At 44.0% G+C, this 144,179-nt stretch overlaps 1 protein-coding gene across 1 annotated transcript; it reads right to left on the bottom strand.

Annotated features, from left to right (window-relative positions):
• Window positions 1-54,280: 54,280 nt before the first annotated feature.
• LRRC3B (leucine rich repeat containing 3B) lies at window positions 54,281-129,308 on the bottom strand. Its single transcript, XM_029070035.1, has 2 exons — window positions 129,078-129,308; window positions 54,281-55,541 (listed from the first exon to the last, which is right to left on the bottom strand). Exon 2 carries the CDS (start codon window positions 55,382-55,384, stop codon window positions 54,605-54,607), a length of 780 nt encoding a protein of 259 aa, XP_028925868.1. The 5' UTR covers window positions 55,385-55,541; window positions 129,078-129,308; the 3' UTR covers window positions 54,281-54,604.
• Window positions 129,309-144,179: the final 14,871 nt, after the last annotated feature.

The raw sequence follows: 144,179 nt of genomic DNA, 5'->3' as shown, positions 1-144,179 counted from the left end.
TTGATGCAGAGGTGAATGGGCAGCCTCTAGAGGTTGTTGAGTTGTCCAGTCCATATCCATTTAGAACCAGTCAGAAGGAAGTAGTCTTAAATTAAGTGGGACATGAAGAACTTTTTGATATCAGGGTGGTAACCTTGGGAGCGGCTCCCAAAGCCACCCAAACAGTTTCCACCCTCATCTGGCTTTTGCCATCTCAGTATTAGACCACTATAACAGCCTCCTCACTGGTCTCCGGAGCAGTTCCAGACCCATTTTCCTGCCTCTAGTCATAATAATAATAATGGCATCTGTTAAAGGTTTACTCTGTGTCAAGCACTGTACTAAGCACTGGAGTAGATAAAAGACGATTAGGTCCTTTATGGGGTTCTAAGTATGAGGGAGAACAAGTATTGAGTCCCATTTTGTAGATGAGGGAACTGAGAAATTAAGTACCTTGCCCAAGGTCACACAGCAGTATGAAAGCGGGGGAGCTGCGATTAGAACCCAGATCCTCTGACGCCCAGACCCATTTTCTTTCCACCAGGCCATATTGCTTTATGCGTTTATTTTATCTTTTCATATTTAGATTTTCTTTCAGCTCTCACTATTAGCACATCACTTTTATCAACCCGTCTCCCTCATTAGATTGTAAGGTTTTTTTTAGGGCAAAGATCAGATCTTTTTATTCAGTTGTACTCCCCAAATGTCTAGTATAGTCCTCTGCCTACATTAGGTGTTCATTAAACACCACTGGTGGTTTGTTTGGAGAATTTGCATCCCTGGCAATCTCTAAGAAAATAACAGCCATCCATCTTCTCTGGAAAATTCTTCACCTGTCTAGAAGCTGGACTCTCTTTCAGCTCTATTATTTTATAATAGAGCTGGCAACATCTGTGAACATTGGGAATTCCAATCATATGAGATTTTCCAGAAACACAGAAGACCCAACGGTTCTCTTAAATCCTCTCCAAAGAGTCACTGAAATTCTAGGAAGCTTTGTTTCCCACATCACTGACCCATTGTTGGCAAAGACATCTCATCAGAAGAGCCAGGTTTTATCTAATTGTCATGGATCGAGGCCAAGTACATTTGCCTGGATCATGGAGGAGGCCACATACTTCTCCAGTAGCTTAAGATACTTGTATCTCTTCTGCCCTCCTTGAGCATTTGATGACTGATTTCTATGTGGGGTCACTCTGGCTCGGCTCTTGGGCAGGAACGTGACCCAGATCTTCTGCTGTTTTACACTCCTCCTTTTCGATCTTTTTAAGCCAGTGGTCAACTATTCCCTACTGTCTACCACCTTGACTCACCTAAACCAAAAGACTTTCAATTAAGACTACAGCTTTAAACCCAGGGAAAGATCCATGGTGGCCAGATCGCCCCAAGAACAGTGACCTGTGGAATGCAGAACCGTGCTGCCCCAGGAACCATTTGTATTAGAGGGCAGATCTGGCTTTGCTTGGAGCCAGCTAATGTATTGATTTGTGATGACACGCGCGCGCACCGATTAAAGCTGTTTCCTTGGGATATGATGTGCAGCACAGGCTTTCGCTAAGAAACTGAAGCTGTCAAGTGGGGTTAAAATGGTTTCAGACTGACTATCTCCCTGGGATGTCAGGAGGATTAACGAGAAATGTCTTCAGCTCTAGGAGAGGCACTGGGGAAAACTCTTCTCCAAGTACAAAGCTGGGCACTCAAAATCGTCTGAGCCTATTGAGGAGGAGGAAATTAGAATTAAGGCATAAAAAGGCAAGGAAACCTCTGGATAGTTTTAAATCGGTGGTTATGTAATGTAAGCTCATTGTGGGTAGGGAATGTGTCTGTTATATTGTACTCTCTCAAGCATTCAGTAAAGTGCTCTGCACACAGTAAGCGCTCAATAAATATGGTTAATTGATTGATCACTATGGGTGATGGAATGTAGGTGGTTCATTTTAGATCATGATCCATATTCTGCACCTGTTCTGTATGGGGCCTAGTATACTGTTAGTGCTCATGGAGTTGACTTCTTCTAGGCTAACTTCTCCTTGGACATATGGCATTTCTGGTGGGAGATAATATTGGCACTGTGGTATTTGTTAGGTGCTTACTATGTGTTAAGCATTGTTTTAAGCGCTTGGTTAGATACAAGATAATCAGGTCCCCACGTAGGGATCACCATCTAAATAAGAAGGAGAAAAGATGCCTAATCCTCATTCTGCAGATGAGGGAACTGAGGCACAGAGAAGTTAAGTGACTTGCCCAAGGTCACACAGAAGGTTCATGGTAGAGCTGGGATTAGAAGCCAGATCATCTGACCCCCAGGTTTGTGCTTTTTCCACTAGGTCACACTGCTTCTCAAGGTGAGGCAAGATAATAGGGCAACCAGCAAGGATGCTAAACTGACCTTTAGTGGTTAAACAGCAGTACTTATTGAGTGCTTCCTGTGTGCAGAGCACTGAACTATGGACTTGGGAGAGTGTGAGACAACAGTGTACAACATTCCCTGGATATAAGGAACTATGTTCCCTTTAGGGAACATACATTGCCTTTTGTTTATCTAATCCTTGTTGATAGAGATTTGTGAAGCATGATATGTAGTTACAACCAAGCACTGTGTGTGGTTCTGATAGCAGAACAGATATACCAAGGCAATTTTATGTCCATTTTGGTTTGTAGCAATTACACTTTAGATTGCTGTAGAGAGAATTGACTTCATCCCAATCCACAGGTTTACCATTTGTCTAAATCTCTGGGACACCCTAAGAGAGAGGATTATTTCCCCTTGTCACTGTGATCTGAAGAACTGTTTTCCTCCTGGAAAATATGGCAAGAGACAGCCTTACAAAGAAATTTTTGGTGTCGTATTTCATTAATACCTTTCAGTTGCATTGAAAAGAAATGGTACGAGAACATAAATTTCACCTACAAACTCAAGCAGAAAATGAATTTCTCATTGCTTGAGTCCCTATCAGTGAGTCTGGCATTTCACAGGCAAATCTCGGAAAAATGGGGAGATGGCTCAAGGAAGCATTAAATTACCCAGGAAAAAAAAGCATAGTGAATTGCTTAATTGTAAATGTCCCCCTTCTTGAAAATTTGCATTTTCAGCCAGTTCAAAGGGCTTGTACCAATATCCCAAATTGCCATGATGTCACGCTGGGAAACATGTTTTTGTTCTTGTTGATGCTAAGAGAGGACAGGGGCTGTGCTTTGGTGGTGTAAGTGATGCTGGGCTGTGGAAGGCACAGTCTTTCAATCAATCCATCAGTGGCATTTATTGAGTGCTTACTGTGTGCAGAGCACTGTACTAAGCACTTGGGAGAGTAGAATACAACAGAATTGGTAGGTGCGTTTCCTGCCCACAAAGAGTTTGCATTCCAGAGGGGGAGGCAGACATTACTATAAATAAATAAATTACAGCTATGTATGTACATGAGTTCTGTGGGACTGAGGGTGGGCTGAATACTAAGTGCCCACAGGATTCATATCCAAGTGTGGAGATAATGCAGGAAGGGCGAGGGGTTTGGTGAAAGAAGACTTAATCCATGTAGGCTTGTCCACAATTTACCATGTTCTGATTATCTTGTACTCATGGGCTGTTCTAGAGGTATTTACCGACAGTGCCTGGCACACAGTAAGCATCTAACAAATCCCATTAAAAAAAATCTGCCCATCCCATGTGATATAAGGAACAGCTCTGGTTCCTCTAAGAATACTTCAACAGTTTCATTGATAAGCACTTAGTATGTGTTTTGCACTCAGTAAGTGCTCAATAATAAATAGGATTCAATGAATTTGGGAAAAGTAGAATATAAATATGGTGGTACTCTCTTCTGCAAGGAAACAAGGAAGAGAAAAAGCAAAGAAAGAGTGTGGAAAAAAGAGTATACAAAATATGAATGGTTCACCGAGTCTTCAGGTTTTACACCATGGATTAATCTATGCAGCAAAATTAACGCCATGGGTTTAATGACTGTGAGCAAGCTGAAAGATCATTCTTTAACTCTTCAGAGCACTGTTTGATGATTTTTAGTCAGTATTTTCTAAGGTATTTGTCATTTGCAAGATTTATGGGGATTCAGTAGCCAGCTATTTTTCCTATCACTTGCATTTTCCCCAGTGGATTAAAAAGAGTAAGGAAATCATTATAGTCCCTTTGTTGAGTTTGTATGTTCTGGCCCAAGCTGAAGCCAAGACCTAACAAAGCCAGTATGTTTTTATTCACTGAGAAGTTATGCAAGTTGCCCAAGGTCATACAGCACTTGTTTAGAACCCACATCCTCTGACTCCCAAGCCCCTGCCAGCCACTTTCAGCATTAAAGTATACATAGATTTAACTGCTCATTTGGTCACTTTGCTCCAATTATACTGATGTTACTAACCCTGACATCCTCGATCGTGTTCCTGCTCTACTTACATGACTGACTTCTGCTGCCCTGCTATGCACCCAGCCAGGATCGTGGTTTTGTCATGTGGTTGTGCTTATCAGAACAGTAAGCACTAAAATACCATTGATCTCGGTGTCATCCTTGACTCGTCCCTCTCGTTCACCCCACACATACTATCTGTTACCAAGACCTGCCGGTTTCACCTCTACAATATCGCCAAGATCCGCCCTTTCCTCTCCACCCAAACGGCTACCTTACTGTTACGGGCTCTCGTTATATCCCGGCTAGACTACTGTGTCAGCCTTCTCTCTGACCTCCCTTCCTCCTCTCTCGCCCCGCTCCGGTCTATTCTTCACTCCGCTGCCCGGCTCATCTTCCTGCAGAAACGATCCGGGCATGTCACTCCCCTTCTTAAACAACTCCAGTGGTTGCCTATCGACCTCCGCTCCAAACAAAAACTCCTCACTCTAGGCTTCGAGGCTCTCCATCACCTTGCCCCTTCCTACCTCTCCTCCCTTCTCTCTTTCTACCGCCCACCCCGCACGCTCCGCTCCTCTGCCGCCCACCTCCTCGCCGTCCCTCGGTCTCGCCTATCCCGCCGTCGACCCCCGGGTCACGTCCTCCCGCGGTCCCAGAACGCCCTCTCTCCTCACCTCCGCCAAACTGATTCTCTTTCCCTCTTCAAAACCTTACTTAAAAATCACCTCCTCCAAGAGGCCTTCCCAGACTGAGCTCCTCTTCCCCCTCTACTCCCTCTGCCATCCCCCCTTTACCTCTCCGCAGCTAAAGCCTCATTTTCCCCTTTTCCCTCTGCTCCTCCACCTCTCCCTTCCCATCCCCACAGCACTGTACTCGTCCGCTCAACTGTATATTTTTTCGTTACCCTATTTATTTTGTTAATGAATTGTACATCGCCTTGATTCTATTTAGTTGCCATCGGTTTTTACGAGATGTTCTTCCCCTTGACGCTGTTTAGTGCCATTGTTCTCGTCTGTCCATCTCCCCCGATTAGACTGTAAGCCCGTCAAACGGCAGGGACTGTCTCTATCTGTTGCCGACTTGTTCATCCCAAGCGCTTAGTACAGTGCTCTGCACATAGTAAGCGCTCAATAAATACTATTGAATGAATGAATGAATTAGCAATTAAACTCAATACAGACCTGTGCAGCCGGAAGGTCCTGCCTGCTTAGAACTTTGCTTATGAATCTAAGGAGTGTGACCTAGAATAGCTCTGTAGCTTCACTTATAGCCGCAGTCATTTTTCACTTGCTCAAAGAGATCATTGAAAAGCAGCATGGCGTAGTGCATAGAGCACAAGCCCGGTAGTCAGAAGGCCATGGGTTCTAAGCCCGGCTCTGCCACTTGTCTGCTGTGTGACCTTGGGCAAGTCACTTCACTTCTCTGTGCCTCAGTTACCTCATCTTTAAAATGGGGATTGAGACTGTGAGCCCTTAATGAGACAGGGACTGTGTCCAACCCGATTTGCTGTATCCACCCCAGTGTTTCGTACACTGCCTGTCACACAGGAAGCGCTCAACCAATATCACAATTACTATTATCTCTTGGCTCTGCAAGTTTTCTCTTTATCTAATGGTGCAGTTCAATAAAAGTTTTGAATGAGCCCAAGTTTGATAGTCCTTGTATTCAAAATAATATCCCAGTTATCCACCTAATGAAAATTGGAATCACATGAGAAGACCTAGTCCTCCCATCTATGAAGTCTACAAAATACAAAATTTGAGAGTCAATTCCATACAAAGGGGTCTCAAGCTACATGGAGCAAGAGCATCAGCTATTGTTCCAGCTCCCTAGAGAATTTTAACTGCACAATTAACTTCTTCATTTATCTGCCACTTTTTAACATATTTAGGCCACAATCCCCAGCAGCCTCAACAGGCCGGGATGAGTGCAATAACTTAGACAAAGAATTGCAACTGATCCCAACCTGCGTAGAACGGGGTTTGACTTTTTCTGCCTTTTTGATTAGACCATTGACTGCCGCAGTCAGTTTTGCATGATTTGCTTGGCAGAGTACCATACAGCTGGATGCCAACCTGCAAAACTAGCCGTAGAACAGTGCTCAATTAAAAGACAGCTTGATTGAAAGACATGCTGAAGTTGCTCTACATCTGGCAGGACTTTAGTACGCATAATGCAGTAGGTAACTAAGTACTACCTGCACAGTAAGCGCTTCATTGCTGCAGTAGTTGTCATCAAAAAGAAGCTGAACAACTTGCTACTGGCTGCCATAATAATATATAAAGGGCTCAAACCTCTTGATGTAGGAAATATCAGTTTTGTATAGATTTACGCAACTACATTCTTCTGTGCAACTATGCTAAACTAATAGAGAGCCACAAACAAAAAACTCAATACGCTCACTTACGTTTTGAGTTATTGGATGAAAATATAACTTCTTATGCCAGAAGGAGCACTTAATACAGTAGATGCTAATCTACTTCACTACACATCTAAGGCACTAGATGTACCTTAGAACCAAAAGTACTTGCAACCAGCGTACAGTAGAAGGTTAAGGTCCAAGGAGACTTTCTGAGGCAGGTGTCAAAATAATGCTATATGTGCCTTCACTGCAGTAGATTCTATATATCACTACCTGCACTCTAAGCACCTGGACATTATTCTGAGGGGGGCTACCATCTTCAGTTGTTTCAAGGCATGTAGTTTTTGTTGTACCTGCCAGTCTCACCTAAATTCATTCACACAAAATATCACTGTTGAGTTGGAGAAGCCACAAGGTTGAGTTTGAGGTTGAAATACTTGCAGAAGTAGTTGAATTCTTAATGAAAATGATGCTATCCATTAAATGCTCACTATGTGTTAAGCACATTGTCTGAGGAATGTTTCTCCAGAGGGCCCCCGAGCCATCCTTTGCTTCAAAGCCATTGTATTTCCATCCGAGATCATGCTTAAAACAGGAACAGCTTCCAACTCCAACCCAGGAAGGCTGAGCTCCCTGACTCTTTAACTGTTCCCGCCTCCGCCCTCTCTGACCATGCACCCTGATGCAACTTCCTATCTGAAGCCAGCTCTGTTCATGCCAGGTCAGGGTCGGGGGGGAGCAGAGTTTATGGTATTTAGGTAAGCACTTACTGTGTACCAGGCACTTTATTAAGCCTTGGGGTAGATAAAAGACAGGTTGGACAAAATCCATGTCCCACATGGGTCTCACCATCTCAATCCCTATTTTACAGATGAGGTAAATGTCACAGAGAAATGAAGTGACTTGCTCAAGGTCACACAACAGGAGAGAGGAAGAGGGACATTAATATAAATTACAGATATGTACATAAGTACTGTGGGACAGAGGTTGGGGTGAATAACCAGTGCCCAAAGGGTACAGATCCAAGTGCATAGATGGTGCAGAAGCAAGAGGGAATCAGGGAATGAGAACTAAATCAGGGAAGGCCTCTAGGAGGAGATGTGACCTTAATAAGACTTCAGCTTGCAGATGAGAGTTGTGAGTTCCTTCACTGAAAAGTATTACTCTCTGTCCCTTTCTTTTCACATAAGGCTCTCCAGAGGCCCAATAACAAACTTCTTTTTACTAAAGTTATTGAACAATTGATCCACACTAATGGATTTCTGTCAATGCTCCAAAGTGGATTTGAGTCAGTAATACTGAAATGGGAAGCCTTAGATTTCCCATCACCTTACCCTAATCCACCCCTCCTCTCACATTTATCTCCCCCACGAAGTTATTTATTCATCACAACGATCTGCACCTCTCTTTAATTCCTAAAGGAGCAAAACAATTGGAATTTCTGTGGCATTTCCAGTACGTTTTGCAGATTGGATGCCCAGCGATAACCCAGTCCTAAGTCCCATGAGTGTCCACCAACTCCATTGTATTATGATCTTCCAACTGCTTCCTACAGTGTTCTGCGTGCCATAAGCTCTCAATAACTATCACTGATTGATTGGAGCTGCACAGTATACTCTCTGGGACTCCTCAGACTGACCATGAAAGTAAATGCGGCATATATTACCAAGCCAGATTCTGGGCTTGTGAAACTCAGGAATAAAAAGTCATTTGGGTCCGTCCCCCTCCCCACCCCAACTAATTCTTTTTGTACTTTAAGCATTTAGCAACGTGTTCAGCAATTCAGCCAAGTCTAAAACCAAATTATCTCCTGAGCTACAATGCATCTTCCGTCATGAGCATAAACCCGTGAACTTTCAATTATCCATAGAAATGGGATTCAGGGAGAGCATAAATGGGAGAAATCCATGGCTAATCCTCCATCAACCATGAGTTTCAACTCCCCTCTTTCACCAAACTTTTTAGCCAGCGCTGCTGAGAGTCAATTTAGCAGATTTGTATTTCTTCTTTTATTCTCTCCACCTGATGGGGAGAGTGCTAATGAGCCACTGCCCAAGAAGAGATAGAGGGACTGGTTGACCCACCACTCGGATCATTAGGCCCTGAATAATCCAGGTTTAGTTATACTCTCTTGCTGCTCAACCGAGGACCCTTTTCACCAACTTTCCTCCCCAAAACGTTAAGCCTGAGATATGATGCCCTCCAATCAGTGAAATCTGGGCAGTAGAGGTGTGCGAGGAAGAATTAACGGCAACATGTCAGCTAGACCATCAGAGAGAGAGAACTGTGGGTGTATAATAGGCCCTAGTCCAAATCCAAGAGGTCTGTTGGGCCAGACCCTCCTTGAAAGGGTGACTCCTACAATTTCAAATCTGTTTGAATACATTCTCATGCTCTCATACAACATTCTTACAAGCAACAAAAAGCCTATTTGGCTCCAGTTGGTGTAATTCTGAAGGTGAAAATGAATGTATCAGCAATGCAATGACTGGGCATGAATTAGAAAAGTAGTTTTAACCATAATAATGTAATAAGAACTCCGGGAATAGAGGGGCCGTAACTGAAGTGTGCACCTATAATAATAACTGTGGTATTTGTTAAGCACTTCCTATGTGCCAAGTACTGCATTCAGCTCTAGAATAGATGCAATTCAACAGAATGGACACAGTCCCTGTCCCACGTGGGGCACACAGTTAATGGTGGAGAGAAAGCAGACATTTCACCCGCATTTTACATTTGAGGAAACTGGGGCACAGTTAAGTGCCCATAGTCACACAGCAGGTGATTGGTGGATCTGGGATTTGGACCCAGAACTACTGACTCCCACTCCTCTCCTCTTTCCACTTGGCTTTCTAGGTATGTGTCAACCTAAATCTCTTCCTTGCCGATGACCCTTCTGTTAGGCAATCTCTTAAGGGGTACAAAGTAGACATACCCCAAAAGAAGGGAGTCACTGCTCTCTTCATGGTGATAGCTATAAGGGGTGGTTCTCATAACGCTACCACATTTATACCAAAATCACAATCACTTCACCTGTCTTGTGTTCTCTCCTGCTTTAAAGCATGAGATTTGTCCCAGTTGTCTTAGCAAATGATGCAATCAGGCATATTTGAATGCTGAAAAGTAATATCTTGACTAGAAGGGTGGCATATATAGACACAGTGCTCACGTGGATCTCTTTTGAGAAGCAATAAATTGGGATTTACATTACCAAAAACTAACCCTTGTGAATTTCATGTTAGAGCAGTTTTTGGTATCCTTTCACTTAAATATTGTCCAGGAGAAACAGCTCTTATTCCAAAACTCAAAGCAATTATACCACCTAGCCTAGCTTCATAATTTTCTCTCAAAGATAAATTTTCTTTCAGTGCTGGGCGGCCTTAAGTAGGCAACTTTAAATTAGACCCGGTGTACCTTATTCAGAATTAAGATTACATCACTTACATTGGCAATTTAGTCATAGCTACTTAGTGGGTATTATTAATAATCCAGACAGTGACTCGGCAACAGAGACGGAGCTACAGGTGCGCGTTCTGCTGACTCTGACATTCCATTTATGCTTAATTAAATCATTGTCATTCTATTTGATCTTTTCAGGTCATGATTTAGTTTAACAATTTTTAAAACCAAACTCCAAAGGTAAATCCTTTTAATTATCCTTCATACCGATCTCAGAATAGATGCCTCCTGTGCAGGGATCCCATTGTCTGATATTGTGGAATGTTTTGAAGTTTAACAGATGGCTCATTTTACAGATGATTGATGAATAATACATTCTGAGACTCAAGAAGAAAGATACAGAATTATAACTTCAGGCTCGTGAGTGAAGGGGTGTTGCATATCCTTCACCCAGGGAATCAAGTAAACTAAGGAGTTTGGAGGCGAGTTCTGTATTTTCCAGGGGACTCGGCAGTGGGACTGGTAATGCTTACTCCGGACAGCCTAAGCAGATCACTGCTCCATCAGCTGTGGAAGGGCACTCTTGAACAATCAACCCCCCCACCCTACCCGTCAGTGCTTTGCCCATTTGGAGAAGCAGTGTGGCCTAGGTGAAAGAGCACGGACCTGGGAGTCAGAGGACCTGGCTTCTAATGCCGGCTCCACCACCTTTTTGTCCGTGTGTGTGTCTGTAGTCAAGCCACTTAACTTCTCAGTGCTTCAGTCCACTCATTTGCAATATGAGAATTCAATATCTGAGGCCCCTCCTAATTATATTATGAGCTCCATGTGGGACCTGATTATCTAGTATCTACCCCATTGGTTAGTACAGTGATTGACTCATAGTAAGCACTTACCAAATACAGTCATCATTATTACTTCCACAACTCTGGGAAATTTTGATTCAAAAGAACCTTGGTAAAGAATGCAATTTCCTCTTCGTTGTGAGCTCTACTAGACTGTCAGCTTCTGGAGGGAAAGATCATGTTTGCCAACTGTTTCGTACACTCCCAAGAGTTTAGTGCAGTGCTTAATAAATACCAGTGATTGAAATAAACTGTCTACACTGGTACAGTAACGATGTTCAGTGTTGATGGCTGATCTTCAAATCAACCAATCAGTGGTATTTATTGAGTACTTACTGTGTGCACGGCACTTTGCTAAGAGCTTGGGGGAATACAACAAAGTAGACTGGATCCTATCTACTGACTTATTCTGAGAAGCACTGTGGATTAGTGGAAAGAACACAGGCCTGGGAATCAGAGGACCTGAGTTCTAATTATGCCTCCACTACTTATCTGCTGTGTGACCTTGGGCAGGACACTTAACTTTTTTGTGCCTCAGTTACCTCATCTGTAAAATGGTAATTAAGACCGTAAGCCCTAAGTGGGACAGGGACTGTGTCCAACCTGATTATTTTGTGTCTACCCCAGAGCTTAGTTCAGTGTCTGGCACATATTAAGTGCTTAACAGATACCATTAAAAAAAAATCCCTGCCCCCACAGAGCTCGTAATCTAATATGTGTAAAATTAATATTTGCATTTTTGTGGTTATTTTCTCAAAGAAAGGAATAATTGGGTTTTTGCTAAGGTTCTGAAATTATCACATCTTGAAATATAATTTTTCAATGGCTTTTTCTTTCGAATAGTTACATCATGCTGCTGTTGTGTTTGTACATGGCTGCTCTCATCTACATCATCTGGCAGTGGAAGCTGAAGCAAATTCCATGTTTGAGGTGGGAGGAGGGGACTGCAGTGGTGGTGGTAATAGCAATAACAGCATTTACTTGGTATTTATTCATTTAGTGTTTATGGGTAAAATGCACCATACTAAGTGCTTAGGAAGTACAATACAAGCAAGTGACCATGAGGGTCTTAGACTCTCACAGGGAAGACATACAAGTGTTTTACAAGCAGAGTGATCAAAATAAGCAAGAAAGGGTGTGTTGAGTGCTTCCATGAGTGCCGGAGCAGGCCGGTCATGCAGAGAAATTGCCACTTGTGTGTTTGATTATTTTCCAGGTAAACTAGGGCTCCCAAATGATCTTCTGCTTCCTATTTTGGGAAATTATTTTTGTGTCTATTTCCCTCCTAGATTGTAAGGTCCTTGTGCTTGGGGTTCTTCCACTGCACTCTCTCAAGGGCTTAATTTAGCTGCTCTGCACACAAGTGCTCAGTAAATCCTCTTCAGTAAAGAACTGGTTACAGAGCTTTCTCCTGGCTAGAGTTAAGGAAAGGGCCACACACAAACCACCCTTTAAATTTCTGTCTTGGGATGTTGCATTTTATTTGCCAGGTGTAATACTGTAAAACAGAGCCTTTTCCCTTCTATTTGAGATCTATTTTAGGAAAGCAAAGTAGTAACTTGTGTCTTTCAATCCTTTCATTTATTTTTTTTAAAAATTTGAGGTATCCTTTCGTTAAAAGTATCCAATTCAATTACTCTTTAGGTCATTTCTTAAAATGGTGCAAATGATATTGTTCTTTCTACCCGCAGTATCGTAATTCGGTTAGAATGAGTTTTGATTTTATTGTTCAAACAGGGAACTGAACATATCTCCCTTGTTTTGCAAAATAAATTTTCGGGCTCTATCCAGATATCGCACATTATTTGCTCCATCTACTGCACAAACCAGGCTGGACTTTGTTAGGGGAAAAAAAAGGACTTGGCATTTCAGTGCATTTCACAGATGGAAGATCAGATTGGTCAAAATATTCAAAAGGGAAAAACTTTTTTCCTAAACATTTGTTTGTGCCCAAATATTAACTATAAGTGTGATTTTTTTTAAGGTTTGGGCATTCATCTATAGAGAAATAGCATGGCCTAGTAGAGCATGGGCCTGGGAGTCAGAAAAACCTGGGTTCTAATCCCAACTCTGCCACTGGTCTGCTATGTGACCTTGGGCAAATCACTTAACTTCTCTGTGCCTCAGTTATCTTAATCTGTAATATGTGGATTAAAATTATGAGCCCCATGTGATACATGAACTGTGTTCAACCTGATTATCTTGTGTCTATCCCAGCCTGGCACATAGTAAGTGCTTAACAAAAGCCATTTAAAAAAACCAAAGTGTCTTCCTATTTCCCTTTCCTTCCAGGGTTCTTGCTGTGCTAAGCTATGGGTTAGCTATAGGATGTTCAAATGGGAACTCCACATGGGGCTCATAGTCTAAGAGAAAAGAAAAGAGATTTTATCCCCATTTTACCTCAGAAAGCTGAGACCCAGAGAGGTTGAATAACTTGCCTAAGATCACACAGCAGACAAGTGGCAGAGCTGGGACTAGACTCTTGTCCCATGCTCTTTCTTTTAGTCCATAAACTCGCCAATGAACTAGTTTTTCCCATCTGTGTATTGACTCTTCCTCATCTGAAAAAATTCTCTTGGGTTCTTGGCAATTTCAGGAGTGGCCTTATTGATGAGCTCCAACTGACTTGATAACCACCTACCAAGTTTTCCAGTGCTCTGTGCTCAGTAAATGTTCAATAAATACCACTGACTGATTTGAAAACAGGGACACAAACACATGGGAACTTCCTTTTTCGATTGGCTTCACAGAGTTAGGGGAGAAGCGGGTGGGGAGGAATTCATCTCATTTCACCCATCATCCACTGTCAAGCTTGAGCTAGTCCCACCCTAGTATTGGTTATCCACTGCTTTGAGCCATTTGGAATTCAGAATGCTAGGAACAGAATCAAAGGAGAAAGAGATGGTTCCTAAATTCTTAGAGGAAATCAGAGAACCATTTCCTTCTAAGATGCTATTCTCTACCAAACAGCTGGCTACAATGGGTGAAGCTGAAGAGAAGACTCTATGTTGCTATCACCTCAACATAACCTGAAAAGGAAGGACTGTCAGAATGCAAATTAGCTAAGACTGTACAGAGACCATTTTCCTATGGTGTCTGTGGTTACGGCACAAATGAGTTACAAATGTATGTTTCATTTTATTGATCTGCAAACTTTAATGGTCAATTATGCTCTATAGTGCTTGAAATTGATTAACAAATTGCCGCATAAATATTGACACTGGAGGGACAGAAAGCAAAACGCCACCTGTGGATGTTTGGGGGCAAAAGAAAGGTGGCAAAGCAGAATTTTATCTCTCTGATAGACTCTCCCACCTATGCCAGCTGGGCATTATTCCCTGGTCACCCCTCTCTAGCTCCCTGATTGAGCTCCTCGCCCGAGGACTCTGCTAAGCCAAGAGGAAAATGCCTCCTCATCCAATCACCTGGACTCTGCCATTAAGTACAAATACCAAGTAAACTTGGTATTTAGACAAAATCAGCAGCAGTGGACACCTGCCAATAAGATCCTATTTCCCTGCCCCCGGATGCCCCATTTTTCTCTACCTTGTATAGAATGTGGAATCACTGTCACACAAAGCAGTGTGCCCCAGTGGAAATAGCCTTAGTCTGGAGAGTCAGAGGACCTGGGTTCTAATCCTGGCTCCACCACTTGTCTGCTGTGTGACCTTGGGCAAGTCACTTAACTGCCCTGTGCCTCAGTTTCCTCATCTGTAAAATGGAGATTCAGTAACCTGTTCTCCCTCCTACTGTGAGCCCCACATGGGACCTAATTATTTTGTATATACCCCATTTCTTAGTAATAATAATAATAATAATGTTGGTATTTGTTAAGTGCTTACTATGTGCCGAGCACTGTTCTAAGCGCTGGGGTAGACATAGGGGAATCAGGTTGTCCCACGTGGGGCTCACAATCTTAATCCCCATTTTACAGATGAGGGAACTGAGGCACAGAGAAGTTAAGTGACTTGCCCACAGTCACACAGCCGACAAGTGGCAGAGCTGGGATTCGAACTCATGAGCCCTGACTCCAAAGCCCGTGCTCTTTCCACTGAGCCACGCTGCTTCTCCAGCCACGCTGCTTCTCCAGTACAGTGGAGACGCATAGTAAGTGCTTAACAAATGCTACTATTACTATTATTATTATGTGCTAATGAGCACTTCACCTCCTCCAACATGGCTGCGTAGGGCAAGGAGGCAAGTGGACTATTGGCAGTGAGAAGTCCTTTGGATTTCTTTGAGCAGTGTTTGTGGGAATGACAAAAGAGACAGAAGCCTTAATCAAAAATACAAGCTTTTTATTACTTCCAACCACAAGCTCATTATACATGAATTATCACTATATCCGAATCACCAACACGTAATCATAGCAAGGAGGGTGAGAGCAAGCAATCTCTAGCCCCATAGTGGATATCTCCCCTCTCCTGGAGCAGGTTCCCATGTTTGCCAAGTCTGACCATTGAAGCCCACTCTCTTGGCTCAGTGGTCATGACACAGGGATCCATCCCCAAAGCCGGGAGGACAGCCGGGGTCCCAGACTAGCTGGAGAATCTCTGCCACTTCAGCTGTAAAGAGTCTTCAGGTTTGGTCTGACCTTTATAGCTCATCCCTCGGTCCCTGGCTGAAGCTATTGCCAGACCGGTCCGTTCCACCTTTCTGTAGATCCAGCCTTCGGCACTTTCCTCCTTAGAAGATTCTTCCTTGTTGCCAAGCAATGGGATGAAGTCCACCTAGGTTTTGCAAGGTGGACCTTTTCTAGGCATTGCAATGGTCAACAGAGGCTTAATAGAGTTTCGGGTACCTGAACCAAACTTTGAGTCTGGAGATCAGTGGTTTCGGGCAATCACCTAGGCAAGTAGAAATGAGGCACCAGTGTTCCCCATTTTGCAGAGGTTAAAGAGTGATGTAAACCCCATGCAAAACATGAGCTATTCAAGGCCAGCTGAAAGATCCACAGAAATATTTAATAAAAATAATTCAGAATAAGTGTGGTATTTAAGTGCTTACCAAGTACTATGCTAACACTATGGTAAGAAAACTACAAGATAATCATCTTTCCCCTTGGGCTCATAGTCTAAGTAAGAGGGAGAACAGGTTTTGTCAACAATTTTCAGGAGGAAACTGAGGGACAGAGAAGTGAAGTGACTTGTCCAAGGACACACAGCAGACAAGTGCCAAAGCTGGGATTAGAACTCAGGTCTTCTGACTCCCAAGCCCGTGCTCTTTCCACTAGGCCATGCTGCTTCTCTAGGGGCAAAGACATCCTTCCCAAAATAAGAAAGGTCAGCCAGCCAGATAGTTTGTTGAAGCAGCCCCCAACAGCAATAAAAGCAGTCAGATGGGGTGTTTGGTCATTTTGAAAAACAAGCTTAGAACAGTTCTTATTAGACTCTCCCATGATTGGTTTGAACCTTCCTTGTGTCCCTCTCCTCACTGATCCAGGCCAGTGAGTAAATTCAGCACTTCAGACAGGCATCATGTTTAGAAAGGACATATATCTTCGTAAACTAATGCTGTCAGTCCTTGGTTTGGTTTTGGAGTGAGGAAAGTTCTCAACCGTTGGCTGCACTTCTTGATTTTCAGTGCATTTTAATTACCCATGCCATCCTTATCCCCTGCTACCATGGACAGTTGCCAGTTGATTTTGTTCCAGATAGTTCCAAATAATTATGCTGGTGAGCTATTGAAGCAAAACTATATTTAAAACCAAAACGTGCTTATTTTGGCTGGATTCTCATATTCCTTTGTTCTCTTCTGTTCACAGAAACTTCCCCCCACCCCCCAACCATGTCTTCATGAGCACTGGGTATGAGAGTGGGGGAAATGAGAGGGGGACAGATTAGAAGAAGTTGTTTAGGGAGCTGTAAGCAGTGTTGCTGGAGAGAGTGATGGTGGGATATGTCAGTGGGTAATTGCCCAAATTCATATTTCCTCCATAGAGCCATAGTCATCAACCAGTCAATCATATTTACTGAGTGCTTATTTTTTACCGAGCACTATGCTAAGTGCTTGGGAGAGTACAGTGCAGAGGGGGAGACAGTCATTAATATAAGTAAATAAATTACTGATATATACATGTCATGTGGTGCTGGGAGGAGGCCTGAGTAAAGGGCAAGTAAGGATGATACAGAAGGGAGTGGAAGAAAGGGAAAAGAGGTCATAGTCAGGGAAGGCTTTTTGGGGGAGACATGCCTTCAATAAGGCACATCATCATCAAAATTATTGAATAGGTGCTTGCGGAAATACATAACTTGGGCTCCACCCTCAACGAGCTCATAGGAAACATAAGAAAAGTAGATGGTTCCTTATTGTTCATTTAAATTTCAACAACTCATCATCCTTGCCTGCCAGGATCCTCAGAACAGAATTTCCCTACTGCCCGAATCCAGAGAAAAGGGCAGACACAGTTGGGAAGGCCATAAAAAATGACCCAGCCCCAGTGCTGTTGGAGGACGTTGGCCAGGGTAACCTGGCAGCATCCCCAGTTCTGTTGGTGACAGTAGACCATATGGCAGGATGAGGTGCTCTGAGGGCTCAGCTCCCACATTCCCACTCTCTGGAGTGACTGGGAAAAACAAATGGACAAGATTCGCTCTGGGGAAAAATCCATGTTTCCTATCTGACCAGGCATTTTTTTTCCACACAGTTGCTGCTGGGTTGGCTTTTCCCAAGCCACCTCACTGCTGTAACTGCCAAGTAGGTGAGTGATGCTTAGAGGCCAAGGACCCTGGCTGCCCTCCAGGCTACCCGGGAAGAGAGCAAACCGAGCGGAGGGAATGGGGTGCAGGCAGCCCCGACCCAGTGCAGTGGGGTGGCTGGCCGTGGTTATCGCTGTTTCAGATGACTGGTCTGTGGGCCAACACCCCTGACTCCCCTCCCAGAGTTTAGGACAGTGCTCTGCACATAGTAAGCGATTAGTAAATACCATTTCTTGGCCCATTGGGGAACTGAGCAGGTGGGTATCCTCCTATCTCCTTTCCTTTCTCTTTTCCCTGAGAGAACAGCATCTCCAAGGATTCTCTCCCCACATGAATCACAACTAAATACAATTCATTCTGCTCCCACCTCTGCTTTTAAGGTGGCTCTCACCGATAGCCCCATCATGTTAGATTTTGCTGTGGTCCCGATAGGAGAGGGATTTTTTCATCTTGCCTGTGGATTGGCAGGGGCCTGGTTGTCTGGAGATAACAGGGCCTCTCCCAACAGGTCTATGTCTCTGGGTCCGGGCAGCTGGAACCAGAGTTGTGAGAGACATCTGCTAGAGGCAACCGCTTAGTTCTGAAAGCCGCCTTCACGGCATCTTAGGGATTTGTAAACAGCCTTGGGGATTCCCATGATGAATAAGTAAATAGTGCTGGGTGTCGGGGACATTTAGAAGTTTTTTTTTTCTTTTTGGGTTTGTGTGTCTCTCGGCGGCTTCTTATGAGTTAGAGCTAGATGAATTATTTTAAGCGTCTGAGATTTGCCAGAACAACTGAGTGATGTTGCGAGCTGGTCCAGTCATGGGAAAACAGAGGTTCTGGCTGGAGTCCTGAAGACCTGTTTTCTAGGACTAGACATCCCCATGGGGTGGCTCGCCGGACAGAGAAACCAGAGCTCAGTCCCTCTGTTCCAAATGGGGTCATCTGGTCCGTCCAGACGAGCAAAGAAGCCGGTCCAGTCAGACACACTGTACCGGTAGGTCGTTTAATGACCATATGTCCACCAGAAAGAAACACTTGCTGGAATGAATGAAAAAATGCTGTTTTTATAATAAACATTATCATGCACTGTTTTTGTCTAAGAGCCATATGTCATGACCATCTCAGTGGAGGCAGGTTTGGAGCAGCCACATAGGCTAGATTTTTCAGGTCAGGGAGCGATCCTGCGGAAGAGGGGCTGGAGCGGTGGAGACACGGAATTGGTTGGAGATAAGGATCTGCTCAGGAGGAGGTGCCTACAAACATTGGCAGTGAGGTTATACAAGCTACAAGCGGTTTCAGCTAGCCTAGGGTGGGCAGCTAGGGCTAGTCGTGGCCCTGACCCAGCACGAGACGGTCAATCAATCATTGGTATTTATTGAGCACTCTCTGTATGCAAAGCACTGGACACAACAGTTGGAAGACTACATTAGTGTGGGTAGACATGATCCTTGCCCACAAGGAGTTTATGGTTTGGGGCAGTGTATATAAATAAAGTGAAAATCCCCATGTTGTTCTTGGCACAATGGAGAGGCCTCCATCCAGGACTCCAAAATTTTATGTCAGGGCTTCTGACCTAATCCTGAAAAGTGTCTTTGTCTTGATCAACCTCTATCTTGTGCCCACAGTCAGAAGAAGTCAGTTAAATTCAACTTTGCCCATCAAATGTAAATGCAACAAAAGTGCCTAAATAACCACAAGACTGGTTTGACATCATCAGCCTAACCCCTTGGGTCACCCCATGCCTTGTTTCTTCTCAGTTTGTTCCTTATTCAATTAGAGTGTGTTGATATTTAAGGCATTGGCATGCATGGATCAGTAGACTGTCACCCCTGGGTGCTTGAAAAAAATAATTGAGATTAAACCATTAAAGATGATTACTTGTGCTTTTGAGGTTGGACGTTCTGATAATGGTTTTACTATCAAAGGCAATTAAATGTGAAGAAGTTCATCTTTATCCATTCCAGTGTGACATCCAAGTGGTTGAAGACCCTAGTTAAAATCGGGTAGAGGCAGGAAGCCATGCCTTGGGACGGTCAGTGAGCACAGAAGACCACCCCCACCAGCACGACATCGGACTGGGGATGAAGCCACCAGGGCTCGAGGCTCTTCCCACCATACCTCCACTTGGGGCAGGGAATGTGTCTGTTTATTGTTGTATTGTACTCTCCCAAATGCTTAGTACAGTTCTCTGCACACAGTAAGCAATCAAAAAATACGATTGAATGCATGATTCAACCATCTTTATTGAGTGCCTCCTGTGTGCAGAGCACTGTACTAAGCATTTGGAAGAGTACATTGCAACAGTATAACAGACACATTCCCTGCTCATTGTGTTCAGGAGAAGCAGTGTGGCATAGTAGAAAGAGCACGGGCCTGGGAATCAGAGGACCTGAGTTCTAATCCCAGGTCTGCTGCTTGTCTGCTATATGACCTTGAGCAAGTCACTTAACTTCTCTGTCCTCAGTCTCCTCATTTGAAAAATAGGGATTAATAGCCCCATGTGCTTTCTGCTAAATGTTTTCTATGTGCCAAGCCCTGTACTAAACTCTAGGGTCGATAAAAGGCAATCAGATCAGATGTTGTCCCTATCCTGTTTGGGGTTCACAGTCTAAGAGAGGGGAAAAAGAGGTGTTGAATCCCCATTTTACAAATGGGGAAATTGAGGCACAGAGAAATTAAATGATTTGTCCAAGGATGCCCAGCAGGCAAGTGGCAGAGCTGAGATTAGAACCCAAGTCTTTCTATTCCCAAGTCCGTGCTGTTTCCACTAGACCATGCTGCTCTTGGGCAGTAAGCGAGGGAAGTTCATTTCACCTTCTTCTGACAAGTGTTGGTGAAATCTTTCCTCACCCATTCCCCTGGGAGGTGGAAGACTGTGAATCAATTGGAACACACTGTCTGTGTTGTTTTTCTCCAATTTTTTTGTTAAGATTTTACCATGCACCAACCATTATACTAAGCTCTGGTGTAGACAAAAGTATGGCTCTTAGAAGTGACTTGCCCAAGGATACCCAGCAGACACAATAGAATCCACTGAGATTCTAGTGGAGTTTTGGGGCATGAAAGGAATGGCTCTTCAGGCCTCTATCAGGTAGCTGTAATTGATCCCCCTCTTCTCTCTGGTACAAGGTAAGACATAGTTTGTGATGGAAAGGGGAATTTCAAAGGTCTTTCAGGAGAAAAAGCCTTTGTCTGAACATGGTTATTCCTTATGAACCCTCGCGGCCCATTGTACATTCATTTGTGACTATTCATCGAAATGACTATTCATCAATTCCATTACTCTGTACCTGTATTTTGCTTCAAATTGGAGTTAAATCCACTAATAGCCATTTTCCTGTCCTCCCAAGTTGCTCTATTTAAAGGCTGGTTTTACACATGTTTTTGCTTCGATTCACTATTATTGTACCAGTTCATAAAGAGATGACAGAAATGATCAATAGCACTTAGATTTTCCTCGGCCAGCTCTGTAAGAACTCGAGAATAACTAATATGAACAACCTTACCTTGCTGCTCTGGTCAGTGGTTCCATGCCAAAATTTTTTATTCTAATCAACCAATTTATCTACTCAATCTCCTCCTGTTAACTTCCTCAACTGATGGCATTACTGAGCACTTACCGTGTGCAGAACACTGTTCTGAACGCCTGGGAAAGTGCAGTAGAATTAGTAGACTTGATCCCTGCCCTCAAGGAGTTTACATTCTAGGAGGGTGGGGAAAGACAGACTCTGACATAAATTACTGGTGGGCTTACTTATATTAATGCCTGTCTACCCCTCTAGACAGTGAGGTCATTGTGGGCAGGGAATGTATCTGTTAAACTGTTACATAGTAATAATACTAATAATTATGGTAGTTAAGTGCTTACTATCTGTCAAGCACTGTTCTAAGCACTGGGGTAAATAATAGGTAGTCAGGTTGTTCCACATGGGTCTCACAGTCTAAATCTCCATTTTACAGATAAGGTAACTGAGGCCCAGAGAAGTGAAATGACTTGCCCAGGGTCACACAGCAGACAAGTGGCAGAGCTGGGATTAGAAACCATGACCTTCTGACTCCCAGGCCCATGCTCTATCCACTACACCATGCTGCTTCTCCCCCTTGTACTCTCCCAAGGGAGAGAAGTGCATTCCACATAGTAAGTGCTTTAAATATGATTGAATGACTGATGGCAAGAAGTAATAGAATATAGAAATACGTACAGAAGTGCTACAGGGCAGGATGTGAGTACCTGAGTGCTTAAGGTGATACAGAAGTGCTGGAAGGGGATTGTTGGGTGGGGAAATGAGAGACACATCAGGGAAGGCCTCCTGGACGAGATGTAGAGAAGCAGCAGGACATAGTGGATGGAGTGTGGACCTGGGAGTCAAAAGGTCATGGGTTCTAATCCCAAATCTGCCACTTGTCTGCTGTGTGACCTTGGGCAAGTCACTTCACTTCTCTGGGCCTCAGTTATCTCATCTGTAAAATGGGGATTGAGACTATGAGCCTCGTGTGGGATAGGGACTGTGTCCAGCCTGATTTGCTTGCATCCACCCCATTACTTAATACAGTCCCTGGCACATAGTAAGCACTTAACAAATACCATTATTATTATTATTATTCACTCATTCATTCAATAGTATTTATTGAGCACTTACTATGTGCTGAGCACTGTACTAAGCGCTTGGAATGTACAATTCGGCAACAGAGACAATCCCTGCCCAATAATGGGCTCACAGTCTAAACAGAGGAGACAGTAAAGCAAAACAGAACAAAACAAAACAAGACAACATCATCAAGATAAATACAATCAAGGTGATATACATCTCATTAACAAAATAGGGTAATAAATAATAGATACAAATGAGCATAGTGCTGAGGGGAGGGGAAGGAGGAAGAACAGAGGATGGGGGGGAGGGAAGGAAAGGAGGAGCAGAGGGAATGAGGGGCTCAGGCTGGGAATGTCTCCTGGAGGAGGTGAGCTCTCAGTAGGGCTTTGACGAGGAGAAGAGAGTTGATTTGGCAGATGTGAGGAGGGAGGGCATTCCAGGACAGCTGAAGGACGTGGGCCAGGGGTCGACGGAATTCCTCTGCCCGTGTCTTATTTTAAATCCAGTTTCTTTAAGTCCCAGTGAGAAGTAGTTGGTGAGCACGCCAGCACACTTCAGGGTGTAGACTTAACCATTACATAGTGCTTTCTGCTTGCAGAGTCCCTCTCAAAAACCCCCTAAGGCCATCCAGGATTGTTATTGCCGAGGCTTAAATAATGGGTTGTTGTAAGAAGAAAACTGTAGAGCCAGGAGGGATTGATTGTAAGATGACTCTGGGCCTCTTCCCTCATTTCCAGGTAGCCCGGGGCCCATTTCCTGAACATGGCTGGGTCTCTAATGATGTTCTTAGTCGTGACTGCTTGATAAGGCTACTGGCTTGGGTTTGGTGCTGCCGACTGATCGTTTAACATCCAGAAACAGTTTTTCACTAGCTTTGAATCCTGTAGTAACAGAGGAGATCAACAAGGACCTTAGCCCTTTTCCTAAAATCTGAGTTTGGAGGGACCTGGATGTTCCCAACAGAATAGACAATAGGAGCTCTGGAAAGCCTAGGGAAGACCCACCAAGAAAGAAGTGGGTGTCCTTTGCATAACACTTAGAATCCAGAGTACTCAGTACATAACACATAGGAAAAGCCAGGGAAAGATTCAGAGGCCTCAAGTTATTCTATCTAAAAGAGGGAAAAGTGATGTTCCCCAAAGTGAGAATTTAGGTTTCCTGGTCTCTACCTGAGCCACCTGGAAGCAGCTGTCAGGTTATTTTATACTGATCAAGGCAGTTACTGTTTTCCAGGTAAATTAAATTTCCAGGAAGATAGTCCCAGGATTCTTAAATTCCTCTAGGCACCTTTGGTTCCATTTGAAAGTTATTGCCTCAGAGTGGAAAAAAAAAAACCCAGCTCACACAAAGAACCTACCTCCTAACTCACTGGTAGGATGACCCCCTCAACCATTCCTTACCATTTGTGAGAAACAATGTGGCTCAGTGGAAAGAGCATGAACTTAGAGTCAGAGGTCATGGGTTCTAATTCTGGCTCTGCCACTTGTCAGCTGTGTGACTTTGGGCAGATGACTTAACTTCTCTGTGCCTCAGTTACCTCATCTGTAAAATGGGAATTTAGACTGTGAGCCCCACATGGGACAACCTGATTAACTTGAATCTCTCCCCGTGCTTAGAATAGTGCTTGGCACATAGTAAGTGCTTAATAAATACCATCATCATTTGTTCCCTGGTAGAGAAGGTAACTAGCTAGAAAGAGCTTCAGTCAGTCAATCATATTTGTTGAGCGCTTCCTGTGTACAGAGCACTGTACTCAGCGCTTAGGAGAGTACAGTACAACAATAGACACATTCCCTGCCCACAGTGAGCTTACAGTCTTGAATGAAGGATTGACTTAGAATTATAGGTCCTCCCCTTCTAGCTCGGGGCAGTAGACACTGCTAGCTGTGTGGTGAAATTCCTAACTCTACTGACTCACACATGTATTCATTGACCTGCAGACCTACACCCTGCGACTGCAACCCAAACCCTTCTCTAAGGGATACATTTTTCAAAAGTGAATGAAAATAAGATTATGGACTGAAAATACTAGCAAGTCTTTTTTTTTTGGTGGGAGTCCTAGGGAAGGATGAATGAACATGTAAAAACACCATTGTTGGGTTTCCCCTGAAATGAGGTAAAAGGCTAGTGGGTATTCATTCTCCTTTTCTTATTTTCTATGGGAAAATATTATCTACTGTTCCAGTGTTTCTGATTTAAGTCAGGTTAATTGGGAAACTTGCCATAGTGAAGAAAGTTAACTTTGGCATCTTTTGGGTTGGTTGACTTCAAATAGGGCTGGGAAACTTTTTCTGTGCCAGGCCATAGAATTGGACTTTGAGGGGAAAATGATCTACTGCAGCCTATAAAACAAAGCAACAACAACAAAAAAATGACAAAGAAAAGAGAGAGCAGGGAAAGGAAGAGAATGAAAGGGAAGGGAGCCCAAGGCTTTCCCTCAATCAATCAGTGGTATTTATCAAGTCCTTATTATTACTTCTTGAATAAATTGTAGTAACTGGGTCACCGATCAATCAAGTATTCATATTTATTGAATACTTACTGTGTGCAGAGCACTGTACTAAGTGCTTGGGGGAGAGTACAATGTAAAAGAGTTCGTAGACATATTCCCCGGCCTCAACAAGCTTATAGTCATTTTGAGGCTGCAGAAGTCACAGTCCTCTCCCTCCCTCTCTTCAAGTCCCTCCCTGCACCGCACACACCATTTCTCTTCAGAGACAGTCCAAGCTTGGACACCATGGGAGGGCTGAAGGCTGCACCAATATGCCAGGTCCCAGAGACCGTGGTTCTGCCGGTAATGGTCTGCCGGCTCCGAGCGCATTCATTCTGGTTGTGGACACAGGCTTGCTTCCCTTTCCACCAGAGAGAAGCAACTGGGCAGCAGTCTTCTTAGATCTAATCTGATGGGGACATCACCTACTCCATGCATTGGCATCGAAGAGCTAAGGCCCGAGATCATTGTGGGCCAGGAATGTGTCTACCAACTCTCTTATATTGTGATCTCCCAAGAGCTTAGTACAGTGTTCAATAAATATGATTGCTTGCTTGCTTGCTTGACAGATTGATTGGTGGCCCAGAGTTACTTTGATTAGAGACGTAGCATGGCGCAGTGGATAGAGCATGGGCCTGGGACTCAGAAGGTCATGGGTTCTAATCATGGCTCCATCACTTGTCTGCTGTGTGACCTTGGGCAAGTCACTTGACTTCTCTGGGCCTCAATTACTTCATCGGTACAATGGGGATTTAGACTGTGAGCCTCACATGGGACAATGTGACTACCTTGTATCTTCCTCAGTGCTTAGAACAGTGCTTGGCACATAGTAAGTGCTTAACAAATACCATAATTATCATTATTTATCCAAGAAGTAGTAATAATAATAATGGTATTTGTTAAGCACCTACTATGTGTCAAACACTGTACTAAGCACTGGGATAGGTACAGGAAAATGAGGTCCCACATGGGGCTCACAGTCTAAGTAGGAGGGAGAACAGGTATTGAATCCTCATTTTGTAGATGAGGGAATTGAGGCACAGAGGAGGAAGTGGCTTGCCCAAGGTTCACAGCAGACAGGTGGTAGAGCTGGGATTAGAACCCAGTTCCTATGATTCCCAAGCCCGTGCTTTTCCCACTGGGCCATGTTCTTTCCCTAATGAAGGAACTTGAAGGAAGACTTTTCCTACATTTCATGTAGGAAGACTTTGATGAGTACATTACCAGATGCTCATGATCCAAGGATTTAACAGTAACAGTGACTTGCTGGGAGTAATTTGAACAGCTGTCAAAGGGCTGAAGAGGTAGAATTTCCTTTGGCAATTTCCCCAGCTCTCAGACAGTAACCTGAGACTCGAGGTGCCACGAACCATGCATTTGCTCAGGGGGTCGGCCCACCTTTCTTCCTGCCTTTCTTCCTAAGGAACCTCTCCCTTACTAACATTCAGTTGGCTTTACAAGCCCCTCAGGCCCATACACCATTAATGAGGTCATTACTATTCCCACACTGACATTGTGCTAGATTCACTGGGCTTCTAGTTGTGACCTCCAGTGTCAATGGAGCAGTTACAAGTTTATGTCTGTGGGCCATCAGAGTCATTTGAGGAGGCTGGAATTTTTTTTATTAGCGTTTTGCAGAAAGTTTTTGTTTTTTTCCCATAGGAATGGGTGTGGGTGAGTGCATACATGCATGGAAGCATGGATGAGACTTCCCAGAAGAAATATTTAAAGAAACCGTGAAGCACAACCTCAATTGATGTGACAAGCCACACTAATATCGCATGACCTGAGACTGCGGTTCACCCTGTTTTTAAAACATTTCTTCTGGGAAGCCCCATCCATGGGAAGCAGCAGCAGACTGAACTGTCCCTGCACAGAAATCAGGAATGAGATGAATCTTTTAGAACAGAGGTTCCAAAAGTCAAGCTACCACGTGACCAGTACTAAAACTGAGCTAAACACGGCAAGTTGTAAATGCAGCTAGGGGAGTGTTTTTATTTGCACAGTAGAGACAAGATGGTAACATGTGTCTCAGTTTTCCTGCACAGATAAAAATCTCATTAATAGGATATTCTTCAAGTATGAAGTATAAATCCATATTTATTTAGGGTAGATTACCTATACTTTCCCTGTCCAAATGGATAAAATAATGTTGGTATTTGTTAAGCGCTTACTATGTGCAGAGCACTGTTCTAAGCGCTGGGGTAGATACAAGGTAATCAGGTTGTCCCACATGAGGCTCGCAGTTAATCCCCATTTTACAGATGAGGTAACTGAGTCACAGAGAAGTGAAGGGACTTGCCCACAGTCGCACAGCTGACAAGTGGCAGAGCTGGGATTCAAGCCCACGACCTCTGACTCAGAAGCCCAGGCTCTTTCCACTGAGCCATGTGGTCTTTTCCTTTTCTGTTCCTGTTTCCATTAATTTGTCTCCCTCTCTCCTGCCCATGTCTCCTCTCCTTCCTCTCTGTGGATTCTATACGTGTTCTCCCTCCAACTTAGAGTCTGAACCCCATGAGGTACCTCATTGTCTTGCACCCAACCCAATGCTTAGAACAGTGTTTGACACATAGTAAATGCTTAATATCATAGTTATTATTATTGATAATAACTCATTTGTGACTGCTTAAAGCTAGCTGTTTCCAGTAAATGTATGATAACAGTGAGTATTAAATGCTTACCATTAGTTTCCTCTGCAGTGGTAATGAAGTGATACAGTGTTTCTGGTCCAGAAACACAGAGTAATTCCTTTTTGCAGCCATCACTGTGCTGAGTCACATTTGCGGTACGGCCAGTTCATAACCCCATATGGCATGAGATTTCCCTATTCCTCCATCGGGTTCTATCCAAATTATGCACTAATGCATAATGTTTTGGCAAGAATTATATTTATATGTGTGTATTGATGTATGTAAATCAATATATTGTGCATATACGTACATGTAGTTTCATAAAGCTTGTCAGTTCCAACTGCCTTATAGTATAAACTAAAAGCTAAGTTAAATTACAACGTGTGGCCTTTTAAGAAGGCCTTCGGCTTCTTACATCTCCTGTAGCTGCCATAAAACGAGAGGGTGGGGCATCACGTTATCAGTCTCCCACCCCTGCCACTTGTCTACTGTGTGACCTTGGACAAGTCCCTTAACTTCATTCAATCATTCAATTATATTTATTGAGTGCTTACTGTGTACAAAGCACTGAACTAAGCACTTCTCTGTGCCTTGGTTTCCTCATCTGTAAAATGGGGGGACAGGGACTGTGTCCAACCTGATTACCTTGTATCCACCCCAGTGCTTAGAACAGTGCTCAATACACAATAGGCACTTAACAAATACCATTATCACCAGTCTCTTGTTGTACTCTCCCAAGCACTTAGTCTAGTGCTCTGCACACAGTAAGCTTTCTCTAAATATGATTAGGTGATTGATTAGAGTAACATTTTAAGACTCCCCAGGGAGAAGCTGTGCAGGGAAATAGGACTAGTAGATGGGCTTTGTAGAACTCAGTACAGAGAGCACAGGCCCCGGGGAAAGCAGAGAGGGGCTGAACCTTGCTGGTCCATCCACTCCGCATAGCAACCCCAGAGCATCTGGACCACCAAACTGGTACAAGTGCAATGGGCTCTACTTGCCCGGCTCCAAGTTGACTCTGCCGCATACAGGACGGACTGCTGTTCTTGGTGCCTGAGCCTCAAGGAGACTCGGGATCACCATGCACGCTGTTCCTGACCGAGGTGGGGCAGGGGAAAGGTAGAGGGAGGACCCAGCCCTTCACAGTCTGCTTCCTTGTTGGACAGACTCCCCCACATGCACACATGTGTGCAAATGCACTGGAGTGTAAATAGCCAAATTCAGCTTGCCCATTCCAATTCTCTTAGAGTCCATTAATTATTATTAACAATAACAACAACAAAAGGGAGAGGAGATGGGAAGGCTGGGCATGCCTATGTTCATAACAGGCCTTGAGGGGCCCACAGGGTTTCCGTTCAGAATGCGGTTAACACCGTGTTTCATTTCACCAGTTTTACTTAGCTATTTGTGTTTGCAAATTAGGAGACTTCCCTTGACACGAATTAAAATGTCTTTACTGGCTCTTGGCAGGCGGCTGCTGCTCTTAATATGACAGAAAGCCAACCGATAGAAAAGGTTTGGAAATAGTCAAGAGAAAAATAGTCTGTTGGGAAAGCATCTTCATCACCATGAAAAGCACATCCAACCCACCCAGTCGTGACCAAAGGAATTAGGTCCCTCGTGCTTTCACGGAGTTAGAGAAATTGACGCTAATCTAAGCACAATTGATTATTAGCTTGTTTGTTGATTGGTTCAAATTCAGGGTCCTCCACACACCTTTGCCCCCTCTGTTTAAGGCTGAATATTTTAAAGAATGAATTAGCCAGAAGAAACACAGAAAAAGTAAATTATCCCCTTCCTACCTCTCTGGGATGGCTTTACTAGCTAAAGGTCTGTTCTTCTGTAACTTAGAGAGCATTTGCAGCCACAGCAGGGGTGCCTGTCATAAGTCAGTCCTATGCATCTATGGGGAGCAGGGCATGAAGAGAGCTGTGGCTAGAGATGGACCCCTTCTCCAGGCCCAGCCAGGTTAGTCTCTGGATATCTTTCAGCTCTGATTGAGTCCCTCCAATTCCTCTCGTGGATCTGTTGGCTGTTCTCCTGCCCCAGTGGGTCTGGTCTTTCAAACCAGCAGTCCACTTTGACCTTTGGAGCCGCAAGGGCAGAGGGGCATCACTTCTACTCTTACCCTTCCTCCTCTCTCCCCACGACCGCACAATGATGGTTTCATGGACCATTCGTTTGCATTTTTTGAGCACTTACCGTATGTGCACAGCACTGTACTAAGTGCTCGGGAGAGTACAATATAACAGAGTTGGTGGAAAACTTCCCTGCCCAAAATGAGCTTACAGTAAAGAGGGATATGAATAAGGTCAAGGATAAGGTCAGTCCTGAGACAAAAGTCCAGTAAAGGAAGATGGGAGAGCAGAAAGCCACAGAGTGAAGAGAGGTGGAGGGAAGGGAGGAAAAGAGGGACAAAATTTAGGACTCAATTTATTTTAATGTCCTAATATAAAATTATTTAATATTAAAATGATGAATATATTTTAATTATTTTAATAGAAATTATGGCTACATACATGAGTGCTGTGGGGCACTTGGATATGTGACATTTAAGCACTTGCTATTCACCCCATTCTCAACCCCACAGTACTTATATATATATGCATCTATTAATTGTAGATTGACTATTACATATTTTTAAAATATTAATGTCTGCCTTTCCCTCTAGACTGTAAGCTCGTTATGGGTAGAGAATGTTTCTACCAACTCTTGTTGTATTATACTCTCCCAAGAAATTAGTTCAGGGTTTTGTGCTCCCGCCTGGTCAGCAACTCACTGGATGTTGTCTGTGGATGTTTCTTCTGCTGTCATCCTGGAGCGCTCTCTTCCTGGTGTTTGGTGTCACTGAGAGCATATTTCATTAAGACATTTAATTGTAAAGTGGAAAAATAACTAGGACACACATTGAGGGATTGTGCAAGACCAGTCTTGTGAGATAAAGTGGTGCAGTAAAAAAAACAGCCATAAAAAGAGAAATAAGAAATATTGCAGGTATTGAAACGCTTGGTATTAATCAAATCTATAGCCCTCAAAACACAGACTGTAAGGCTTTCGACAACTCGGTTATAACTGTACTCTCCCAAGGGTCTAGTACAGTGCTCTGCACACAGTAAGTGCTCAATAAATATGATATATTGATTGATAAGCGCATCAGTTACCTGTAACTGGTTCAGAAGAACCCTACAACTTAAGATTCAATTGAGAGGGGAAACTGTTAAGTTCCACCTGTACAAACACATCTGATTATGCTGGACTTTCTCCTACATCTTTCCTGAAGGGTGTTTTAAGTTTACATATTTCTGGGGGCCCACAAAATGTTATCTTATATGTACATATATCGGGTATGGATAGCTGTCCATTTTCACAGATGGCCCTAATAATGAGGAGCAGCATAACCTAGTGGGAAGAGCATGGGTCTGGGAGTCAGGTGACCTGGGTTCTAATTGCAGTTCTGCCAATTACCTGCTATGTGACCTAGGGTAAGTCACTTCACTTCTCTGTCTCTCACTTTCCTCATTTGCCTACAATGGGGATTCAATTCCTGTTTTCCCTCCTACTTAGGCTGTGAGCCTTTTGTGGGACAGGGACTGTGTCCAACTCAATTTGCTTGTATCGATCCCGGTGCCTGGCAAACAGTAAGCACTTAATGAATACCACCATTATTATTGTTATTATTATTATCATTATTATTTTTTTCTTCAAGTTAACCTAGCCAGAATCAGGGAAGATGTGGTTTAGAGTCAGTCTCTCTCTCTCTGTCTTTCTCACACACATAAACACACACACGAATACTCACCTTTCATTATGTCCATGACTTCCTATCCATTTATATGGGTGTGACAGGAAAGATAGATTGTGACTGGCTATCCGTTTCATAGATTGTGACTGGCTATCCGTTTCATATCGTATGCTTCACGAATTCATTTGCTGCTTCTAAGGACTCACTATCTTTTGAACCCCTTGTAGAAAGGGAAAGTGTCTACCAATTCTGTTATATTGTGCTTTTCCAAGCTCTTAGTACAGTGCTCTGCACACAATAAAGCACAATAAACACTATTGATTAATCGAGAGCAACTATTTGGCTGTCTTCCAGGCTGGTGTGTTTGCAGGGGGATAGCCTCCACAGTCCACTGTTCCTTTGCGTGCTTTGACTATGTGATCTAAAAGTATTTGTTGTTTTCCTCCCTGCTTCCATTTGGCCTGTACGGTAAAGCTCCCCAGTTGTATTGTGCTCTCCCAAGCACTTAGTTTAGTGCTCTGCACACAGGCACCTCAATAAATGCCACTGATTGATTAAAAGATTGATATGGTCCATGCAGTTCATCAAATATCAGGTTCTTGAGAATTCTGATGTTGTCCTGCCCAGCAAAGCTTTACTGAAATGATCATTGCCTCAGTATCGGCCTGAATGAATTCCAGGGCTGACTGTTGGAAAGCTGGCCCTTCCTTTTGGTGATGAAATTGGTTCACACATGACCCTAGTGAAGCTACTCCCAAAATGCCTGGCTTCTGCCCGAGCCCCACTTCAAGATCCAACTCTATCACTGTAAACCATCATTTGAGAACAAAGTCTCGTTCCCTCGTTGTCATCAACCTGTCAGTTTCCTCTAAGTCATATTGGCCTTGTTGGTTCGGCTGTGCATACTTGGGGACTGGCCTTCCCACAGCACTTATGTACATATCTGAAATTTACTTATATTGTTATCTGTCTCCCCCTCTAAACTGAAGGCTAGACTGAGAAGCGGCATGGCTTAGTGGATAGGGCATGGGCTTGGGAGTTAAGACTGGGTTCTAATCCCAGCACTGCCACAAATCTGCTATATGACCTTGGGCAAGTCACTTAACTTCTCTGTGCCTCAGTTCCCTCACCTGTAAAATGGGGATTAAGAGTGTGAACCCCCATGTGGGACAGGGACTGTGTCCAACCTGATTAATAATAATAATAATAATGTTGGTATTTGTTAAGCGCTTACTGTTCTAAGCACTGGGGTAGATACAGGGTAATCAGGTTGACCTATGTGAGGCTCACAGTTAATCCCCATTTTACAGATGAGGGAACTGAGGCATAGAGAAGTTAAGTGACTTGCCCACAGTCACACAGCTGACAAGTGGCAGATCCAGGATTCGAACCCATGACCTCTGACTCCCAAATCCGGGCTCTTTTCATTGAGCCATGCCTAACTTGTATCTACCCCAGAACTTAGAAGAGTGCTTGCCATATAGTAAGTGCTTAGTAAGTACCATTATTATTATTATTATGCTGTGGGCAGAGGATGTGTCTGTTACATTGTTTTAATGTACAGTGCTCTGAACACAATAAGCGCTCAATCAATACGATTGACTAAGTGACTTCCTAGGCAGCAGAACTTGGTGACAGAGCTACTGAAGAACCTTGCCATTGTGTTTTTTGTGGTATTTAAGCGCCTACTATCTGGCAAACAATGTTCTAAGCTCTGAGGTAGATACAAGTTGATTAGGTTGGACACAGTCCCTGTCCCGCATGGGGTTTACAGTCTAAAGATAAGTGCACTTGGCTTTACTCCCTTTATTCACCCCTCCCTCAGCCCTACAGCACTTATGTACATATCCAAAATTTACTTATACTAATATCTGTTTCCCCCTCTAGTCGGAAAGCTCACTGTGGGCAAGGAATATGTCTCTCAACTCTATTATATTGTACTCTCCCAAGAGCTTAGTACAGTATTCTGCACACAGTAAGTGCTTAACAAATACCACCGATTGATTGAAAACAGTGAAAACTTTTGGTTGCATATGTAGCCTCCCGTGAGAAAGTTGGCCCATTCCTACAGTTTCCCCCAGGCTTATCGTCAATCCATAACGGTGCTAACTCTAAGAAACTGTTCCTCATCTGGAACGTTCTTGGGTGTGTGCCTCAAGCTCCAAATCATCAGCATAAGGCAGCTTCTGGCTGGCTGTGACAAAGACTTCCTCCAGAAGTGTTGTTGCATGTTAGGTTTCTAAGAGTTTCCTGATTGATCGGAACCATATGCCCATTTCAGCATCCGGGGGCCCCTGTCGCGTTCTCTAGCATGGCAGAAGAAACTAAATGGATGTGGGTTGGCATCCTAGGTCATGGGTTCTAATCCTGGCTCTGCCATTTGTCTGCTTTGAGACCTTGAGAAAGTCACTTCACTTCTCTGTGCCTCAGTTACCTCATCTATGAAATGGAGATTGAGACTGAGTCCGATGTGGGACAGGGACTGTGTCCAACAGTGCCTGGCACATAGTAAGCACCTAACAAATACCACAGTTATTATTTCTCTGGTAAAGGTGGGAAGCTTCTCAGGGCAGCCAGTGGTATAGGAATAATATTAAAACGAGACAGATATTGCATTGTAGGGAAGGTTGAGTCTATTCCTTCACGTTTCACCATATCCTGATTTCCATCCACCTAACGCAATCCTTGCATGATGATTTCTCCAACAATCAGTGGTATTTATTGAGCAGTTACTGCATGCCCAGTACCCTTCTAGGTACTTGAATAATTGTGGCATTTGTTAAACACTAGGTTCCAAGCACTGTTCTAAGTACTGATGTAGATGTAAAACAATCATGTCAAATAGAATCCCTATCCAAACGGAGCTCACAGTCTTGTTTGCTTCCACGTCCCCATCCCACCCCCTCTGCCTTGGCCATTTCCCTCCAGCCTGATCCCTCACTGCCACCACCACCTTCCAGCTCCTCTCGTGCATGTCCATGATGGGCAGCAACAGGGAGAGAGAGCTGAACCGGCAAGTGGAAAGGAGCTGGGGCTCAGCATCCCAGCCTTGACAGCTCCTGGGCTGGCTATGTCTCTCCCAGAGGAAGAGGTCTCCCCCTCTGGACTGTAAGCTCGTTGTGGCCAGGGAATATATTTGATTATTGTCGTATTGTACTTTCCCAAGTGCTTTGTACAGTGCTCTGCACACAGTAAGCACTCAATTAAAACAACTGAACGAACAGCAATTTAATCCCAATTTGCAGAAGAGGAAACTGAGGCCCAGAAAAGTTAAGTGACTTACCAAGGTCATACAGCATACAAGTGGCAGAAGTGAAATTAGTATTCAGATCTTCTGACTCCCAGGCCTGTGCTCTTTCCTCTAGGCTGTGTATCTTCGTTACACTCTTTCACTACAAGCTAGAGCAATGAGAAAGCAGGCAGAGAGTTAACCTGATTAGATTGTAAACTCTTTGAAGACATGGACCATGTCTTTTCATTTAATTGTAGTGCTCACTATTTGGTAGGAGCTTAACCAGTAATATAGATTGAGACTCTACTTTAGATGGAAAATGTACAGTGAAAATAGAATCCCTGCCCACAAGAAGCTTAAAATCTAACTGGAAAGACCAACATAAAATAATTAAAAATCAGAGGAAGACATGCTTGGAACATATAAGTTGATATGTTCAAGTGTGCAATAAGAGATTTTGAGAAGGAGAGTGCTGAGGTGAAAGCAGGCAGGGTGTGACTTAGGGAGAGCATTTAAGATGTGGTAAGCCTCTTAGAGGAGGAGGTGGGTTTTCAGAAGGACTTTAGAGATGGAAAAAGCTGTGTTCAGGTAAATCTGAAGGGGAAGGTTGTTCCAAGCACCAGTAAGAGGCTGGAGTAGGGAAAGTCAAGAAGGAGGCACAGTGAGGAGGTGAGCTTGGGAGGAATGGAGGCGTGAGCTGGGGTGTAGTGGGACAAGGTTGCTGATGGAATGCCTTAAACTCACTGGTATAAGGTATCTATATAACAAAGGTGAATGGGTAACCACTGGAGCGATGTGTGTACAGTGCTGTTCTACACTGTTTAGACTGGCAGAGTGAAGAACAAGAAAGAGACTGGGGAGGACAGTGAGGAGGTTTGTACAATAGCTAAACCAACATCAGACAAATGCTGGGACCAGTAAGGTGGATATTTGGATGGGGAGGAAGGGGCAGACCCAGGAAATGTGGAGGAGAAACCGATGGGATTTATCAACAGATGAATGTGAGAGTTGAATGGAATCAAAGATAATGCCAAGGTAGCTGGATTCCAAAGGGAAGCAATATAACCTAGTGAAAATAGAATTAGTGTGTGAGACAGAGGTCCTGGATTCTAACCCAGGTTTTGATACTTGTCTATGTAACCTTGGGCAGGTCACTTAACTTCTCCAGGTCTCAGTTTCCTCATTTGTGAAATGGAGATTCAGCTCCTGTTCTCCCTCTTACTTAGATGGTGAGTTCCATATGGGATCCAGACTTTATCCAACCTGATTATCTTCTATCTACTCCAGTTCTTAGTACAGTACCTGACACATAGTATATGCTTAACAAATACCATTATTACTGTCATTATTATTATTATTTTTATTATCGCCATTATTATCAGCACCAGGGAGGATGGTGGTGGTTTCAACTGTGATGAGAAAATTAAATGGAGGAGAGAATTTGGAAGGGAAGATTAAAAGGTCCATTTTTGACATTTTGAGCAACTGAAAGGACTTCCAAATAGAGGTGTCTTGCAGACAAGAGGAAATGCAAGATTGCAGATGGGGAAAGCTCAATAAATACTAGTGAATGAATGAATGATTAAACCAAAGTACATCACAAGAAGAGAAAAGCAGAAGGAAAAAAAAACTCACAGTAACAGGAGCTTTCAAAGGCCCCAAGATGGAAATAAAAAAGCAGGTGTTGTTTGCTTGTGACAAGTTGGTAAATGATCCCAAAATAGAACAGTTCTAACAGGCAGCATTCAGAAATGTTCAGCTTATATTTAGGGGAGGAGAGCAAAGATCTCCCAGGAGTTCAGGAAACCCAAGCAGATCTAAACAAAGGTGTCCAATGACATGAAAGAGGGGAATGGAGCTGAGATTACAGGAAATCATCCTCTGTTCTTGGGTCAGCAACAGGTCAGCAACATGGAAAAGAGTCAGATGGGGTGGTGTTTGGGACTCCAGGGTGAAATCTTTGTTAAAATGTTAGGGAAGCCAGGCCCTTGTTGCAGTGAAGTAGGCTTGCGCTCAGTAGTAGGGTTTGGCTTTTCTTTCCCTTTGTGACTAAGCGTCACCTTCTCCTTTGGGATAATAATAACTCTGGTATTTGTTAAGCGCTTATGCTATGCCAGAGCACTGCACTAAGCACTGGGGTAGATAGAGTATAAGCAGATCGGACACAGTCTCTGTTCCTCAAAGGACTCGCACTCTCAGTTGGAGGGAGAAGAGGGATTTGAATCTCCATTTTACAGTATGAGGAAACTGAAGGTCAGAGAAGTCAAGTGACTGTCCCAAGGTCACCCAGCAGGCAAGTGGCAGAGTCAGAAATAGAACCCAGGTCCTCTGACTCCAAGGCCTGGGCTTTTTCCACTAGGTCATGCTGCTTCTTGATTGTGGACATCCTGATGTCACAAAAGATGCCAGCCTGTCGGGGAACTGCTGCGTAGGACTAAAGTTTCCTGGTTGTAGCAGCAGAAGCTCTGGCCTCCTTTTCCTGAAGTGCAATGTTAAGGTTTTGATTTTTCCAGTGCTGCATCTCCAGAGCACTCATCTTCAAATAAGAATGATCGATCTGAAGCTGAGCAGTTTCACTGATGTGATTCACCCAACACTTCCTTTTAAAGCAGAGAGAATGGGACTCTTTCTTGGGCTTTCTATGCCACAGTCTCTCACTTCCATTTCCATCGCTAACACTATTTGGTAATTCAGACTAGACTTTCTCTTTGGAAAATTCCTCGAGCCTGGAGACCGTGTTCTCATTGCCTTTTATGGTTCATGGAACTGTAATATTTATTACATCAGTTTAGACATGTTGGTTCACAATCATGATCTAATTATTATTACTATTAATAATAATAATAATGACAATATGTACCAAGATACAGTATAAGCAAACTGGGCAGAGTTCCTGTCCTGTTTGGAACTCACAGTCTAAGGGGACGGGAGGTCAGGTATTTTATCTCTGTTTTACAAGACGAAGACACAGAGAACTTAAGTGACTTATCCAAGGTCACACAGCAAGCAATTAGCAGAATCAGATTTAGAACCAAGGTCTTCTAACTCCCAAGCCTATGTTCTTTCTGTTAGGTCACACTACTTCCATGTGCTGCTAGGGGGAGGGTGGGCTGGTGAAGAATTTGAGGGGCTGGTAGCAGTCTATTCTTGCTTGCATACATGTATACATATATGTGTGTGTGTGTATATATGTATGTGTGTGTGTGCATACACACACACACATTCATTCATTCATTCAATAGTATTTATTGAGGACTTACTATGTGCAGAGCACTGCACTAAGCACTTGGAATGTACAAATCGGTAACAGATACAGTCCCTGCCCTTTGACGGGCTTACAGTTTAATCGGGGGAGACGGACAGACAAGAACAATAGCAATAAATAGAGTCAAGGGGATGAACATCTCATTAAAACAATAGCAAATAAATAAAATCAAGATGATGTACATCTTATTAACAAAATAAATAAGGTAATGAAAATATATACAGTTGAGCCGACGAGTACAGTGCTGAGGGGAGGGGAAGGGAGAGGGGGAGGAGCAGAGGGAAAGGGGGGAAAAGAGGGCTTAGCTGAGGAGAGGTGAAGGAGGAGTAGAGGGAGCAGAGGGAAAAGGGGAGCTCAGTCTGGAAAGCCCTCTTGGAGGAGGTGAGCTTTAAGTAGGGTTTTGAAGAGGGGAAGAGAATTAGTTTGGCGGAGGTGAGGAGGGAGGGCATTCCAGGACCGCGGGAGGACGTGGCCCAGGGGTTGATGGCGGGATAGGCGAGAATGGGGGACAGTGAGGAGGTGGCCGGCAGAGGAGCGGAGTGTGTGGGGTGGGCAGTGGAAAGAGAGAAGGGAGGAGAGGTAGGAGGGGGCAAGGGGATGGAGAGCCTTGAAGCCTAGAGTGAGAACACCCCCCCCCCACACACACACACACACGTGTATAGATAGACATCTGACTTGTGGAGCAATCCTTCCATGAATGACTGCTAATTTCCATTGCAGTCACAATCTCAAATTGATCCTTGATTTTAGAGCACTGTTTTTACAATTCAATTTAAGCGAGCTCTCTGAAAGACATCCAGTCAGTCCTTGGGAATGGGTTATTTCTAGAGGGAATTTATTTTCTTTTAAAAGGAACTTAATCAATTTTTGTACTTCTCAAACTTTTAAAGTGATGAAATCACCTTGTGGCCTAGTTGCCTACTGAAAACTGCACAGATGAAAAACAGATAAAAATGAAAGGCTTCAGGCAAGATACCAGCTTCCTCTCATTTCCCAAAGAGATTGAAAAGTTTTGAGCAGCAGACAGCATATATACCGCATGCACTTTTGTCAGGAGATACACTTGCCTAAGAGACATGATCAACTTTCAAAGCATGGGAAATACCTTGTTTCTTTTCCCGCGCCTTACAGAAGGAGGAAGTTACTAATAATAAAAATGATAATGATTGCAGTATTTGTTAAGAGCTTACAATGTGTCAAAGCATTGAACTAAGTGCTGGGGTAGATACAAGATAATCAAATCCCCCATGGGGCTCACAGTCTAAGTAGGAGGGAGAACAGGTATTGAATCCCCATTTTGCAGATGAGGTAACTGAGGCAATCATTCAATTGTATCTATTGAACGCTTACTGAGTGTATGCAGAGCACTTTACTAAGTGTCAGGGAGAGTACAATGTAGCAGAGTTGGTAGACATGTTTCCTGTCTATAATGAGCTTACATTCTAGAGGTGGAAGTCAAGTGACTTGCACAAGGTCACACAGCATACAAGAGGTGGAGCCAGGATTAGAACCCAAGTCCTCTGACTCCCAGACTGGTGTTCTTTCCATTAAGCCACAGTGCTTTTCTCTAGGCCATGCTGCTTCTCATGTTCTAATTAGAAAGGTCTCACAGTCTGAAAATTGCTGAACACCTCATACATGAACCTACGTGTAGAAAAGATGATTACTCCAAACAGGAAGGAGCACTGTTTTAGGAATAACTAGTTCTGTTTGCACATATTAATGAGCCTGTAAAAAAGTCATCCATCCCACCAAATATGCTTTGGTCTTTATATTTCCCCATTTCCCAGTATCACTCATTCCTTCCTTCCTAAGCAACCTCGCCACACCACACTCCTCCAGTCTCCCTGTGTAAAGAGAGCCCACAAGCGTTAGCCTAGTAAACCACATACAGCCTCTACTTCTCCCTCTCCCCAGCCTTGAACCCAAGCCCCATGAAGCCAATCAAAAGGGACTAGAGCAGAGGGACGGTTTCTTGCATTTCTTTTCAGCTCACGGTTCATTTTCCCCTAGACCCATCTTGCTGCCTTTTTGGCACTGAACTAGTCCCGCTAGACCCCAAGGTAAAGTCATCTTTAGCCACAACGTGGAGGGCACCACTCTGTGCAGAATGAGCAGTTAGCTCTTAGAATGGTTTGTGATGCATTTCCAATGGCTGAAATGATATTTTCCATAAAGACTGTACGGCGCAGATCAAATTCATACCTACCACTAAGATCCCAAATGCCGGAGGCAACACTTTGTCCAAAAGAATTGTGAATCCCTGATGGGAAAAGTGAAATAATGTTTCATCAGAGCACTGACTTTAAATCTGTCCTTTAGAATAAAATGAAAATCCACCCCCAGAGCCACCTTTTTAATGAAAAGATTAACACCTAATTTTCTAAGGCTAAAATATCGGTAGGTAAGAACATGCATTGAACTCTGTGGGATACCTGAGTGACACTGCAACCCTGCAATCCTGGCATCTCAATGACCTTCTGCTTCTAAAATATACTTTCTCCTCAGCAGCACTCTTGTTTCAGTGCTCAGGTAACAGAGAAATGAGGCTTTGAGCCAAGAGGTAATTGTTCAATGCTCTTTGGGGCTAGATAGATGACCATAAAGACACCATTTTAAATTAAGTATCCCATGGACAAAATTTGGTACAAAATTCCCCTGCAGGTGGCTGAAAGGATCCCTGTTCCCCCTGAAGACCAGAGGCAGCTGGTTTCCATGAACAGAGAGAACTGTGGGAACCTCTGCTACCATCTACGCCAATAAAACCACAGGTCTGAATTGAATGGAGTACTGCAAAGCCTTTAAACTATAATAAAATATTTTCAGGTTTGGTAATCTTCTATTTAACTACCTGGTCTCTCCTCTGATTAATTTTTCATATATATAATTTTCTTCCAGTAACACTAATTTTAAATACATTCATTTGCATGGCTTAATGTAGAAATTAATTGGCCCCAAAGGAAATTTTCCAAAATTAGCATCTTTTGGTCTTGGGATAGTTAGAAATATTTCTTCCCTTGAACTTTCCTTTTTTCTTTGTACTAAACCCCTGTAAAGAAAATCACCTCCTGGAAACTCATTTCTTAGAACAGCACAAATACCTGGAACTGAATTTGAATTTAAACAGTGAAGAGTCTGAGAAGGAGAGTGGTCCTTGCTGGAGATAGCACGGGCCTGGGAGTCAGAAAGACCTGGGTTCTTAATCCCGGCTCTGACACTGGTCTGCTATGTGACTTTGGATAAGTCATTTAACTTCTCTGTACTTCAGGTAGTTCATCTGTAAACTGGGGATTAAGACTGTAAGACCCATGTGGGACATGGACTGTGTCCAACCTCATTAGCTTGGATCTAATCCAGCGCTTAGTACCATGTCTGGCACATAGTAAATCCTTAATAAATACCATTTTAAAAAAGAGTGGAACTAATTAACCAGATAATTTAGGAAAGAACACCACCAGGTCATACTCTACATGTACTTGGCATAAAACCACTAATTGAAAAAAAAAAGTCTCCAAATCCTCATGTAACTTAATGGCATAAAAAGCTCCAACCCAATTAAACAGATATCTTAATCATTGTGTGTATGAAAAGCTTCTGAACTCTGCTGAGGTAATGAAAGTCACTATTTTGTTTCTTGGGAGACTGTGTCCTCAGCCATAGTTCTTGGCTTGTCCTTGTTGCTCTGGTGATATTCATTGTGTTATACCGGTAACACGGTCATGGCTGCTATTAATAATGTTGGTATTTGTTAAGCGCTTACTATGTGCACAGCACTGTTCTAAGCGCTGGGGTAGATACAGGGTAATCAGATTGTCCCACATGAGGCTCACAGTTAATCTCCATTTTACAGATGAGGTAACTTTTCTGTGCCTCAGTTAAGTGACTTGCCCACAGTCACACAGCTGCCAAGTGGCAGAGCCGGGATTCGACCCCATGACCTCTGACTCCCAAGCCCGGGTTCTTTCCACTGAACCACGCTGCTATTGTGGTAAGCAACTTTGGCTCATGGGTTCCACAATTAAGGCGCTCAAATGGGGAATCCCATTCTGTTTTTCAGGTCACCTTCAGGTGCTAGAAGAGCTCCTTCTTGCTCTCTTTCCCAATTACTCACAAATAGCATTCACTGAGATTTATTGAGCCCTTAGTGTGTGCAAAGAGAGTTCATGGGTTTGAATCCCGATTCTGCCACTTGTCAGCTGTGTGACTGTGGGTAAGTCACTTAACTTCTCTGTGCCTCAGTTCCCTCATCTGTAAAATGGGGTTTAACTGTGAGTCTCACGTGAGACAACCTGATTACACTGTATCTACCCCAGCGCTTAGAACAGTGTTCTGCACATAGTAAGTGCTTAACAAATACCAACATTATTATTATTATTACTAAGCACTTGGGAGAGTGCAGTATAGCAGTAAACAGACACATTCCCTGCCCATAGCAAGTACTGTAAGCCCTTGGGAGACTACAACAGAGTTGGTAGACATGTTCCCTGCCCACAATAAGCTTGCAGTCTAGAGGGGGAGGTAGGTCAATGGTGAGGGAGATGAGATTGAGGCACAAGGGAGCAAGCTGGAGCTAGAGAATCAAAGTGTGCAGATTGGACTGTAGCAGATCAGCAAGGTAATCAAGGAGGGGGCAAATTGATTGCGTGACTTAAAGCCAATGGTAAGGAGTTTCTGTGTGATGTGGTTATTTGACAACCACTGGAAGTTCTTGAGGAGCGGGGAGTCATTGACCAAACCTTGTTTTAGAAAAATGACCCGGACCGAGACAGGAGTCAGGGATGTCAGCGAGGACGCTGGTGCAGTAATTGAGGAGGATAGGACGAGTGCTTGGATCAGCGTAGTAGCAGTTTGGATCAGGAGGAAAGGGCAGATTTTAGCCATTTGTGAAGGTAGACCAGCAAGATTTGGTGACAGCTTGAATGTGCGGTTTGTATGAAAGATGACTTGAGGATAATGCCAAGGTTACAGGCTTATGAGACTGGGAAGATGGCGATATATTCCATCTGCTCCACACTTGCCCTCCTCATGCTGCTTTTACAAGAGAAGACAATGTCTAATGCATAACTTATAGCCCATTGGTGAAATGAAACAGTTTTCAGAATATGGCAGCGATTCACCGTGCTGCAGTGAGAAAGCATTTGTGGAAGGTTTCTTTTAAGGTAAATTAGATTTTGCAAATCTGTTCCTAACATGAGGATTTGCAGGGGGATTATGCAGCTCAACCTGCTGAGCCTGGGAATGGTTTCTTTTATCTTGATTTATTTTTCTTGCTTAATGTCAAAGCCCACAGCACAAACTTTGGCTTCAATGGTATCTGTTTGTATAAAGTATTTGGGTTCAGAAGTTGGACTCAGTGCTTAGATCTGAAAAAGCAAGGTTGGTGGAGGGGACTGAAGTTTGTTAGAGATTTCAGAGTGAACAGAAATGTTTTCTCAAGTAGATAAAAAGGATTCAAAGAAAACATTTTTAATACGTTTCCTCTACATCACTATGCATCCCTAGAGTGCTGAATAGTTACAATGCCCTTTCAGCTGCTAGGAATTGATGAGGAAATAACAACTATGGTAGTTAAGTGCATACTATGTGTCAGACACTGTACTGAGTGCAAGGGAAGATAAAAGATAATGACATGAAACACAGTCCCTTGTCCCCCTAGAGGTTCAAAATCCAGAGAAGCAGTATGGTCTACAGGAAAGAAAACAGGTCTGGGAGTCAGAGGACCTGGTTTCTAACCCCGGCTTTTCCAACTGCTTGCTTTGAGAACCTGGGCAAGTCACTTAACTTCTCTGTACCTCAGTTTTCCTGTTCTCCCTTCAACTTTGACCATGAGCCAGATGAGGGACAGGGACTTTGTCCAACATCATTAACTACCCCAGAAGTTAGAACAGTGTTTGATACAGAGTAAGCATTTAACAAATGCCACTTAAAAAAAAAAAAGAAATAACAAATGGATATTCAGTCTGTAAAGGAGTGCTTCCTTGACCTATAGACATTGTCGTTATCTACTTCCTCTTTCCTGTGATAGATTAATCTTCACAGTGGGCAGACACCACATTGGTCACTCGCCTTTAGTCAGTCTTTTACCCATTGCAGCTTTTGTTAGCTAAACACAGAGTGTTTGGTTCTGACTCCGCCAATCTTTCACCTTAATAAGTTACTCAGACCATTTCTGAAAAAGAGCCTGGGGAAGAAAGAAGCAAGAGCAGATTTTTTGGTAGAAACCCTTGCGGGCCATCCTAATGATGCACCCGGAGACCGTAACAAATTCATTTTCTCATTTAATCATTCAATCATATTTATTGAGGGCTTACTGTGTGCAGAGGACTGTACTAAGCATTTGGGAGAGTACAGTATGGTGGTAAACAGACACATTTCCCACCCACAGTGAGCTTCCGGTCTAGCGGGAGCTTATAGTCTCTGACAATCTACAACTCTCACCAACCAAGATCATCATTCAGGGCCTTTGTGATGTGCTGTACGTCCATAGGTAACCAATCCCCCATTTGGCCAGACAGAGTTTTTGGAGAAACTTTTTTCCTCTGAGGACACTATTCTTTTTGACTTTATCTGTAGTGTATTACTAATGCATTAGAGCCAGATTTCTAAGCGAGAACTAGTTCAATGTTCCCCTCTGTAGAAGGAGAGGCTGCTGCTTGTATTTCCTGGGGAAGGTGAGGCAATGAATAATATCCAAGGAGTGCAATGGGACCTAGTGGATAGAGCATACGCCTGGGAGTCACAAGGACCTGGATTCTATCCCATCTCCACCACTCATCTGCTATGTGACTTTGGTCAAGTCACTTAGCTTCTCCATGCCTCAGTTTCTTCATCTGTAAAATGGGGATTAAGACTGTGAGTCCCTTGTGGGGCTTGGAGTGTCCAACTTGATTACTTGTATCAACCCTAGAGCTTAGTACAAGTGCCTGGCACACAGTAAGCACTTCACAAATATTAAAAAAAAATTGGGAAGGGAATCTGAGCTGCTGAAGTTATTTTTCAGTGGATGGCTTGGGAGATCAAAACAAAATGAGTTAACTACCCTGTCATTGTCCCTGCTAATTGATGCATTTCAACATTATAGGACCACTTAAAAAGAAGAGTGAGGATTTGAGTGTGGATGGGAGTTTCCATTTCTTCTTGTATCCAAGTCTTCATCCTGATCAGTCGTCATTTCACAAGGGCCTTTAACAAGCTTCAGTTCATTCATTCAATCGTATTTATCGTATGTATTGGAATGTACAATTTGGCAACAGAGACAATCCCTGCCCAGCAACGGACTCACAGTCTAAACGATCACTTTGACTATGGGTTCCTTGAGGTTTTTATCTGTATTAACAATCCCATATCTAACTCAGGCAAGCACGGTTACTCCAAATTGCCATCTGTGCTGAGTGGCCGGTTATAAGTCATATATTGTGTTTATGAGTACAAGCTAAAATTGACTGTGCTATTCATGCTCATAATCACTGCTCCTCTATCAGCAACAAACCTAATGGCACAAGAAAGAGAAGCCTTTCAGTATTGATTACAGAATTGCCCAACGGATTTTACAAATGAAAAGCATATTTTTCTGAATGTCATATTCACTGGCAGTTTTCACTTAAAATGAGCACGGCTCACTCAGCTCTAAGCATTTCTCCTCCCACTCTTCTAAGTGGTATATTTTCTCCCTATTTTGCTCATGTGTCCCACTGGGCTATAAACTAGGCCTTAAGGAAAGGAAGTGATTTTCTTGTTTCTCTGCCTTGGGTTTACATGTCTTTCTGTCTAATGTTCATGTAATTTTGTTTGTCATTTGCACTAAGAAAGGCTCCTTTTTTTAATGATACTAAAGGCTGGGAAAAGATATTCCTCCCTTCAAAATCACTTCTAGCTGTGAATCCAGTCTCACAGACTAATCTGACCTAGTCCTAGACCCTTTCCCCCTCAAGACTGAAAGCTCCTTGTAGACAGGGAACAGGCCTACCAATTCTGTTTATATTGTACCTTCCAGCTGCTCCTGAAAAATAGTAAAAGCTCAATAAATACGATTGATTTATTACCCCTCCATAACTCAATCTCCCCCAAACCTAGTGGCCCTTTCTCTTACCCTCCTGTTGAATATAATAATAATAATAATAATTGTAATATTTGTTAAGTGCTTACTGTGTGCCAGACACTATACTAAATGCTGGGTGGTGCAAGCAAATTGGATTGAACACTGTCTGTGTCCAACATGGGGCTCACAGTCTCAATCCCCATTTTACAGATGAGGTAACTGAAGCCCAGAGAAGTAAAGTGACTTGCCGAAGGTCACATAGTTAGGCTTAGGCCCAGATCCATTTGACTTTGTGCTCTGTCCACAAGGCCACGCCTAGGAAATGCACAATGGTGGGGGGTTTCTGCCACTTGGGCAGAAATGGTTTTAAAAGAAGTAGAAAGCCCATGAACCACCGTCCCTTCCAGAGGCAAGAGGCCTCTGTACAGAGGCCAGCTGTACAAATGATCTGTGTTTGGCTCAGTTGGTCACTTTGGCCCTTCATATATGTAAACCTGCTTCTTCCAGCAAATGAGTCAGGATCGTTTGTGCAACGGCATAACCTTCAGACCTGCAGAGGTGCGGATGGAGACGATCAGGAAGGAAATGCCAGGATTTCAAAGGGCTGAAAACTGATAAACAGAACATAGGGGCAGGGAACACTTGGATTTAAGGTGACTTAAAGGCACATCTCCTCCAAAAGTCCTTCCCCAATTAAGCCCCTTTTCCCTGGCTCACTCTCCCTTCTTTGTCATCTATGTAGTTGGATCTGTAACCTTCAGGTATTTGATGTTTTCCCCACACTCAACCCCACAGCACTTTACGTACATATCTTTATATTGTATACTATAAATTATTTATATTAATGTCTGTCTCCCCCTCTAGACTGTAAGCTCATTGTGGTCAGGGAACATGTCTGCTAATTCTGCTATATTGTACTCTCTTAAGCACTTAGTACAGTGTTCTGCACCTAGTAAATGTTCAGGAAATACCCTTGATTGATTGGTTTCCTGGGGAAGCAAGAGTAGGCTTGGCACAGAAGGACTTCTGGTTCTTTGTCCTATTGCCCTTATCAGTCTCCTTCTCCACTTGCCAGACACTCTGCTCAAACTCAGTCATTAAACCCAGATTTGTAAAGAAGCAGTTGCCTTGTCCTGCACATATACATGGAGGAATGTATATGTATATGGAGGAATGTATGCAGATGAGGTAACCGAGGCTAGGAGAAGTTGGGTGACTTGCCAAGGTCACACAGCAGATGTTGGCTTTAAAACACTCAATCACCTTGCCCTTTCCTACCTCACCTCCCTACTCTCCTACTACAACCCACCCTGCATACTTTGCTCCTCTAATGCTAACCTTCTCACTGTACCTTGATCTCATCTATCTCGCCGCTGACCCCTCGTCCATGTCCTACTCCTGACCTGGAATTCCCTCCCTCATCAAATCCGACAGACAATTACTCTTCCCCACTCATAGCCTTATTGAAGGCACATCTCCTCCAAGAGGCCTTCCCTGACTAAGCCCCCATTTCCTTTTCTCCCATTCCCTTCTGCTGCTCCCTGACTTGCTCCCTTTATTCATCCCTGCTCCCAGCCTCATAGCACTTAATACATAGATGTGTAATTTATTTATATTATGATATAGTGCTCTGCACACAGTAAGCACTCAATGAATATGACTGAATGAATGGAATGGCCCAAAGACTTTCTAGAAGGAGCCTCACAGATTCTTCTTTGGGGACTGTTAGTCACTCACCTCTTGTCCTCACCTGGAGCCTAGCTTGTTATAGGGAAGCAGAGAAATGGGAGGAGAGGAAGGGGCTAGAAAAATGGGGGAAAAAAAATGCCAGATTTCTAATAGGGCAGGACCCAGGAATGGTGTGAGCAGAGAAGACCAGCTAAGAGAGGTGTAACAGTGGTTCTAGAAGAAGTAGATCTTAGGAAGCAGGACCAAGTCAGGGATAGGTGGTTAGGTATTCTTAGATCTACTTTGAGATTCTGTTGAACAACTCTCATTGTACTGTTATATAATAGAGAATAAGCGTGGTCTAGTGGATAGAACACGGACCTGGTAGTCAGAAGGGCCTGGGTTCTAATCCTAACTCTGCCACTTGGCTGCCATGTGACCTTGAGCAAGTCACTTCACTTCTCTGTGCCCCATTCCCCTCATCTGTAAAATGGGGATTGAGACTGTGAACCCCATGTGGGACATGGACGGTGTCTAACCTGATTAGTTTGTGGCTATCCCACCGCTTAGTACAGGGCCTGGCACATAGTAAGGGTTTAATAAATACCATAAAAAAGAGAGAAGCAGCATTGTCTAAAGAAAAGAGCACAAGCCTGGAACACAGGGGATGTGGGGGTTAATCCCTGCTCTGTCCCATGCCTCCTGTGCAACCCTGGGCAAGTCCATAGCTTCTCTGTTTCCTAATCTGTAAAGTGGTATTTAAAACCTGTTCGCCCTCTTAGACTGTGAGCCCGGTGTGTCACAGGGACTGTATCAACCCCAATTATCTTCAACCTACCCCAGTGCTTAGAACGGTGCTTGACACAGTAAGTGCTTTACAAATACCGCAAGTATTATTAGCGATAAAACCTTTAGCAAAGCAACTACAGGTTGTTTATTAGCAGAGCAAGTATCTGGGGAATCTTTGGGTGTGGAACTTAACAATTTTGAGATGCACTGGCATTCCTCCAAGCCCCAGCAGCCTCCTCTTCAGGTGCTGGATCTGCTAGCTGAGCCTCGGTTGCTTCCTTTGTCTTTTGGGGGTACCAACTCGATGGATTGAGAGATGGCAGTAGTCGTCTCGGGGGGTGGTAGTGGAGCCCCAAGAGCTGCATCAGAGCCTCTCTCACTCGCCGCATCATCAGCAGAATACCGGCTAGTTCTAATTACTCAGGGTGAGGGAAGTGGTAGAAAGTGGAAAAGAAGGGGAAGAAAAAAGGGAGGACTGAGCTTAAACCCCAGGTAGCATTGGCAGTCTGAGAAACAATAATCGTTCGACACCTAAATGGCACAGATGCAATGGGAAAAGATAATAATAATGTTGGTATTTGTTAAGTGCTTACTATGTGCCGAGCACTGTTCTAAGCGCTGGGGTAGACACAGGGGAATGAGGTTGTCCCACGTGGGGCTCACAATCTTAATCCCCGTTTTACAGATGAGGTAACTGAGGCACCGAGAAGTTAAGTGACTTGCCCAAAGTCACACAGCTGACATGTGGCCGAGCAGGGATTCGAACCCATGACCTCTGACTCCAAAAGATCTGAGAGAGACTCTGTAAGCAGCAATATCCCTTTTCATATTCACTTTTTAGAGAAATGCTATTTTGGGAGACAAAGTGGAGTTTTGAGCTGAAAGAAAAGCAATGAAATTCAGAACTCAACTAATGAGAAGAGCTCCTATAGGCTAAGGACTCGGAGCAATCATTCAATCCTATTTATTGAGCGCTTACTGGGTGCAGATCGCCATCGATGGTTTTTATTGAACATTTACTATCTGCCAAGCACTGAACTAAGCCCTTGGTAGAGTACAAGACAATGGAGTTGGTAGACATGTTTCTTGCCCATAACGAGCTTAGAGTCTAGTTATATTGTGTATTGTACTCTCCCAAGTGCTTAGTATAGTGTGCTGCACACAGTAAGCATTCAACAAATATGTTGGATTGATGGATTAGACTGTACAAAGTGCTTGGGAGAGTACAGTATAACAGAATCAGTAGGCATGTTCCCTGAGCTCAAAGAGCTTACAGTCTGAAAGACCGGGATGTGTTTGAACATTTTAAGACTTTGGACATAAAAAGATTTTCACATCAGAGTTACCTGGAAACTGTTGGCTCTGATAAATCCTTAATTCTGTCTCTATATCCCACTCACTTCAAGGAAATCCTTCATTTCTAAGATTCCTTTTATTATCTAGCTTTAGGTTATAAAGGGTAAGCATCCCCTTTGCAGTTATGAAGCTGAACCCAATCAATGGTATTTACCGAAGACTTACTGTGTGCAGAGCATCATACGAAGAGCTTGGAGGAGTACAATACTAGAGAGCTGATAGACACGTCCCCTTCCACAAAGAACTTACAGTTTAGAGAGGGGAGGCAGGCATTAATATAAAAAAATTATATTATATACTATTTGTGGGTATATTATATACTATATATGTTATGTATTGTTTGTAGATATATCGAGTCTCCACAAATGAAGGGATAAAATAGCCATATACAGTTTTTTAAAATGGGGGTTAAGTTGCTAACTAGTCCTAAATTAAGGAGAATTCATGATTTTGTGAATCAATTCACAATGATTTTGTCTGACTTCACATCACCTTCTATCCAGACACTTGTGCATTGTCAGAATAAGGTTCCCTAATTCCCCAATAGTGCTCTATCCGAGACCCATAGTGAAACACCGGTTATAGAAGAACTGGATGTTCTGAAGCAGGGTAGTGCAGACTACATTTGTCAAAAGGGGTGTTTCTCCATTCCTGATCCTTAGCCAACTCATCACATTTTCCTTATGATGACAATCATTGATAAATCTGGGTGTGGACCAGGCTGTACATGGTAAATTGCTCAGGGAATGAATTTGATTAGGCATGTTATGCATCAACTCATCTCAGTAATTGCTAGTACTTTTCTTCACTAGCCTTGTCTGAACCCTTCTTTACGATTCTCCTTCAGCTACTGAACGCTGTGCTGTGTCTTGGCAACAGTGTGTAAGTCAATCAGTCAATCAGTGTATTCACTGAGTGCTTAGTGTGTGCAGAACACCACACTAAGTTCTTGGGAGAGTTCAGTATAACAGAGTTGGTAGATGCATTCGATGTGAAGTCACTAAAGAACTTGAGAGCAGGCAGGGATTTTTAAAAAAATATGTTTTCTAAAGAAATTGGGGAGATTGCAGCTGAACAAAATGAGTATAAATTAATATCATCCCACTCATGAGTCTCTTCATTTAAAAATCTACTGAACAGTCAATGTCATTAGCTCAGGAAATGACATATTTGTCTTTAGACCAATGGCTAGATCAGCTGAATTACTGCTGCTTTATAAACTGTCTGACTAAATAGAAAGTCTTCTTAACTTACCAGGACAAAACAGAACCTCTCATCACCCTGGCCCTTTCCTTTCACAAAATCAAATCAGGGGGAAGGTTTTTCTTGCAGTTTTGTACCCACTCATCTTATTAACACTGGAGATTATTTTGCAGGTTGCTTTCTTTGAAGTAGAGAACAGAATGTAAAGCATTGTTAAACAAAGGTAGAAGGCACAGTTTATCTTGGGCAAGCAGTCGCTTTGAATGAAAGAATAAAAGAGTTTAAACTTTTCTTGCCTACTGCCTACCAGATACCTGAAACAACTTGCCCCCTCAGTCTTGTCAGGAGAAGCATGACACAAAATGTACAAGTGGCATCACAGTTTACAGATTAATCACATTTTGCTAATTCTGTTACTGTAGAGCTGGTTTTTCAGTAAATGGGATCCTGGCCCCTGGCTTTTAGCTTTTTCTATGTGACCTTGGGCAAATCACTTAACTTCTCTGGGCCTTAGTTACCTGATCTCTAATGGGGATTAAGAGTATGAGCCCCATGTAGGACAGGGACTTTGTCCAACCTGATTAACTTGTATCTATCCAAGTGCTTGGAACAGGGCTTGGCATATAGTAAGCGCTTAACAAGTACTATAATTACTATATATCATCATTATCTTTCCTTTTAGTTCCACATCAACCTGATAGAAATCCCCTTCTCTTGAGATTGTCAACTGAGTTTTCTCTTTGAAAATTCACCCTGGGAGGTAACCTTTCCCCCTCCCTTCCTCCTGGCTCCTTAGACCAGCGCTTCCCGGTTCCCTATCCTTGGCTTTCCAGTTTCCCCCACCCTTATCTCCCTGGTTTCCCTACATCCCTCCCCTCTAGGCTATATTCATTTAACTAATGAATCGTAAGTAAATTTATCCAGTGCTACTGGATTCCATCAAAACTTCACTGTTACTGTTCGATGGCAGTGGCAGCGGAGGAGAAGGGGGGCAGGAGAGAAGGTGTCATTGTTCTTGTCTGTCCGTCTCCCCCGATTAGACTGTAAGCCCGTCAAACGGCAGGGACTGTCTCTATCTGTTGCCGACTTGTTCATTCCAAGCGCTTAGTACAGTGCTCTGCACATAGTAAGTGCTCAATAAATACTATTGAATGAATGAATGAATGTCAGGTGGAGGAGGGAGCTGCTGAAGAGGCTTCTCCCTCTCCCCTTTCCCCTGCACTGTCCCAATCCCAACTGGGTCCAGGGCCTCTGGGATCACAAGCCATGGAAGTGCCCAGGGAGCCAACCAAGGGAGCAAGAGCAGCAAAGTCCTCGATGGAATCCAGAAACTTTGGGATGGTAAGGTCCATATGGATATAGGGATGGGGTCCACTATCTATTGTAGCTCCCAGGTGCTCCCATCTCTCAGATCACCAAGAGGAATCCATGATCTGAAGTTGGTTTGACATAGAGGATTTTCAAACACAGAGGTTGTAAATGAGAATCATGATTACCTTTCCATTTAACCTTTGACTTTATGACTTGGGCTGCTGATGAAGAAGAAAATCGTGCTTGAAAATAGGGTCCACTGCTGCATGAATTTGAATGAATTTCCCTCTTCCTAGATATTAGCGAAAGCAATAGAGTTTCACAACAAAGCTATCAACTCCTCCCTCTTCTGTATTTTTCTTGGGGACACATAAGCCAGAAATGCTGGGTGGAATTGGAAAAGGATTCAAAATACAGGTTGGGTTCACCCTGTAGCCCTTTGGAACAAACTAAATTCACTTTGCCAAATCCAAATTTGCTAATGTTTTAAGTTTAAATCTTTCATTATGTAATCCCAATTTTACTTCTTGTCACTTTCTGAAATATTGTTTAGGAGCCATTTCAGTCCACAAGTGAACGAACTAGGAAAGCCACTTTGTAAGTTACACTCTCAGTAAAATGCCTAATGTGTCAAGTTGGATGGGCCTCAGCTAACCAGATAATAGGCAGATCCTAAAAAAAGCCACTCTCCAAATTGGGAGTTTGCCACGAGTCAGGTGTGTCAGAAAAGAAAACAAAGATGATACAACTGGAATTTGAAAAGGTATATTAAAAAGTTATAAGCTACCAGCTGGCCTAGGAATAGAAATGGACCAGCCGGCCTTTGAATGTCACAGATTTTCTCATTTTGTTCCAAATAGGAAATGGCACCAATTATAAAACTATAAAACTTCAAAAGACAAGTCATGATGCTATTCCATTAGGTCCACATTTCCGGCAACAAATGGCAAAGGATCCAATGTTGAGTTTTTGGAAAATTGAAGCAACCTTTTCTCTGCTCATTGCGCACGGGATATAGCAAAGGACATTTTAACAACAGCAGCCCTTTTCACATATTAGGGGCGAATTCAAAATTGATTCTCCTAAAATCAGAGAATGTTTCCTATATTCTGGCAAGTGTCAATTGCACTTACAGCATGACTCAAGCTGAGAAGCAGCGTGGCTCAGTGGAAAGAGCACGGGCTTTGGAGTCAGGGCTCATGAGTTCGAATCCCAGCTCTGCCACTTGTCGGCTGTGTGACTGTGGGCAAGTCACTTAACTTCTCTGTGCCTCAGTTCCCTCATCTGTAAAATGGGGATTAAGACTGTGAGCCCCACGTGGGACAACCTAATTCCCCTATGTCTACCCCAGCGCTTAGAACAGTGCTCGGCACATAGTAAGCGCTTAACAAATACCAACATTATTATGACTCGAGGTTGTGCCTACATTAATTCTCATCATTTTTCAGCCAGCGGGAAGTGAATATCATTAGGGTGTATCTTTAGCTGGGCATTCGGGAGGTTTTCTGGGGTGGAGCAAAACGGCAAAGAAAGTATTCTCTGATTTGGATCCTTTCCTAAAACAGAAGTGATCCATAAACATAAAACATTTTTTAAAAATTGAGTAACACTACTGATTTTCCTCCTTTCCAGTATCTTTAAGTAGTTAGGTTCCATTACCCTCTCCCTTTATTCTTTCTGGCCAGCCATTGTTTCAAGTTCCTGTAAAATTGCCTCATGATAACATCAGGCAATGATAGCTAGGATTGCTCCCATCAGCCATTAAAGAAGCAGCATGGCTTAGTGGAAAGAGCACCAACCTGAGAGTCAGAGGACCTGGGTCCTAATCCTGGTTTTGCCACTTATCTGCTGTGTAACCTTGGGAAAGTCACTTAACTTCTCTATGCCTCAGTTCTCTCATTTGCAAAATAGGGATTCTATATCTGTTCTCACTCCTACTTAGACTTTGAGACCTAATTATTTTGTTTCTACCCCAGCACTTAGTACAATGCTTAGCACTTAGTAAATGCTTAAACCCCCCCCCCCCACAATTTTTATTATTATTATGGGCACAGTGCTGCATAGCATTTGATGGAAGTCAAAATTTGTTAGGTTGAGAGTTGCCCTCTTACTGACTCCCTGTCACCCTGATGCTTCTTTTTGACAGTAATTGCCACAAGGCATACAAACTCTCAGCTCTTGGCATGATTCTCTTAGGTCTATAACTAACAAATATAGATACTATGGCTCCTGGGAATTCAACAAGTTGTATTAATGCAATTTTCATTATGAGACTGTTCCCGCTCTGTGAGTAACAAGGCAGCGGAATCCAGTGCCTTCGTATCTGACCAAGAAATGACTCTGTTTTACATGGTTCAAAGTTAAGCTTTTATTTGGTTTTAAATTAAAAAAATAAATTTCATTATTAAATAGTGGAATGAGTCTAGCTAATGTTTACATAGTAGCTTACTTTAGAATACCACCAGAGGAACAATTATGGTGTATATCTCCCAAGTTAAAATCGATCGGGTTTTTTGTTTGGTTTGGTTTTAGTAGTTCACCAGTGGCATAATTCAATTAAACTGAAATACAAAGTCTTCAATGTTTACAATGGATGTTGGAAGTAAATAGCTAGTTCTAATGCCATTCCCAAACTAATTTCCACCTCAGAGTCAGTCATCCCGGCTACTATACCACAGTGCTAATGTCATCGGCTTCATCTGCTTTCTTTTGCCTGCTTGGCAGGGATTTCAAGTATTCAAGGTGCCTTCTGGCGTCTTCCTGATTTTGCCGCACGTAATAGACCACGTAGGAGATCACCATGGTGAACCAGCCAAACATGGTGACCAGCATGGCGTAGTCAGTGGTCTTTTTCGGGAGATTGCAGAGGTCGGCGTCGTTGGCGGCGTTGAGGAAGGGTCTGCCGGCGTGTTCATCGAGGACGGACGTCTTGCAGATGACGTTGTTGGCTGTCTCGTGGTTGGAGGCCAGGCTCCTCAGCACCTGCTGCAGCGTGCAGTCACAGTGCCAGGGATTGTTGGCGATACGGGCCCTGGCTTTCAAGTTAGTGAAAGCGTTCTTGTGTACGCTCTGAATGCGGTTGTCTGATAAGTCCAGGGTCTGCAGGGTTTCCGCCACCCCCTTGAAGGCGTGCTCGTCTATGAACTCGATGCCATTTTTGGACAAGTTGAGAACTCGCAACTGGTGCAGGTCCTTAAAAATTTCATTGGGGATCGATGTTATCTGATTGGAGTCTAAGTAGAGTAAGACGGTTTCCGGAGGAAGATCTCTAGGGATTTCCTTGAGGTTTGCATTGCTACAGGTGACGTTTAAACCTCCAGAGGAAGAACAAAGGCAGCCTTTGGGGCACATACTGGCAGAATGAAAGCACAGTATCATGAGGACAAAGCTTTGTAAGAGCAGACACATGGAGAGGGAGCGAGTTAACCACAGGTCTACCAAATGCATGCTGGGATGTCAGCATAATCACACTCCCATTCCTCATTTACTCCAAGGTGGGAAAGGATCCAGCTCAGCCAGAAGGTTGTCTCCTTCTCTTGGAGGTTAAAAGCCAGTGGCGAGTACATGTGCCTCTCTGCTGCTCAGTGGTGTCTTGGCATGGCACCTAGAGAAAAAGATACGCAGATACCTCAGTTGACTTGGAGAGGGAGGAGTGTGGCAATTAAAAGTGCACTCAAGGGTCGACCACCCTTGTGACTGTGTCACAAGTCACACACTCACCCTGTGTGACTGTGGGCAAGTCACTTAACTTCTCTGTGTCTCAGTTACCTCATCTGTAAAATGGGGATTAAGACTGTGAGCCCCACGTGGGACAACCTGATTGCCCTGTGTCTACCTCAGCGCTTAGAACAGTGCTCTGCACATAGTAAGCGCTTAAGAAATACCAACATTATTATTATTACCCCCCATGGCCTTAGGGGATAGTCATGCAGGTCATTTCTACCAGCACTAATGGGAATTATCTGCATACCAGGAGTCTAGTGTGGCGCAGTGGAAAGAGCACGGGCTTTGGAGTCAGGGCTCATGAGTCCGAATCCCAGCTCTGCCACTTGTCAGCTGTGTGACTGTGGGCAAGTCACTTAACTTCTCTGTGCCTCAGTTCCCTCATATGTAAAATGGGGATTAAGACTGTGAGCCCCACGTGGGACAACCTGATTCCCCTGTATCTACCCCAGCGCTTAGAACAGTGCTCTGCACATAGTAAGCGCTTAACAAATACCAACATTATTGTTATTATTAGAAATCCTGAGGGGGGCCAGAGAATCGTCAATAAATGACAACTCTCTGGTTGGAATGCCGCATAACAGAAAATAGTTGATTCTGGTCTCCTTCTTCCCTGTTACAATACATCTAATAATTGCGATAGTAAATATGATTACTATCATATTATTAACACAATTTTATATATCATGATATAGCCTAAATATTATTGGTATGATATTTAAGCACTTACTATAATAATAATAATGATGGTATTTGTTAAGTGCTAAGTGCCAAGCACTGTTCTAAGTGCTGGGGTAGATGCAAGGTAATCAGGATATCCCACGAAGGGCTCACAGTCTTCATCCTCATTTTCCAGATGAGGTAACTGAGGCACAGAGAAGTTAAGTGACTTGCTCAAGGTCACACATCTGACAAGCAGTGGAGCTGGGATTAGAACCCATGACCTCTGACTCCCAAGCCCAGGCTCTTTCCACTGAGCCACGATACTTAGTATGTATCAAGCACTGTTCTTCACACTGGGATAGAGATACCTTAATCAAATCAAACAGTCTCTTGCCCACATGGGGTTCACAGTCTAAGTAGGAGAGAGATTATGGCTCTAAAACCAACCACCATAAAATTTAATTACCTTTTTTCTTCCTACAACAGGAGATACATCAGTATGTCTTAGTATTACTAGTTGCCGTTGCTAGAGCGCAGTGCTGATATTTTTGTGGTTAATGACCTCAGACAGAAATACTCTGTAATGTTTTATGAATGAATGTCCTACTGAGAATATTGCCAGAGAAACATTTTTATTGAATGAAGGCTTCCAACTTTCACAACTAAATATTGCTGGGGGCAATTAGCATAATCTATTTAGGTCCTTTCTTTGCTGGGTTCTCTTGTTTACTTCACACTTCTCACACTTTGCCTTTAAGGACTTTAATTGCTAAATCTTATTGCTGTAATGTTCGAAAATAATTCCCCTTCTCATTTCTAAAGTATGCCCCTGCTTGAGCCCCTCCCTACAAATCCAGAAGACTGAGAAATGCAGGTCCACAATACTGCTATACATATAATTGTAATATATTCATTTATTATCTGTAAATATCTGTAATTTATCTATTTTTTTTAAATGTCTATTTCCCTCTACACTACGAGTTCATTCTGGGCAGGAATGTTTTCTGTTTGTTGTTATATTGTACTTTCCCAAGTGCTTAGAATAGTGCTTTGCACACAGTAAGTGCTCAATATTAAATACGATTGAATGAATGAATGCTAGGTCCTGTCCCCTTATGATGAAAAGCAATGAATTTCTAACAGTTGCAGGTTGACCATTTCTCTGCCTCTGCTCTGCATTCTGATTAGCCACTCAATAATAATTGTGATATCTATTACTGTGGGTCAAGCACAGTACTAAGCGCTGAGGCGGATGCTAGATAATCAGTTTGCCACAGTCCCTTTCCCACACGGAACTCACAAATGCTGCAAGTTGCATTACTATAAATGGTATATGAGAGAGACCACTGAAAAGGAACATCATGGCAGGGAGAGCACGGTGAGATTCCTTGGATAGTGAGAAAATCTACATGACCGTCTCCAGTTGTGGTAGAGTTGGATTCTAAGGGAGTGGAAGATCACTGCAGTGCTGATTGTGTGGGATAGGGGATAGGTCTAGTTCCCTGAGGGGGGCAAAAAGAGGTAGAGAATGTCAGCAAGGGGACTGTCAGCAATATCCACTCCAGTTTAAAACTGTGCTTAGGTTTCACAGCCATTCCACGGGGATAAAAACTCTGTGCTTAAATTCTCTTTTTCTGAGACATTTTACTAGACTTTATTTCAGCAGTCCACACCAATCTCACTAGAAAATCAATCAGGGACATTTAATTGCTTGCTTACATTGTGCAGAGCACTGTACTCATAGGAGAATACAATACAAAGGAAGAGGTACAAACGACCCCAGCCCACAAGGTGCTAACAGAGCCAGAGGGAGAGGAGGGAAAGTGGCAAGAATTCCTATGTGATGGGTGTGGAGAGGCTAGGACTCTAGAGTTAGTCTTGACCCTGCTGGAATTCACCAGGGAGTTTTGTAACTGCCCCCCTTACCCACCACCTGTTTTATTAGAGTGTTTGATGGATCAGGTAACCTCTCCACATCCTCAGCTCTCCCCAGTTCTGCTTTTATGGCAAAAGTTTCCACCTGTAATGGTTTTCTCATATAGGTAGAGAGAGCTCTATTTGGGATCCTGAGGGAAGTTCTAGGAGGGAGGAGGGGAATTTAGCATGTATCAGTGGGAGCAGTATGAGAATAATAAGAGGAAAAAGAGCTTTACCTACATGCATACCTCCCTGCACTCTGATTTTTTTTAATAGCATTTGTTAAGTGCTTACTTTGTGCCAGGAACTGTACTAAGCCCTGGCTTTGGTAGCTACAAGCTAATCATATTGGACACAGTCCATGTCCCACATGGGACTCACAGTCTTAATCTCCATTTTATAGATGAGATAACTGAAGTGCAAAGAAATTGACTGTCTCAGGTCTGACAGCAGACATGTGGAGGAGCCAGGATTAGAACCCAGGACCTCTGACTCTGAACAGTGCATCCTAGTGGAAAGACCCTGGAACTCAGTGCTCTAAGAGAAAGGAGAATCAAAGGGGGATATTTCAAAATACTCAGCTTGGAAATTATTTCATCTACCTTCCGGCAAAAGAGTCCCTTCTGCATTTGCATAAAAACCTCATTGGAGATGATATCCCGGTTAGACTCTTGGCATGTAAGACAGGATATTGGATTCCCACCCCTATCTCTAACCCGGGTAAATGCTGAGCAAGGGTGGCAGGATCTAAAGCCTGGATGCATTCATACTGATAACTGTGTATTTGGGAAACCGAGGAGAGGAGCTCAATGAGCTGCAGAGCATTTATGTCTGTGAACCTAGGAGTAATTTTCAGTCCAATAACAGAGGTGATACTCTGCACCTCTTACCGGCAATCTGACTGGCATGGTTTTCAATGCAGGACACGCAAAGGTGTTGGTTCACGAGCAGCCTGTGGCCCAAAGGAAAGCTGGGCCGAGGTCTTACCTCCTTCACAGCTGACTGAAGTTCTGAGTCATGGGCAGGAGGATTTGCTATGGCTGAAGCATTTTAAACAGTAGCAAAGCTCCCAGGAAACAATTAGGTTTGTCACTGTTAAGCTGAATGCTGAGCACAGCTCTGAAAATTCTTGTGAGATTCCTAGTACTACACTCCCCAGGCCTTGACATCATCATCCCATAAAATGGAAGAGCTTAGTGTCAATAAAATTAGAAAGAGATCTCTGTAAGCGATTCTATGGCTAACACATTGGCTATTAACTCTCTAGCAACACTCTGAAGGTACTTAGATTTCTGGCTAAAGGGTGTGAATGTTCTTTTTTTCATTTCCATTTAAAACAGGAACAGTGAGCTCACCTCAAGACTTTCTCAGGCCACGTCACAGCTGAAACTAATGGCTCTGGGCTGAATTGAGGCATCTCAGTGCTTCCCACCCTGATATCAATTTCCAGAAAATACAGTCAAATTTGAATACCGGTGGCTTCAGTCAGTGGCCCTATCCCCTGCCCCCAGGGCTCTACTTTCAATGTCACCCCAATTAGACTGTCCCCCGATTAGACTCTCCCCCGATTAGATTGTAAGCCCGTCAAAGGGCAGGGACTGTCTCTGTTACCGATTTGTACATTCCAAGCGCTTACTACAGTGCTCTGCACATAGTAAGTGCTCAATAAATACTACTGAATGACTGAACCCATACAGTGTGATATCAGTCCTCCAGGCTTCCTAGTGGATCAAGGTCCGTTTTCAGCACAGGGGCAAGTGCAGGATTATGGTTCAAAATTATGCTAAGATTTTTGACAAGGTGGTTGAAATGTATTTTTCAGTGAACTACTTGTCCAGCATGGTTTCCCAGGCACAGTGTAACCACAAAGCTATTGCAAGGGACTGATGGACTAGAGTGGCCTACAAGATTATGGCTCGAGACATTAGTGGATTGACAGGACCCTGGAAGGGGAGCCTTGCCTAGGTAGCTTTCTGAATCCAGAATCTATGAGGTTGGCATTCCTATTAATGATGGTATTTGTTAAGTGCTTGCTGTGTGCCAAGCACTGTTCTAAGCACTGGGGAAGATACAAGGTAATCAGGATGTCCCACGTGGGGCTCAGTCTTAATCCCCATTTTACAGGTGAGGTAACTGAGACACAGAGAAGTTAAGTGAATTGCCCAATGTATCACAACTGACAAGTGGCGGAGCCAGGATTAGAACTCATGACCTCTGACTTCCCAGCCCACGCTCTTTTCACTAAGCCATGCTGCTTGTTAAGAGCACCAGCAAACCCATCCCGATTGTCCATAGAGCCTTCCGCCAAGTTGGTTTTAGAAATGTGTGATCTGGATGGTTTCTTGGGACTCTTTCTAATAATAATAATAATAATGTTGGTATTTGTTAAGCGTGTACTATGTGCAGAGCACTGTTCTAAGCGCTGGGGTAGACACAGGGGAATCAGGTTGTCCCACGTGGGGCTCACAGTCTTAATCCCCATTTTACAGATGAGGTAACTGAGGCGCAGAGAAGTTAAGTGACTTGCCCGCAGTCACACAGCTGACAAGTGGCCGAGCTGGGATAGAGACTAAGCCTGTCGGGGGCAGGGAGTGTGTCTGTTTATTGTTATATTGTACTCTCCCAAGTGCTTAGTACAGTGTTCTGCACCCAGTAATAAATACAATTGACTGTTTAGGGAAAAGCAATCTGTTGCAGGAATCAGTAACTCATAGGCTTGGTCTGGCCGCTGTGGGTCAGAACCCCTGGATGGGAAAGTAGTTCTGTTCCTTTAAGTAGCCCACCTCTGAGCCCAGGGATGGCTCCATTGTCCAGGGAGGAATGATGATAATGGTATTTGGAAAGCACTTAGTATGGATACTAATCGCTGGTGTAGATGTAAGCTCGTTGTGGACAGGGAATGTATGTACCAACTCTGTTATATTGTACCCTCCCAAGTTCTTAGTACAGTGCTCTGCACATAATAAGCACTCAATAAATACCAGTGATACAAGATAATCAGATGGGACCCAGTCCCTGTCCTACCTGGGGATGAGGCCCAGAGGGTTTTGTCTGTCTGAGGCTGGGACCACCATGGCCCCAGGTCCTCAGAAGGACAGAGCTGTGGGCCTTACTTTAAACTGATAAGCAAAGAGCAGTCCCAGGCAGCTTCTTGAAAGGCTGCCCTGCACACGGAAACTTTATTCATTCATTCATTCACTCAATAGTATTTATTGAGCGCTTACTATGTGGAGAGCACTGTACTAAGAACTTGGAATGTACAATTTCTGCAACAGAGACAATCCCTGACCAATAACAGGCTCACAGTCTAAATGGGTGAGACAGACAGCAAAGCAAAACAGAACAAAACAAAACAACATCATCAAGATAAATAGAATCATGGAGATATACACCTTATTAACAAAATAAATAGGGTAATAAATATATACAAATATGCACAGTGCTGAGAGGAGGGGAAGAGCAGAGGGCGGGATGGAGGGGAGGGGAGAGGAGCAGATGGAAAGGGGGGGGCTCAGTCTGGGAAGGCCTCCTGGAGGAGGTGAGCAGTCCAGTGAGAGAGATGCTCCTTCCCTTCCCCCCAGTTTATATAATCATCAATGAGCAAGGAATTAAACTGCATCCACCCCAGCTCTTAGTACAGTACTTAACAAATACTATTATTATCAGTATTATTAACTATGTATGTACTGCAGCTGTTCCTCTGAAACTCCTTCCCTTTTTAAAATGCTTGCAATTCTGCAGGTTTCTCATCTCTTTTAAAGATCATGTATGGATAAATGTAGAAGACAGGGGCTCCACATGTTACCAATCTCCAAAGAAGAGAAGATTAATGTAAACTGAAAACAGAATGAACTGTGTTGTTAATCATTGAAAAATGAGATTAGCAGAGCAGAATTGAGGATGTGCTTTTGTGAATCCAGGATCTCTTAAGTATCACATAATGTTGAAGAAAGACTTCTATCTTAACTGAGCCATCAACATCTTTTTTCATTTGCAGTGCAGTTTTCCCACCCTTCCACCTTTTCTTAAGAATCTGCATTGCATAGTGTGAGGGATTCTAATCTCTAGAGGAGAGAAATTTAGAAGGTGGGGAGAAAGATGGGGAGAATGACAGAGAGAAGGTGCCAGAAAACACACTAAAGAAAAGTGAGACCCAGAAAAAGATGTGACTGGCAGAGGTGAAACCAGAAGGCAAAGGAGAGGGTAAAGACGAGTGTTAGAAAAACCCTACACTCTCAGGAAGGCAGTTAGGAGGCATAATCCAGAGAGAGAGCACACTGTGGTCCAGTTTGAGTATGAAACATGCGGTCCCTTAACAAATTAAGAGTTGGAAGAAGGCAAGGGTTCACATTTGAGGCCTGGCAAAGCAGAAAACATTTGAAGAGAGTAAATATCAGGAGAGATGATACTTTGCTTTTAGTCCCCCCAAAATAACCCTAGTTGTACTTGTCTGGTAAAAGTCCAGACTCAGTGAGGGTCTGGGTGCACCCAACCTTTTGGCAATGCTACGCAGCAGGTCAGGCTGCAGGCATGTCCTCTGGCAGTTGCAGCCGAGGCTAACGTTGGCTGGTGGTGAGTGTGGATGTTTCTTCAGAGGGCACCGTTCCGGGAGCATTGGCGGCAAGATGGATGTAAAGGATCCTGGTGCAAGGAGGAAGCAGCCCCCATGGAACAGGGATCTGGGAGTGAGATACAAAGGCTCTGGGACCAGACAAGCCAGTCAGTGGTCCTCTTGGAGGAACACTATGCTTCGGGGGTTCAAATGGACTTTACTATGATGTTGTTTCATTAGTTGCATGTGCATTCCTCACATAGCCTACTATAGTGATGACTTAGGGGATGGGGCGGTGGGGGCGAGTGGCTGCTTCTCCCTCCTCCCCTTCGGTGTCGCTCCGCTGTCGCTTTTGTACTTGAGGCACTTGAAAGACTCTCATCTATCACAGAAGACAGATTTTATTGAAACGCATTTCATGTCATTTATTTACTGTAATCAATTTAAATGGATTCAGTTCTACCATCCCGAGTGCTTTCACTATGCATCTTGGCTAGGATGCAGCCACGAAAATGGAGAACGAACTTCTGACCATGCGGACCTGTTGGGGTTTGGGGGGCCAACAGGGAGAGGCCATGTGCAGGTGGGCAGCGGGGCTGTGAGCAGCTGAGCCCCGGAAGTGCCCGAGCTCTTCATGCAAGGCTTCCTAAGAAGGCCACCCTCAGATTCCCTCCTCAGAGTCACAGTCTCAAGGTCCATAATGCTAAACAGCCGATGCCAGAGAGGCTATGTTCCGATTCCCCTTCCTTCTTTTCTCGCTGAACGCCTGCCTCACTTTCCAGGCCGCAGCCATCCAGCCCTGAGGTCAGCATGGCCTCTGGATGGAAAACGAGGGACAAAGAATTTCCTGTCTAAACTACTGAAGGTCACCAGAGTCAGCAACTCCTGTATAATGACTCTCAGTTTATCAACTGAGTTTCCCATTTTAAAACTATTTTCCTGAATTTTTAAGGAAAAGAAGCCCACCTATGATTTTGAAATGACTAACATGTAAGAATCCCACCTTTCTAATTCCTCAACAAGAGTAGTTTCTGATGTCTCCAAAATCTCTCTAGTGGGTTAAAATACATTAATCCAAACCACCTCCTCCTTGGGGAAAAAAAAATCTGAAAAGAAATATTTTGAGGCATAGGTCGTGTTCTTGTATGAGCACTAAATACACAAAAATGATAACACTAACCTTTGCAAGTTTTATATTATTTAAAATGTTAAAAATGCATTTGAAGCTGTTTAAGAAAATATCTACCTTCTGTATTATGTTTCCTTTTCTAAATTGCTCTTTTCTATAATATGCTTATGGCCTTTTAAGATGCTGCATGCATTTTTAAAACTGTAATATACTGCACATTATGATATGCATAAAAAAGAGAACCTCAAGCACACTTGGGAATACAGTAGCAAGCTCTAAAAAACGATGGAACTGCCCTTTGAATGCATTAAATGAACTACATTTGAAAATGTAAGGGATTAGAAATATATTTGAAAATAAAAACCTTCCATTTTGCCCTATCACAAAATTACCATTTGCTCAATGATCTTTGTTAAAGACCATAAGACATTTCAGTGCTAGATACTTTATGAAATGATAGAGTATCATTTTTATTAGCTCTGGCCTTGCCTTAAAAAAAATGATGGCTAGTTAAGAAGTGCACAGGAAGGTAAAGTAGAAAATTGAATCTAGAGGAAAGACCAGAATAGAAATAGGGGGCTTAATCAAGTTTGGGGGAAATGAGGCTATAAAGCTCAGGTGGGCTTCAACCTTCCAAAAGGCAGTGACACCAGGGCCCAAACCAAGAGACAGAATTGGTCCATCAAGTAGTTTCATTAGCCCTGCTCTCAAGACATGTCTTACATCATCCAGTGGAATGGAAGTACCAGCAGTGAAGGTCAGGAATTCAACTCGAGAGCCAAACTTCATAGCTCGAAAACTATGTTGGCTAGAGCAACACACACACACACACACACATATTCTCTCTCGGAGAACTGGGATTTTCTGAAATGGGATATACACAAGCAGGTTAGCAGGTAGAACACACATTCATAAATTAATTTGCTGCTGGGACAAAGAAATCAGCAAGGCAAAGGGCAACTTTAATCTGCATAGTACAGGAAATTGCTGGAAAAGTCTAGAGGCTTTTTTTTTTTGTTTTAGCTCTGCTTTCATGCATGGACAAGATAGTCAGTGTTATTTACTAAGTACTTGGTAATAATCATGGTATTGGTTAAATGCTTACTATGTGCCAAGAATGCACTGTGCCAAACACCGGAATTGACACAGTGCAATCAGAATCCCTGTCCTACTTAGGGTTTGTAGTCTAAGAGGGAGGGAGAACAGGAATTTAATCTCCATTTTACAGGTGAGAAAATCAAAGCATAGCAAAGTTAAGAGACTTGCCTAGGATCTCACAGTGGGCAAGTCGTGGAACCAGGATTAGAACCCAGCAATCCTGACTTCCAGTTTTGTGCTTTTTCCATTAGGCCATGCTGCTTCCACACTGGTGTCTCAAAGATAGTCTCACTGAGAAAATGCACTCTTTGAAGACCCAAATGGAGCCATGATCAAGAGACCACCTGGGCTGAGGATACTACTGCAAGATGAAGGTCAGTCACTAAATAAGGACCCGGTTCCTTGGGCAAGAACTCTGATATTTTAGGAACAAAAATGAATGATCCGGTTAATGAACACTCTACTGGCTTCCAATGTCCAGCCTTCCCTGGGCTACCTGATGGAGGAAAGGAACCATTTGAGAACTATAAGAAGCAAGTCTGACTAAAAGGATCATTTAAGGGGATTGAGTATCCCTTCTCTTAGCATTCTGAAAATGGCACAAGGAGCCGATCTTAACGTTTGATCTGGAGGGAATCCTAGGTACTGGTGAACTGAGAGAAATCAATTTGTTGCATTTGAAATGCTAAGGATGATTTCATCGGAACTGTTCTGAAAGATCCAAATTTAGCAACAGTGCTTTTAAAGGGTCTAGTTGATGAACTCTACAGAAACAGAGAATCAGAAATGGGGAAATAGACTTCCTGAGGTAGGTATGTGGTTAGATCTAAAATTGCAATCCAATTCTCATTTTCTAGTTTGAGGCTGCTGCCCGGTTTGACATTTTGCACAGAATCCCTAGAAGAAGGGCCAAGAGAGAGCAGGCCAACATAATGAGGGTAAGGGATAACTGTCCAATAAATCCAGAGAGTTGTACCCATTTGGTGTTCTACAACACTTAGAAATGAAAGCACTAAAATAAGCCCATCAACACACTAAGGGGGAAGGAAAAGTTTTTTATCATTATTATATTGACACATATTGGGCGGTTAATCTGGACCAAGCACTGGGCTATGGTCTGAGGTAGATGCATCTTACACAAATTGGAGGTAACTCTTGTTCCACACTGTAAGAGGAAGGGTTTGCAGGTGTGTTACCATCCTTTTACAGAAAAGGAAAATGAGGCCCATAGATGTTAAGCAGTTTGCCTTAGTTTCCAATCCCAGCTAGCCTGCTGTGTGACCTGAGTCTAGCTTTTGAGCCAGTAGTCACTAGAACCAGTGTGATTTAGGAGAAGGAGCAAAGGACTGGGCACCAGGAAATCTGTTTTTACTTCCAGCTCTGACATTGAACTGCTGTGACCTCAGGCAAATCACAGCAGCATGGCGTACTGGATAGAGCATGGGCCTAGGAGTCAGAAGGTCATGGGTTCTAATACTGGCTCCATCACGTATCTGCTGTATGGCCTTGGGAAAATCACTTAACTTATCTATGCCTCAGTTACCTCACCAGTGAAATGGGAATTAAGAATGTGATCCCCATGTGGGACAGGGACTGTGTTCTACCTGATTTGCTTGTATCCACCCCAGAGCTTAGTACAGTGTCTTAGTACATAGTGATTAACAAATACCATTATTATAATAATTATTATTATGACCTCTCTATGCCTCAGTTTCTTCATCTATTCTCCCTATCTCTTAGATTGTGAGTTCAACCTGATTCTCTCATATCTTCCACAGCATGCATTTAATAGATTTCTGTAATTATCTAAAATGTCAGATTAGACCATCTCTATTTTTCTGACCTTCAGTCACCTACAAATTTCATTATTCATTCATTCAATAGTATTTATTGAGCACTTACTATGTGCAGAGCACTGTACTAAGCGCTTGGAATGTACAAATCGGTAACAGATTGAGACAGTCCCTGCCCTTTGATGGGTTTACAGTCTAATCGTCTAATTTCATATCCATATGATGCTCATATTGTAAGTCTTGATAAGAGAGAGCGTACAGAAGTGAGGGAGGTGGGAAGAGGCTCCAGGTAAGCTCTTAACAATACCTTATACTTCACCATGACAAGTACAGAATCAATGTGCTCCATGTATGTAATTAAAAAATCTGGCAATAAATAGTAAAAGAGGTACTTTGTTAAAAGACGTGAACCCCATCTAAAACAACAAAACAACAGCTAGCCTCTGGACAAAGAAAGACCAGACTCTACACTGGCAATGGGGTTCTAGTTCATGAAGTGCACTCTGCCCCAGATCTTCTCAGGATCCTGCCAAGAAGAGTGGCTTGTTGATTATCCATGTACTTTTTTCCCCTTTAGCATGGATACATAGAATCTAGAACCAAAAAATGAAACAAAAAAATCTAGAAACAAAAAAATCCAAGTATCTCATTTTAGCCCTGTTTCCCCTTTCAAAATCCAGTTATTCACCTGTTAAAAGTTTCCTTCTAAGGTCTGAGCTCCAAGATCCACAAGACCAATCTTATAGAAAAAAATGTGTTTAGGTGAAAACACTGATTACATCTGCTATCACTTCCTCTGTTGGTGCTCTGATATTTGGGTTCCATCCTATTCCCTCCATGGAAACGGGACTCACCCAGATGTCCAATGACCTTATGGCAAAATCTACTGGCCTTTATTCTGTCCTAATTTTCTTTGACCTCTCAGCAGCCATGGCAGACCATTCCTCCTTTTAGAAACTCTGAGACCTTGGTTTTATGGAAACAGTATGCTCTTGCTTACTTTCCTATTTCTTTGATCACTCAATCAGCTTCTTTTGTGAACTCTTCTTCCTCACTTCATTGTTTATTATTATTAATAATAATAATGATCATTGTGTATTTATAGATACTGTAATGAGATAGATATAAGCAAATTGGGTTGGACACAGTCCCTGTCCCAAGGGAGGGCTCACAGACTCAATCCCCATTTTACAGATGAGGTACCTGAGGCACAGAGAAGTAAAGAGACTTGCCCAAGGTCACACAGCAGGCATATGACAGAGCTGGGTTAGAACTCAGGTCCTTCTGAGTCCCAGGCTGCTCTATCCACTAGGCCAAACTGCTTCTCATGGAATTGATGTGCTCATCTGGCTTCAGCTATGACCTTCAGCCATATAATTCCCAAATTTTCATCTTTAGTCCTTTGCCATCACCAGATCTACAATCTTGTATATCCCAAGCCTCCAGGACATCCCCACCAGGCAGCTGCTGACACTTTAAACTCAAAATGTCGAAACTAATTTCCTCCTGAACTTTCTCCTTTTCTCAACTTTTCCATCACCATTGAGGGCAGTCCCTCCCCACCCCAAAGGACTGAGAAACACAAGGACCCAGGGGTCATCTTTTATTTATCTCTGACATTCTGACTGCCTCCATTTCCTGATTCTACTCCATTGTTACTACTACAACTTTGGTCCAAGCCTTCATCATCTCCTAGCTGGAATACTACAACAGTTTCCTTACCAGTGCTCACCCTTAAGCCCTTCCCCTTTTCTTGCTTAGGGGAAGCAGCATGGCCTAGTGGATAGAGCACAGGCCTGGGATTCGGGAAGGAACTGGGTTCAAATCCCAGCTCTGCGACTTGTCTGCAGGGTGACCTGGGCAAGTCACTTAACTTCTCTGTGCCTCATTTACCTCATCTGTAAAATGGGGTTTAAGAATGTGATCCCCATGTGGGAAAGGGACTGTGTCCAAACTGATTAGCTTGTACCTTCCCCAGTGCTTAGAACAGTCCTTGACACGTACTAAGTGCTTAACAGATATCAGTGTTGTTATTATTATTTTCAGTCCATTCTACAATCAAGTTGCATGTATAATCTTATAGCAGAATCCCTTCTCTTTTCAAAAATTTAAAATTTCTTCTTTTGAAAAAAATAATCCTAACCACTGGGTTTGAGGCCCTCTACCAGTTGTTTCCCTCTGATGTGTCAATCAGTCAATGGTATTTATTGAGTGCCTAATAGGTGCAGAGCATTGTTCATTTCTCATGTTACATCACAGCTCACAGTCCTTTCTTTCCTCCCAAGTAAGCCTTCTAACTGTTCTTCATTCCCAATTACCCAAATACGACCCATGGCCCACACTTTTCCCCCTGCACAGAACCCCTGACCCCTTCAAATCCATGAAACCAAGCAATCTTTTTTTTTTTCGAGCACTTACTGTTTGCAAAGCACTGTACTAAGCACTTTGGAGAATATAATATAACAGAGTTGATAGACATGTCCCCTGACAGGAGAGGGGGACATAGACTTTAAAATAAATAACAGACATATACATAAGTGCTATAGGGCTGAGGGTGGGGTGAATAAAGGGTGTAAATTCAAGAGCAAAGGTGAAGCAGAAAGGGAGTGGGAGTAGGGGAAATGAAGGCTTAGTTGGGGAAAGCCTCTTGGAGGAGATGTGAATTTAATAAGACTTTGAAGGTGGGCTACTGATGGTCTGTCAGATATTAAGAGGGAGAGAGCTCCAGACCAGAGGAAGGACTTTCATTCATTCAATAGTATTTATTGAGCGCTTACTATGTGCAGAGCACTGTACTAAGTGCTTGGGATGAACAAGTCGGCAACAGATAGAGACAGTCCCTGCCGTTTGACGGGCTTACAGTCTAATCGGGGGAGACGGACAGACAAGAACAATGGCACTAAACAGCGTCAAGGGGAAGAACATCTCGTAAAAACAATGGCAACTAAATAGAATCGAGGCGATGTACAATTCATTAACAAAATAAATAGGGTAACGAAAATATAGACAGTTGAGCAGACGAGTACGGTGCTGTGGGGATGGGAAGGGAGAGGTGGAGGAGCAGAGGGAAAAGGGGAAAATGAGGCTTTAGCTGCGGAGAGGTAAAGGGGGGATGGCAGAGGGAGTAGAGGGGGAAGAGGAGCTCAGTCTGGGAACGCCTCTTGAAGGAGGTGATTTTTAAGTAAGGTTTTGAAGAGGGAAAGAGAATCAGTTTGGCGGAGGTGAGGAGGGAGGGCGTTCCAGGACCGCGGGAGGACGTGACCCGGGGGTCGACGGCGGGATAGGCGAGACTTGAATAAGGATGTGGCACAAGTTCGAGGTAAGGTGAGTACATTAGTGTTAGAGGAGTGAAGTGAGCTTTGGGTATTGTAATAGGAAATCAGGGAGTTAAAATTGGAAGGGGCAAGCTTACTGAGTGCTTTCAAGCAATGGTAAGAAGTTTCTGTTTTATGCAGAGGCAGTTGGTCAATCAACTGGAGGTTCTTGAAGAGTGAGGAGATGTGGACTGAATGTTTTTTTAGAAAAATGATCTGGACAGCAGAGTGAAATATGGACTGGAGTGGAGAGAGAGAGGAGGCAGTAGATCAGCAAGGAGGCTGATGCAGCAGTTAAGGCAGGATAGAATAAGTGCTTGAATCAATGTAGCAGTTTGGATGGAGAGGCCAGGGCAGATTTTAGCAGTTTTGAAGGTAGAATTGCCAGGATTTGCCTTTGCAACAGGCAGTCCCTGCCTAATCTCTCACTTTATGGATCAAGTCAATCCTTCAGACACCTTAGCACTCAGGTTGACATTTGTTTACTTATTTACTTGCCTACTTTTGTTTAGGACATTTATATTCATTCTCTTGTTTTTTCACCAATTGTAGATGTTACTATTTGTTTCTGCTCCACTGAACTGCAACCTCTTCAAGAGGAGGCACCATGTCTTTTATTTCTATTCCATGTTCCCAGGAACCTAATGCCTGTGGCTTGCCACCACAGGCGATCCATAAATACAGCTGCTGCTGCTACTGGTACTGATGATGTTTCTTGGAAGAAGTGGGTATTGTTTGTCTCCTTAGCATCCATCCTAACCTTCCCCCTCTATATCCTGAAACACAACTTATCCTCTTCCCACCCAAATCCTGTCCTCGCACCAGCATTCCAATTACTGAAGACACCACCACCATTCTATTTTATGAGCCCATAACCTTGGCATCACCCTCAGCTCATTTCCCTCATTCAACCCATAATTTCATGTCACCAAATCCTGTCAGTTCATAACACCTCTAGACTACATCCCTTCTTCTCTATAATAATAATGATGGCATTTGTTAAGTGCTTACTGTGTGCAAAGCACTGTTCTAAGCACTGGGATAGATACAAGGTAATCAGGGTGTCCCACACAGGGCTCACAGACTTCATTCTCATTTTACAGATGAGGGAACGGAGGCCCAGAGAAGTTAAATGACTTCGCAAAGTCACACAGCAGACAAGTGGTGGAGCTGGGATTAGAACACACGATGTCTGACTCCCAAGCCTGGACTTGGGAAGCAGCGTGGGTCAGTGGAACGAGCCTGAGCTTTGGAGTCAGAGGTCATGGGTTCGACTCCTGGCTCTGCCACTCAGCTGACTGTGGGCAAGTCACTTAATCCCCATTTTACAGATGAGGTAACTGAGGCACAGAGAAGTTAACTGTGAGCCTCACGTGGGACGACCTGATTACCCTGTATCTCTCCCTGCATTTAGAACAGTGCTCTGCACATAGTAAGCGCTTAACAAATACCAACATTATTATTATTGTTATTATTATTAAGCCACGCTGCTTCTCCCAACTACTACCACGTTGGTCCAAGCACTTATTCCCTGCTCACTGTGGAGTGGAATTTCTTTCCACTCCAGGCCGCACTTTGCTCTGCTGCCCAGGTAATTGTTTGGAAACCGCCACCCCCCCAAACCAAACCCCTCAGCCCACATCTCCTCGCCCCTCAAAAACTTCCAATGCCTGTCCATCCGTCGTCACATCAACCAAATCCTTATCCTTGGCTTTCAGATAATCATCTCTCTCCCTCCTAACTGACCCTGCTATTCTCCTACTGCAACCCAGCCCACACACTTTGTTCCTCTAATGCCATAATACTCACTGTTTTCAATTCTTGCTTGGCTCACCACTTCCCCCTTGTCCATTCCTTCCCTCTGATCTGGAACTTCCATCCCCTTCTGATTCTACAGATCACCACTCTCCTCTCCTTCAAAGCCATCCTAAAATCAAACCTCCTCTAGGTGGCCTTCCCTGACTATTTCTCCCTCCTGTTTCCCCTTATGCCTTAAGTATCTTGATATTCACCCCACCCCCAGCTCTTATGTACATCTCAATCTCTGCTTCTTCCCTTGTCTGTAATTTATTTTAATGTTCTCCAGACTGTAAACTCCTTGTAGGCAGGGATCATGTCTCCCAGCTCTACTGAATTGCACTCTCCCAATCACTCTTTTAGTATAGTGCTCAGCACATGGAAAGCACTCAATAAATCCTCATATTTCACTGGGTGAATGAGAAGCAGCATTGCCTCGTGAAAAGATTGTGGTTCTGGGAGTCAGAGGGCCGAGTTCCTATCCTGACTCCGCCACAGGGCCTGTTCTCCCTCGTACTTAGACTGCAAGCTCAATTTGGCACAAGGACTGAGTCCGACCTGATCATCTTGTATCTACCACAACCCTTAGACAGTCCTTTGCACATAGTGAGCGCTTAACAAATACCACAATTACTATTGTTATTACTCTCGAGCTTTGAGGTGTTAACCCTCATCCTGGTGCTGTGCGATTTGGTCAGCAGCAATTCCACATTTCCCCTGCCCACACCCTTCAGGATGGTACATCTGTATTGGGAATTTCTGACTAATCAAGTGCCTCTGCCCAGAACTTTGGCCACTAGTGCCTCAAAGAGGAGCTATGACATAGAGGAGCCTGAGAGGGGAGAGGGCAAGAGAAGTGGAGTCCTTTCTCAGCATCCATTGCCTTTCCTACTCCAGGCTCCTCTAGGCTTGCTCTCTCTGGACCCTCATCATCATCATCATCATCATTATTGAGTACTTATGAGTACTTGTGTGAAGAGCACTGTACTAAGCACTTGGGAGAATACAACAGAGTTTGCAGACACCTTCTCTGCCAACATCCCACTCCTTGTCTCCCCACCTTCCCTTGCCATGGAACTGCTCCCTGCCATTTAACAGGCCTTCAGACTAGTCCCATTAAAAGGGTCTATCTGTTCATCATAAAATTACTGCTTTATCATAAAGCACTTAGGACCCTTCTGAACAATTTCAACTGAAATTGAGTTCAGATTGAGGGATCAGAATGGGCTGCTCCGTATTAGAGATTAACATCTCCTTTTAATTACCTTGTGAGGCAAGTGAGTCAGCACTTTAAGTCTGTGCAGTTCACACTATAAACATCCTTGGCTTTTCCTTCCCCCTATGCAACCCAGTCACTCCAGAATAATGCAATGTTTGAGACAAAAGAAAATTTGATAATTAGCCTCATCTCCTCCCAGTCTCGGCACACTGTGCTCTCATTGCAAGTGCTGCAGAGAAGCAAGCGCAAACCTCCAGGTTAAACTTGGCTGTCCCTCCAGGAGCCATCCGGAAAAATTAACAGCCACCTAGGGACACAGCCCTTGTTGATAACAAAACAAATAAAACTTTTCTTTCGCATTTAAAGTTCAGCTCCAGATCCTGTAAAAAGTCCTTTGCTTTTTTCCTTTAGAATACATGTGCTCAAGTACAGCTCAACTGGCATTTGCCAGTCTAACACTGACCCATATCTAGTCTCAAAAAAAACCACCCTACTGATGCCAATGCTGAGGTTTTGGAAGCATCATCTCTGGCTGAGAAAGTAGAAATAGGAGTCTGTGGTAAAGAGATTGCCAATTCTTCTCTAAACTCACATCTCTCTCATTCACCCCACCTCATTCATTTTTCTCTCTGTGTGTCTCCTTTCCCCCTCACTCCCCTTTCTTAAATGCTGTCCCTTCTGAGGCCTAACATCCGGATCAGGATGTGGTCAAAAGCACTGGTCACTGTGCTGGAGAATAAGGATGGTGAGAGAGGGTGAAGATATGGGCTCCCTGGAACCACCTGCCATTTCCCAACTGCTGTCACCTTCCCTGTGGAGGCTCTTGCTCTTGTGGAGGCTCTTGTAGTGGCTACAGTGGAGAAGCAGCATGGCTCGGAGAAGCAGCGTGGCTCAGTGGAAAGAGTCCGGGCTTGGGAGTCAGAGTCCATGGGTTCAAATCCCGGCTCTGCCACTCGTCAGCTGTGTGACTGTGGGCAAGTCACTTAACTTCTCTGTGCCTCAGTTCCCTCATCTGTAAAATGGGGATGAAGAATGTGAGCCTCACGTGGGACAACCTGATTACCCTGTATCTACCCCAGCGCTTAGACAGGTGCTCTGCACATAGTAAGCGCTTAACAAACACCAACATTATTACAGATGTGGCCGGCAGTGGGAGGGGCAAAAAGATGAGGAGAGAGCTGGAGGCAACCACACGCCAAGCCACGGCCCCAAGAGAGCCACCAGTGGGTTTTCTGGGTGGCCTCTGGGGCAAATTTCAGCAGAAACAGAGATTCTCTTACCCGGGGGAGTCCATGGAGACAGAATCTAATTAAATGAAAAATGATTTGAGGAGAGGACAGTTTCTAAAACTGTAAGCCTTGTATGGGGCAAGGGCTAAATTCAACCTGGCTACCTTGGGAAGCACTTAGGGCGGTGCTTGTCATATAGTGAATGTGTAATAAATAACATCATTATTATATGAAGACTAGCATTTCTTCTCTGTGGAAATTGTCCTTGGAACTTTAGCAGAGAAAAGAGGAAAGGACCTCATCACAATTTATTTGTACTTGATATTTTCTGAGAATCAGCAGGATCCTAGGTACTATACAGGCCCTAGATTTTGGCAAAATCCTTGCCTGGGGAATTTTAGATCCCCAATATGTAATAAAAGAGAGGAGTGAGATAGTGGAGAGTTGGTAGGAGAAGCACTCGCATTTTCTCGTCAACACCGCAGCACTTATACTCTACTATTTCCTCTATCTCTAATTCATTTTAATATCTGCCTCTCCTTTACTATAAGCTCCTTGTGGTCAGGAATAGCATCTACCAACTCTATTGTATTCTACTTTCCCAAGTGCTTTATGCAGTGCTGGGCTCACAGTAAGCACTCAATAAATGCTATTGATTAAGCAGTCAACAAACGCTATTGATTTATTGATCTACTGGGACTTAGGCTAAGCCTCCATTGGCAAAAATGCAATATGATATGGAAGCAGTTTCCGAGGGCACCCTACAGAACTCGGGTATGAGAACATGTCCCACTCAGAAAAAGTGAAATTTTTATCCACCTGAACTTCATATTTGCTAAAGGAACACTGGCATCAGTGAATCAGGCGACTCAGGTAATCAGTTCTCAATTATCTGGAGGTAATTATTCACCTCCTGGATTATCTAACTCTTTTATTGCTCCTTTTCATCATTTCAGTGCTCAACACCTCCACTACAGGGTTGGATAGGGAAATGAAGAATGAGGAAACTCAAATCAATCCATCTTGCCATTTTCTATCATCCCTAAGACCAAGGGTTAATAGGACCAAGAGGAAAACACCTGAAATTACTGAGGAGATTGATTTCTTTCATATTATCCACATTCTTATTACTGTTTTCTGATAACCTGGCCAGTGGAGAGTACTCTGGTTAGGCAAGATAAATAATATTAGCCCTCTTAAATGTTGAGGGGTTTAGGAAAGGAAATGAAAGTTAATTTAGTACTTAACACTAACTAACTATATTAGAACAAACTTTACAACAGGAAATTGAGTTTGGAAATTGCCTGTTGCTTTAGCTCCACATGAAAGCCAATAGGGAAAAGCATTACGGCAATTGCACGGCTGAAGTTTACAGACAGGCAAACCAGAGAAGAGGATATAAACATTCAGGCTCAAGGGAATAGGTCAAGGACAGCAGTTGTGCTGACAGAAAGATGAGTGTACAAATGAAAAATTCAAAGAGGATGATAATGAGGGAAGCGAAGGTTTTACAACACTCTTGGAGTTAGCTGCCAGCAACTTGTCCAGCATGAGAAATGATATGTCAGTGTTATTTACTGAGCACTTCCTGTGTTCAGAGCACTGTACTAAATGCTTGATGCAAGATGAATAGTAATGAACACTGATGTCATTCATTTGGCAATGGTTGGGGAAGCAAGGTGGTACATCTTTTTGATGTAAAGCTCAGAAAGAAAATCAACCAAGGGTTCTGCTACAAGCCCAAGAAATGAAAAATTGAAAAAGAAAAATCCCATAGAAAAAAAATCCAATAGAAATACAAGTGAAAATGGGAGAACTGGATATGCTCCCTAAATTGGACACAAACTAGACATCGACACCATCAAAGGAATACATTTACAGTGCTAACACAGCAATCTCCTTTACTAAATATGAAGCAGGAGAAAGGGCAGTTTGGCTCCTGCAAGGAAATGGGATTCTCTTCACAAAATGGGATATTATTCACCATCGCAAAGATGCTACCAGCAAACCCAGTCTAGGGAAACGAGTGTTGAGCTGTGAATGCTAAATGCAGGTGCTCAGCTGGGTCTTGACAAAGCATTTCCTCATCCAGAACTATGGAAGATCTCAAGTTTAGAATGTTGGAACTAAAGCAACCATGTGTTCTAGCAGATTGACAGCTCGCTGTGGGCAGGGAACGTGTCTACTGGCTCTGTTATATTGTTCTCTCCCAAGGGCTTACTATAGTATTCTGCACACAATAAGTGCTCAATAAATACCATTGTCGGATTGATCACTTGTTCTGGACAAGTCTGCCAGCTTCCTGGGGTTGAGTGCCATTGTGCGCCCTGCGACCCCTGGCCTCTCCCCAGATCTCACCCTCCCAGGTCCTGCTCAGCGGCAGCCAAGTTGGGAAATCAACCCATTTCCCCACTGTCCGATTCACCTCAGACTTGCTGTATGGACCCTGGAGTCCACTGGTTTCCAGCCCAGCTTACGCCTGTGAAGCGTGGGGAGCCACGACAGAGGTTCTGGGGCTCTGCTATACATGTGAGGCAGCCAGCATGCACAAGCATCCCACCTGTGAAACCTGGGGTTGCCTAGGGTGAGGCCCTGGCTCTTGAACTCTCTCACTACATCACAGTTCTGAGACCAAAGTGGACGTCTGATTACCCTAACGTTGTGCTCCTTGGAAAAGCTCAACACAAGTCATTGCTACATAGTTATAGCGATTAGAGCAGGAAATGGAGGAAGTAGGAGTAGTAATTATAGTATTCGTTAAGCAGCTGTGGGGAGGAAAGCACCGAGCTAACCACTTGGGAAAGAATTACATAGAGGAGATGGAGACGGAGTTCCTGGGCCCCCAAGGGGCTCACGGTCTAAGAGGAATGGAAAAGACTAATAAACTGGAGTAACAGGCTCCACATTTCAGGGGTGAAGCCAAACCATTTAGGAAGCTTCAGAGGGCAAAACAACTGGCCTCCATCTCCTCCCTTAAGTCTGCAACCAAGGGTGACAGTTGCCTCTCTAAATGAAGAATCCCTTGCAGGTTGGGAACCGCCTTCCGTACTGTCGGCTTTCTCTCCTCCCCATCATGAGGGTTGGACAGGGAGTCCCTGGGAGTGAGCTGAGCCTCGCAAACTGCAACAGCTCACCCTCGGGATTATGCCTTGCCAGTCACTCTCCCTCTACACAGTGGGTGAAATCGGGCTCATTAGTACCTGACTCACATGCCTGGTTTCTAAGATCAGCAGCCACTTAAAGGTGGAACAATGAAAGCCTAATAAAGCAGGGGCAAGTACGTGGTCTAATGTCCGTAAGAAAATGACTAGCATCTAAAGGAAAATTCTACTTAGCCCATTAATAATCAATCATTCAATCTTATTTAGGCACTTGGTACAGTGCCTGGCACACAGTAAGCGCTTAACAAATGCCATTAAAAAAGATTTTAAAGGGGCAGGCAATCTGATGATGAGGAAATTCATTTCACTTACGACGATGTAAAAGTTAGCTTCCCTAGTAAAGAACTTCACTGACTCCTTCATTGAGTACATAATATAAATTCACAAGGAAGTTCTGGGTAATTATGGTTCCTGAACCAAGGTCAATGCTGTAATTTTACCAAGTTCCCCATATAAAACATTGTTCTTACGATATAATCATTTCCTACTTACATCACAATTGGATCCTGAATATTGTGCCTTAAGACTGAAGACTGCCTGTATTTAAATTCTCTAAGATTACTTTAAAAAAATCAGAATAAATGACCTAGTATGTCTTGTGATGTTCCCTTGATTTTACTTCCTGCTTAGTCTAAACCCTGTTGAGGGCCAGAGACAGTGTCTAATTCCCTCTTCTTCTTCTCTCCTTTTAGGAAAGGAAACACTTTGCCCACAGAGTGTCTTCTCTCCTAGTGCTTTAGTACAGTGCTCTGCATGCAGTAAATGCCTACTAAATATTACAACTATTTATTCATTCAATCCTATTTATTGAACGCTTACTGTGTGCAGCGCACTGTACTAAGAATTTGGAAAGTACAATTCAGCAACAAATAGAGACAATCCCTACCCAAAAATGGGGTCACCGTCTAGATGTGGGGAGACAGATATCAAAAAAAGTTAGAGCACAATATAACAGAGTTGGTAGACAGATTCCCCGCCCACAACGAAGCAGCCTGGCCTAATGGATAGAACACTGGCCTGGGAGTAAGAAGGACCTGGGTTCTAATCGTGACTCTGCCACTCATCTGCTGTGTGACCTTGAGCAATTCACTTAACTTCTCCATGCCTCAGTTACCTCATCCCTAAAGTGGGGATTAAGACTGAGCCCCACAAGGGACATGGTCTGCATCCAAATTGATTAGTTTATATCTACCCCAGCACTTAGAACAGTGCCTGGCACATAGTAAGTGCTTAACAAATATCACTGAAGGAAAAAAAAAAGTTTAGAGTCTAGTGTGGAAGGTAGACATTAGTATAAATTAATAAATTACCGATATGTACAAAAGTGCTATGGGGCTGAGGGAGGGGTGAATAAGGGGTGCAAATACAAGCATAAGAGTAATAATAGCTAAAAGGGGTATTTGCTACTGAGACTTTTTGCTGTAATTCTGTGCATGGCCTGTTGGTACTTGGCTGCAGGGGCACTTGTCTTTACAGTGCATGGTAATGTTTATTTTAATTCCTGTCTTCCCCCTAGACTGTAAGACCCATGTGGGCAGGGAAGGCCTCTACCACCTCTATTGTAATAAATTCTCCCAAGCACTCAGTACAGTGATCTGCAGACAGTATGCACTCAATAAATTCATTTATTCATTCAACTGTATTTACTGCACGCTTACCGTGTACAAAGCACTATCCTAAGCACTTGGGAGAGTACACTACAACAATAACATATTCCTGCCCACAAGCAGCTGACAGTCTAGAAGGGGAGAAAGACATTAATATAAATTAATAAAGAAATATATTGCAGATGTATACAGATACATACGTATGTGCTTTGGGGATAAGAGGGAGGATGAATGAAGGAGCAAGTACAAGTGGCGCAGAAGAGACTGGGAGAGAGGAGAGGAGGGCTTAATCAGGGAAGGCTTCTTGGAGGAGATGTGCCTTCAATAAGGTTAGGAAGTGGGGGAGAGCAATTACCTGTTTGATATGAGGAAGGAGGGTGTTCCAGGACAGAGGTAGGATGTGGGCGAGAGGTTGGCGGCAAGATAGATGAGATCGAGGTACAGTGAGAAGGTTAGTATTAGAGGAATGCAGGCTGGTTTGTAGTAAGAGAGTAGCAAGGTGAGATGGGAGGGGGCAAGGTGATTAAGTGCTTTAATACCAGTGGTAACCATTGATTGATGGCAATGCTGCTCTTGTGAGTTTGGTTGGGAAATAAGTTTGCTTAAAGTTTTGGAGTCTAGATCAAAAAAGGAATTTTCCACTTGAAGCTCAGCCTGGCTCCGAGCAGCCATGATTATAAAGTAAACCAGAAAGCCTGGACCCAAATGACCCAGTTTTTCCATCACAATATTCCGGAACCTGACCCCTTCCTCTAGACCGAAAACTCATTGTGGACAAGGAGTAGATCTGTTGTAGTGTACTCTCCCGTGCACTTAGTACAGTGCTCTGCACACAGTAAGTGCTCAGTAAATACCATGGATTGATTGATACCCCAGCTCTGACAGTTCGTTTCCATCACATGAACTATTCACTGTGCCTGGCTCTGGTCTCTCCCACCTCTGACCCCTTGCTCATGTTCCTTCCTCCTGCCTGGGACTCTCCCCAATCTTTGTATCAACCTGACCACAGATATCCCCATCTTCAAAGCTTTTCTGGAATCACACCTCTTCCAGGAAACCTTCCCCAGTTGATTTATCCTTCCCCCAGTTTATACCCCAGCACTTTTGTGCTAACTACACTGATATAGGCACCAAAATCTGTAGCGTTGCTGTACATATTAACCTGACCCACAAGATTACATGAGCACTAACTCAAGTACATATTCACTTTTCCTTCTCCCTCCTATCTGAAAATTACTTTCGTGTCTGGCACCTCCACTAGATTGCAAACTCTTGAGAACAGGAATCATATCCTTTCCCTTAAACAGTGTGCCTAATGCAGTGCTCTGCAGACAATAGACACCCGATAAAAATGACCGATTGGCATGGCCGTTTCCCATTAAAACCCCCCACGTAGGACTAAGACAAGTCGCCTCTTCAAAGAAGAAACGCCCACGGGAACTGTAAAGTGGCCCCGATCCCAAAGCTGATGCTGCAACTTGTGCAGGAATTGAATGAGCTCACAGAGGCAACCTCCACCATGTACTGGACCCTGGAGAGAAGCCGAAAACCAAGAATGCAAAGTCTGGTGGAGCCCGTGGCACTTCCCGATTGGTCATAATAATAATAATAATGTTGGTATTTGTTAAGCGCTTACTAAGTGCAGAGCACTGTTCTAAGCGCTGGGGTAGACACAGGGGAATCAGGTTGTCCCATGTGGGGCTCACAGTCAATCCTCATTTTACAGATGAGGGAACTGAGGCACAGAGAAGTTAAGTGACTTGCCCACAGTCACACAGCTGACAAGTGGCAGAACCGGAATTCGAACTCATGACCTATGACTCCAAAGCCCGTGCTCTTTCCACTGAGCCACGCTGCTTCTCTACACAGTGCTCTGCAACTGTGCATACACATGAGGAAATAGTTCCAAACTGCTAAGTGAGGACCGGGTTTTCCTCAGCAGTGCACTCTGGGCTTGCAAGAGACAAGGAGGAGGTGGCCACAGCAAGGCGGTAGGCAAGGAAGGCAGCCAGAGAACACCCCCTGAGGGCCACAGAGCAGCTGTCCCATCACTCCAGGCAGTGGAAGAGAAGCAGCATGGTTTAGGGGAGAGAGCATGGGCCTGGGAATCAGGAGGACCTGGGTTCTAATGTCAGCTCTGCCACATGACTATGATGGTGATGATGGTATTTGTTAAGTGCTATGTGTCAAGCATTGTTCTAAGTGCTGGGATAGATACAAGGTAATCAGGTTGTTCCACATGGGGCTCACATCTTAATCCCCATTTTACAGATGAGGTAAATGAGGCACAGAGAAGTTAAGTGACTTGCCCAAGGTCACACAGCAGATAAGTAGTGGAGCCGGGATTAGAACCCACATCCTCTGTCTCCCAAGCCCTTGCTCCTTCCACTAAGCCACGCTGCTTCACCTGTCTACTGTGTGACCTTGGTCAAGTCACTTCACTTTTCTGGGTGCCAGTTACCTCATCTGTAAAATGGGAATTAAGAGTGTAAGCCCTGTGTGTGTCAGGGACCATGTCTAGCCTGAGTAACTTGCATCTACCCCAGCACTTAGAACAGGGCTTGGCACATAGTAAGTGCTTAACAAGTACCATAATTATTATTATTTATTATTAAACAGGAGAGAACGACAGGATGGAAAATGGGACTAATGCAGCTGCAGAAGGCTTGTTTTACTCACTGTGGGTGAGGACTCGCAGTCATGGGTGGGTAGGGGGAGGGGGCTTCAGCATAGGGGGCTGGAACAGTGGGTGTGGATATTGGGAAAAAGAAAGCTGAGAAAGCAGAGTCTAAACTGAGAGCATTTTCGAGGGATTGCGGCTGGGATGGAGGGTTTAAAGAGAAAAGGTTGCCCAGTTAAGGAGTCAAAATAGAAGAAAAGCAATGACTTTGCTGAGGTCTGTTTCCTCCCCCAAATATCTCTACAGTAAACAAAGCTGTCTAAGAAACAATCATTCTTGGGCTTCAGTTTGTTAGTAAGATACTTGGCAGAGGTCCACATCTAAGTGTATTAAAAACAATTCAGGACAAATCTACTCAGTGAGGTTCTTCATGGAAACATATTATTTGATATAACAGCAGTAATCAAACTAGTATAATCAGATTCCAGCTGTAGGGTAGTTCTTGTGGAGTTGGGTTATAGATGACTGCTTGCCTCTCTAGTCTCTTCGCGCACTGCACCCTACCCCATGCTCTTCATTCCTCCCAAGCAACCTTGGTCTGTGTATCTTGCTAGCTACTCTTCCACATGCATGGAGGTAGATCCCTCCCCCGCCAAATCCACTCCACCTTCAAAACACTCTTAAAAAGGCCCTGCCTCCCAAAGTATTACCCAGCTAAACCCCCTTACCAGCTTGGTCATGCCAATCTTAGCACTTGTGCATCTGTCCGTTTTGTGTTCTATTTCATTCATCCACTGTTGGTGAGCCTTTTTTATAATCCGTATCCATTCTTTATGTTTTGATTCACTATATATTTGGTGGTTTGCACCCGTTTTTCTTTTGCTCATATTAGATTGTAAATCCTTGGGGCAGGCACTGCATCTTTCACTTCCACAGCATGATCCCCAAGCACATGGAAATCCTAGTGAATTCAGTCGCTATCCATTTCTTCCCCCTTTCCAACTCTGCCCCATCAAAGTTGCTTTTTAAAAAATGTGGTCTGGACCATTAACAATAATAACAACAATGATGGTTAAGCGCTTACTATGTGCCGAGTACTCTTCCAAGCACTGGGATAGATACAAGGTTATCAGATTATCCCACTTGGGGCTCACAGTCTTAATCCCCATTTTACAAATGAGGTAACTGAGGCATAGAGAAGTTAAGTGACTTGCCCACAGTCACACAGAAGAAAAACAATTAACTTATTTAAAAAAAAACCCACACCAACATTCTTTGGAGCATTAGCTTCCAATACAGCATCAATTGACCATGGTATCTTCTGGTGTTAGCTAGAGCTCCCATGAAATATAGGGAATCCTCCCTCCTTTCCTTCCTAGCAACCAAAGTCACCCCTTTCTTCCACAAAAATATCATGTCTTTCTTGTAGAAGCATTTTGCAACAATATGGCAAATGACACTTGATCGGCTCGGCATGTGATGCCCAGTACCTACTGATGATTTGCTTAATTGGCTGGTTAAATAAATATTCTGCTGAAGCACCTCTACCTCAGTTCTACTCATAGCAGAGAGCCCGAAAGGGGCTGGCTAGGTGGTAACACACTTAAGTGGGAATGGAGTCTGCACCTCATTTGCAGGAGTGCTATGCCTTCTGCTAATTGGGGAACACCTCTGACAGTGGTGAATGCAACACTCAACTAGCTATGGGACACTACGGGCAGTAACCATCTTCAGCAGCCAGCTGAAAATAAAAGCTATTATCTGCATTAATCTAATAATACCTCAGTGAAGTTACAAATTTGAACAGTGATGGGTGGGTGGTAATTAAGCTTGGAGGCTGGTTTCTAAATCACAAGCGCTCATGCCTCAGGCTTGCCTGCAAGGCAAGAGTTTCCCCAGATCCACAAGCACCTTTCCCACTCAACTCCGTGGGATCTACCAGAGCTTTTAATGAACTGGACTGGTGGCAACATCCTGGACTTGGACTTTTGCTCTTTCCATTCAGAGACAGAGAAGGCTGAGTCAGCCTGGAAAAGAGTGGGGAGATGACAAACTCAAGTGGGGCTGGGATGAGGAGAAAACAGTGTGTATTTTAAAATTCAAATCATATAAGCACCCTTCTGCATGGTTCCAAGTACATTAAATACATCGTAAGCCCAGGAGGATCCTAATTACATTGGCTTTTAAAAAGTTCCCCGTTAGTGTAACCTGTGTGCAGGTAACGCCGACACAATACATGCACTGCTAGGGGCCTTCCAAATTGCTTCCTGATCTAATTCTCAATAGGAACCCCCGTGGACCCATTAGAAATGATCAGACTAATTGGGGAGCAATTTTTTATTTTCTGCCAGGAAAATCTCCAGGTGGCCAGCCACTCTAGAATAAGCTCCAACTCCAGAACAGAACTGTCACTCCATAGCGAGAAAGCTCAAGGCACTGGAAGCCAACTGGTTTCTACAGAAACGCTATCGGGCAAAACACAGAATTAACCTATCAAACTATACTAGTGCTGCCCCACTTCAGTAAACAGCCATCATTATGCGTGGGGTTTCAGTGTCAGTTGAAACTGTGTTGAATGGCAAACTGGGTTTTAAAATGGAAAGCTAAAAAGATAAAAAAAAATACTGCATAATATCAAACCCATTAGGAAATCATTCAAAGAAGAGCATTTTGTCCTATTTTGACTATTTGACAAAGAATAGAAACATTACAATAAAAATGATCGAACTGCTCTGAAACCAAGATGAGGTGTTTTTTTCTCTTTTTAGTTTCAGAAAACAAAGAGTTGTCTTACAATCATGACCTGGGCAATTACATTCGCTTTCAATTACAAGCTGTAATGGAAGGGTGCCATGGTGCAGATAATTGAAAATCCAAAGAACCATTCACCACTCTCTGAGGAGAAAAAATATTCCTTAAACCCAGAACTGGGTCCCATGTTGATTTTAGAATCATTGGGGCAAAGGCTGAGATGACCTGGCCCAATCTCAGCAGCCAGGTTGCAGGACTACTTGAGAGGGATTTACCTCCTCCAGTTCAGCTGCTGGGAAACCACTCTTCTGTTTTGACATCACTGAAGGGTAAGATTCTATCTAGGTGTGCAAGTGTGGATGAAAGGCCCAGTGAGAGACTGCTACTCGCCACCCAGTTGTTTACACTTGTGGATAGATCCATGCTGGGTTAATGCTTTTGTCTTAAAGGTTCTGCCTCTTGTTTTCCAGCCTGCCTCTTGGAATCCTGTTCTTCAAAATGTCTTGGTCAAGTAGAGCATCTCCTCTTCCAGTTACTGCCCACCAGACTGGTCTTTCTGCTCAAATGGTCTCCCAACAGTCCACTGCTATATCACATTGAGACTGAACTTCACTAAAATCTTTAAATGATTAATTCTGCCTTGCTGGTTTACTTATGTCCCCTTTTGGTTCACTGTACTGTAACTGTTTTGTCAAGACTCCTCACATTCTGTCCAATCAATCAATCAATGATATTTATTGACTGCTTGCTGTGTACAGAGCACAATATAGTAGAGTTGGTAGACATGACTCCTGCCCATGAGGAGCTTACAGTCCAGAGGGGGAGGCAGACATTAAAATAAATTACAAATAGGGGAAATGGCAGGGTTTAAGGATTAGACTGTCAGTCCATCAATGGGCAGGGACTGTCTCTATCTGTTGCTGATTTGTACATTCCAAGCGCTTGGTACAGTGCTCTGCACCTAGTAAGCGCTCAATAAATACTATTGAGTAAATACTATTGAATGATATATACATAATTGCTGTGGGGCTGGGAATGAGGGGAATATCATGTGCTTGAGGGATACAAATTTGAGTGCTTAGGTGATGCAGGGAAGTGAGTAGTTAAGGGAAATGAGAGCTTAGTTGAGGAGGGCTTCTTGTAAAAGGTGTGATTTTAGGAGGACTTTGAAGGGGGGAGAGCTATAAGAGCTATAAGAGGGGAGGCCAAAGGGAGGACATGGGCAAGAGGTCAAGGACGAGAGAGAAGTAATCGAGGAAGAGTGAGTAGGTTGGTGTTAGAGGAATAAAGCATGTGGGCTGGATTGTAGTAGGAAATCAGTGAGGTAAGGTAGGAGGGGGAGAAGCTGATTGAGTGTCTTGAAGCCGATGGTAAGGAGTTTCTGTTTGATGTGAGGTGGGCGGGCAGCCACTGAAGGTTTTTGAGGAGTGGGAAGACATGGGCTGCATGGTAGAGAGCTGTATTACTATGAGGAAAGCATCAGTACTGGTGAGCTGACTGTGTTCCAACCTTTAAGGCTGTTATGGTCTCCAATCTCATATATGATTGTGTTACCTGCACCTATTATCGAAGACACATCCAACTTAAAGTGCCACCATGAGCCAAACTCAACATCGGGCGACAAGACACGATTATCAACCACGCTGTCCTGGAACGTATTGCTGCCTCATTCTCTATTGTATTCGGATTATTTTGTACTTGCCCCAGCCCCTAGAGCATATTTAGCATTTAGTGAATACCATAACGAACTCAAATAGGTACATTTATCTGCTTTGGCACTCAGAGATACAAGCTCCTTGTATCACAGCGGAATTATTGAGTACTTAATGTGTGCAGAGTACTGTGCTAAGAATTTGAGAGAACACAGAGTAAGCACTTAATAAATACTATTACTATTACAATACCATTGAGTTGATAGCTACGGGGAGAAAATGTGCCATTTTATTTTGTACTTAAAAGTGCTTAGTACAGGGCACTGTACAGTGGTTGCTCAAGAAATAACATTACCACCACCATTACATGTACATAGTTGACTACTGTATTTAAAATTTAAAGTTTAAATTTAAAACTTTTGCTACCTTCTCAACATACATGTGTAAAATTCAGTGTCACCACTGACATTGAATTTTGCATACGCGTGCTGAGATAGTAGCAAAAGTTGATGTGTAATAAACAGTTCTAACACAATAAGCACACGCAAAGACTCTTTTTTACACACTTCATATTTGTAGTGTTTAGCACTCTTTTCGTCTTTCAGCAGTATTTACTGATCCTCTGACCAGTGGCAGAGCCAGGATTAGAACCCAGGTATTTTTGACACCTCCCCCAGGACCATGCTCTATCTACTAGGCCACGCTGCTTCTTGTGTGTGCGTGTGGGGGGGGCACAAATGGGTATGTCTGAGGACCTGAGTGCAAATCTTTCTAGGGGCATAAAGGTGGGTGGTGTAGGAGGAAACAGAACAATGGTGGTAGTGATGAAAATAAAGAAGAGAGGCGTGTGGGCTTCTGTGGAAATTATGGCTGTCTAAGTGATTGATGAGGGAAAGTTTTTAATGTTTCATTGTATTAGTAATGAAAGCATCCATAATAGTGGTCACACTGTTTTCAGTAATCTTAAATTTTAGGATATATTTTGCTTTTTCAATGTATCTTTCCATTCTGAAGCATCAAATTTGGTGATTGAGTTAAAGGGATTTGACTCCTGAGCCACCTTGGTTTCAGTACAGTAATATAATGCACCACTAAAAACTTCTTAGGAAAGACATTTTGCCTTTAATGATATTCAGATTTTTTTTTTTCAAAATGAAAAGACTGAAACATCAGTCACAGAACTCTTGGTAGTTACGATGTTGTAGACACTCTGTCATTTAACACCATTCCTGTTGGTCAAAAAAATGGCTGGAACTGGGACAAATTCTCATCCTAGGCAATCCAATTAAAAATTTATAATACATGTGCCTAGGAAAAGAAATTAATTTTTCATCCCTATGGTTATCCTTTTTTCCCAGTTGACTAAACTCCTCTCCTCCTGACATTTATAGAAAAAAAAAGATCAGTAGTTGCTGTGAGGTTGGGAATGAGTTGGAATTCCTGAAAAGTTGCTTTTTTAAATTTTTTTAATGGTATGTGCCAAGCACTGTACTAAGCAATAGGGTAGATAAAAGATGATTATGTTGGCCACAGTCCATGTCCATGGCCACATGGACTCACAATCTTAATCCCCATTTTACAGAGGTGGTAGCAGGTACAGAGAAGTTAAGTGATTTGCCCAAGGATGCACAGCGGGCAAAGTTAGTATCACTCTCCTGCCCACCCTTTTAAGAAAGGGCAGACACTGTAAGGGACATGAGGGAGGATCAATTGATGGTATTTGTTGAGCACTTATTGTGTGCAAAGCATTGTATTAAACCCCTATTCCCCCACCCTTGTGAGTCACTTATACACTCAGATTGGTACTTTCTAAACACTTTGATACTCACCCAATCCCAGCACCCAGCACTTGTGTACACATTCTTTCACTCTGCTGCTTGCCCTATCTGTAATGTAGTTTAATGTATGTCTCTCCCACTAGATTGTAATCTCCTTGTGGTCAGGGATTGAGTCCAGTAATTCCATTGTATTTCACTCTCCCAAGTGTTTAATACAGTGTTCTGCCCGCAGTAAGTGTTCAATAAATACCATCAATTGACTTATTGATTGTTTGGGAGAATACAATAAAGTTAGTAGATATGGTCCCTGACCTGACGAAGTTTTCAGTTTAGCAGGGAGATGGTACCCATGGTGATGCCTTTGCCTTATAGGTGAGACAAATGACATGAAGTGGAAAGGAAGTGTGGAACTTCCCCATCACCACATTTCCCTCGCTCCCTGCTCCCTGAGCTCAGTGGCAATCCATGCATGCAGATTCCAGAGACCTAGAACCTGGCCCCATCATGTTCTGGCCGACCTCCCTCCCTCCATGACTTTCACCATAAGAAGACACTACTCCCGTGGGGAGATCTACAGCAGAATTGGAGGCCTGCCCACAGGATGGCTGGTAATGAGAGATTTCCCACCCCATATGTTTTTGGAGGATTTGGAATGCTCACAGGAATTTCTCTTTCCAGCTGGCCAGGAACTGGAAACCTCAAACCAAATGTCCTCCACTTCTCCATTTTTCTCTTGGGAAGAAAGGAGGGAGGTCAAACTATTTTCCACTCCTTTAGATCATCAGGTCACACTCTTCTAAGCTTTTTACTTTATGTCTGAGAGCAAGAAAATTCATTGCTCATCTGCTGACCAACAGTCCAGTGATGATCCTGATTGCTGCCAGTACTGGAAAGGAAGGCAAACGTAACGATAGCCTTATCTTTTGAGACTAGCATGATTCATTTTTGCAAATTTGGATTACTCCTTCAGTAAGACCTGGGATTATGTGTTGGGGGGTGAAAGTTACTACAGCTATTTTAGAGCTAGGGAAAAGTGAATCGCAGGGAGGAACTGTTGGAATAAGAATGGAACCCAAGTCTTTTTGCCTCCCCTTTGTCTGGGCTATATTGTCTGTCAGTCTCTGCCTCTACGTTAATTGACATCTATTCGCTAGAGTTCAGGGGTTCTATCAACAGAGTTATTTTGAGGTGATAAAGAGAAATCCCAAATTGCCAACAGCAATAGCCCCAAGACTGGGAAGTGTTTCCATACAAGATTCCTGCTCACTTTCCTCCAAATGCTTCTGAATTCAATTTAGTCAGGACTAGTATGAAGACAAAGTCTTGACTATCCATTCCTCATTGTGGTCATTACTTTCAACTGCCTTCATTCTTCAAACTTGATACTAATGATTAAAATTAGCTCAACTGAGTTTCCTCTCCTTTCACTCTTCATTCTTCATTTGGGATGTTAATAAACAGTGATGAAGTCAAGAAGACAGTATCAGAAGGAGGAGGGCAAACAAGGATCTGGATAATTCCCAAATTGGTTAGTCAGCCCCTGGATAATTGAGATTAGGGGAAATCAAGAGAATAGTGGCTCTGTGCCAGAGAGACGATTGTGTGTAGGCAGAGCAGGAGACCTAGCTGCTCCAAAGTAAGCTCACTTTAGGCAGGGAGTGTGTCTACCAACTGTGTTGTATTGTACTCTCCCAAGTGCTTAGTTCAGTGCTCTGCACCCAGTAAGTGCTCAATAAATGTTATTGATGTTGATGATGGGTAAGGTGCCAGTGGGAAAGTGGAAGGGTTCAGATCTCTTTACCACAAGAGAACATTTAATCTGAACCTTGTGAGAATCAGTTGTATTTACTGAGAGTTTACTATGTGCAGAACACTGAACTAAGTGCTTGGGAGAGTACAATACTATAGAATTAGCAGAAACATTCCCTGCCCATAACAAGTTTACAGGAACCCAACTCCCAACACAATGGACTCAGCTTCTCTAGTGCATTCTAATCCTTACCTTACACAGGGAATGGATCTGGGGCAAATATATGCATAGGATTAATGGATAGCAGATAATAATAATGGTGGTATTTATTAAGTGCTTACTATGTGTCAAGCACTGTTCTAAGCTCTGGGGCACATACAAGATAATCAGATTGTCCCAAGTGGGGCTCAAAGTCTTAACTTCTCTGTGCCTCAGTTCCCTCATCTGTAAAAGGGAGATTAAGTGACTTGCCCAAAGTAATACAGCTAAGTGGCAGAGCAGGGATTAGAACCCATGACCTCAGACTCCCAACCCCACACTCATTCCATTAAGCCACACTGTCATGCTGGCCATGAGAGAAAAAAGATTTCTTGGTAAGGTGAGATTGCTTTCATTTTATATGTCTTTAAAAAAAAGTTTAAACTGAAAGATCTGATCCATTTAACCACCCTAAAAGCCTCTTTCTATCCAAAACAACCTAGTTTCTAAAGAATATCAAGGCCAATTTATTTCAGATAGTTTTTGACAAGCTAACAAGGACACAAAATATTGTATTTTTGCAGAGTCTGAAAACAATCTGGTTTGAGTTTGTCTGCTTTTTTTTCAGCCACCAAGTAGACTTTTTAAGAAAAAGAACATCCTGATGCTTATCAGCATCTGAAGGGTGTTTCCTGTCATCTTATTTTAGGATTCTTAAGGTAAATCAGCCTTATGCATACTTGACCCTGTATAAATGAACATTCAAGCTGCTTTTCCTTCAATTTGTCAGTCAGGCGAAAAAAAGCTCATGAATACAGTGAACGTGTTCCAGGGTAAATACAGAATCGAATCCCTTTAATTATCGTTGCCTTCTGTCTCTGCACTTGCTCCAGTCTTCCCACACCTCAGGATATCGATTCTATTCCTCACTGCTTTTGAAAACAATGTTCCCCTTTTCCTAGTCAGCCTTCACAACTGGATGATTAGGATTAATTCCAGGAAAACATTGGTTTTTTTCCTCAGTCATTCTCCTAAAATATAAAGAGCAAATAAGCTCCATATCCTACACAAGCAAGGGAGAATCTTGAAGGAGAAATTCTACTTGCCAAAAACTATAGCATTACCAAGATCTGCAAGTATGAAGTTGTTAGAGATATATGGAAGAACACAAACAGGAAAATAAAAGTAATCGTGAAAATAACATAGGCAGTTTGACCCTAAATTATTCTATGCCAAACTCAATCACACATGAGCAAATTCTGTAACATTAAATAACTGAATATCAAAAAGGAATAGGAAGGAAAAAGTACTTCAAGCCTAGGGAAATACAGTTAAAAGTGAAATTTAATGGAACTAGGAATAAAAATGGTTTTGATCTTTCAATCAGATTTCAGTCAGAAAAAAACTCTACAAAACATTCTATGGCACGTTCTGTTTTATCACAAATCCAAAAGCTCACCTACACCCTAAAAATGCATTATTCAGAGGGGTTTACCTTAAATGACTTGAGACTAAGATTCAACTTCCTGGCAAGAAAAAGAAAGAGCAGTGAACTGTGAAATCGTTTTTTTTTTCTGTTTGGTTTTTTTTTTTTTTAGAATGACAACTGGGAGATCAAATTTATTTGCTAAATTAACAATTTGCTTTCTTTGAAGAGGACAGATCCAGAATATGCTTGCCTTTCAAAATATTAAATTGTATTTTATTAACAAAGAACATTTTAATCAACAAGCGTTAATCCATGATTTCCTTTCATACAGATGTGACTTCCCCTATTTTAGTAACCCATATTCAGTGCCAATAGAATCAGGATAGTACTGGTTTATTCCATGGTGGAAAGGAGATTCTTTACCTATTTATGGTGTAAAGTTGAAGTCGGTCAGACCCTAGGTTTTTTCAGAGTGGATTTCTCTATCAATAGAGCCATCTTGGTGTATGAATGTACATTCAGTGAATTATTTTGTTGGGAGAATTGAATTGGCCATATACTAAGTTTGGCCACCACTAAGTAAGCATTACTGCCTTGGGCTGAAGTCAGTAATTTCTGTTCCAGTCAAAGAACTTGACAGTCTTGCCGTTTTATAACAGGGAATTGGAGGTATTAAAAAATGGTATAGTGGCAGATTGTACCTGCCATGCAGCAGGTGAAGCTCAGAACGGAAGGTGTGGGATGCTCTTGACCCCATGGGAACTAGACTTGTGTCCCTCCAGTGAGGCCGGCTGCTGCATGGAGGCGGTGAGAGGAGGAGAAAAACACCCTTGGAGACCATGCCCATCACCAAAGCAAACTAACGAGAAACTGAAAGAATAAGGTCACTGACAAATGAGTAGAGTTGTTAACGAGATTCTGGCCTACAGTCCACTTCATGTAATTTGGCATTACGATGATTAGCTGGGAGACCACAAAAGCAGGCATACTATCCTGATGAGTGGCAGTTAGAGTAGAGGCTTTAAGAAGATAGTCAAGGTACCAAGAGGTGATTTTGAAAATGGCACTAGCACTCTACAGGAAATCAATACAACATAACCAGGGATGATTAGGTACATAAGTGTGGAAGGCTAGCTGGTCATGTCCCACTTTTTAGGCCTGAATGTTGCCTGAACCCCACATATGGGGTCATTGGCAACATCTCCAAACCCAGAAGATGGATATATGTATACATTTATGTGTGTGTTTGAATATGTGAGTGCACATGATTTAAAATTGCTCATCCTTAATAATGTACAACCATAGGAAAGTCACAAATTGCCTAAGGTTTCCTAAATTAAAATGAGGATATTAAATAAATATCTACCCTAGGCTACCCTACCTGGACAAGATGATAATGAAATGCCAAAATAAATGTGTTCTTTGAGCTCTTAAGGAAAAAAATACTATCTAAACAGAGAATAATGTCTTACAATGCTGGCTCTGGGCACCTTGATCTTCTGGTTGCTAAGAGAGTACTGAACACCTCACAAATATGACTGACCTTGCAAAGTCTGATTTTCTTCCCTCCCTTAATTTCCTCATCACAGAACAGTGTTATCTCATCTCTCCAATATTCACACTCAAACACTATGCCTGGCAAACCTTACACTCCACTTCTTCCAAATAGTCTAAGCATTTTGCCTGTATGGGCTTTTGAGACTAAATTCTAATTTTTCACTTACACTCCAAATGATGAGAATTGCTGGCAGGTAAGTGGACTTTCCATTTGGCACAGTGCAAATAATTCAGAAGTCAAGTAACCCCACATTTTAAGGAGAGTAAGGCTCTTCTTACAGCAAGAGAAACCAGGGGAGAGGGGCTCAAGAAACTCAGGGAGCCTCTGGCTAGTATTCCTAAACCAAACTGACACTTGTACCTCTGATCCCAGATCTCCAGAGAAACCAGGCCATGCAATCTCCTCAGTCATCTCTGGAACTATCTGATAATGCTTTTACCATCAAGATGTTTCTCTCTGGGAGATATGTCAATTAGCATTCTCCCGCAGCCCTTCAGAATAATTGAAAGCAATGAAAGTGACCAAAAGCTAATCAAGCTTTGTAGAAGGACTACTTTCAAAAAACAAGTTGGAAAATAAGAGCCACAGGATCCTAGTGGATTTATTTAGACTACTGGCTTGGACTGCCATCAAATGAATCACTTCAGAGACATTGATAAATATGAAAGGAAATGTTTTGGCCACCAGATTTCCATTGATGACAGGAATTTGGGGCCTGGCTAATGAGAGTCATTTGAAGAGTGCCAAGCCAAGATCACTGCCCCCATTTTCACCCCTACCTTGTCCTCTTAGTTCTAGGCTCTCTGTCCTCAGATTACACAATAGGATTTTTTGCACAAGAACAGATTCTAGTTCCATCTGGGAAAGATGGTAAGAATTTGGAGTGTAGGAACAGATGTGGGTCAATTAGGAAAGGGGGTGTGCCCCACATTCCCTTTTCTCTCCTCTCTCCCCATCCAAAGACACATAACTTGCTGACTTGTAGCAGCTGGAGACCAGTTTTGTTACTGCTAACAATTTCTCCAGCCCAAATATTTTATTCCTGAGAAAAACTCATGAAAAAGTTGGGATTGGATCCATTTTTTTCCATTTATCTGTAAGCCTACAAATTAAGGCTGTCCTGCTGTCATTTAAGCCCACCTCCTTTCATCTAACCTCAATGGAAATAGGGAACAGCTGCTTACCATCTGTTTCACAAACTTAGAACCATTTCTCTTTCCTGAGTTTTCACTTCTCCAGACTGAAAATTCCTGGTGCCATTAGTGTTCCTCAAGACACTCCTGCTCCTGAATGGAGTCTCACCATCGGCAGCTACAACTTCCAACTGCAGGACAACTCAACAACTACAGAGAGTTAATATTTTCCGACCTCTTCCATTTCTCTAAAACAGAATACCCCGAAGAGGACACATGCTCTAAGAAAACAAGTTGAAACTAAGATTGCTTCAAATGCTTGGTTGTTAGATGTCCTAGAATTGTGTTAATTAGTTCCAGAACCAGGAAGAGCTCAGATTTACAGTGAGAAGCAGCATGGCCTAGTGGGAAGAGCACGGACCTGGGAGTCAGAGGTCCTGGATTCTAATCCCAGCTCTGCCTCTTGACTGCTGTGTGACCCTCGGCAAGTCACTCAACTTCTCTGTTCCTCAGTGACATTGGTAAAGGTACATCTACTCCAAGAAGCCTTCCCTAAGTCCTCCTCTCTTCTTCTTCCACTCCCTTCTGTGCCACTCTTACTTGCTCCTTCTTTCATCCTCCCTCTCATCTCCCAGCACACACATATATATCTGTAATTTCTTTATTTCTGTCTTTATTTATATTAATATCCATCTCTTCCTCTAGACTGTGAGCTCTTTGTGGCAGGAATATGTCTGTTGCTATACTGTACCCTCCCAAGTGCTTAGTGCAGTGATTTGCACAGAGTAAGTGCTCAATAAATACGATTGAATGAATGAATGATTGCAAAATGGGGATTAGGTCCTCCTTCCTCCAACTTAGACTGTGAACCCTTTGTGTGACAAGGACTGTGCTCAACCTGATTCTCTTTTATCTACCCCAGTGCTCAGTACAGGGCCTGGCACACAGTAAGTGTTTAACAAATACTATTTTTTAAAAAAGACCAATAGAATGTCATTCTTCAGAATGAAAATGTCATACTACATGACAAATCATGATCCCTCTAAAACATGGTCCTCCTTCCCCATTCACACACACCACACAGTTTGACAAATGATGCAGTATTTGGAACTTCTGGCTTTTGCTCCTCTCTTTCTTGGCATCTGTCTGTGCAGTAACCTAGTCAGCTTTCAAGAACAGAGTGGCACAAAGCATTAAAGGTGAAAGGAGGCACTGACAGCAGGAAAGTTCAGAGATATAAAAAGGTCCAGTGAAGAGGAGGAAAACACTCGGACCAGTGAAGGACGTGGGAAGGGAGAAGGCATCAGGTCAGGGAAGCAAATGGCCTGGATGCTTGTATTACAGGCAGGGTAATTCCACTCAAGTCTGTCCTTTGGATAGTCATTCGGAGGGCTAAAAATGGTTCACAAAGCTCACCTTATCTTCTGAAAAATGTGGTCATTTCAGCCCTACACCACCAACCTTAAGTCTCCTGATGAAGCCTAGTTCCAGTACTAAAGCTACCTAGGTTCAGATCCTGATCTTGCTTCCCCTCTCCATAATTTATTTTAACATTTGCCTCCTCCATTAGATTGTTAGGTCCTTAAGGGCAGATATCATGGCTACCAACTCTATTGTACTTCCCCAAGCCCTTAGTACCTTCCTCTGCACAAAGCAAGCATTCAGTAAGTACTACTGATTCTTGGAATAGACTTAATTCGTTGGGAAAGAGAGTCAACTCTGTCAGGTAAATTATTCCTGTTCGCTCTACGGCATCAAAAGATGTACACTTGTGCAACCATCAGAGGGGCTTCCCTACCTGGAAGTAGCTTTCCTACTTAAAAAAAACAAACTCTACATCTCCCCACGTCTCTGCTTGTGCTCACCACACCATATAGTTTGGATTCTGTCTTTTCTGCAGGCCTCTCCCAGTGCTCGTCCCATCGGTATGTCCCCTGCTGCAACTGTGAGCATTTTTTTTGTTAGTTTGCTTTTTGTTTTTGTTTTTTTATTGGCATTTAAGCACTTACTATGTGCCAAGCATGTAACAAAGCGCTGGGGTAAATACAAGGTAATCAGATTGGACACAGTCTATGTCCCACAGTGGGGCTCCCAGTCTTAATCCCCATTTTACAGTGAGGAAATTGAGGCACAGAGGAGTTAAGTGACTTGCCAAAGATCACACAGCAGACAAGTGGCAGAGCTAGCATTATAACCCAGGTCCTCTGACTCAGGGGCCCCGGCTCCAACTGTGAGCATTTTTTTTGTTAGTTTGCTTTTTGTTTTTGGTTTTTTATTGGCATTTAAGCACTTACTATGTGCCAAGCATGTAACAAAGCGCTGGGGTAAATACAAGGTAATCAGATTGGACACAATCTATGTCCCACAGTGGGGCTCCCAGTCTTAATCCCCATTTTACAGTGAGGAAACTGAGGCACAGAGGAGTTAAGTGACTTGCCAAAGATCACACAGCAGACAAGTGGCAGAGCTAGCATTACAACCCAGGTCCTCTGACTCAGGGGCCCAGGCCCTTTCCACTAGACCAGTCTGCTTCCCCATTTGGACTAGATCACACTGGCCACTCTTCCCTTGGTGTCATCTGCAACCTTAATGAACATACTTGGTCCCCTTCCAGTTAGGCCTCTGATAAGAATATTTTAAAAATATATTTTAAAAATTATGTTAATAACAAAGCTGGCACTCTGCATGTTGCCAAAATGGACGTAGGCTATTTTCTGGACTTGCTCCGCAACTAGGCTTCAGATGTCTTGAGCATTCACAGGAGCCAGATTCTCATTAAGAGGCTTTTACTGTGGATCAAAATTCCTGCTTCCTTTGAAAAACCCAAAAATGAATATAGTCCTGACTGTTATACTGACAAACCAGAGAGCTAGATAAGAGATGTTTGAAAGTAAAGGGAAGCAGACAGACAAAGGGAGTTGAGAAGTGTTGCTGGTGGTTATTTCTTTACCAGTTACTAGTCGGAGGAGAGAGGAAGGAGTGTGTAGTTCCACACAGATGTGATGGCTCAAAAGAAAGCCAAGGCAGGAATGGGAAAAGGAGACAGAGAGGGATTCAAAAACTGAGTTTGACAGGGAGAAAGAAAATATTTGGGGTTGGTGAAAAGACTAAGCCCCCCTTTTCCTCAGTTCTCCCTCCCCTCCGCATCACCCTGACTTTCTCCCTTTGCTCTACACCCTCTCCGTTCCACAGTACTTGTGTACTTATGTACGCAACTATAATTCTATTGATGCCCGTTTACTTGTTTTGATATCTGCCTCTCCCCCTTCTAGATTATAAACCCCATGTGGGCAGGGATTTTCTCTACTGCTGAATTGTACTGTCCAAATGCTTAGTACAGTACTCTGCACACAGTAAGCAGCGCTCAATAAATACGATTGAATGAATGAATGAATGAAAGGGAAAGGAAGTCTAGGAGAGCAGAGCTGACTGATGAAGCCTCAAAAGTTGCGGCAAAAACAAGTGGGCTCTGAAGTGACATCAAAGCCAGTTGCCTCCTTTCCATTTGCTGCCCAGGCCTAAGTTAGGAACGGAAGCAGCGTTCTGGTCCCAGCTTCTCTTTGCACACCTCTGGGTTTCTCTGGGCATGAATGTTGAAGCTCAGAGTGCCGGCATCAGGCCAGACCTCCCACCCTATGGCCTGGGAATTGGACAAAGACCGTTAGTGGACAGAGAGAAAGTGGCTGAGGGCATGAAGGCTAGAGAAGATTCGAGGAAGCAGCATAGTGTAGTGGATAGAGCATGTACCTAATCGCAGCTTTGCCACTTCTCTGCTATGTGACCTTGGGCAAGTCACTTCATTTCTCTGTGCCTTAGTTATCTCATCTATGAAATAGGTATTGGGACTGAGAGCCTCACATGGAACAGGGACTGTGTCCTTTCCTATTCGCTTGTATCTACCCCAACGCTTAATTCAGTGTCTGGCACATAGTAAGCACTTAACCAGCACCATTATTATTAGCGTGGCTCGGTGGAAAGAGCACGGGCTTTGGAGTCAGGACTCATGAGTTCGAATCCCAGCTCTGCCACTTGTCGGCTGTGTGACTGTGGGCGAGTCACTTAACTTCTCGGTGCCTCAGTTCCCTCATCTGTAAAATGGGGATTAAGACTGTGAGCCCCACGTGGGACAACCTGATTCCCCTGTGTCTACCCCAGTGCTTAGAACAGTGCTTGGCACATAGTAAGCGCTTAACAAATACCAACATTATTATTATGATTAGGGGACCTGGGGAAGGCTTGAGGTGATCTCTGTCTATCAGGTGGTTGCTGTGCTCACAGGTTCATTCATTCAATCATATTTATTGACAATTACTTTGTGCAGAGCACTGTACTAAGCACTTGGAAAGTACATTTCAGCACTAAAGAGTGTCAATCCCTATCCACACCGGGCTTACAGTCTAGAAGGAGGGAAACAGACATCAAAACAAATAAACAGGCATCAGTATAAACAGAATTATAGACGTATACATATATACGTAAGTGCTGTGAGGTGGGGGGACGGGGAGAAGAGCAAAGGGAGCGTGTCGAGGTGACTCGGAAGGGAGTGGGAACTCAGGAAAAGTGGGGTTTAAAGTCAACTTGTAACCAATGTATGTGTGAGTTTGAGATTGTGTGTGCAGCTCTCTCCTCTCACTTTTCAGTATCAACCCAACCCAAGCACTGCAGTCACTAATAATAATAATGATGATAATAATAACAATTACTCTGTGCCAAGCACCATTCTAAGTACTGGGGTAGATACAAAGTAATCAGGTCAGACACAGCCTGTCCCACATGGGGCTCACAGTCTTAACCCCCATTTTCCAGATGAGGTAACTGAGGCACAGAGAAGTTAAGTGACTTACCCAAGGTCACACAGCAGATATGGTGGAGCCAGAATTAGAACTCACGTCCTCTGACTCCCAACCTGTGTTCTTTCTACTAGACCATCCTGGAGGGATCTAACCTCTTCCCATAAGGAATCGTGACTGGAACAGGAGTGTCTACCAAATCAGTTTGGTTGGGAAACAACATCCATTTGCAGGAGTACATGGGATCTCAGGGTAGGGATGAATCTGAGTGACCATGCCAGGATAAATGAGAAGCAAGGGGTACCTGGAGAGACCAGTTAAAGCAACAGAATGGGTGATCAACTCTAAAGATTTATGGGACTGTGACAGTGAGGCTGGAACTAAGGGGAGGATTCGTTCTCTGGCACTGCCTAACTCAGGCTTGGAGGCTGGTGGAAGTGGGCAGTAATTCACAAATCAGCGAATCTATTGAATCTTATAGGTCAAAGACTGACCTACAGATTTAGCAGGACTGCTGCTAAACACCATAGAGAAATCACTCTACTATCCAACTGATTGAGAAACTATGATGGGATATTCTTAAACAGATTTGAACCTTACATCACACCATTATTATGTTCTAATCAAGCTGTTTTTCTGAAATAATGTCGCTATTATAGTGTTTATGGAGCTTCATAGAGGGTGTATCTCAAATAGAGTACCGGCTCTAATTAATTTTATGGAATTTCCATAGGCTTTCAATTCAGTAACTCTTTTGATATTGTTCAAAACAATAGGCATTAGGGATAATTACTGAGACCATTACCACCCCTTGCACAAATTTCAAGGTAAAAATATTCTGAGCTGATTTTATAACAGAGCCATACATCCCCAACCACAGCAGGGGTGCTTCTCCTGGCAGCTGGTGACCAATTGTTTTAGATCCTGGTTGGAAAATATAGATTTAAACAGCACACCAGATGGAGGCAAGAGAGAATTTTGGGGTTTTTTGGATGATTTAGAAGGAACGAACAACAAACAATATAAGTGTTCTTTGATCATCCAGTAGCTATTGTACAAAAATAAGGGTTTAGGGTGAATATTGCCTAGTGCCAAGCAGACACTTTGGATTTAGAAGTAACATTAAATCAAAAAAGCAGATGGCAACTGGAGGTGACTTAAGTTGTTTTGAGCTCTGTGGATATCCTTTTCTAAAAAAACCCTCACAGAGGAAAGGAAGGGAAAAAAACCCAGAATAATTAGACTACATTAAACACAATTTCCTGTTAACCAGTACACAGCAAAGATATTTAAGAAGCTTCTACTCTAAATTCACCAATAATCCCAGTAATTGTTCAATTCTCTACTCATAGCTACCCGATGGAGAATTGCTGGTTATATTTTTTAAAATCCTTGTTTTCCACTTGGAAACAGTGCGAGGATAAAAAGCTATCAAACTGATTTTCAATTGGGTTTTTTCAAACCCATATCCAAGCTTAAATGAGCAAACGAGCTTGTAAATAATTCCACCACAGGTCTTCAGCGAGACTGCTGCGGTAGTAACTGAATACAGATGGGGGGTTGTGATGCTTATCTGCTTGCCAGATAAATGGCTGAAGACAGAGATATTGGGCCTTCCGTGCTCTAGATATCGTACAGTATTGCCCTTAATGCCAGGGTCCGTTCGACTGCAGATAGAAACACTTGGCTAAATGATGCTAATTTTTTTAATGGTATTTGTTAAGTGCTTACTATGTGCCAGGTGCTGTACTAAGCTAAGCTGATATAAGCTAAGCAGGTTGGACGCAGTCCATGTCCCACAGGAGGCTCACAGTCTTAACCCCCATATGTAGATGAGATAACTGAAGTAAAGAGAAATGAAGTGACTCGCCCAAGGTCATGCAGCAGACAAGTGGCGGAAACAGGATAAGAGCCCAGGTCCTTCTGACTCTCAGGCTTTTCGTCTATCCACTAGGCCATGCTGCTTCACTAAGGCTTGGCTCAGTGGAAAAAAGCCCGTGCTTGAGAGTCAGGGCTCATGGGTTCGAATCCAGGCTCTGCCACTTGTCAGCTGTGTGACTGTGGGCAAGTCACTTAACCTCTCTGTGCCTCAGTCACCTCATCTGTCTTAAACAACTCCAGTGGTTGCCTATCAACCTCCGCTCCAAACAAAAACTTCTCACTCTAGGCTTCAAGGCTCTACATCACCTTGCCCCTTCCTACCTCTCCTCCCTTCTCTCTTTCCACTGCCCACCCCGCACGCTCCGCTCCTCTGCCTCCCACCTCCTCACCGTCCCTCGGTCTCGCCTATCCCGCCGTTGACCCCTGGGCCACGTCCTCCCGTGGTCCCGGAACGCCCTCCCTCCTCACCTCCGCCAAACTGATTCTCTTCCCCTCTTCAAAACCCTACTTAAAACTCACCTCCTCCAAGAGGCCTTCCCAGACTGAGCTCCTCTTCTCCCTCTACTCCCTCTACCACCCCCCTTCACCTTTCCGCATCTTAACCCTCTTTTCCCCCCATTTCCCTCTGCTCCTCCCCCTCTCCCTTCCCATCCCCTCAGCACTGTACTTGTCCGCTCAACTGTATATATTTTCATTACCCTATTTATTTTGTTAATGAAATGTACATCGCCTCGATTCTATTTAGTTGCCATTGTTTTTACGAGATGTTCTTCCCCTTGACTCTATTTATTGCCATTGTTCTCGTCTGTCCGTCTCCCCCGATTAGACTGTAAGCCCGTCAAACGGCAGGGACTGTCTCTATCTGTTGCCGACTTGTTCATTCCAAGCGCTCAGTACAGTGCTCTGCACATAGTAAGCGCTCAATAAATACTATTGAATGAATGAATGAATGAATGAATAAAATGGGGATTAACTGTGAGCCACATGTGGGACAACCTGATTACCCTGTATCTACCCCAGCGCTTAGAACAGTGCTCTGCACATAGTAAGCGCTTAACAAATACCAACATTATTATTATTATTAATGAGAAAGTGGCCTGTTGCAGATACCTAAATATAGTGAACTGGTAAAACAGAAAATTTTCTCTAGTAGAAATCGATTTTTACAAGAGCAGCCTCAATGCAATAATTAATGATCATTCTCATTTAGTCAACATTTATTAGCATTCCTTTTCTGTAAAAAGTAGCTAGCAGAGCCTCAATAGCAATGAAACTTCCTTGAAACCACCTTATCTCTCTTTCTTTCTCTCTCTCTCTCTCTCTCTGTCTCCCCCTGACACCTTTCCCTCTCTCCCTCCCTCCAAATTCTCATTAATTACTGAGTATAGTTTCCTGAAGTGGAGCCAGATTCACCTGCAACATAACCTGAAGTGGACTATGTTGCCAATTCAGATGTAGGTAAGCCCAAAATTAATGAAAATCATGGCCACGCAATCATACTTCAGGGAAGTAAAGCTTGAAAGGTAATTCATAAGTCTTAAACTTCTCTAGCTCAGAAATTTTTTAAATGTCCAGAGGCTTCCTCGGAATGAAAACATAAGGAAAACAACCTAACAAATCTGTTTGATTCTGGGGTGGAAAAGGATGTTCTATGTCTGTATGAAACAATAAGATGGTTTATTAAATTAATATCATTAAAGATCTGAAAAATGACGTGGAAACAACAAATTGGTCTGTGGAGAAGTTTAGCATGTTTGCATGTCTCAGTGTAACTCAGAGATGACCCCGGACCCTCAGTCAGTCTCCAGACCCTCTCAGGGTCTGGGTCATTTCCGATGCCTGGTGCTTTAGATTTCCCTGACAGCTCCAAGAGCCTGGATAGCAAGAGTTAACTGCGGTACCTCTCCTGGAATTTACCAGCAGTAACTCAAATGGCCAGAATGGTGTACAGATACTTATGTCGCTCTTTTAAGAACAAATCATTTTGTGTCTAGAAAACACTTTCCTCTTGAAAACACTGAGCCTATATCCCCTGCATGGAGCGATATAAGGATTTTATATGCATTTATGGAGGGGGAAATGAGAAGGAGGGGGAAATGAGAAGGAGGGAGAATGACTCCAAACATGGATGGGCAGTTGGAACCCTTCTGGACAATCAAGAGCATCGCCTTCAAAATAAAGTCCACCGACATCAACGCACACTGTCTTCTTTAATGTTTTCTCCCCCATTCACCCTCAAAGCAGCTTTGAAAATTGTTTCCCCCTTTCTCCACCGCTCTTCTGCGCTCCACCCCTGCTGCCCACACCCCAGAGCTTGTGCCAGACAGAAGGCTAGTGTTGTAAAGTCAAAACCTGTGAAGCTGAAACAGGGTGTAAATTTAGGGATGTTCTGTGTTGTAGGGATGTTGGTCATAACTTAAAATGTCTGAGTCGAGGACAGCCTGGAGTTCCCACGTGCACCTACTCCATAGCCCCTCCCAATAGGAGCACTGCCAATAACAACGAATGAGAGCTCACGGATGAGTTACAGATTATTGTTTAATTGGAAATTTTCTACATGGACATGTGAATGAAATAAATCCAAAAAACGCCCTCTGGCAAACTACACATTGTGTGGATTTGGAATGCTGAGGTGGGTTCGAGGGAGCATTTTAGATTACATGAGTCAAAAATTGTGGTGTGAACATACCATAAATGTAAGAGAGCAGTATTTTGTAGGTTATTAATGTTAGGTTTGTAACATATTCATTCGAGTGTATTTATTGAGTGCTTACTGCGTTCAGAGCACTGTACTAAGTGCTTGATGTAACTTCTTATACTGTATTTACTTGCAAAATTGTCCCACCTTTGTGCCTGAGTTTCACAACCCCAAAACAGTGGAGACACGATTAGATGGGGGATTAAGTATAGCACTAAGGAGAGTAGGGGAAAAGAAAAGCGAAAAGGGGGAAAGAAGATAAGGGGGCACTTGAGATTGAGTACCTCACTTGTATTACACTCCCAAGTGCCGCACACAATAAGCACTCACTAAATCACGGTAAGGCCCTCTCCTTCTCCTCTTCCTACCCTGGAGTGGCCTTTTCCAAAAGAGAAACTCCCTATCCTTTGCCATGAGGCCATATTTTGATATTTTGACCCTTCTTTTCTTCCCATCCCACTACATGTGTGCATGCTTCAAAGTAGAAATCTCCCTGCATACGGGCCTGTGTCCATGTCTTTGCCTCTTTCTTACCATTCTCCTTTTCCTAGTTTGTTGTGCAAAAATAATCTTTCATTTCCTCCTCAAAAATCAGGCGAGGGGGTCATTAAACAGTGGAGGCAATTAAGTGAATAAATATAAAGCAAGTAATGAACATTTATTGTAGTTACAGCTTTCTTAGACTGTGATCCCCATGTGGGAGGGGGACTGTGCCCACCCTGGTCTTTTATATTTACCTCAATATTTCATATAGTGCTCTGCACATAGTAAGTGCTCAATAAATTCAATTGAATGAATACAGCGCTTGGCACATAGGAAGCTTTTAACAAATACCACTATTATTATTGAAGAGTTCTTCTATGGAAGGGAGGGAACAAAGTTTGCCCTGCACCGTATTTGGATGTCTAACCTTTTAGATCTGTGGATTTTAGAGCTTCTCTTACAGTGCCCCATTGGTAAATATAACGGAACTCATAACTCCATTAATGCTACCATCTTCCCCTACACAAGCTCAGAGCCCACTGAAGGGTTTTCTAGGGAGTTGTGCAGGAAGTGCACTTCCTTCTCTACTAATTGTCTTTGCCAAGGGCAAAAAAATGGAGAAACCTGGTCTATGACTTCAGGCTTACTCATTTCTAAGCTTATTTTACAATATGATTTTATTTTAGAATCCTCCTGTTAGAATACATCAGCTTTCCTGCCTGACACAATCTCCTTAACAGGAAAATTAAGGAAAGGAAAGGAAAATTGTCATTTTGGTACTTGCCCCATGTCCAGGATTGCACATGAGCCTAACCATTTTTCTATCATCATATGGAGCTCTAGTGGGACAAACATGCCTTATCAGAAAGACCCTTCCCTGATTCTGCCATTGTGCTCCTCTAGACTGTTAGCGTCTCTAGGCTGCAAGTTCCTTGTTGGCAGGGAATACGGCTACCAACTCTGTCACTCTGTACTCTCCCAGACATTTAGATCTGTGCTCTGCTCCCAGAAAGCGCTCAATAAATACCAATGATTGACTGTTCTATACAAAAAAGGAGATTGAAAACACGTTAAAGAAGAACTTACTGAATTTGGCCCCCCCAAAATGACTACTAAAAACCTGCCAAAACAAAATCCCTATCACAAAAAAAATTTAGCCTTGCATCATGGCCATACTTATTTTCATAATATAACAAATAAGGCTCTGCTATTAATTTCTGGATTTTAAGAAGGGAGAACATCTAGATCCAAGTATAAGTAGTGGAATAGGGCTGATAGAAGGAACTGAAACATTGCAAAAAAAAATATCCACAATGGCTGCTTGCTGGAAATGTCAGGAGAGGATTATTTGTTTCTGGAATAAACTCTAAACTGCATTTCAATCAATCAACCAATAATATTTATTATTCACCTAGACTGCAAGTTCATTATGGGCTGGGAATGTGTCTGCTGTATTATACTCTCCCATGTACTCAGTACAGTGCTCAGTACATAGTACGTACTCAGTAAATACGATTAACTGATCAACTGTGCAGATTATTATGTTGAACACTTGGGAGAGTGCAATACAATTTGTAAACATAATGACTACCCTCAAGGAGTTAGTCTAGATCAGGAATAAAGATAGGAGGCAGTAATAAAGTAAATATGTGCATAAATATTATAGGAGGTAGTGAGCAGTTTGATACAGTGCTCTTCACAAAGTACTTGCTCAATAAAGACCATCGATTGAGTCATTAAGTGCTCTGGTGGCAGAGAGAGTCTGGGAGGATATAAAGCAGGAGATTTTAAATGGGGAAGACCTGCAGGCAGATATATGATTTCAGAAGGAATTTAAAGATGGGGAGAACCGTGGTATGTCAGATATGAAGAGCGAAGCAGTTCCGGACCAGAAAAATAGCCCTTGGTGAGAGTGAGAGGCAAGAACAAGGCAAAGAGAGTAGTTGGCTTGAAAGGAATGAAGAATGCAAAAAGGAGATAAGTGACTAAATAGGAGGGAGATTGCTGACTGAATGACTTAATATCAACTGTGAGGAGCTTCTGCTTGTGCAGAGAGGAATGGGTGACCATCAGAGGTTTGGGGGAAATGGGGAGATGTGTGCAGAATGATGGTTCAGAAAAATGATCCAGGCATCAGAGTGAGCAATGCTGTATGGGCTGGAGTGGGGAGAGACTGGAGGTAAGAAGTTATGAGGGAAGACTGATGCAATTGTCAAGCCAGTGGTATGACAAATGCCTGAGCCACAGGGTTGGTCATTTGAATGGAGAGAAAGGGGTGGTTACTGGAATCATGGTGGAGGAAGAACTGACAGGATTTGGTAACAAACTGAATATGAGAACTGAAAGATAGGGAAAAGGCAAGGATAATGCCAACATTATGGGCCCAAGAGTTAGGGAGGATGGTGGTGGGGTCAATTCTGATGGGGGAAGTTAGATGGAGGAAAGGATTGGGAAGGGAAGGTGAGGAGTTTAGTTTGGGGCAATGTAAGCTTGAGGAGCTGTCAGGACAGCTGTGAAGATATGTCCTGGAGGTGGGAGAAAATGTGAAATTTCTGAGAAAGAGAGGTCAGGTTGGCAAAATCAAACTGGAAGTCATCATCATAGAGGTGGCTATTGAAGCTGAGGAAGCAGATGAGCTCCCGAGGAAGCAGGTGAAAATTGAGAAGAGAAGAGGGACCCAAAACAGTGTCTTAAGGAACATACACAATTAGAGAGTGGGAGGCAGAAGAAGAAACGGCAAAGGAGACTGAGAAGGATCCACCAGGGAGATGAGAGAAGAACCAGGAAGGAACTGTCAGAAAAACCAAGGTTAGTTGGCATTTCCAGTAGAAGGTCCAGTGAAGTCCATAGTACCATAGGAAGCCGAGACTTGAGGAGGATTAGGACAGGGTAATAATAATAATAATGGTATTTATGTGTTAAGCACTGTACTAAGTTCTGATGTAGTTATTCCCATTTTACAGGTGAGGAAATTGATGCACAGAGAGGTTTAGTGATTTGCCCAAGTGATTTGTCATCCAGTAGGCAAGTAAATGATAAAGCAGAGACTAGAACCCATGTCTTTTAACTCCCAAATCAGTGTTCCTTCTTCTGGGCTGTATTGTCATTATATTTGGCAAGAAAGAAGTCACTGATGTCTTTAGAGAGGCCACAGTGGAGTGAAGGTGGTGGAAACTGAATTACCACAGGTTGAAAAGAGAGAAAATGGAGACCAGAGGAGCACAGAGCTTATTCAAGGAGATTGGACAAGAATGGGAGCAGAGAGATGCGATGATGTCTTCATGATGCAGTGGTGTACACAAAAGAGGTACATATTTGGAGAGACATGGGGGTACTTGAAGGCAAAGGGGAAGGAGCCATCAGAGAGTGAGTGACTGAATATGGCGTGTCAGAGAAGGAAGAAAAGAGAATGAAAGTGCTTTTAGAAGATTAGAAGAGGTAGCGTCAAGGCTTAGGGGAAGGGGCAGATTTAGAAAGCAAGCAGGGACTATCCTCTAGAGACAGCCGGAAAAGATTAGAAAAATTGATGTAGGGGCTGATAAGGGCTGAAGAGATTTGTGGGATCTCACACCTAATGGTTTCAATTTTGTCAACAAAGTAGTTGGCAAGGCCATTGGGTCATTAGGAATGAGAGTAAGGGTAATGAAAATTAAAGTTCTGGAATGTTTGGTGAGGACAATGGGTATAGGAATCGATGAGGGAAAAAATGCTGTTACTGAGAGGAAGAGAGGGCAGAATTATAGCAAATGAGGATGAATTTCAAGTGGTTGAAGTTAGCCTGGGGCATTTGTTAATCTGCCAAGAGGAGTTCTTTCTCGAGGAAGAAAAAGGATCGATTTGAGCCGAAAGGAACTTGAAAAGATAAGATGTTTATGCTTTTTCAACCTAAAATGCATGGTCCTCTTAGTAACCTCTGTTGGAGGGCTCTCTCTCTCTCTCTCTCTCTCTCTGAGCTGAAATGCAGCGGCATCCAGCCAGCTCAACAGGGATAGTTGTGACTAAACCTTCCTGCTCCTGAAGCTCCTAGGCAGTGTCAGAGTGCCATGTCAGGATACATCTTTAGGGCAGGATCTAGTCCTGTATTTGCTTAGTCCAGTATGATCTTGCTCCTGAACACCTGGAACAGTAAGGAAGTAATTGCCGCCTGCTCACCCCTTGGGCCAAGCTTGCTAAAAATGTTTAAACTTGTGAGATATGGACAAAGACTGTATCCAACCTGAATAACTTGTATCTGGCCCAGTGCTTAGAATAATGCTTGACACATAGTGCTTAACAAATATCATTATTATTATAAAGACCCATCTGGAATCACCAGCAATGAGAACTGTACTTTTTCTGTACAAATTGACATAACGGGTGCATGTGCTAGGGGCGGGGAGTGGGTGGGAGGGGAGGCATGCATGTGAGTGTGGGTAACCCATATCCTGTTGGATAGATTTACACAACTGGAAATAGATAATAATGTTGGGATTTGTTAAGCGCTTACTATGTGCAGAGCACTGTTCTAAGCGCTGGGGTAGATACAGGGGAATCAGGTTGCCCCCCGGTGAGGCTCACAGTTAATCCCCATTTTACAGATGAGGTAACTGAGGCACAGAGAAGTTAAGTGACTTGCCCACAGTCACACAGCTGACAAGTGGCAGAGCTGGGAGTCGAACCCATGACCTCTGACTCCAAAGCCCAGGCTCTTTCCAAATAGATGTAGTTCAGGGGAGGATAAACATTTTGGCCCAAGGACACCTGGGTAAAAAACCATGTGGTAGGCCACAAATACGAGAAGCAGCGTGGTTCAGTGGAAAGACCCCGGGCTTGGGACCCAGAGGTCACGGGTTCGAATTCCGCCTCTGCCACTTGTCAGCTGTGTGACTGTGGGCAAGTCACTTCACTTCTCTGGGCCTCAGTTCCCTCATCTGTAAAATGGGGATGAAGACGGTGAGCCTCATGTGGGACAACCCGATTACCCTGTATCTACCCCAGTGCTTAGAACAGTGCTCTGCACATAGTAAGCGCTTAACAAATACCAACATTATTATTATTAAATACCGTAATTATTAAATGCACATGATAATAACAACAGAATAACACCATTCATCCTGCACTCCTGAGGTGGGATCCAGGACCCCAGTGACAGGGGACTCAATAGGAAGCACTCCTCACCCAGCTCTGCTCACACAATGGAATCCCAGGCCCAAACAGAAAGCTCCATTCCAGTCCCTCTTATCTCACACTGATGAAGGCCCTTCCTAATTTCTGTCTGTGCCTTATAGGGTTCATTTTTGTGAGTTTCTCTGAGGATCTTCAGGAGGGCCACCACAAATCGAAAGCCTTGACAGGGAATGTTTATGTGGACAGAAAGCCAGATGATGGTTTTCACTCAGAAAACAAAATCGCCATATATCTGAATCCTAATCAAAATAACAGCCTCTGGGACGCAGTAAATCATTTAACCTCAACTCGGAGGCCAATGATTTATTCTCTGAAATACCAGTGCTACGGAAGATGATTTGAGCAGTGATGCAACTTTGAATAAAACCCATTACTTTGACTTGGGCCATAGGCAGAGATGTGATTTAGTGGCCTAGAAACAGACAAGCCAGAATTTAGGTAATCCCAGCTAGAAATTCAAGGAGTCTTAACATCGTTAAAAGGGCTTTTCCAGTTTTCTTTTTTGTGGGTTCTTTAACAATTTCTCCTGTTCATTTTTACTTATTCCCCCTTGGTATATTGGAGCTTACATCAGCGGGGATCTTTCTGAAATGGTACATTCTGAGAACATTAAACTCACTTCCAAAACCCAATATTTATATTCAATCTCTTCCCATCTTTAGCCAAATATTCAATTTTACAATTTTTTTTGTTTTGATCTTGATCCTGGGGTATGGTATTTGCTATGCTACCTATTTTATCCTCATTTCTAATAATAATTAGTATTGTATTTGTTAAGCATGTACTCCATGTCAAGCCCTGTACTAGAAACAAGATAATCAAACTGGACACAGTCATATGAGATTTACCCTTGCTTCCAATATTTGTAAATTGCTTAGTATGTCTGCTTCTCCCTTTGGACGGTAAGCTTCTGCTTACAACTGCTTAATATAGTGTTTTGCACTCGGCAGGCACTCAATAAATACTACTGCTTGTCAGATTGATTGCTCTGAGTGGAGCAGGGACTGTCGCTTCCTCATTAAAAAATGAATTCAGAATTCTAACACAACAGTTTGGGGATAGAATATCTTCTGAATGATGATTACACTAAACTAGAAAGAGTTCACAGTTCAATCTTTCCACTGAGCTGGAATAGCCATAACCACCGTCCTCTTGCCTAGTTTTATTTGGCCTTTTTCTTCCACAGTTCTATTTCTGCTATTTCCTCTCCCTTTCTTCCTGTCCATTTTCTGTCTCACATCTTGTCCGACTCCATTTCCTTTCTATTTGGCTCCATCAGAGCCAGGTTCTCACAACAGTTATGTACCAGAGGAGCTGGTTTTGCTGTTCTTACCCTCACAGGTCGTACACATGACCCATTTCCTGTCAATCTACCTATAGCCAGCCCTGCCTACTTCCCCAGGTTTCTGTGACATTTTCTTGGCTTGCAACACTAGACTGTAAACTGATATTATTGTTATTGTTTATTGTTATATTGTACTCTCCCAGGTGCTTAGTACAGTCCCTTGCGTACAGTCCTTTGCATACAGTAAGGATAAACACAACTGAATAAATACGATGGAATGAACACACACCCCTCAAACTTGGCCCCTTCCTTCCCAGTCCTTGAGAAGCAGCATGGCCTAGTGGATAGAGCACAGGGCTGGGAGTCAGAAGGTCATGGATTCTAATCCTGGCTCCACCACGTGTTTGCTGCGTGACTTTGGGCAAGTCACTTAACTTCTCTGTGCCTTGATTCCCTTATCTGTAAAATTGGGATTAAGACTGCGAGTACTATATCTGTTGCCAATTTGTACATTCCAAGCGCTTAGTACAGTGCTCTGCACATAGTAAGCGCTCAAAAAATACTATTGAATGAATGAATGAATGAATGAATGTGGGACAGGGACTGTGTCCAAGCCGATTATCTTGCATCTACCCCAGGGTTTAGAATAGTGTCTGGCACATAGTAAGTACTTAACAAATACCCATTATTATTATCATTATTATTATTATATTACCTCCATGTACTCTCTACCTATTTTGGTAAAATCTTATTGCTCCAACGCTTAGAACAGTGCTTTGAACATAGTAAGCGCTTAACAAATACCATCATTATTACCACTACAATTCAATGGACATAGCTGCTATTGCCCCTTCCATCTCACTGCACCCCTCCCTCGGCTGGCAGTCTCTGCCTTTGGGGACCAATAATCAGAGGATCAGCGTAGGGCAGGGAGAGCTTGGGGAGACAGAGTGGGAGAGGAAGAGGACAAGAAGGAAGAAGGAGAGGAGAGAGTTGCTAGCGAAAAGGTTCAAAGCTCTCCTCTTTTCTCTGTCATCATCCTCCTCCAATTTCTGCTCTTCCCACATTTAGCCCAGCTCCCAGCTTCAGAATCCCAGAGTTGGGGATGGTCAACTGTGGAACAGACTAGTGCAATGGGAGCAGCAGTGTTGTGTTGAAGTTTCAGGAAAATAAATAAAAGTGACCAAAAAAAGATGTCAAATAAGGTGGGAGCACATGAAGAGAATGAGGAAGATCTGGGAAAATTAGAGGGGTTGAGGGAGATGGGGTTGTGAAATCTATAAGAACAACAAAGGGTTGGGTAGGAGAAGCTGGATAGAGCAACTTTCTTTGCAAATTCACAAAAATAGAGACCTAATCAGTCATTATATCATGAAGAAGTGATTTTCGACAGCTTCTTTTCTTTCCTTGAGACATCTAGAGTGATGTCCTTTCAGTTTGAAGATATGATTTTGATGGCTTTAGTTCTATGCAGCCACAGGTCAAGAATCATAATGTTCATGTGGTCTTTCCCTTGAGTAAGGCTTCAAAAATTGTTAACCTAGTTTCATACTTAAGATCATTCTTAAGATTAAAGGACTTCCCCCTCCATTATAAAAGAATTGACTTTTTTCTAAATTTATAACCTCACAACTCTGGCAATATCCACTTCTCTGAAACTCACTTGCTCCAGAGATATTAAAAACAGAACATATTTCTATCTGCCTGGGAGAGTTGAGGGGATTATGTTACCTGAAAGCCAGGGGGGATGAGGCTAGGGAAGCCACTGTCTACCATTTTTGTTTTGAGGCATCTCTCTCTCTTCCAAGCTTGAAAGGAATGGACAGATGGTGGAAAGAACTTCCAGAATGAAATAGGTGCTGGTTGTTTAGACTGTGAGCCCCTTGTTGGGGAGGGATTGTCTCTATCTGTTGCCGAATTGTACAAGTGCTTAGTACAGTGCTCTGCACATAGTAAGTGCTCAATAAATATGATTGAATGAATGAATCCCCCCTGCATATATAAAATCACAACAGCTAGTGGAAAGAGCATGAGCCTGGGAGTCAGAGGCACTGAGTTCTAATCCTGGCTCTGCCACTTGCCTGTCATGTGACCTTGGGCATTTAACTTCTCTGTGCCTCTTTTACTCATCTGTATATTGGGGATTAAATCCTCCTCTCTCCCTCCAATTTAGATCGCAAGCTCTATGTGGGGGACAGGGACTGTGTCCAACCTGACAAACCTGTATCTATTTTAGAGCCTAGAACAGTGCTTAAGGCACAGTAAGTGCTTAACAAATACCATCAAAAAGGGCGGGCAGGGTTCATGTGATGGAGTATATTTTCTTTCATCTACGAACCTAAGCCTTTCATCTTTGGAACTGCTAGCAACTGTGCACATTTTCCACTACTGTGCACTCATCTGGTTAGAAAGAAAATGGTGGGTTGACCTGAAAGATCAGTAATTGAAAATCAGTGTCTAAAAGATTCAGTCCTCACCATTTGGCCCCTTTTCATCGCTCATAAAGCAACACGAATAATGGATTGTGATTTCCCTTTCCCACCCCAATTAAAATCAAGCTCTGGCCAAAAGCATATCTTGAATAAACCCTGAAAATGTTAAAAATAAGAATGTTGAAAAGTTTTTCACAAGGGTAGGTAGGTTTTGAAAAAAAATCATTCCTGCCTTCTGTGAGAGAGTGATGTATGCTGCATCTCGTTATCAGCTCTGCTTCATTTCATCACTTCTCATCATAAGCTTTGTTGTCTCCAAAGAAACACAATAAATGAGAACTGGAGGGAACTAACATTGCCTCAGAGCTGAGCACTCTGCGCATATTTTGTACTTATCAAAAACCATGAATAGGAGTCCAAATTTGAAAAAAGCCAAACTCATTACATACCACTATGGACTTAATTCTTATCACACTGTTCCCTTAATACTGATGGACATCACAGTCCATGAGAAAGTCCATGCAAAAGAGCAACAATGCTTGTGAGCCAACTTTATATTGCCGAGATTTTCTTCCTGCTCCAAAACCCTGCAAATTAAATCCAAAAACCTAATCCAGGCCCAGCAACAGCAGGAAAATCAGACAGTGAAGAACATCTCCAGCAGAAACCATGGGGTAGATTCAAGTGCTGCAGGCAGAATGCAATTATCAAGAGGATCTCAAAAGGTTTCCTGAAACACAGGCCTGAAGGAAAAAACTCTGGACGCCAGGAAATGCTACCAACGGAGCTTGACTGAAGTTTCGGTGGGAATACGATAAATGGCCTTGTTTAGCCCTTTAGGGACAGGTGAACTGTCTAATTTATGTGCTTTTGCATGAACTCTACTCTTAAGACATCTGTCCTCCTGTATTAACTAAAGTAGATTCAGTATAATGCCAACATGGCATTATCGAAAGTGGCTCTTTGGAATGATTCCTGTACCATTATTCAGGGACGATAACTCCGTTCCATCACTGTGTCAGCTCAAGGGAATGATGAGCATTCTCTTGGTTTTTGATTAGGTTTTTGTGTAAGTACATCATAAAGATGAGACATCCTACATGGGGTGCACCATCTATTCCAGCCAACCTTACATTCATCAGCACGAGTTAAAAAGTCCTCCACCCCATTGAATTAATCTCTCCACCCAATGACTACCATTGGGGGTCATCAAGCCTGCCATGGTCCTGGGCTAATCCAGATCAGGTTATCCAGGTTTGCCAACCTTCAGAAATATGGGGGCAGGGAATGTGCCTGTTTATTGTTATAGTGTACTCTCCCAAGCGCTTAATACAGTGCGCTGCACACAGTACGCACTTAATAAATATGATTGAACAAATATTCTAAGTGCTCGGGTAGGTAAAAGCTACTCAAGTCAGACACAGTCTCTGTCCCGCAAAGGACTCACAGTCTAAATAGGAGAGAAAACAGGTATTAAATCCCCATTTTATAGTTGAGGGAACTGAGGCACAGAGAAGTTAAGTGACTTGCCCAGGGTCACACAACAAACAATTGGCAGAGCTAGGACTAGAACTCAGGTCCTTTTACACCCAGGCCCATGCTCTTTCCACTAGGCCATGCTGCTTCTCCATGTGCTCATGTTTCATGTATCTGTGACATCTCTTTCTGACAATCCTTCTCTTCCTACCCCAGCATTCACTGACATATAAATATATATATATATGTATATGTATAAGCTATTTAAATATGTAATTTAAAGATATGTACACAAGTGCCGTGAGCTTGGGGACGGGGCGAATATCAATGTCCAAAGGTCACAGATCCAAGTGCATAGATGATGCAGAAGGGAGACCGAGCCGGGGAAAAGAGGGCTTAATCGGGGAAGGCCTCTTGGAGATGTGTCCTTAATAATGCTTTGAAGATGGATTCATTCATTCAATAGTATTTATTGAGCGCTTACTATGTGCAGAGCACTGTACTAAGCGCTTGGGATGAACAAGTCGGCAACAGATAGAGACAGTCCCTGCCGTTTGACGGGCTTACAGTCTAATCGGGGGAGACGGACAGACAAGAACAATGGCACTAAACAGCGTCAAGGGGAAGAACATCTCGTAAAAACAATGGCAACTAAATAGAATCAAGGCGATGTACAATTCATTAACAAAATAAATAGGGTAACGAAAATATATACAGTTGAGCGGACAAGTACAGTGCTGTGGGGATGGGAAGGGAGAGGTGGAGGAGCAGAGGGAAAAGGGGAAAATGAGGCTTTAGCTGCGGAGAGGTAAAGGGGGGATGGCAGAGGGAGTAGAGGGGGAAGGGGAGCTCAGTCTGGGAACGCCTCTTGGAGGAGGTGATTTTTAAGTAAGGTTTTGAAGAGGGAAAGAGAATCAGTTTGGCGGAGGTGAGGAGGGAGGGCGTTCCGGGACCGCGGGAGGACGTGACCCGGGGGTCGACGGCGGGATAGGCGAGACCGAGGGACGGCGAGGAGGTGGGTGGCAGAGGAGCGGAGCGTGCGGGGTGGGCGGTAGAAAGAGAGAAGGGAGGAGAGGTAGGAAGGGGCAAGGTGATGGAGAGCCTTGAAGCCTAGAGTGAGGAGAGTGGTGGTCTGGTGTCTATGGAGAGGGAGGGAGTTACGGGAAGAAGCATGACCTGGGAGTCAGGTCATGAGTTCTAATCCTGGCTCCGCTACTTGTCTGCTGTGTGACCTTGGGCAAGTCACTTCACTTCTCTGGGCCTCCATTCCCTCATCTGGAAAATGGGGATTGAGACTGTGAGCCCCACGTGAGATGAGGACTGTGTCCAACCCGATTTGCTTGTATCAACCCCACTTAGTACAGTGCCTGGCACATAGTAAATGCTAAACAAATGTCATAATTATCATCATTATTATTATTATTACGGACCAGGCGAGGACATGGGGAAGGGGTCGATGGTGAGATAGACCAGACTGGGGCAAAGCGAGTAAGCTGGAGCTAGAGAAGCAGAGTGTGAGGGCTTGGAGATCAGTGAGGTGAGGTAGATGGGGCGAGCTGATTTAGTGCTTTAAATCCAATGGTAAGGAGTTTCTGTTTGATGTGGAGGTGGATGGGCAGCCATTGGAGGTTCTTAAGAAGGGGGGAGACATAGACTGAACTTTTTTTTGATAAGTTATGAACAACACTCCACTCCAGTATGGAGTGGGGAGAGAAAGGATGCAGGGAGGTCAGCAAGGAGCCTGGTGCAATATTTAAGGTGGGGTAGGATAAGTGCTGGGATCAGAGAGGTAGCAGTTTGGATGGAGAAGAAAGGGAGGATTTTAGCCAATGTTATTTAGCAATGTTGAATCACCAACTTAAATATAAGACTTATGCTGCGATCATGTACACAGACTATTCTTGGGCAAGATTCATAACATAGCCCTACCCCATTCCCTCTGTGAGCAAGTTTCTAAACAATTAGTAAATTTCAGTAACAAAGCAGGAAATGAAACATTTGTTTTTGAAAGCCCAAGAGTCAGCATCACCAGCTACTAAATTACATTTCCAGTTCTGTCCCTGATTCACTCCCTCAAAACTGCAAGCTCACTGTGGACAGGGAACGTGTCCACCAGCTCTGTTGTATCATACTCTCCAAAGCACTTAGTACAGTTTTCTGCACACAGAAAATGCTGAATAAATACCACTGATTGCTTGCTTGCAGTGTGACAGCTGCATCAGTGTCACTTCACTCTCAGCAACCCCTCCAGGAGGCCTTCTCAGACTGAGCCCTCCCTTTCCCTCTGCTCCTCCTCCACTCCCCATTCCCCCACCTTCTGCTCTTCCCTCTTCCTCTCCCCACAGCACTTATGCATATTTGTTTATATTATTACTCTGTTTTGTTAATGATGTGTATATATCTATGATTCTATTTATCTTGATGATATTGATGCCAGACTACTTGTTTTGTTTTGTTCTGTTTTGTTGTCTGTCTCCCCCATTTAGACTGTGAACCCGTTGTTGGGCAGGGATTGTCTCTGTTGCCGAATTGCACATTCCAAGCGCTTAGTACAGTGCTCTGCACATAGTAAGCGCTCAATAAATACGATTGAATGAATGAACCATAAAATCATACCTGGAAAATGTGCAGAGCAAAATAATAATCAATGGGCTCTGTTCTCTGGGTCCAGAATGGCCCAAGTCCCATGAGCACAGAAGTGGGAATGTTTCCTCTTTCCTGTGTGGCTGGGGATATTCCTGACTGCAGTGGAGAAGCCCTACAGCTATGTGTAGACCCACTGTGGGTACTCTGGTAGCCAGGGAATGGATCCAGCAGTGGTCATTTAAAACTTCTCTTACCCCTTCCCTGCCAGTACAGTGAAGATGAGGGAAGGACTAGGGCTGAAGAATTGTCCTAGGAGTATGTTCACCAGTTCTCCAGTTTTTTTGTTTTATTTTTAATAATGGTATTTGTTAAGTGCCTACTATGTGCCAGGAACTGTTCTAAGCAGGTTGGATACAGTCTATGTCCCTCATGGGGTTCACAGTCTTAATCTCCATTTTACAGATGAGATAACCGAGGCCCGGAAAAGTTAAGTGACTTGCCCAAAGTCACAGAGTAGACAAGTGGTGGAACTGTGATTAGAACCCAGGTCCTTCTGATTCCCAGGCCCATGCTCTATCCACTAGGCCACACTAGCATTTCAGTTTTTCCATCACATCTTCGGGATCCTTCCCGTCTCTCAAGCCCGCAACCTTGGTGTCATCCTTGACTCAGCTCTCTCATTTACCCCACACATCCGATCCGTCACCAAGGCCTGCCGGTCTCACCTTTATAATATCGCCAAGATCCGCCCTTTCCTCTCCACCCAAATGGCTATCTTCCTGGTGCAGGCTCTCATAATATCCTGGCTGGATTATTGTGTCAGCCTTCTCTCTGATCTCCCTTCCTCCCGTCTCTCCCCGCTCCAGTCTATTCTTCATTCCGCTGCATGGCTTATCTTTCTGCAGAAATGCTCTGGGCATGTCACTCCCCTTCTTAAACAACTCCAGTGGTTGCCTATCAACCTCCGCTCCAAACAAAAACTCCTCACTCTAGGCTTCGAGGCTCTCCATCCCCTTGCCCCCTCCTACCTCTCCTCCCTTCTCGCTTTCTACTGCCCACTCCGTACTCTCCGCTCCTCTGCCGCCCACCTCCTCACCGTCCCCCGTTCTCGCCTATCCCGCCGTCGACCCCTGGCCCACGTCCTCCCGCTGTCCTGGAATGTCCTCCCTCCTCACCTCTGCCAAACTAACTCTCTTTCCCTCTTCAAAGCCCTTCTGAGAGATCACCTCCTCCAAGAGGCCTTCCCAGACCAAGCTTCCCCTTTTCCCTCTGCTCCCTTATCTGCCACTCTGCCCCCCGCTTCACCTCCTCTCAGCTAAGCCCCATTTCCCCCCTTTCCCTCTGCTCCTCTCCCTCTCCCTTCCCCTCTCCTCAGCACAGTGCTCATTTGCTCATTTGTATATATTTTTATTACCCTATTTATTTTGTTAATGACATGATTAACATGCCCCTTGATTCTATTTATTGCTATTGTTTTTGTCCGTCTCCCCCGATTAGACTGTAAACCCGTCAATGGGCAGGGATTGTCTCTATATGTTGCCGAATTGTATATTCCAAGCGCTTAGAACAGTACTCTGCACATAGTAAGCGCTCAATAAATACTATTGAATGAATGAATGAATTGCTGGACAGCCCCTTGGTAATGGGATCAAGTGGGAAATGCTGAGTCATCTTCTCTTCTACTCTTTCCCTCTCCTGCCCAGGTTTTGCACAGATTAAAGGGACTGAATCAAGAAAGAGACGGAAATAAAAAATGACAGCAAGGAAATCCCATGATACCCATGATACTGAGGTGGGCTACAGACATCTTCATCTCGATGTCATCTGTTTTGCTAGAAATGGGCTGGTCTCCCACTGACTATGAAACGGGAATATATGGGTTTGTAAGAACAGTGAAAATGCTTCTTTGGGGCACTTGAGTGTAAATCAGTTATTTGTTTAGAAAATCTGACCTTTTTCCTCTGCGGAGAAAGCAAAGCAAAAGGAAGGATGAGTGGTTTGAACAACTCCCCTACAATCAGGCCAAAGAAACTCACACCTAGTTAGAGAACCACACTTTCTTTCTCTTGTCCAACATTCAAACATATCATGAAGTCCCCACTTTGGGCTATAACTTTTTGAAATTTTAAAATATCAAAAACTACACTTATGCCACAATTGTACATTGTCAATCCAGGTTCTTCATTGCATAACTGAAATATCAAATGTTACCTAAGCACTGGAGACTCTTTAAATTCCACACCCACACTTTCAGAACTAACCTACATCTATATATGAATAAAGATGAATGTAGTTTGAGGAAATGCTCGCTCAATTCTCACAAGCCGAAAGGCACAGAGTAAGCCTAGGGATTGCTTGAGTTTCCTTCATCTAATAAGAACCATAAACAGCAACACGACCTGATATAACAGCAATTTAGAAGAGTTAATCACATCATCCTCTCCCAGGTTCCATATGTTAGGTAGAAGACCCTAAAACTTTAAATGAAAGCGAAAGAATCAACCATTTCTCAAACTCAAGTAAACCACGTTCCTGCAGGCCACAGATTCCAATAGAATATAAATAAGGTACACTACATACATGGAAATAACAAAATCTGCCAAGTGGAGAAAAAAAATGCCAATTTCATTCACTTTCCTAGTCTACTACCACTCCACCACTGAATCTCGGAGAGCACATTGGTACATTTTATGAATTCAGGAGTGTGTGTGTTATGGGGAGGGGGGTGCAGCAGATTTATCAGAAATTTTCTGCCCCCCATTCAAAGACTGCACCCACTGCCCCTGCAACTATATTGCAAGGCATGCTGTTTGTTGGTCAGGCCCAAAACTGGTCTCTTGGTCGATGAAGAGGCTGCAATGCAAGAGTCTTTTGGCAGTTCCGTGGTTCGGCTTAGTGCTGAACCAAGGGACTGCTTTCCCCAACTGGGCAAGAGGCTAGAAAAGGTTCCAGGTGAACTTTACATGTGCGCAATGAGGAGATTCTCTTTTGGACCACTCTTACTCATATGGATGAAATTAAATTGTCAAGACCACTGTGTCCTAAAACAGTGGCTATATACCTACCCATGCAAGCAGTCCCGTTTGTGCTCAATGATGAAGCCACAGACAGTGAAATTTTGTATATGTGTGTGTGTATGAGTGAGTGAGTGAAAAGCTTGATGCTCAACTGGCAGTCATTCCTCACTGTGCCCACGTAAAGTTAGCCCTTTACTGTGCTGATGCATTTGGTATTTACAGTGCCTGGTGATATTTTTAATTCTTCCCCAGTCCTTTGCTCAAAAGGAGCCCCCACATTTCTGATTGCTACATGCCTGTCCAGCCTGTCTGCTGTTTTTCTCTCTGAGCAGATCCCCCTCCCCAAATGATTGAACATGTCATTTCGTATGGTCAAATTTAATAGGGGGCTTGGCCGCGCTTCTAATCTCAGCCCTAGCTTCTAAGTTCAAAAGCCACGTGTTACCGACTGTAACCAGTGGTTACGTTAGCTAACTGGCACTTTTGGTCTGCTGGAATGTCAGCTCCTTGAGGGAAGGGATTGTGCTTCCTAAATCTTTTGGAGCCTCCCAACCATTTAGTCTAGTCCTCTACGTGCAATAGGTGCTCAATTAGTGCTAGTGATTTTGGTCAAGACCAGAGTGGAGGAAAACAGGTGATGGGGTGGGGGCAGAGAGGCAACTCGCTCTCTTTGGATCCTGCGCCCCACGAGGAGTCACACAGCCTGAGCTGATGACGGGGGACAGGGTGTCCGGTAGCCCCAGTGAAGCAGTGCTGGCCAGTTCCATTCAGTTCCCATCCCACAGACTGTTCTGGTCTGAATGGGGCCCACATCAGGATTGGGGGGAGCAGGAGGCTGGCCGGGGACCCCGCCCAGGCCGGAGTGGTCTCGGGGCAGAGTGGCAGCAGAACTGGTTTCTCCTGGTGCTGGGGCGGTACTGCTTTTGGGGAGCAGCAGCAGGGAGCCTGGGGCTAAACTCGGCCCACTCCAGATCACATGGGGTGTGACAAGATGTCATGACATCACCACCCCGGAAGCCTCAGGACAAATGTGTCCACCTTTGCTCAGTGTGCAAACGGAAATTAGGAAACTCCTTATATCAACTAAGATTTAATTCATCTATTTTAGTATCAGACTGCTTTCTTGATCAAAGCCAACCTGTAAGGGAAAGGGATCAAAGTGGAAAGATGACACAAAAGGAAGGGTGGGTTTCAGAGAAATGCCTAAATCACGGTTTCAGAGAAATGCCTAAATCATTCAATGCTCTGACATCCTTCCAGGGAACTTCTACACCAGGTCCTGCAATGACAACCCAACACACAGCCCACACATAGACACCTCGCAATATCTTCTGTTACAACATCTTCATGCAATACTTCTTTTGCTAGAATCAAAACTATAGGAAGGAGATGAGCAACTAATTCAAATTTCTACTGGGAACAGAAAGAGCCAGAAGACAACTACAGAGGGAAAGAAAAAGAGATCAACGTCCTCCATTCAGTGTGTGGTATAGAGTTCCTTAAGAGAATCTTGGATGGAGAAAAAAGACCCCCAGCTGCCAAGAGCCAAAGCTAAATGTTGAAGAGAAATTCACAGAAAGCCAATGTACATGTGAGTTGTGAGGAGGAGAGTAAGACTAGTCCAGCAGACTGATTCATCTCTTGGGTGAGTTGGCTGAGATGCAGTTTCCAAGGTTTCCAGCCAGGGTAGTGCCTAAGTGGCCCATGACTGTAGCACAACCTCGAACTCACACCTCTCAGGGGCCCTACTGAGTACTACGCTCAGTGCTGGGTTGATGGGGGTGGATTCTGGCACAACTAGCACATTGCGTGCTCCCCTGCTGCATTTGTTTTAAGCACACGGCGAGCCACCCGGAAGGCAGAATGCTCAGCCCCGGAGAGGAGGGCAGGGTGGGTGAGAGAATTGGCACTTAGGAGATGTCCCCCTCCTCCACAGTAGATTCAACCAACTTGCCAAACTTGGTCTATTTTCCCCATTCGATTCACGCCGGATGGAAGAGACCATTTCCCAAGTGTGTTTATCTGATAAAAGAGACTAAAAAGCACTTTAGTAGATAGATCTGTTTAGGATGATTTCATGTAGGAACTGACCTGTAGGGTCCCTGGCCGCTCATGATTCTATCATGACACAGATAACAGAATCCCCCCAAAATCACCTCTTAGAACATTGTGTCATAGCTTCAGGTACAGCTTTGGCACAAAGATTCAGCAATAACACCATTCATTTCTTGGTTCCCTAAGAACCTCATGCTCCTGGTGGGCAGGGAATGTGTCTTCCAAATCCATTATAGTGTACTCTCTCAAGTGCTTAGTACAATGTTGTGCACACAATAAGCACTCAAATGCCACTGATTGAGTAGCGCCATGACCCAGAGTACATAAATAGTTTACCCATGTGATGGGAAAAATGAACAAAATATTGCCCCTAAAAAGTCAAAAGCCAATGGTCATGTAAACATTCTTGTTAACTTGGGGTTTTTTGTTGTTTTTTGTTGGTTTGTTTTTTTTTTTTGGTGGAACAGAAAACAACATGATTTACCTCCACTGGCAAAATATAAAGAGCAATCTGATATCTTTCCCCAAGAAGACAGAGACATGAGCTGCCTGGAGGGGAAAACTATTCTCAATTTTTATCTACTGAGGAACTGGTTCTCTGGTTCTTGGCTCATCGAATTCCTTTGCTCTCCACTTCCTGTTTCCGGTACCTAGCTTTTATCAAGTTCATTGCTCATTAGCTTGACCAGAAGCAGTTGGGTTGGGAAAGGAAGTGAAATGTACCCCTCTGCCCCAATCCTTAGCAGCTCCGGTCAATGTTTTTTTGGAGAGTAGGCTGCAATCAAGTGTGGGGTTTGGTTTATCCTTGCTGGGTCTCTTGGCTTCCCTTTCTTTCCCATTTGCTTATCATTTTCGTTTCCACCTCAACCCCTTCTTCCTCTGTCCTTTTTTCTTTCTCATCCTTCATTCAAACTCAAATCCATTTTGCCTCCACTTTCATTTCCTGGTTCTAGTTTATGTCTTGCACTCCTGAATTTCCCTCCTCTTTTATTTTTACTTTACAGCTCAGAGAGATGTCTTGAGCCCTCATCTCTCCCATTACCTGACTTTTTTGGGTGTTTTTTTTTGTCTGGCAGCTTTCTCACACTGCTCCTTGCTTCTTCCCACAACTTTTCAGTCAGATTGACTTGTTCTCAACCCCTATTCTCAGTTACCAATCTACAGAAAGCAGAAGTTGTTTCTATATAGAATATCACCCCCCAAGAGCTCAGGTAGGAATTGGAGTAGGAGCCAGAGCAAGGGCAAGGAGAGAGAAGAAGAAATAAGGAAGACATGAGGGAAGGGAAAGGAGCCAGAATGGCAGAAGGGTTGAAGGACATGGAGTTATCAAGAAAATGGGGAGAGAAGAATAGCAGGCCCACCCCAGGGGGAAAGGGTCGGGGTTTCCCTTTGGAGGGAGCAGGACCCCTGAAAGACACAGTGAAAGAGATATGATTGAAGCAAAGGGAGAGCAGGGTTTGGAAAGGGGGAGCAGGGTTTGGAAAGGGGGAGCAGGGTTTGGGACAGGGTAGGGATAAGAGTGGGGACCCCTGGATGTAGACTAGTTATATCTGTTATTTTCTCTTAACACCCTTGGAGACTCAACTATTTCCATTGGCTTTTACCAAACATTTCTTGGTAATCATGCTCTCTCAGACTAGACACCTTTCCTTATGTCCATTCTTAGAATTAGTGTTGTAATGTGCAACACTAAAAAAAAATCTTCTTGAAACTGGAATTCCGTGGAGTGATTGCAATTCCAATGGTCAGCAATGTAAAAGCCTGAGACCAACAGAGTCCGAAAGTTCTTAAAACTTAACTGCGTTCATTATATGAGTTCATACAATCTTGCAAATCCAAACTTCTTTCTAGCTCAAAGTTTTCATTCATTCTATCATAGTCATTGAGCTCTTACTGTGCGCAGAGCCCTGTACTAAGCGCTTGGAAAGTACAATTCGACAACAGATAGAGAGACAATCCCCTACCCAACAACGGATTCGCAGTCTAGAAGGGGGGAGACAGACAATAAAACGAAACAAGTAGACAGGCATGCCATTTATCAAAGGATGCCACCAATCACCATCACCATTCTGTGATGGACAAAATTTTACACAGTATGTGAGCTCCTCTCATTGATATGCTCTAAATTCCCTTATATATCACAAGGAAATCAAATCCCTTAGTCATTGTTGAAATGGTGAGCCTCCCTCTATGCTGGCTTGAAAAATTACTGCTACTCTAAATCAGAGCTGAGATTAGAACACTAGGGAAAAACTCTCATTGCATCTCACTGACCTTTATGTTTTAGCTTTGGATAAATATACAAGTGTGCTGTGCATTCATTCAGCCTTCATCAAAGAATACACACACTTGCCAAGAAACAAAGGTAAGAGGGAAATTTAGGTGATCCCAGCAAACCTCTCGGAATAAAAAAAAAAAATGCCTACAAGTTTACCCGATAATAGAGGCCATTTATTCGGTAGGTATTCTATATGTGTTTAGTCATATTTAGGAAAGGAATGCAAATTGTATTGGTGCAATACAAGGATGTTTTAATTAGCTATTTGGATCAATTTCCTTGGGCTCAAGTATATGTGACATCTTATTTCTGGTATAATATTAATTTTTCTATTTTAATTCACAAAAATATACATCCAAGCTACCTGCATACTTTAACTGAACAAGTAGGAATATTTAAAAAAGATGATTTAATCAGCCTAGGGTTTAATGGGACTTTTCAGGTAGCATTTACAATCGCTTGGGGCCCAGCGTTGCACTCCATTAGAATATCTTCTGGATTAAATGACCAACCTACCTTACGTTCGAATATGTCAACGGTCCTTTGTATCTTAAACAAAAGTCACCTTTTGCCGTTACTTTTCTTTCCTTTGGGACATAACATGCGATTTAATGGTGATTAACCTATTCCACGTCAACGATCCCTCCCCTGAGACTTTTCTGTCGACACGGAGTCACTGGAAGGGGACAGCACTGGCCCTTTAATGCAGTATTAGCAACATCACCACTAATGGCTGCTGGTAGAATCTGGACCCTTGATATTTCTGACAATGCAAGAAGGTTTTAGAATCTTAAACTGGATTCTAACTCCTCCCCAGAAGTTAGGAATGTTTCTAGGACTTCTCGACAAGCTTCTACAGTGTGGTAGTCTGGTGTTTCTGTTTAGTGTTTTTAAACTTTAACTTAGTGACATTCCTTCCCCTTAGTCAAACTGCTAGAATGTCAAAATATAACCCACAGAGACATCAACCGAGTCAAAACGAAAGATGAGGTGCCACGTTAGCCAGGCCCGACATGAATCTTAGTCCTTTCCGTTGATAAATCTTTAAATGGGATCCAATGCTGTCAATCCCTTTTCTATGCTCAAATAAATACCGGCCTTCTCGGAATTCTTGAATTTAGTTTTTCTGAACCTCTTTTTCACTTTTACTGCCATAAATTTCGAGAAAAATCATTCCCAATGTGTGAGAAAAAAAATACTGAAGAATTTAAAGTTGAATTAGCTGTTTTCAATAGAGACATCGCATACACGATTTTTACCGATCTTCTGTCCTAATCCTTTTCATAATGTCCTGTTGCAAATATTCTGTAAGAAGTACATTTTCTTCTACTTGTTATGTCAATCAACATTTTCCGGCTCTCCAAATGAAACCATTTATCGTGTATTAGCTAAAAAGCCTGAATAAACTTCTTTACTGGAAGAAACTGTTTTACATTATATTTTATGGACTGGAAATAACCATGAGGGAATAGCTCTACATACAGACATTCCACACCCTGCATGGGATAATAGCATTAGTTAGAAAATAGAAGGAACGAGAATAGTCACATCTATTTACATATCACGCTATCTCCAAACCTAACCGAGAATACGACTCCAGTACCACGTTCACATTTATCGGTATGAGTTCGGGCTGAATGGAGATTCAGGCCCCAGATCCTACTGTTCCCTCAAGCGTCGATCAATCGATGGCATTTATCGAGCTTCTACTGAGCGCAGGGCACTTTACTGAGCATCTGGGAGAGTACAATAGAAGAGAGTTGGTAGACCCGTTCCCTTACAGTCTAGAGGGGTGTCCCAGTAATTTTTGAGAATTGGGAACGGTTTGATTGCCTGCGCTCTCTGGGGCTTTATAGTGTAATGGAGAAGGGCCGGGAGACCTGATGAAGAGCAGGGGATTCCTCCACCTCCCTGCTCCCACCCTACACTTCCCAACCACATACACACACACCCTCCCCTTCCAAGATTTGGGAGTGGAGACTGTGGGCGTACAGAGGCCGTGGGAGAGGGTTCCAGGGACACCTCGGGGGCAGTGAGTGATCCAGGGCAGAGGGTGCTCCAGGGCAGGGGCGCCCTGGGGCAGCGAGTGACCCAGGGCAGGGGGCGCTCTGGGGCAGCCAGCTCTCCAGGGCAGGGAGCACTCCAGGGCAGGGGACACTCCAGGGCAGAGGACGCTTCAGGACGGGGACCGCTGCAGGGAAGAGGACTATTCAGGGCAGGGGACGCTCAGGGGCAGGAGGCACTGCAGGGCAGCGAGCACTCCAGCGCGGAGGACTATTCAGGGTAGGGGGCACTCCAGAGCAGGGGGCGCTCCAGAGCAGGGGGCGCTTCAGGGCAGGGGACGCTCCAGGGCAGAGGATGCTGCAGGGCAAGGGACACTGCAGGGCAGGGGACACTGCAGGGCAGGGGGCGCTCCTGAGCAGGGGACACTCCAGGGCAGAGGAAGCTTCAGCACTGCAGGGCAGGGGACGCTGCAGGGCAGGGGGCCCGGCAGGGCAGCTGCGGGCTCCCTCCAGGGGGCAGTGCGCACTCGCCCCGAGGTTGGGGCCGAAGCTGAGCGACTCCCGAGCCGGAGCCGGGGGGGAGGAGGAGGGAGGAGGAGGAAAGAGGAGGAAAGAGGAGGAGGAGGAGGTGCCACCGCCCGCTTCCCCCCCGCTCTCGGCGCGGCTCAGAGGGAAGATCCCTCCCGGGGCTCCTCCCCTGGCCCCTCCCCTGGCCCCGGGGGGACCCCGCCATCCGCAGATGCCACCGCCGCCTTTCCGTCCGCCTCCTCCTGGCGGCCCTCCTCCCTGCACCCTCCGCCCCAGGTGGGAAGGTGACCGGGGCGGAGCGGACCGGACGGAGCCGCTCCCGGGGAGGGGCAGCCTCCCCCTCCTCCTCCTCCTCCTCTCCCAACCAGGTGGGGGACTTCATCCACTCAATCGTATTTATTGAGCGCCTACTCTGTGCAGAGCACTGGACTGAGCGCTTGGAGAGGACCATTGGACTGGCTGGCCCGAGGACGGGGAAGCCCGAAGACCCGGGTTGCCCCGGCAGGCTCCGGCTCGGGGGGAGGGAAGGAGGGCCGCGCTATAACCAAACGTGGCTAAAACGCCCTAATCAATCCGGGAGGGCAAACTGCTTCTCGATCTTTAATTAATCCTTTCCTTCCCCCCACTCCACCCTCTCAAATCCCTTCCAAAGCCCTCCCCACCCCCGGCCCGGAAGGTCGGGGTGGGATTTTTTTTTTTTTTATTTTTCACCTAATCGAGGGAGGCAGTTTTCCCTTCCTCTTCCAACAGAGAGATTCCTTTAAGCTCCAGATCTGAACTGTCCATTTGCCATGCTTTCTTCATTCATTCAATAGTATTGATTGAGCGCTTACCAGGTGCAGAGCACTGGGCTAAGCGCTTGGAATGGACAATTGGGCCACAGAGAGAGACCATCCCTGCCCACTGACGAGCATCATTCATTCAATAGTATTTACTGAGCGTTTACTATGTGCAGAGCACTGGACTAAGCGCTTGGAATAGACAATTCGGCCACAGAGAGAGACCATCCCTGCCCAGCGACGAGCATCATTCATTCAATAGTATTGATTGAGCGCTTACTAGGTGCAGAGCACTGGACTAAGCGCTTGGAATGGACAGTTGGGCCACAGAGAGAGACCATCCCTGCCCATTGACGGGCTTACAGTCTAATCGGGGGACACAGACAGACAGACAGACACCTCTCCCCTGGGCAGACACTTGCCCTCGAACGAGCTTCACACCCCCGGCCGTGCCCACCCAGTGTCCCCCCGCCCCCCACGGCCGGGGCCGTCAGGACCAGCCCGGGGGCCGGAGCCCCTCACCCTGCCCAACCCCCTGCCCCCCTTCGCATTCATTCACCCCATACTATTTATTGAGCGCTTACTATGTGCAGAGCACTGGACTAAGCGCTTGGAATGGACAATTCGGCCACAGAGGGAGACCATCCCTGCCCAATTTCGAGCATCATTCATTCATTCAATACTATTTACTGAGCGTTTACTATGTGCAGAGCACCGCACTAAGCGCTTGGAATAGACAATTGGGCCACAGAGAGAGACCATCCCTGCCCAATTTCGAGCATCATTCATTCATTCAATACTATTTATTGAGCGCTTACTATGGGCAGAGCACCGCACTAAGCGCTTGGAATGGACAATTCGGCCACAGAGACCATCCCTGCCCAATGACGAGCATCATTCATTCATTCAAGTGTCTATTGAGCGCTTACTATGGGCAGAGCACTGGACCAAGCGCTTGGAAGGGTCAATTCGGCCACAGAGAGAGACCAGCCCTGCCCATTGACGAGCATAATTCATTCAGTAGCCTTTACTGAGCGCTTCCTAGGTGCAGAGCACTGGACTAAGCGCTTGGAAGGGACGATTCGGCCACAGATAGAGACCAGCCCTCCCGATCCATTATTTTGGGGGGGGGGGAGGGAAGGGCGAGGGCCCGGGGGAGTCCGAGGGGGGGGAAAGGTGATCTCCCCCTCCGGGGATGGAAGGGGGGTCCCCAGGCTTGCCACCCCACCTGCCCAACTGGTCGGGTCCCTCGGGGCAGGGTCAACCCCCGACCCCGCCCGGGTTTGGGTCCGGAGGGCAGCAGCTGGCACCAGCCCACCCTCCAGAAGCTGGCACGCCTCGGGGAGGCCGCCGGACAGCTCGGCCTGCAACTCCCCATCCCCCGGGCACGGTGGGCAGGGCGGGCAGCTCCCCTCAAAGTTGCAGGAGTTGCAGGGCCCGTCCTGCCCCGGTGCCCGGCCCTCCCCCACCCCCTCCAACCCCCCGAGCAGGGCACCGCCGACCGAGGCCCGGGGGAGGGGCCGCCGGGGGGCGATGCCAGGCGGGAGGGGCACCGGGGGGGACCGGCTCGAGTTGCGGCGGGGAGCAACAGGCGGAGGCGGCCGCCCCTTACCTGCTGCCGGTCCTGCGCGCCGCCGCTCCATCCATAGCGGAGGGGGGGTGTGTGTGTGTGTGTGTCTGTGTGTGTCTGGGGGGAGCGGGGGGGGGGGGGGACGCGCACACTCTGTGCGGTGCGTATGCGGGCAGGCCGGTTGGCGGGGCCCGGGGGTGGCGGTTGGCAGCGGTTGCCCCGGCGGTGGCGATGGTGGCCCCGGGGGCCCAGCCCCCGCCCCCCCGGGCGACCACCCGCCCCCTCCCTCAGCCGGCCGAGCCCCGCGGGCGATGCCCGGGCATCGCGGTGGGCAGAGGGGCGGGCCCGGGGGGTCGGGGCGGTGCCCGGAGAGGACCCGTCCCTTCCCGCAGCCCGGCTGGACGGAGAGGCGAGAGCAGCGGCAGCAGCAGGAGGAAGGAGGAGGAGGAGGAGGAGGAGGGAGGGAGGGAGGAGGAGGAGGAGGAGGAGACAAAAGCACCCGGGAGGCCAGCCTTCCCCCCTCGCCCCCCTGTTCCCCGGCAGGTTTGGGGTGGGAGACTGCCAGCCCGTTCTTGGGCAGGGATGCTCTCTCTCTGGGGCCGAACTGCACATTTCAAGCGCTTAGGACAGTGCTCCGCACATAGCGCTCGGTAAATAGGGCTGAAGGGACTGTGAGCCCGCTGTTGGGCAAGGATGGTCTCTCTCTGGGGCCGAATTGTACATTTCAAGCGCTTAGGACAGTGCTCCCCATCCAGTCGGCGCCCCATAAATACGGCTAAATGGACTGCGAGCCCGTTATTGGGCAGGGATGCTCTCTGTGGCCGAATCGTACTGTCCGAGCGCTTAGGACAGTGCTCCGCACCCAGTCGGCGCCCCATAAATACGGCTAAATGGACTGTGAGCCCGTTATTGGGCAGGGATGCTCTCTCTCTGGGGCCGAACTGCACATTTCAAGCGCTTAGGACAGTGCTCCCCATCCAGTCGGCGCCCAATAAATACGGCTAAATGGACTGCGAGCCCGTTATTGGGCAGGGATGCTCTCTGTGGCCGAATCGTACTGTCCGAGCGCTTAGGACAGTGCTCCGCACACAGTCGGCGCCCAATAAATACAGCTGAAGGGACTGCGAGCCCGTTATTGGGCAGGGATGGTCTCTCTCTGGGGCCGAACTGTACTCTCCAAGCGCTTAGGACAGTGCTCTGCACACAGTCAGTGCCCAATAAATACAGCTGAAGGGACTGCGAGCCCGTTGTTGGGCAGGGATGCTCTCTTATCTGTGGCCGAATTGTACTGTCCAAGCGTTTAGGACAGTGCTCTGCACACAGTCAGCGCCCGATAAATACGGCTGAAGGGACCGTGAGCCCGTTGTTGGGCAGGGATGGTCTCTCTCTGTGGCCGAACTGTAAGAATAATAATAATGTTGGCATTTGTTAAGCGCTTACTATGTGCAGAGCAGTGTTCTAAGCGCTGGGGTAGATACAGGTTGTCCCACGTGAGGCTCACAGTTAATCCCCATTTTACAGATGAGGGAACTGAGGCACAGAGATGTTAAGTGACTTGCCCACAGTCACACAGCTGACAATTACTGTCCAAGCGCTTAGGACAGAGCTCCGCACACAGTCAGCGCCCAATAAATACGGCTAAATGGACTGTGAGTCCGTTGTTGGGCAGGGATGCTCTCTCTGTGGCCGAACTGTACTCTCCAAGTACTTAGGACAGTGCTCCGCACACAGTCAGCGCCCAATAAATATGGCTGAATGGACTGTGAGCCCATTACTGGGCAAGGATGTTCTCTCTCTGTGCCCGAATTGTACTCTCCAAGCGCTTAGGACAGTGCTCCGCACACAATCAGCTCCCAATAAATAACGGCTGAATGGACTGCGAGCCCGCTTTGGACAGGGATGGTCTCTATCTGTTGTCAAATTGTACATTCCAACCGCTTAGAACAGTGCTCCGCACACAGCAGTGCTCAGTAAATACGGCTGAATGGACTGTGAACCCGTTATTGGGCAGGGATGCTCTCTCTCTCTGGCCGAATTGTACTGTCCAAGCGCTTAGTACAGTGCTCCGCACATAGTAGCACGGCTTAGTGGAAAGGGCACAGGCTTGGGAGTCGGAGGTCATGGGTTCTAATCCCCACTCCGCCACTGGTCAGCTGTGTGACTTTGGGCAGGTCACAACTTCTCTGGGCCTCAACTCCCTCATCTGTAAATTGGGGATTAAGACTGTGAGCCCCACGTGCGACAACCTGAACACCTTGTATCTTCCCCAGCTCTTAGAACAGTGCTTTGCACATAGTAAGCACTTAAATACCAACATTATTATTATTTATTAAAGTAAGCGCTCAATAAATACGATTGAATGAATGAATGGATGCATGACTAGGATCAGGGAAAGCAGGACCGGGATTGCCCTCCCACTGCACAGATGGCTGCACCCAATCCTCCCGCTGTTGAGGGCTGGGAAAAGGGGTGAGGAGACAGAGGGGCATATTGATGCCTGCTTACTTGTCTTTTTTTTTTTTTGATGGTATTTGTTGAGCACTGACTATGTGCAAAGCACTGTTCCAAGTGCTGGGGGGGAATACAGGGTGATCAGGTGATCAGTCCCCTGTGAGGCTCACAGTCTTCATCCCCCATTTTACAGAGGAGGCCCAGAGAAGTGAAGTGACTTGCCCAAAGTCACACAGCTGACAAGCGGGGGACCTCTGCCCCCAAGTCCGGGCTCTTACCACTGAGCCACATTGCTTCTCTTGATGTGTGTCTCCTCTCTTCTAGACTGTGAGCCCGTTTGGTGGGCAGGGATCGTCTCTATTTGTTGCTGAATTGGACTTTCCTAGCGTTTAGTACAGTGCACTGCACACAGTAAGCGCTCAATAAATACGATTGAACGAACGAATGAATGAGTGTGTGTCTGCTAGATGTGAGCCCATTGTTGGGTAGGGATTGTCTCTGTTGCCGAATTGTACTGTCCAAGCATTTAGTGCAGTGCTCTGCACACAGTAAGCGCTCAATAAATATGATTGAATGAATGAATGAGTGTACGTCTGTTAGACTGTGAGTCCGTGGTTGGGTAGGAATCGTCTCTACTGGTTGCCGAATTGTACTGTCCAAGCAGTTAGTACAGTGCTGTGCACACAGTAAGCGCTCAATAAATATGATTGAATGAATGAATGAATGTGTGTGGCGGGAGAGTATTGATGATGCTATTGATAGGGAAAGAGAGGCAAGGTGGGGTGGTAACAAAACATCAGGACGCGCCTTCTTTCAGCTCCCCAAGAGGATAATCATCACCATCATAATTATGGCATTTGTTTAGTGCTTACAATGTGCCAAGCGCTGTTCTAAGCTCTGGGGCAGATACAAGGTAATTAGGTTGTCCATCCTGAGGCTCACGGTCTTAATCCCCATTTTACAGACGAGATAACGGAGGCACAGAGAAATGAAATGACTTGTCCGAGGTCACGCAGTAGACTAGTGGCGGAGCCGGGATTAGAACCCACGGCCTTTTGACTCCCAAGCCCCTGTTCTTGTCACTAGGCCATGCTGCTATTCCAAGAGAGCACAGAAGAGGCCACGACCAAGACAACTTGTTTCTCATTGCAAGGGTCTCTTCCCACTCCTCATCCCTTTTCAGGATTTTTGACATCATATATTAGCCTTTAAGCAGACACAAGGAAGAAAAGGTGTAAAGAATGGAGTGTCCTAGCAGGGCGGGGCGGTAATGGAGAGTCAATCAAACCATCCCTATCCTGCCGTGACTTGATCCTTGACCAACAGCAAAGTATTTGTCTTTGGCCTGCTGCTGATGGTACTAGTTACTGCTCATCACCCTCAGATCACCTTCCGACCATTCCTTCAACCTCAAGTTCATCCTGAACTTCGGAAAAACCACTTAAACTTAACACGTATGGAAGTCTAACAAAGCATAATAATAATAAAAAGGGAGGGATGAAATCAGAAGTTAATGGCTTGGGTGATATTTTTATTTCACGCTACTAATTATAACACGGCAGCATCAAAAGCAGGTAGGCTGACTATGCAGCAGAAAGCCTGCTTTCCTCTTTTGGGAGCGTAGGTCGGGAGCAGTTAAAGTTGTAAGGGATATCGGTGACATAACTTTTCTCATCTTGTAGGAGAAATGAGCAATTGGTTCTTTTTACCTACAGCCTTTTCCCACCTCATTTTTCTCTCCAGTGCCAACTTGAAAATAGATTTTACTCTGCCTGCCCAGGTCTCCTGCAATCTGCAGAACCTTTCCTACCTAGGGAGTTGTCAAAAAACAGCCACAACTTCTGGAGCAGGGCATCAAGTAGCCGGGCAATCTGTGCAAATGAATCCATCCCCGCAGGGCAGAGTGTCGTCCCCCCTCCCCGCCCCCAAATCTTTAGAATTTGAGGATCTGTATTAATTATGCTACATGTCAGCCAAGTTTTACTTGTTTAGAATGAGACTCTGATTCTAGAAGAGTTTTTAAACAGTTTCTTTAGTACGGTGCTTGGCACATTGGTATGGTACTTGGCACATAGTACAGTGCTTGGCATATCGACTGACTGTTCCCAAAGAGTATCTTTGCTGAGGGGCGTTGCTGCGAAATATTTAGAATCTCATTTATATTTCCAACCAGGCCTAGTCACCCCTAACCTGACTCTCCCACCCAGAGTTGACAGTCCCAGCAGATCTAGAATGGCATCTAAAACATCGTCACCAAGGTTTGCTAAATATCTTAACTGAGGTCATCAACAATACCAGAAGAATGCAGAACGGGGTGAAGAGCATCAACCTTCAGAAGACATGAACGGCTCACCGAAGCTCAAGACTGATACAGATATCTTACTGCTCACTGTAAAATAATGGGAGCTGTGTTTGGCTTCCGTTTGATTAGGAGTATAGGCTAAGAACCTCCTTTGGGAAGGACCCCAGAGCTGAAATGACCTTTTCATCTACCGCAGTAATCCCCCTGGATTAAATGCGAGGCATTTTAAAGGGAAACTGGGCAGTCTCAGTACGTCTACTGAGGGCACCTGTCTTATAAATAGAAGACTCAGACTCTGGGCCTTGAGATTCACCATTTTTCACATACCCTACTTTTTAAAATTTATGTTGCGGAAAGTTACTCCGTGCCTGATTCATCTTGTAAAATGATCTCTGAAAAGTTGTGAGACGATTGTCAGCAAGTCACCACAGTCAAATAGAATCGGAGAACTAAGGCAACTTCCCAGATAATTCAAGAAAAAAAAACAACTAAACACTACAACTGGAATTCAATTCAGTTTTAGAAGACCAATTCATTCGTTCGTTCATTCGGTCATATTTAGTGAGCGCTTACTGCGTGCAGACCACTGTACTCAGCACTTGGAAACTACAATTCAGTGATAAAGAGAGACAATCCCTGCCCACAATGGGCTTAGAGTTTAACTAAAGTGATGCCACAGATTTCCAGTTCAGTTTGTCATTGGAGACTTGGCCGTTGAATAGTTGGCCCTGGGTTAGTGCCAGGAAGATCTTTAAACAGTGAAATTTTTGAGAGTAGGGTTCAATTAAGGCCTTGGTGGGCTCAGGCTGGAGCTGTGCAGCCATAGTTCAACCCCTTTCCCTAAAGCATGCACCTGCATCAGTCTCTAGACTCCCTTCTCTTCCACGGCCCAGAGGACTTCTAGCCCAGAAAAGAGGCAGGGTAAAAGAGGGGGCTAAAATCAGGGTGTGGACAGGGGAGGCCTCCAGCTGCAGAGAGCCACCCTAAGAGCCTCAGACCTGGAGTAGCTGCCATTCTACCCAGTGACAAAACAGCCCAGCTGGAAAGATGGGATGGCATCTCCTCACCATGCCAAGCCCTCTAAACGTGGCCAGTGAGTATTAGCTGAAGATGATGTTACAAGTTCTAATCTCGTCTCTTGGGCTGGGTCTACACAACATAGTAATGCAGAACAATTCCCAGATTCATCAGAGCAAAGAAAATGCTATTGCCTCAATTTATGCAGAAAATGTGGGCCATCTCAGGGCAATTACTTAGAAGTGGATTAGCTCTGTCTCCAGGTCTCTCCATCACCCCATTTCATTTTTCCGGTCTGTAAAATACCATGTTGCTACTTGCTTGGGTCCCAGGAGGATTGGAGGGGGGACAGGGGGTGGGGTAGGAGAGGAGAGACAGGGTAGGAGGAAGGGGGGAAAGGGGTGGCTGGGGGTGGAGAGGCCATGAACTAATGAGATCATGAGATATTTTCACTGTACTTATTTTTAATATGGGCCCCACATTTTCAGGAACTCACATACTATTCCTTCACTCATTTCCCAAATTATTCCAGAATTTGACCTTGTCTTTTTTTATAGATTGGGTTCCATAATCCCCATGCTTTGGTTCTTATTTTGGGGATTCCAAGCCGCTATAGTTTCTGCTGGCTTCCTTGTCCAGGAGCCCAAGGTCCTGAAAGGTGACTGTTATTTGATTTCCATGAATCCAATCGATTTTGGGTTTTGGCACGGAAACAAGATTAGAAAAATGTTAATTTAGTCGGATTGGCTGGTGATCAGAATTGATCATGAGACCAGAGAATTTTTTTTCCGCTTTAAGACGATGCTCACCTTTTCACTGTTCAAGTATTAGTTAGGAATTTGAATATGATGGCAGTAGTTTGAAATTTACAGTCACCCCTGTAAATCATGGACAATTCAAGTCTGCAGAAAAGCCAAAAACCGAAATTTAGGCAACCTTCTCCCTCCAAAGCTATTACCAACACTGCTAAAAAATATCAAAGTTAGTTTGGATTTCATCTTCTCTCTGACCCTGCTCATCCCCCTGGTGGATGTGCTAGCAAGCAGGAAAAGCAATCCAATTAATCAATGACATTTATTGAGCGCTTACTGTGTGTGCAGAACCCTGTTCTAAGCATCTGGGGGAGTACAATATAACAGAGTGGGTAGACACAGTCCCTACCCACAAAGATCTTCCAGCACAGAGGGTAATGGTCGAAAGACAGGAAGACAGAGAGGAATAAGGAGAGGAGGCAAAAGGCCAGGATAACACAGGTCCTGTATTGGCTAACCAATATGAAAATTTGAATTAACTGCATATAATATTTTTCCTCCTTAGGGCTCAATTACACTTAGAGTTAAGTTTTTTGAGTTTTTTTTTTTTCCCTGTTAGCTAAAAGATGTTTATCCACAGTTCCAGAATTGTTAATTTCCTTAGCACTACTATTTAACAGATAAAAGACTCGTATCTAGAAAGTTATAGACTTAAAAAAACGAATAAAACCTTATCAAAAGAAGAAGAAATGGATTAATAGACAAAGTTTCAGTTCCCCTTAGTAATTATATGTTTCTCAGTTGGGACTTCTTATATAGTCTTGTTTTACAAAAATTGGAGTTACACAGAGCTCGCTGCTGCAAGCATTTTCTTTTCTTTTTCTTTGGTCGTTATGGAAGCCAGAACAGCTCATTTGTTAGCTGGCTTGAGAGTTGGCTCTACATCTAATTATGGGTCTTGTTCTATTCTTTCAGATTAAGATATTCTTTTTCCCCAGGGGGCAATGCATGGATTTGGCAAGGAAGTTAGATTAAGGTCTAACTTTTCCCTGCAAAATTTTCTCTGAGTTTAAGAACAATTCATTTTTAAACTCCAGTTGGAATGCTGATGTTTTGGTAGCTTAATATTGCTTCTCATCTGTTTATAAAAACCGTGTCAGCCTGTCAAGAATGAGAGCAAAACTGTGATGCTGAATTTCTGTTGGTCTTTTTCAGGGGGTGGAGAATGAGAGGATCTGTGATGATAAAAACCCAATGAGAAGGATGAAGCACAATGTATGTCCCTTTCAGGAACCAAATACAGGATACCTGGCTGAAAAGTAGTGTTTGTTGACCGAAGGTTATTAGGACATTAGTGAAACTTCACTTTGTGCATAAATGTAGTGTTAATTGCTATCATTCTATTTTTAGCGGATGGGCAACTCTCTCTGGCCTACTGAAAATTGTCCAGTCAACTTAAATGCCGATCCAAAGAGGAAAAGAGTTGTAGGGCCAGGGTTCTTTCACAATTTGAAGAATGAAATGAGTGACACATGCTGTTCCCTTGTGTGATTTGATTTGCCTGAAGTCAATGTCAAGCTACATTCATCCACCCCCGAATATCCCAGGGGCACAGCCTACACTAGAATCAAGATGTGAAACGAGAGAAGCAAGGTGACATCTTTTCCCAGTAGCACAAGATGTAGGTAATCTTCTGAAGCAGGGATCTGAATGTATAGAAGGTGATAGCATGATAAGATGATAAGAGGTGAAGTCAGAGGAGCTAATAATTGCAATGAAATACTATTAATTGACAAAAAGAATGTTGATTCAAGGGTAACCAAATCCCTAAAGTCTATAAGGAAATAATTTATGCCTCAATCAAACAAAGGGGTAGTATAATACAGAAATCACAAGTGGGAGGCAGGCCACAAAGTCGATGGGAATGCGTGCTATATCCAATATTAAAAAGAAAAGCAACATGTTTGAGTTCCTCTGGCAAGAAAACTGCTCTCTCTCTCTCTGGGAACTAGAGTCACAGGGCAACAACACGTTCCATTTAGATCAATCTCACAATGCTTAACAATAATAATAATAATAATAGTAACTGTGGTATTTGTTAAGCACTTACTACGTGCCAAGCACTATTCTGAGCACTGGCGTAGCTACGAGGTAATCAAGTTGGACATAGATCCTGTCCCACATGGGACTCACAGTCTAAATTCCCATTTTACTGATGAGGTAACTGAGGCACAGAGAAGTTAAGTGACTTACCCAAGGTCACACAGTAGACATGTGATGGAAATGAGATTAGAACCCACAGCCTCTGACTTCATTCATTCAATCATATTTACTGAGCGCTTACTGTGCGCAGAGCACTGTACTAAGCATTTGGAAAGTACAACTCAGCGACAAATAGAGAAAATCCCTACCCAACAGCGGGCTCCCAGGTCCTTGCTCTTTCCAGACCTGAGTCTACTAAAACCTCTCTCTTTGCTCTCTGGCAGTTAAGCAGGTGAGGAGGAGGGTGATGTGCAGATGGTCCGGCTCTCAGGGAAAGGCTGAAAGCCATCCTGCTGCTGGTTCTGCAGTGAACGGAATGACGTTCAAGGAGAGTTCCAAATGGACCATTGCTCCATCGCGGCACAATCATATTTCTGCAGAGGCTTTCCACTAGAATTTTCCTTACGGCAAGAGACACTTTTTGGATTGGCTTCCAAAAACACGCATCTTCCGAGAGATACACAGAGCACAGCACAGTAATAAACTGCCATTTTTATGGGTCTGGTTAGCGGTGGTGCTCAGAACAGAACTCGCTTGCAGTTATAGCACTTTCAGAAATTCCTGTGGGCCTAACATGGCTAGACTTTCTAGCAAATACAAAGCATAACATATTCAGCTCCCCCTTTGCTGCAGCTGGGTGTTTCCTACAAAGGGGTCAGTTAACTGAGTAATTCTGCTCATAGTCTACATTACACAGGCACTGGGCAGGGAACGTGTCTACCAACTCCGTTAGAAGAAACTCTGCCAAACACTTAATACAATGTCTGCACACAGTGAGTGCTCGATAAATGCGATTTATTGACTGATTGATTTCATTCACTGTTTTAAACTGATAATCATTCAGCAGTGAGCCCTCTGGCTCCGAGTGGATAATGCGGCCGTTATGTGTTAATATTTCTTAAACAAAGAATTGCTGATAAGGAGATGAGGGTAGGGTTCATTCAATAGTATTTATTGAGCCCTTACTATGTGCAGAGCACTGTATTAAGCGTTTGGAACGTACAATTCGGCAACAGCTAGAGACAATCCCTGCCCATTGACAGGCTTACAGTCTAATTGGCCTGGGTGTCTTTAAACGGTTATGTTGCAGCTGAAGTTTTTTTTGGATGTATTTGTGGGCCACATGCTTCTGGTTGCCTTACTTTGAAAAAGTTGAAGGTGTTATTCGTTATGAGAATGAAATACAGAAGCAGTGTGGTCTAGTGGAAAGAGCACGGGACTGGGAGTCAGAGGGTCTGGGTTCTAATCCCGGCTCTGTCACTTCATTCAATTGTATTTATTGAGTGCTTCCTGCGTGCAAAGCAATGTACTAAGCACTTTAACAATTAACAGACACATTCCCTCCCCACTACAAGCTCACTTGGGCAAATTCCATAGCTACTCAGTACCTCAGTTTCCTCATCTGTAAAAAGGGGATTCCATACAGGTTATCCCTCCCCTTTACACCATGTGGTACAAGGATCATATACGATCTAATTATATGGCTACCGCAGTGCTCATTATGGTGCTTGACACAAAGTAAACCCTTAACAAATAACACAACTATTATTCTTACGGTAAGTGCTGAAAGAATGTCATACTTATTAAGCCACCCCAGCATTATTGTGTAGGGTGCCTGGACAATACATGAGATAATAATAATAATGCATTTGTTAAGTGCTTATCTTGTGGCAAACACAGTTCTAAGTTCTGGGGAACATATAAAATCACCTGACTGGACACAATCCCTACCTAAACAAAGGGCTCAGAGTCCAAGTTGGAGAGAGAACAGGTATTTTTCTGTTCTCCCCATTTTACAGACTCCCATTTTACAGATGAGATAACTAAGGCACATTAAAGTTAAGTGACTTGCTCAAGGTCGCAGAGCAGCCATGTGACAGAGCCAGGATTAGAACCCAGGTCCTCTGGCTCCCAGATCCAATACCTTTCCACTAGACCACGCTGCTTCTTCCTTTAATGCCTCTGGTCTCTTGAAAAGGATAAGGAAAAAGTTTTGTTTTTCAGGTGAACTGCCCAGATAAATCATGCTAGGAACACTTAATAATGACATAAAAGCTATTGATTCTGGATCAGGCCACCTGTGACACTATGTCCGGGAAAGAATGGATCCTCTTTGCTTTTGCTACTATATCACACTTGCTGACAGATAATATGGCTGTTTTAGCAGAGCTTGTGGTCTGCTTTAGACTGGTCCCATCTACTTGCGAGGTAACATGGCCTAGTGGAAAAAGCACAGGAATAGGAGTCAGGAGATCTGGATTCTAATCCTGGCTCCACTGTTTGCCTGCTCTGTGACCCTGGGCAAGTCACTTAACCTCTCTGTGGCAAGGTTTCATGATCTATAAAAAATGGGAATAAAATGCCTGGTTTTTCTATCTCTAAAACTGTGACCACCATGTGGGATAGGGACTGCTGCCACTCCAATTATCTTGGGTCAATTCCAGCGGATAACTATAGGTAACACCATTAAATGCTCTCGTTATCCCTACGATGCTTTAATTTTTTATGGCACTTGTTAAAATGCTTACTATGTGCCAGGCACTAGGATAAATACATGCTTATCAAGTTGGACATAGTATAGTCCCACATGGGGCACACAGTCTTAATCTCCATTTTGCAGATGAGGTAAACTGAGACACAGAGAAGTTAAGTGATTTGCCCAAAGTCACACAGCAGATGAATGATGGAGCTGGGATTCTGACTCCCAGGGAGCAGGGCCCAGGTTTCTGACCCCCAGGCCTGTGCTTTATACATTAGGTCACACTGTTTCTCTTTTAATACGGCTCTTAGCAAGATACAAATAACAACTACTAGAAATTTCAAAAAAGGAATGTTTTCAGCATGTGTTTTATAGATCTTCTGTTTACATGATTCCTGCTTCATCAGGGCAAGTTAGATAAAGCAATTAGACAGTAAGCTCCTGAAAGGCAAAGGTCATCCTGAGCCCCCATGGGCTAAATAAATAATGAAATCTGTTTTCCTGGTGGTGTATGTCTAAGCTGCTCTTAAGTTCAAAATGACTCCAGGCCATGAAATGTTATCAGTATACATAACTGATAATTCCTTCCATAGCTATCTTATGCATGGAAAGACTTCCCCCTCATTGCACTATTTAATTTATGACCTGGAGTTTTTGGTCCTGTTTTCTTTCCTTCCTGGTGGGCCAAGATCTTCCTGAAATGGCTGCTCTAAGACAATCATCCCATTTCTGCACACTTGGCCGGCCTGTCTTCTTGGGGATCCCTCCCCCACCCATCCATTGCTATGCCACATCATTTAAAATTGTGCTTCACTGTGTCTTTAGAATACATTCATTCAATAGTATTTATTTCATTCAATAGTATTTATTGAGCGCTTACTATGTGCAGAGCACTGTACTAAGCGCTTGGAATGAACAAGTCGGCAACAGATAGAGACAGTCTTCTGCTGGGCCGCTTTTCTACACTTACCCTAATTTGGCTCAGCTCCAGCTGTTGTTTGGGCATGTGTCATCTGTAGTACAGTGCTCTGCACAGAGTAAAGCGCTCAATAATTGATTGAATGAAATCCATACTCCTCATAAGGTGTGAGGTGATGGGCATTACTTCGATGTTGGCGATTTGTGTTCTAGAACTTCACTCCCTGTGATTTGGTTTTGCCACTTGATGACAAGTAATAATAATTGTTTATGGTATTAGTTATGTGCTTATTATATGTTAAGCACTGTATTAAGCACTGGGTTAGATAGATGATAATCAAGTCCCACATGGGGCTCACAGACTAAGTAGGAGGGAGAACAGGTATTGAATCCCCAATTTACAGATGAGGGACATGGGGCATCAAAAAGTCAAGTAACTGGCCCAAGGTCACACAGCAGGCAAGTGGCAGAGTCAGGATTAGAGCCCAGGTCCTCTAACTCCCAGTCCTGTGCTCTTTCCGCTAGGCCACTCTGTTTCTTACAGGTAGGTGAAGGCCCTGTTCATCTTCAGTTTTGTCTGAATCTTGATACTATACTGGGGTCACATTCTGTTGGTAATCTTCCCAAACCCCAAACTAGCCTTCCTAATTCAGTTTTCTACCTCCTTGTCTGTCCTTACACTTAGACAAAGTGCTTCCAAATTGATGCCAGCACTCAACCCTGGGTCGCTGATACTGACCCTTGGCTTGATTAGTATTTGACAGGTAGAGGCGGTACCTAACCTGAGTCTTCTTCTGACCAACTGTCAATCCACAATGCTTTGCTTTTTCTGCCAAGGGCTTTTTTAAAAAATCTGCTGGTCTTCTTGTGTGTGTTTCCCAAGCACAGTCGCAGCCTACAGGAGCTCTTGTGTAAGTCACTCAAGGACCACTGATGATGCTACCGGACTGTGGAGGCCAGAGGGTTTCCAGAAAAAAGGAATCACACCCTGAGAGCAGCTTCCAGACCCTTTGTTGCACCCTCGAGAACGGCTGTGGATGTAGAATGCTGGGAAGGCTGTGGTGGCCGCTGTGGTGGGGCACCGTGGCCGCAGTTTGTGACTCTTGGATTCAGAGTCATGAGGAGCCTGAAACTTCCGTTCCCCTAGCCACAGTACCCTTGTTTTTATTTGGGGTATTTGTCCTTGTCGTTTACATCATTTTAGTGTTTTTATTTCATCTCTTATGTGCCTGTCACTAGTCCTTCCTCCCCACATTCTTAGAGTGTGAGCCCCTAGAGGGTCGTGGCTAGGTCACACCTGAGTATAATTTCCCGGTGCTCTGCAAAGTAAGCGTTGAATAAATACTACTACTATTACTGTATCAAATAGGTCAACAGGACTGGACCTGACAAGGCGTGACAAGGCCTCTCCATTTCCAATGCTGCCACAATACCACTGTGGCCTAGTTTTAGCTCCCTCCTCAAACCCACTTCCCCCACTTCCACTATCTCTTGCCCCTAATGAAATGGCATATGCTTTATTGATAAAATTGAAACAATAGGCATGATCTCCCTAAAATCTTCCCTGTTCCTCTCTGGTCCCCTCTCTGACTCTCCTGCCTAACCGGCAGTATCTCAAGAGATCTCCTGCCTCCTCTTAAAATTCACCCCCTCCACCTGTGTCTCTGACCGCCATCCCTTCACACCTTACCAAAACACTTTCCCCTTCTTCCCTTCCTGAGCACCATCTTTAACTGTTCACTCTCCAGTGGCTTCTTCCCCACTGTTGTTAATAATACCAATATGCCCCATCCTAAAAAAAAAAGCCCACCTTGACCCTGTAGCTCCCTCCAGTTATCGCCCCATCTCCCTCCTACTATTCCTCTCTATCTCCTTGAGTGAGTTGCCTACACCTGCTGCCTGCTTAACCCCCGCCAATCTAGCTTTCAGCCTCTTCACTCCATGGAAACTGCCTTCTCTAAGGTCACCAATGACCTCCTTCTTGCCAAATCCACTGACCTCTACTCAATTTTAATCATCTTCAACTTTTCCATGGACTTCGACACTGTGGATCACCCCCTTCTCCTGTAAAAATGATCTAATCTTTGCTTCACTGATGCCATCCTCTCCTGGTTTTCCTCCTGTCTTTCTGGCCATTCCCATCTCAGTCTTTTTCACAGGCTCCTTCTCTGCCTCCTACCCTCTAACTGTCGCAGTCTCTCAAGGCTTACATCTGGGTCCCCTTCTATTCTCTATTCTCCATCTACAACCACTCCCTGGAGAACTCAGTTTCTTTCATGCTTTCAACCACCTTCTCTACATGGCTGATTCCCAAATCCAACCCTTCAGTTCTGATCTCTTCTCTGAAGGCTCCCATTTTCTTCTGCCTTCAGGATATCTCTACTTGAATTTTCCACCCCTCAATTCCTTAAATACAACATGTTGAAAAAAGAGCTTCTCATTTTCCCACCAAAACCCTGTCATCCCCCTGACTGTCCCATCACCACAGACAACACCACTATTCTCCTTGTCTCATAAGTCTGTAACCTTGGCAGACAGTAAGCGCTCAATAAATACTATTGAGTGATTTGCATCTTGATAGACTTTTCATGATGGCCAAGTTTTTTTAGTCATTGCGAGAAACCAAATCTACTCTTGGTGTCAAATGTTAAAGGTACCATATAATGGTGTCGATGGTGTTCCCTGTATTTCTCAACTACAAGTGGCAGGATCAGATCACCAACAGTGAAGTCAGTTGAGCAACACTGAGTCTATGATCATAGAAGCAGCATGGCTCAGTGGAAAGAGCTCGGGCTTTGGAGTCAGAGGTCATGGGTTCGAATCCCAGCTCTGCCACTTGTCAGCTGTGTGACTGTGGGCAAGTCACTTAACTTCTCTGTGCCTCAGTTACCTCATCTGTCAAATGGGGATTAAGACTGTGAGCCCCACGTGGGACAACCTGTTTCCCTTGTGTCTACCTCAGT

Source organism: Ornithorhynchus anatinus, chromosome 8 (assembly GCF_004115215.2).
Source record: "Ornithorhynchus anatinus isolate Pmale09 chromosome 8, mOrnAna1.pri.v4, whole genome shotgun sequence".
Taxonomy (NCBI): Eukaryota; Metazoa; Chordata; class Mammalia; order Monotremata; family Ornithorhynchidae; genus Ornithorhynchus; species Ornithorhynchus anatinus.
Note: the sequence above shows the minus strand (reverse complement) of the source record. Positions and strands in the feature narration are given on the sequence as shown.

Excerpts from the sequence above, each read along its gene's own strand:
- LRRC3B (XM_029070035.1), bottom strand. The coding sequence starts at position 55,384 with ATGCATTTGGTAGACCTGTGGTTAACTCGCTCCCTCTCCATGTGTCTG.